The 142,588-nt window shown below is 41.3% G+C and overlaps 10 protein-coding genes across 14 annotated transcripts; 7 read left to right on the forward strand and 3 right to left on the reverse strand.

Annotated features, from left to right (window-relative positions):
- Window positions 1-636: 636 nt before the first annotated feature.
- Window positions 637-2,054, forward strand: LOC146689279 (H-2 class II histocompatibility antigen, A-Q alpha chain-like). The gene is made up of 4 exons (XM_085436022.1): window positions 637-769; window positions 903-1,145; window positions 1,271-1,552; window positions 1,641-2,054. Exons 1-4 carry the CDS (start codon window positions 715-717, stop codon window positions 1,769-1,771), a joined length of 711 nt encoding a protein of 236 aa, XP_085292148.1. The 5' UTR covers window positions 637-714; the 3' UTR covers window positions 1,772-2,054.
- Window positions 2,055-3,060: 1,006 nt separating this feature from the next.
- Window positions 3,061-7,074, forward strand: LOC146689280 (class II histocompatibility antigen, B-L beta chain-like). Its single transcript, XM_085436019.1, has 5 exons — window positions 3,061-3,181; window positions 3,278-3,544; window positions 3,854-4,147; window positions 4,238-4,372; window positions 4,714-7,074. The coding sequence occupies exons 1-5, from the start codon at window positions 3,130-3,132 to the stop codon at window positions 4,761-4,763; spliced, it is 798 nt and encodes a 265-aa protein (XP_085292145.1). The 5' UTR covers window positions 3,061-3,129; the 3' UTR covers window positions 4,764-7,074.
- Window positions 7,075-24,217: 17,143 nt separating this feature from the next.
- Window positions 24,218-38,891, forward strand: tbk1 (TANK-binding kinase 1). Of its 3 annotated transcripts, none has more exons than XM_085435998.1 (21): window positions 24,218-24,285; window positions 25,570-25,676; window positions 26,607-26,747; window positions 27,952-28,081; window positions 28,286-28,467; window positions 28,603-28,763; window positions 28,845-28,955; window positions 29,089-29,268; window positions 29,351-29,547; window positions 29,660-29,718; window positions 30,243-30,334; window positions 30,426-30,527; window positions 31,780-31,858; window positions 34,318-34,439; window positions 34,522-34,598; window positions 35,522-35,561; window positions 35,649-35,750; window positions 35,828-35,924; window positions 36,069-36,169; window positions 36,257-36,328; window positions 37,663-38,891. In XM_085435998.1, the coding sequence occupies exons 2-21, from the start codon at window positions 25,590-25,592 to the stop codon at window positions 37,700-37,702; spliced, it is 2,172 nt and encodes a 723-aa protein (XP_085292124.1). In that variant the 5' UTR covers window positions 24,218-24,285; window positions 25,570-25,589; the 3' UTR covers window positions 37,703-38,891. The 3 variants fall into 3 exon arrangements, with proteins under 3 accessions (XP_085292124.1, XP_085292126.1, XP_085292125.1); XM_085436000.1 differs by having other exon boundaries at window positions 24,219-24,285; window positions 25,552-25,676; XM_085435999.1 differs by lacking the exon at window positions 24,218-24,285 and adding an exon at window positions 24,292-24,417.
- Window positions 38,892-40,451: 1,560 nt separating this feature from the next.
- On the forward strand, window positions 40,452-41,585 carry LOC146689282 (uncharacterized). Its single transcript, XM_085437585.1, has 2 exons — window positions 40,452-40,761; window positions 41,104-41,585. The coding sequence occupies exons 1-2, from the start codon at window positions 40,452-40,454 to the stop codon at window positions 41,583-41,585; spliced, it is 792 nt and encodes a 263-aa protein (XP_085293711.1).
- A 4,164-nt stretch (window positions 41,586-45,749) lies between these two features.
- Window positions 45,750-46,378, reverse strand: LOC146689283 (histone H2A-like). Its single transcript, XM_085436030.1, has one exon. It carries the CDS (start codon window positions 46,327-46,329, stop codon window positions 45,943-45,945), a length of 387 nt encoding a protein of 128 aa, XP_085292156.1. The 5' UTR covers window positions 46,330-46,378; the 3' UTR covers window positions 45,750-45,942.
- Window positions 46,379-46,620: 242 nt separating this feature from the next.
- LOC146689284 (histone H3) lies at window positions 46,621-47,236 on the forward strand. Its single transcript, XM_085436026.1, has one exon. The coding sequence runs from the start codon at window positions 46,673-46,675 to the stop codon at window positions 47,081-47,083; it is 411 nt and encodes a 136-aa protein (XP_085292152.1). The 5' UTR covers window positions 46,621-46,672; the 3' UTR covers window positions 47,084-47,236.
- A 990-nt stretch (window positions 47,237-48,226) lies between these two features.
- Window positions 48,227-50,598, reverse strand: LOC146689285 (histone H4). Its single transcript, XM_085436028.1, has one exon. It carries the CDS (start codon window positions 50,511-50,513, stop codon window positions 50,202-50,204), a length of 312 nt encoding a protein of 103 aa, XP_085292154.1. The 5' UTR covers window positions 50,514-50,598; the 3' UTR covers window positions 48,227-50,201.
- A 686-nt stretch (window positions 50,599-51,284) lies between these two features.
- Window positions 51,285-51,994, reverse strand: LOC146689286 (histone H2A-like). Its single transcript, XM_085436027.1, has one exon. The coding sequence runs from the start codon at window positions 51,914-51,916 to the stop codon at window positions 51,539-51,541; it is 378 nt and encodes a 125-aa protein (XP_085292153.1). The 5' UTR covers window positions 51,917-51,994; the 3' UTR covers window positions 51,285-51,538.
- Window positions 51,995-53,241: 1,247 nt separating this feature from the next.
- On the forward strand, window positions 53,242-68,495 carry LOC146689287 (CCR4-NOT transcription complex subunit 2-like). Of its 2 annotated transcripts, none has more exons than XM_085436006.1 (15): window positions 53,242-53,341; window positions 56,137-56,268; window positions 58,185-58,257; window positions 58,384-58,522; window positions 58,609-58,815; window positions 59,025-59,101; window positions 59,186-59,311; window positions 59,683-59,813; window positions 59,905-60,025; window positions 60,723-60,879; window positions 61,028-61,089; window positions 64,180-64,256; window positions 64,335-64,435; window positions 64,888-65,032; window positions 65,642-68,495. In XM_085436006.1, the coding sequence occupies exons 2-15, from the start codon at window positions 56,149-56,151 to the stop codon at window positions 65,726-65,728; spliced, it is 1,623 nt and encodes a 540-aa protein (XP_085292132.1). In that variant the 5' UTR covers window positions 53,242-53,341; window positions 56,137-56,148; the 3' UTR covers window positions 65,729-68,495. The 2 variants fall into 2 exon arrangements, with proteins under 2 accessions (XP_085292132.1, XP_085292133.1); XM_085436007.1 differs by having other exon boundaries at window positions 64,180-64,229.
- An 8,400-nt stretch (window positions 68,496-76,895) lies between these two features.
- Window positions 76,896-116,723, forward strand: LOC146689288 (calcium-activated potassium channel subunit beta-4-like). 2 transcript variants are annotated; one of them, XM_085436021.1, is made up of 4 exons: window positions 76,896-77,529; window positions 84,361-84,531; window positions 112,013-112,140; window positions 114,945-116,723. In XM_085436021.1, the coding sequence occupies exons 1-4, from the start codon at window positions 77,299-77,301 to the stop codon at window positions 115,267-115,269; spliced, it is 855 nt and encodes a 284-aa protein (XP_085292147.1). In that variant the 5' UTR covers window positions 76,896-77,298; the 3' UTR covers window positions 115,270-116,723. The 2 variants fall into 2 exon arrangements, with proteins under 2 accessions (XP_085292147.1, XP_085292146.1); XM_085436020.1 differs by having other exon boundaries at window positions 76,896-77,463.
- The last annotated feature ends 25,865 nt before the right edge of the window (window positions 116,724-142,588 follow it).

The following is a 142,588-nucleotide window of genomic DNA, read 5'->3' on the forward strand; positions in this document are numbered from 1 at the left end:
ACAGTCGAGATGTGTGAATGTCAAAGAAGCGATAACAAGTCCTAAGCTCAAAATACACTGGTTTGTCCACTTGCAGGCCAAAGTGGTATGTTTGTTTATATTTTGTGAATTTTATATTGCAATATGTTTAAAGGCTGGAATATAATTTTCTTGTACAATTGTAATCACCAGTTCTACGGTGTACCTGTGTACGTTTAGAGAAGCACAGTAAACATAAGTAAAGAAGAACTCTCGTGTCTCTCGTGTATGTGTACAAGCCGGCATACACAGGGTCTAAAGTCTCCAACTGCTGACCAATCATGTTAACATTCTGGTTTTACCACACGCAATAAAAGTCTTTACTGCCTGAGTATAGCAGCATTTTGTCTCTGAGCCAGAGAGACGGAGGTCCACGGCACCATGTAAAACTAATTTGAAATTCTAAATGTTTAATTATAAATTGTGAAAACGAAGCCAAAACATTTTTGGCTTCGCTCTCATAAAAACCCAACAGTATCCACAGTGAATGTGTTCATTTGGATTTGATTTTTTGCTCAATAAACTGTATTTATCTTAGTTTAAGCTGTTCAGCAAGTTCTACTTGACTCTTCCCCTCCTCCTGTTCTCTTCCCAGCAACATTTATATGATTTGTTTAACAATGAGGAAGTTGTCTTGTATCAGCGTCAACTTTGATACTAAAGACAAGGCAGAACACCGAGAAGTACAGACTGAATATGTTCCTTAAAACCATAATTATTTTGTCTACAGCAGCCTGCGTCGAGGCTGAAGGTAGGTATCATTATTTCCCATTACTGGTTAATCCGTAAACTTTCATGTTGTAAGCTGTGTTTATGATTTATTGTTTTTGTAATTTAGAATATATTAACACTGTGTTTTTAACTGTGTTGTCACTTGATCCTAGGAAGTCATACACTTTGTCACATCTATGGATGTTTTGACTCAAGTGATACTCAAATCTGTGCAGCATTCGATGGTGATGACGTATACTATGCAGACTTTAAAAAAGATCTTCTGATTTGGGAGAGCAAAATTCCCGTAAGTTTTCATTTACCCGACGCCTACAAATATGCAGTATTATATCGAAGTATGTGCAAAAATGACATCCACAGATGGAAGCCAGACAAGTCTGTAATAAAGAAAAAAGGTCAGTGAAACTCAAACTGTTATGTTTCCTGTTCAGTTTTCACTGTTTATGCTGCAAGTTTTTTAGATCTTTTTTTTTAAACGAGAAAGTTGAATTTAAGAAAATCATGTGTTCATTTAATTTAGAACCACCAGAATTCATCATCTACCCCAGAGATGAAGTGATAACAGGGGAAGATAATACCCTCATCTGCTTCATCAACCACTTCTTTCCTCCTTCGATCAACATTAAGTGGACCAAGAATGATGTAGAAGTAACAGTGGAAGACCCTTTCATCAAAACTTTGTCCAATCCTGATGGGACTGCTTATGTTTTGTCCTACTTCAACTTTGTGCCAGAGAAAGGAGACATCTACAGTTGCACTGTGGAACATGAATTGCTGGACGAGCCTCAGACCAAGTTTTGGGGTGAGAACAAAGAAGCTTCAGATATTTTAGCACATATATTACGATTTAATGTCTAGAATTCATCATTTCTTTCTGCTGTCCTCTGCAGAGGTTGAAACAGATGAGCTCAGCAAAGGTCCAGCTGTCTTCTGTGGACTTGGCCTGAGTCTTGGATTGATTGGAGTTTTCATAGGAACCTACTTTTTTTTTAAAGCAGGGAAATCTGGTCCCACTGGTTGAGATGTATACTACATATTTTATAGAGCTCAGATTGCATAGTCCTTGGTTTGTTTCCAGCAGGCATAACTTTCATCTGTGTTTACTGAGAAACCTGAACTGTCTCTTATTTTCATTCCTTGTGTAATGGCTCATATGCTGTGTTAAAATTACCAGCGACAATTGACATTTTCCATTATGAATACACTAGTCCCACAGATTTAAGTCTTTCTAGTTAAAAAATAAAGCAGTAGTTCTTTGGCTGATGTGTCAGTGTTTCTATAATAAAACTCTTTCATACTATTAATACTGTGCAGTAAAGCTGAACGGTGATACCAGCACTTTTCACACGACACTTTTAGATGTGACACGCTGCAGCACATTTTTGGTTCTTAGCATTAGTGCAGAGCTTGAAGTTTGCATTACTGGTATTCTAGCGCTGAAATATGCCTCACTAATGATCCATAACTCTAAAATCATATTAGGTGCATTATGCCAAGTAGAATGAGAAAAAAGACTTAATTGTGGGGTTCTTTTTTTTCAACTGAAATAAAATAAAAACCAGACTAGAAAAAAGAATGTATCCATAAACGAATTAAACACATTGTTGCTGAGACGTCTACCTGATTGTAAGTCATCACACTTCATAAGTATTATTAATTACTACACTATTATTTACACAGATGTGAAAACTAAGTTTAAAAAATATATAAATAAACCAATACAAGTGAAAACATTCTGGAAAATAGTTTTTAAGAAGTTTGTATAGTTGCAGAGATTATTTAGGTGCCTTATTTTTGCGACAGAATATGAGGTTTTGTTATACAGTTCACTTTACCGACAAGAAAATTTCAGTAATGTTTTTCACAAGAGCTGTTATAAAAGTGAAAGCATATCTGTAGGCTGAATTCTGTAATCTATTTTAAGCTCTAAACATTCATTTGCTGCTAGAGTCGGGTTCTTTATATGAATTTTTCATCTGCTTATCATCCATTTACAAAATCTAACAGAACTTAATTAACCAACATGTCAAATCTTTATAATTTATGCACATTTAATCTACAGTTCAAAACATTCTTCTTTACAGTCTCAACATAAAATGCTCCCACATCTCTCTACTGTTTCTGATTGTCAAACAACAGTTTGATTGTCCACAGAAGTCACTTCATCTAGTATTAGTGCACAAACAAGAGCTAGCTAAACAAAGGAGCAAAGTCATAATCATTATCAGTTATTGTCATAAATGTAATGGATAGAGGGAGTTTCCACTGAGTGTTTTACTGTTATATCAGCCTATCTGCTTTCGCTTCCTCGTTTTGGTGAACATATAAATGCTGCAGATTAAGTCATCTTCCTGAATCGTCGTACAACACACATGCAACATGTACACTCGTAAGCTTATCCTGTTTGTGGCTGCCTCTCTTTTCAGTCCAGGTGAGCTGCAAAGGTCTTCTGTTTGAACAAATCAGTGAAATATTAAATTCGAATTATTATGTTTAACGTCAGTATATTTCTTTCTTTTTGTTTCAGTTCTCACAGATGAAGACTTTTACCAAGTGAGAGCATGCTGTACATTCAAAGGGCCACACTTTGAAAAAACCGAGTACATATTAACTAGTATTTTTAATAAGAACTTGATGATGGAGTACAACAGCACAAGAGGCAACTGGACGGGATTCACAGCGTATTCAATTGAAACAGCAAAATGGTGGAACAGTGATCCTTTTGATGCACTAACAAGAAAGATTGAAAGGAAACTGTTGTGTACGGACACATCAGACCTCATCCAATCCATATGTAAGAGATTTGTTTCTTAATAATGTTTTAAAATGTTGAATGGAGTTTTGATGCCGTGAAATTTTTACATCAAATATTTTTCTGATAATTTTTGATGACATAAGATTATTATATTTATTTTACTGTAAATAAAAATAGTACTTCATTTGTTTTGCTCAGTTGCATGACATTACAGTTGATTTCCAAGTATGCCATAATTGACAACGATTCTACGATACATTACATATATTTAAGGAATACATCTGTTCACAGAGGAGGTGTATTAATGTATTTTTCTTAATCATAAGCATTGAACTTGTGTTTTTTTAGATAATCTGACAACTATACCCACTGTCAGACTAAAATCAGTGAAAAGGCCTAATGGCGAGCACGCATCTACGCTTGTGTGCAGTGCCTACAACTTTTATCCAAAACAAATCAGAATGATGTGGATGAGGAACGGCCAGGAGGTGACCACAGATGTCAGTTACTCTGACGTGATGCCTGATGGTGACTGGTACTACCAGACTCATTCCTACCTGGAGTACATCCCAACTTCAGCAGAAAAAATTGCCTGTATGGTCGAACACCTTGGTCTCTCCGAGCCGATGTTTGTGGTCTGGGGTAAGTTTGCTGCTGTGATGCCAATTAAAGGTAGAGAGATAAAACTGAAGCTGCATAATTACGAGTTTCACTTTTATCTCACTGTTTCAGACCCCTCCCTCCCAGTGGAACAACGAACTCAGATAGCTGTTGGACTGTGCGGACTCGTGACTGGATTTGTTATTGCAATATCTGGAATCATCTACTATAATAAGAAGTCTGCTGCATACATCACTGTGTGTCAAAGTAAGGAGTTTGTTAGAAGTGTACATAACATAACATATTCTGATCTAAGACTGAAAGCCTCGGTGTGCCCAGCACTCAGTAACTTTCATGACTTTGTCTCTTTAACCTTCTGTTTTCAAGAGAATCCTTAAAAAATCCTGTTCCTATTCTTACTACAGTGCATATCATTATTAAGTAGATCTGTTGCCTCATCATCATCATCATCATTTTTTTCTATGCTGCTCTTGCTGTGTTCATAAATTGGGCCTTTTCTGTGGTTGCAACAATATTAAGTTTTGCTAACTTAGTAAATCTGACCAATAGAGTTGTTAAAATGATAAATATGCTCTTCTTTTTAACAGGACAAGTGTTCATTCCTGTGGAATCCCTTCCTGAAGCTGGAGCAACTTAACAGCCTGAGCAAACAGGCTCAAAAATACAGGCACGCTCCATCCAAGGTGCCCCAAATATCACAGCTCTTTGAATAACGATGTCTGTTGTGAGTGACTGGAGTGACCGGGGCTTTGCATTTTTTACCTACGGGACAGAGGATACATTTGTAATGTAGTTAATACTCTTATACAGTATAGTAATATAATTTTATAGAAAAATGATTACACTGTATCTACTGCCATTAACCCTCATTAAGCAGTAAACCCTGTGAGTTAACCAGTGGTGAAAGTGGAAAAGTAGAAAAACCCTGGAATAATAGGATGGTTCAAAAGCTACCCACAGTATGCACACCCACATGGTACCTTCCTAGCAATTAAGTAAGAGAATGATTATCTCCAACTATATAGAACCAACTAACATTTTGTTTATTAATCTGAATACCCTGAAATTTTATGATTTAGTTGAATATAAAATGGCACAGATAATGTATAAAGCACAAAATAACTTGCTTTGCCACAGTACTCAGAAGCTGTTTAAAGTCAGAGAAAGTCAATATGGGAACAGGTTTCTTTAAAAAACACACAAACAAGATAAGGACAAACATAAAGCAAATATGTGTTTCTAGAGGAGTTAACTTGTGGAATAGTTATGACAGTGATTTAAAAAGGTGTAGTTCATTTTCCTTGTTTAAAAACATGTTTAAAAATAGAGTATTAGAAAAATATATAAATCAAGAATGAAAAGAGCAATAATAATAATAATAATAATAATAATACTGAAACTCTTGGTTGTTTTGCTTTGATGTAGTTGCTTATCTAAGGTGGAACGTTTTTTGTTTTGTCTTTTGTTTTGTTGCTTTGCTTTGTTTTTTTCTTTGCTTCGAGCCCTGTGTAAAGGAGCCGCATGGGTTGAAAGGGTTGGCGTAATAAGCATATGCTTCAGCCTATACCTTTTGATTAGCCTTGTCTTGTGCTTTCTTACTTTGTGGTAATCTTTATTCTGTATTCACTGAGATATTTGAATGCTACTCAAAAAAAATCTCTCCATCGAGGCATCAAACAAATATCTAGCACAGGTCCAACCGGTGGGGATACTTACCGCTATACCAACAAGGAAGGCTAATATATGAGAAGATGCAGTACCCAGAAGGTAATGCAAAGAAGCAACATTCAGCGTATGGAGGTGTAAACAGTTGGAAACAGAGTTGAATCCGACCTGATAATAAATCCACAACGTCCACGGATCACTCTATAGATAGACAGAGAGATACTTTATTGATGCCACAACAGAAATTATTGTGTTACAGCAGGAGGATCAAAAGAATAAAGAAATAAAATTTTATATAAATACAACAATGATTAAAACAAAAAATCCCCAAAGAAAATAAAAATCAGGTTAAGTTAAAGGAAACGTAAAAGTACGACTGACAGCAATTTCAGAACAAGCAAGAAGCACTCAGAGTGCAAACCTCTGCCATGGCCTTCAATCTGTGGGCAGTATTTACTTTTAGGGGAATAGTGTCACGTAAGTGGTGAACAGTAAGAGGATAAACAGGTTTTAGTAAAAACAAAGGTAGCATTGTGTAAAACAGGAACTGATCTGTTTGGAAGATGTTCAGCAGCACTAAGAAATAAACCAGGGGAAAACCCACAGGCGCTCATTTAAGCACACCTGTTCTTTGATGTTATCGCTTTCTGCCAATCACTCTGTGGCCAAGTACCTTATAAAGGCACTTAATTTCAGCCTTACACCATTTGGCAAAGGCCTAGTGCTGTCACTTTACACAACCTGATTGACACGCACACACATTCTGAATTCACCTCTTCAGAATGAGGAAACTACAGTTTTTTATAAACCACATGCAGAGTTGAGAGTTACAGACATTCAGACTTCATGTGGCCTTCATATTAGCTCAAGAACAGTGCATAGAGAGCTTCAACAACAACACTCAAGACAGAGCTTATGATATCACTGCAGTCAGCCTCTCTGATACTCTAGCTGGGGTCTCTGGACTGTCCCTCTGTCTGATTTTAAAACTTGAGGCGAGGTTTGCTGTGATTCTGTGATTTTTATTCATTTATTTTGTTTTTATGATTTTATTCTGCTGAAAACACATGTTTATAGATTATCTTTCTAGCTTTCTGGGTTTTTTTTTTGAGTATGCAGCCATTTGCATCTCTGCAAGTATGTATGTATGTTGGAATGAATGTCTGACTGCGTGGTGAAATATGTGTAATTATCTTTAATGTATGGCTTTTATTTAAACTGTGAATAACTGTAACTCTGTGTTTTGAAGAGTGCTATACAAATAAAGCTATTATTATTTGTGATTGTTGATAGATCCATCTTTGTTTAGAGATATTATATCTATATCATATGTAGAGATTTTTTTGCTGGCAGTCAGATGCAAGGAGCAGACAGTCGGTGGGGCCCTCGAAGGTGGTGTTTTTCACATGTAAAAAGAATATAGTGTTCAAAGAAATTGAATGAAAACTTTTTAATCAGACTATACTGTCAAGTCGATGAAACTTCTGGGATATTGATCTGGTCAGTTAAGTAGCCAAATAAGTTGATGATCAATTTTAGCTGCTTTGGTTTTTGTTGGAGAGTGATCCATGTGTGTATGGTGAATGAATCAGCTTGCTTGGCTGATGGTAGAGAATAGAGATGAAGTATACTAGAAGAAGCACAAGGAAATTACAGACTGGGATTGAACCACAAACTTTCCAGTTAGTAAGAGACCTGCTCTACCACATGAGCTACAGGAACCCTTTGTCATTGTCATGAATGTCATGGAGAGAGTGTATTTCAACTGAGAATTTTGTTGGTGTATCATACTCTTTGCTCACTCGGCCAATTCTATCAACTATTAAGAGTGATTAAAAAAGCAAGGGACTGGTGTATCCAGCCCGGAAAAGGGTTACCCGGGCTCCACCCTGGAGCCGTCCTGGGGAGGGAGCGTGGCAGAGAGCACCTGGTGGTTGGGCCTTAGTCCATGAAGCCAAGCCATGTGCAGCCCTAACAAGCTACATGAGCCTGCCCTCATGCAGGTCCACTACCCATAGGAGGCACCGTAGGAGTTGGATTATTGTGTATTGATTGGTGGTCAAGAGCGGGGTCTTCGGTGGACCTATCCCTGCCTGTTGAGGCTGGCTGTTGGGACATGGAACCTGTGTTGAGGAAGGAGCCTGAGCTAGTGCTTGAGGTTGAGAGATAGATACTAACTAGATATGGTCGGACTTACAGTTTGGGCTCTGTCTCCTGGAGAGAAGCTGGACTAGAGTCTGGAGTTTCCCTTGGTGAGAGGACTGTAGTTTCCTTTTTTTTTTTATATTATATTTTTATTGAAGAAAAAAAAGGGACTTGTTACAATAAAGTGCATTGACATTATTTAGTCAAAAAAAGAGAGAAGGAAAAAACAAAAAAAAACAAAACCCTTTTTCTTAGTCCTTTTGTTTTACATTCTGATAGCAAAAAAATAAAATTAACTCATTGGCTTGACAATGTGTTACATAATGCAGCATGTTTAACTTATTTACAAAAACTACATTAGGTACATATTATGAAGTTGAGGGTCAACCTGACATTGTACGATACATGGGAGATACACCAAGATACACCAATTCAGGGCTGGTCTTACCTAAATTCAGGGCAGATGGGGGACACAAAGCTAATCCATTTATTCCATATTTTGCAGAATTTGTCTTTCCGAATTTTTAAAAAGAATGTCAATTTTTCCATTTTAAATATTTCGAAAACCACATTATCCTCAAGTGTTGGCGGAGTTGGGTTTAACCACTTTCTGGTTATTGATTTTTTGCTGGCTGCTAATAGCGCTTGTAAGAGTTTTGTGTCCCCTCCCCGGACCGAGCCAGCAACCAAGCCCAAGTACAAATTTACAAAATTGATGTCAAATTTTATCTTAAAAACCTCACACAAAGTTTTATGGATTCCCAGCCAGTAATTTTTTCAGTTAGGGCAGTCCCAAAAGATATGATAATGATGTGCCTCTTCTGATCCACATCTTCTCCAGCATTCTGCTGTCCCATTTTTATATTTAGTTTGATGAGGGGTTTTGAAAAATCTAATAATGTTCTTCCAACAGTGGTCTCTCCAAGATAAAGAACTTGTTGAGTACCAATGAAAATTACAAATCCTCTCCCAGTTCTCATTTGTTATACCCATCCCCGATTCCAATTCCCATTTAATCTTAACATTTTGAGTAGTATCCTTCCTTGCTTGAAGGAGCACATCATATAGTTTGGAGATTGCCTTTCTCAGAGAACTATCATATGCTAATTTAACTATCTTAAAAATTTCTGACTCAACCATATTTGGGTTTGGGATATTGCAGTGTTTATTAAAGTAATCCCTCATTTGAAGAAACCTGAAGAAATCTACTTGTCTTAAGCCATTTTTTATTTGTAAAACTGGAAACTCTGTAGTGTCCCTTTATGTGTGAAGGAATGGAATGTTGTTAGTCCACTCTCTATCCAGGACTGAAATCTATTATCACTTTCATTTGGTTTAAAATCTGTGTCATAAGCACACCATCTAAATACTTTTAGTATTCATTCACTACCACATATTTTAGTCACTTTATTCCATATTCTTAAAGTGTGGTCCATGGTCCTTTATATTCTAAACGGTCTGCCAATTTTTTATCCGCAATTGAGGCTTGTAGTTGGAATTTAGGGGTTGTATTGAATTCTATGGATTTCCACTTAGCTTTCAAATTCGGGTTACACCATTGCAGCAGGGGGATGACCTGAGATGCATAATAGTAGTATTGTAAGCATGGGAGCATTGCCCCCCCCCCCCCCCTTTTGCCTTGCTTAACTGTAACGATCTAAATTTAATTCTTGGTTTTTTCACATGCCAAATAAAGCGCGAAATCCATTTGTCCCATTCCCCAAACTGTGCTTGACTTACTTCAACAGGCAGAATTCGAAATAAATAGAGGAGTCTTGGGAATACATTCATTTTCACTGCTAATATCCTTGAGTTTAAATTTAAGAAAGGCACCAGATTCCACCTATCTAAATCAAATTTTATGGCCTGTGACAAGGGACCATAATTTACTTGTGATAGATTAGAAATATTCTTAGTTAAAATTATTCCCAAGTATTTAAGTGTTTCAGCTTCCCAATTTATATTATAATTATCTGGTAAAGTGTTAGATGCTGTATAGTTTAGTATCATTACCTGTGTTTTGTTTAGGTTTCGCCTCTGTCAGTGCGCCCCAGGACAGCTGTGGCTACAATGTAGCTTGCCATCGCCAGTGTGTGAATGTGTGTGTGAATGGGTGAATGACTGAATGTAGTGTGAAGCGCTTTGGGGTCCTTAGGGACTAGAAAAGCGCTATACAAATGCAGGCCATTTACCATTTACCATTTAGTTTATAACCAGACAGTTCCCCAAAAATGGATAGAGAGGACATCAACTCCTCAAATGATTCTTCAGGTTCCTTCAAAAAGACCAAGACATCATCTGCAAACATTGCAACTTTTTGTTCTTCCCCAGCAACTACAATACCTTTAATTTTGGTATTGTTTCTTATAAACTGACAACTGACATTCACACACATTCATACTCCGATGAATGCATCGGAGAGCAATTTCGGGTTAGTATCTTGCCCAAGGATATTTGGCATGCAGACTAGGGGGAAGCCGGGAATCGAACCACCAACCTTCCGATCAGTAGATGACCTGCTCTACCACCTGAGCTACAGCCACCCACAGGACCTGGAAAAACTAGTCCATGCATTCATTTTTAGTAGGCTTGATTACTGTAACAGCATCTTTACAGGTCTACCTAAAAAAATCAGTCAGACAACTACAGCTCATTCAGAACTCTGCTTTAGTTTAATTTACAGTCACTACTTTAAAATATTCTATTTATTGTTCAATATTGTTTCTTTATTAAATGTATTTATTTTTCCATCACACCTTCCAATGTTTATATGGCGTGCACACATATTAACCTTGCAAGGTCAAAGTTCTGTTTTATGTTATATTAATACATCTTTCTTTGTTTGAGTTACCTGGGGGTTGGTGTCTCCTCCTGTCTGGCAAAAGGTGTGGCAAAGGGCTGGGAGACCTGAAGTACTACTGACAGCCTAATTGGATTGCACCACATGCTTCATTGCCTGGGGGGTGTTTCATGTTTGTTTAAATGTTTTGTATTAGTTGGTTATATGGCAGCCATCTTGTTTTCCCCCGTGTGTGTCATTTGGTTTAGCTAAACCAGTATTTAAGTCCCCCTGTGTGTCATTTCAGCAGGTCAGTTTATCAAATGTTTGGTTAAGGTTTTGTTAATTATTATCTTGAGTTTAATCTATTGAGTTGACCTCTTTTATTGGTCTGCCTGTTTAAGTTTTGGCTTTGTTAAATATGTTTTCATATTTTTGTGTCAATAAAACCCATTTTTTGAATTAAAACCACCTGTGTCCTTTATGCTTTACTGCTTGGTCCCTGACACTGAACCAAAGGCTTTCTCAGCATCCTGTCCCACCAACATTGCCTGGACCCCATCTCTGTTTATTTGTTCAATAACATGTAGGGAACGCCTTATGTTGTCCAGTGTTTGCCTTTGTTGGATGAAACCACACTGATCCAGGTCTATTATGTCAGGTAAGATTTTTTTCTAATCTCCGTGCCAGAATTGCTGTAAATAGTTTAGTCCAAATTTAATACACTAATCGGTCGATAACTGCTACATTCTGTCCTATCTTTACCCTCTTTGGGAATGATGGAAATAACTGCTTCCTTCCACGAAGGGGGTAATTTACCCTTTTGCATAATCCAGTTGAATGTATTCAATAGAATAGGAAGCAAGTCCTCTTTAAGGTTTTAATACCACTCTGCAGTGTACCCATCCGAACCCGGGGTCTTGCCTACTTTTAATTTAGATATTGCCAGGTGAAGTTCTTTGGTTGTTATTGGTTGGAGTAAACTTTCGTTTTGGAGATTCGTTAAAGTTGGTAGTTTTAATTTGTTCAAAAAATTATACATTTTTATTTCATCCGTTGTTTGTGTTTGGGTATACAGTTCTTTATAGAACAACTCTAAGCTCTCTTGAATTTTCTCTAATTGATTTTCCATTATCTTTGTTTGAGGATTTTTTATTTTAAGAATTGTGTTTTCCAATCTCTGTTTACGCAGTTTATAGGCTAAGACTTTAGAGGATTTGCTTTCTATCTCATAATATTTCTGCTTTAAAAAAAAGAATTTCCTTTTGAGTTTCTTATGTATAAATTTCATCAATTTTGACCTGTATTTTTTTTTATTTCCTTTTTTTTTTTTTTTTTTAAATCTCAGAATTACCTTTGTATCCATCTTCCCGTTGTAGTTGTTTTAACTTTGCCTGAAGGTTGACTAATTTTTGAAGCTTTATCTTTTTCAGATGGGAGGTCATTGAAATTATTTGCCTGTCCCGTTTGGCTCTTTTGCCATCAGAATTGTTGTCTAAAGGCAAAGAAAGATGCCCAACGGATTTACTTTACCAAATTGACCATCCCAGCCTTGCCGTAATGGTCCATTTGATTCACCTTTTATTGTTTATTTTATTTTCACTTACTGAATAAGGGACAGACTTGACTGGGGGAAAGAAGGGGAGAAAGAAAGAGGGAAAGAGAAACAGCTGAGAAGAGGGACGGGGGAGAAGGGCAAAAAACAAAAACCAACAGAATGAGCAGGAAAAAAAAAAGAAATAAAAAATGCATATATCAATCACCTGGATCACCTGCTGAGAAAGAAAAAAGAAAACAAGCAGAAGAGAACAAGAGTAATAGAATAAACAGCATCACAATGATATATGGGAATATGACAGTAAATACTAAATATTAAACATTATTGTGCCGCACATAAGATCAACAGAACACAGTGTGCTTTGAGGTAGGAGCCAAAAAGGATGTAGTTTGTGGGTGTGATCACCCATGTGTACACCTGTGAGCATGGACGCGCTTGTTTTTTTAAAAGGTTTTTTAAAAGGTTCCTTCATGTAATGATCTGCTAGAGGGTGTGGGGGGCCTCCTCTGCACCCTGGTGACATACCCCTACTCCAAGGCCCTGCATGTGTGGGTGGTTGTGGTGGAGCGGGAAGAGGGAGGCAGCTGGAAATGGGGAGGGAAGGAAGGGAGGGGCAAGTGACCCCTCCCTGGGGCCAGCTCCCCCGCTGACCCCAGTAGGCACCCCCATACTCCGCGACCCGCCAGGGAAAGGGGGCCCAGGCCCATCCAGACCGGGGCCCAGAAAGGCAGCGCCTCCCGGCCCCACAGAGCCCGGGACAGTCCACCCAACCCCACCACAGAGAAAACTGCACCCACCCCACCATCCACTCATCTTCCAGACTACATAAGACAATAAACACCCAGGCTGAGATCTTCCTCCACCTCTCCTGTGTCTCCCCCTCCTGCAGAGAGAGCCTTTACTGCCTTTACTGCCTTTAAGGTATCCCATAATATGATTTGCGACACTTCCCCGGTATCATTTAATTCAAGAAAATCCTTTATTTCTTCTCTTAACTTTTGTTTTAGTATGGGATCGTTTAATATGGTTGAATTCAGTTTCCACAGCACCTTCCTTGCTTTCTTCTCTAAACTCAAAGACAGTGAAATAGGGCTATGATCTGAAAGATCTATCGTTTTAATTTGACATCCCTTTACTCTAGTACAATCATTACTGAACATAAAGAAATAGTCTATTCTAGAATAAGTCCTATGGGGACAGGAGTAGTGGGTATAGTCCCTGCTTTTAGGATGTAACTCTCTCCAAACATCAATTATCCCCAATTCCTCCATCAATTGATTAAATTTTTTTGTAAGAGCATTTGAGCTAATAGATGCTCCAGACACATCTAATTTAGGATTCAATCTAATATTAAAATCACCTCCACAGATTACCAGACCTTGTGAATTCACCATTAAATCAAATATTTGTTTATATATTGTCCAGTTACTTCCTGGAGGAATATACACATTTATAAACGTCATTTCCTGACCTTCAATTTTACCCGTAATTTTTATAAACCTTCCCTCCCCATCCTGTAGTTCTGATATATGTTCATAATTAATTGTATTTGAAATAAGTATAGCAACTCCTCTCCTATGTCCTCCCTTGTATGAAGACGAAAATACATTTTTAAAACCTTGTCTTCTCAATTTATCATGTTCTGATTGACTCAGGTGGGTCTCCTGGAGGAAAGCCACCTGTGCCTTTTTTCCCTTTTTAATGTAGACAAAATCTTACTTCTTTTGACCGGATTTAGAACTCCATTTACATTGAAGGATATTAATTCAATTGGTTCTCCCTGCATTCATACCTTACAATTTCCCCTTTTCTCCCCCACTTCATATAAGCTGCTGCCTCGTAAACACAGTAAAACAAATATTGCCACCAACAAACTAACAAAAATAAATAAAAATAAATAAATAAAGTTGTGACCACTTAACAGTTCTCCCTCTTCTGACGTCCACCCACACGGTCCTCTTTCTGACCTGTAGCAAGTCCGAGGGAAAGCCTCCAACCCAAAATGAGTTGCAGGGCCCTCTACTGTGGCAACAGTCATGATGGTCCTCTCCCCTTTTGTCCCTTTACTTCGATCAAATTACTTAACACATTTATGTTAAGTGTGGCTCTTTATCTTATCTTAACCGTCGATTATCAGTACTAAAGTCCATTTCTTATAGTTAGGATTAAGTTTAACCTGTATTATCCAGTGATGAACGTCTGAACGCTCGCAGTTTGTCTTTGAAGCTGCGTGGCTTCGCCGCCTCCGAAGAACGCCTTGTTCTCACGGGCTGCCATGCTGCTCGCTGAATCCTCTCCCAAAGTGACACTGGTTTTTCAATCACTTTTACCGGCAGTCCCCGGCTTGCCATGTCCGCCGTTGCCTCTTCCACCGTGTCATACGTTATCTTTCCATCTTCATAATCTACTCTCAAACGGGCTGAATACAGGGTTTGGAAACGTATCTTGTTTTCCTTTAATGCACGCCTGGCTTCAGCATATTCCTTCCGCTTTTTCAGAACTGCTGGAGCGTAGTCATGGTCAATGCTAATTAGGTGATTATCCATAGTGAAACCTTTTTTCTGCCATGCCAGATGGATCACCTCTTCCTTCATTTTAAAACTCTGGAATCTAACAAGGATAGATCTGGGCTTCACGTCTGGTGGAGGCTGCGGACCCAGGCCCCGGTGCGCTCTTTCAATGTGCATCTGAGCCAGGGGTTGGGAATTGCATCTGTAACCGGAAGGTCGCCGGTTCGATCCCTGGGCTCTCTGTCCTGGTCGTTGTGTCCTTGGGCAAGACACTTTACCCTACTTGCCTACTGGTGTTGGCCAGAGGGGCCGATGGCGCGATATGGCAGCCTCGCTTCTGTCAGTCTGCCCCAGGGCAGCTGTGGCTACAACTGTAGCTGCCTCCACCAGTGTATGAATGTGAGAGTGAATGAATAGTGGTATTGTAAAGCGCTTTGGGTGCCTTGAAAAGTGCTATATAAATCCAATCCATTATTATCTCTGTTGAGGCAGGGATTCCCAAATTTTCTTTCAGGACTTTCTCGATAAACGCTACCATTGCTTTTGCGTTTCCTTCTGCGCCCTCAGGTATTCCATATATTCTCACATTCTCTCTCCTCGAGCGGCCCTCCTGGTCTGTTAACTTCTCTTGTAGCTGCTCTTGCATTTGCAGCAGGCTTGTTAACACTTCTTCCATATCTTGTAGTTTCCTCTCATTTCCCTCAATCCTGCTCTCAGCTTCATCCAATCTAGCATTTGTCTTTGTGAACTCTCCCTTAATTTCTTGTCGATATTCACGTAGTTCTTTAAGTATTAATTTGTTCGTCACTTCTTCCTCCGTGTTAGCTTCACCAGACATGTCTTCGCCAGAGCTAACAGTAGCGGCATCATGCGCAAGCAAATTTGCCTCTTTTGTCGTTTGCGTAGTAGTCTTCCTGCTTTTTTGTTTTGTGGCCATCGTTCCCCTATCCAGAAATTCACTAAGACTATTTTTGTTGTAGTAAATTGACTTTATGGGGTGATTCCTTGATTTTGATCGAGAGACTACGGTCTAAGCTACCATCGCTTAGTTGCCCCCCGGACCCGGAGGACTGTAGTTTCCGCTTATGTGCTGAACGGCAGTTCAGAGTACCCGGTCTTCTTGGAATCATTTGGTGGGGTGCTCGAGGGTGCTCCATCTGATGACTCTGTTGTCTTACTGAGCTTCAAAACTTACATGTGCATTGACACAGAATGATGATCTGTTCCTGAGTCACTGACAAGAAAATCCTCTCAAATGATTTGTTGCTCTCATGGTCCTACACTTTCCTAACAATTAAAACAAGAAAAAGCTTTATCTCCCAGCAGGGAATTGAACCCTGGTGTCTCACATGCTACTCTAGTAATGTGTGCCCCATCATGAACGTGCTGCAGTACTAAATTTAACCACAACAGTGAACACTTTGAGAGGCTGTTTCATTTATATACACCTTTGTGTTTCAGGTTTGACATCAGGCAGCGCTCCTCTGTGGTCAGGGAGGGTATTACATCTATACTAAAAAGAGCAACCATAGATAATTTAAGGATTAAGAAATATGGGTTTGTTCAAAATCACTACCCTTTCAGCTTGTCCATGGCCAAAAGTGTCCACCAACAGATTAGGTCTGTAATTTTTATTATTTTTATATTGTTGGGTTTTTTTTGCCATTTTTTCTGCATAAAGCTTTTAACTAACTTCAGTTCTTTTCATAAATATAATTTTATATCATTGCAGTGCTACTGGAATTTCTTGTATTATTAATAGTAGAGTCTGTGACATGTAATTGATTCACATCAACATTGATTATAATTCTTTGCTATTTTTGTGCAGGGAGAGCAAAATCATAAAAACTCCCTCTCAGCTTGTTCGTGGCCAAAAATTGCCACCCCTTGTTTATGTTTACAAAATGCTATAAAATTAATATATATTTAAGAAAATTCCACTTTCATTGATTTATTTTTTTTAATTGGCATCAGTGCTATTCATGAAAATCAAAATTTCATTCAAATTCAGAATTTTAACCTTTAAATACCAGTTAGATCAGCGGTTCCCAACCTTTTTTGCGCCACGGACCGGTTTATGCCCGACAATATTTTCACGGACCGGGCTTTAAGGTGTCGCAGATAAATACAACAAAATAAAACTAGTACCAGTAGCGAACAAAAGAAGATTTATTCATAACACATGTGAAAAGACCAAGGAAAACCGAGTTAACGATAAAAACGATAACAAAATAACGCTGAAAACTGATAAAAACCCTGAAAACCATACATTTCACACCTGAGCCTCAACGTTCGTGGCCAACGACTCACGGACCGGTACCGGTCCGAGGCCCGGGGGTTGGGGACCGTTGAGTTAGATCACAGAATCCTAAGAACTCATAAATGGAAAAAAAAATCATAAAATCCCAATTTTTTTCTTTTTCCAAATAATACATGCCATCTGATTTATTTCCTAACCATGATAGAGGTTACATGCATAGCAATAATTAACAGTATCAATGACTTTTATGCATCTTTATTTTTTTGTGCAGTGACAGAAAAACATAAAAACCCTGGTCCTTTAACCGCGTTACACAGGGAACTGCATAAAGGGTGAGCCCTGGTTTTATATCAGTAGGTACTGGATTATAGAGCAGTCTCTCTTCAGTAGTGGGACCCACATGGTTTTCCCTTCATGAGGGATCCATTCAGTCGCCGGCTCCTCGTTCTCAGAAAATGCTCCTACGTTCTTTTCCACCTGCTGCTCGCTTTTTATGAGTACAAGAGTAAAAGTGCTTTTAGCATGTGCTTTGTTGAGAATAGAGTTAAAGAGAATATAGTTTGGGATTGCTTGTAATATTACAATATGGCAGTTAATGGGTATAGAAAGTGTCCTGGATTGGGAACAAAGAACTGGGGTGCAGGGCAGGAGGCCAATCAACCCCCACCCCCAGGGCAGGAAGCAAGAGTTACTGAGAGTGAGGGGCAGACAAAGGGCAAACGGACACTACCTTAAAAAGGAGATGGGGGTCAGGGTGTCAGCACTAGGGATGGGTATCGTTTAGGTTTTATCCGATACCGGTGCCAAATCGGTACTTTTGAAACGGTGCCGGTGCTTAAACGGTGCTCAAACCGGTGCTTAAAGAATGGAGAACACAAACTTTGTCCAAAAACCTCTCATGTTCAGCTGGTTTTTTTTGTAAAAAGATAACAATGTTAGCCTTTTCTGCAGCTATGTGGCATATATGGCATCACTCTTGGCTGGAAGCAGTGCTTAAACAATGGAAAAAACACAAACTTAAACCCTCTCATGTTTAACGGTTTCCCACTTTTTCTTTGGTCATTTTAGCCTTTTTGGCCAGGGTGAAGGGAGTATCTGCCATCAAACAAGAGGACAGCCGCATGTAGCTATGATGATGTTTGCTAGTTCACCTTACATGCATTAATGTAATAACGTGGTTAGCCTACTCAACGTAAATTACACACGAACAACATGAAGCTACTCACGCAGAGAAGAACGGCTGCTGCTGCCATCATCATCCGTCATCATTTCTGCTACACTGGCAGGGCTAGGGGCCAGGACTCTCCTCTTCGGGTTTTTGGGGGATGTTGCTCCGGGTCCGATAACTGGCAACCAGTGTTGGGACTAACGCGTTATTAAGTAACGCGTTACAGTAACTACGTTATTATTGTGGTAACGAGCACGGTAACTAGTTATTATGCCAAAATCAGGAACGCGTTACTCGTTACTGGGATTTAGATAGGGTCGTTACTCGTTACTTCGTGTGGTGGCATCGCGGAGTTTCCACAGATTCAGTAACATTAGCAAGTGGTGGAAGCCAGCAGGTGGATGAAGGAAAGGGGACGAAGAAGGAAAAGAGACCCGAGGCGGCCGTCGGTCCAAGTGTGAACTGAACTTCAGGTAAGAAGTTATGACCTGCAGTCTCTCTGGGTCAGATATGAACCAAGTTTAGGTGGAGTTTATTTTCCTCATTCTGACTTTTTCCGTACTGCGTGCTAGCTAGCATGACGGAGTTTCTATACAGCTGGGTGGTGCTATGAAGTTAATGATGTTGAACCTTATTTTGTTCATAAGTTATTAGAGTTGCCAACCTTCCCGTCTGGTATTCAGAGAAAATATTACGCGTTTCTTATTGAGGTGAAAAGAAACAGTTTGTCCCGTAATTCAGCTACAATGAAAAAGGCACAAAGCTGGAGTTATTCTGTGTCTTTGCTGCACAGCTGCCTTTTCTTCTTTCATTCTCCCCCCTCCCTCTCCCGTTTCTACTTCAATCATGAAAACTGATCAATGATCAGCTGATCGGCTCTCTTGTTTGTTTATCGCTCACTTTGCGCCGAAAGAGGAAACCAGCGGATGTCGCGCTAAACAACAGCAGCACATTTAAGCTTGATCATCTGTTGTTAGAATTTATTTAATATTAATTTCTAGTATCAGCTGATGTTTGCTGGAGCCACAGCTGCAAAAAAAAGCTGCTGGTCATGATGTCGGTTTGGTTATCTGGTGAGAGGGAAACATGAAGATGAAACCAGGAGATGTCCTTACTGGATCATCAGAGCTGAACAGGTGATGGAGAAACAGGTTTACCTTTTAGGTGACATGAATGAGTTGTAGGGAAGTTATGAACTGTTTCTGAGAGACAAATAACCCCAGGATCCTTTTTTAGGTAGCTGACAGCTGGTAACTGTGCAGGTGCGGATCTAGCAAAGTGTGGCCAGGGGGGCATGTAGGGCATTAACAGGGAATGGGGGGCACAAGGAAATACTTTTCTTTCTTATTCTCATTTAAAATATCTAGTTTTTAAAAAATAATTATCTGAATCTTACAACAAACGATTGATAGATTGATGCATATATACCATCAAAACAGTGTACATCACTGTCACAACAGTGTTTGTTTTCATTCAAAGGCTTTATGATTTTTCCTATAATGGTGGGCCGGTCTCTAGTCAAAATGCCCGGGCCAATTTTCTGTCCCAGTCCAGCTCTGTATGCAGCTCATCTGCAGTCTGGTGTTACCTACATCTTCCTATTCAGAAGGCAGATTTTCCGAGTTCTGAGTACAATCGAAAGCACCACGACTGCAGTTTTTGTGTTGGATGTAAAAGGCGCACATGACTCTGTGACGTAGGCTAGAATCATGGCAGCAGTCAATGACAGTCCAGGCGTGGGATTTCTCTCGTGGAAATATGCACGTTATCATATCCTTTCTATTGGTAGGTGGCACAGTGCACTTGTGGCAAGTAAGCAAGCTAGAAGACTGGCAAAGTAATGGAAGAAACACATTAACAAGAGAATTCTGAGTAAAACCAAAGTTACTTTCCCTAGTAACTAGTTACTTTGAAAGTAACGAGTAACTTGAAGTAACTGAGTTACTTTTGAGAGAAGTAACTAGTAATGTAACTAAGTTACTATTTTAAAGTAACTTACCCAACACTGCTGGCAACCCACCCGACGTGCACGGTGTGAGGTCTCGCAGCAAGCTATCAAATACGGCGCATTTCTCGGCTTTTAAAAAAAACGCTATGCGTCGCCAGCTGTTTAATCGGATTCTTGGTGTTACCTCCTTTGACAGTATCACAGTATCAGCTTAAAGCACTTGTTGCAGGCTGCTGAGTTTGCATATTTTGCTGTGAAGTACAGCCAGACTTTTGACCGCTTCGCCTTGGACATTTTTAATCTGTAGCTCTGCTCTAACAGAACGTACGTACCTGGCCCCGCCTACTATCCTCGGAAACGTAAAATGATTGGCTAGAAGTGTATCACAGCTCAGGAAAAAAAAGCACCGAAATAAAGCACCGAAATGTGCGCTGCTTTTCGGTCTGGTTACTACCGTTTATGTCAGAACCGGTGCCATCATAGCACCGGACACCGGTACCCATCCCTAGTCAGCACCCTTGGCCACTGTACTACAGGGAGTGCAGAATTATCAGGCAAATGAGTATTTTGTCCACATCATCCTCTTCATGCATGGTTCTTACTCCAAGCTGTATAGGCTCGAAAGCCTACTACCAATTAAGCATATTAGGTGATGTGCATCTCTGTAATGAGAAGGGGTGTGGTCTAATGACATCAACACCCTATATCAGGTGTGCATAATTATTAGGCAACTTCCTTTCCTTTGGCAAAATGGGTCAAAAGAAGGACTTGACAGGCTCAGAAAAGTCAAAAATAGTGAGATATCTTGCAGAGGGATGCAGCAGTCTCAAAATTGCAAAGCTTCTGAAGCGTGATCATCAAACAATCAAGCGTTTCATTCAAAATAGTCAACAGGGTCGCAAGAAGCGTGTGGAAAAACCAAGGCGCAAAATAACTGCCCATGAACTGAGAAAAGTCAAGCGTGCAGCTGCCAAGATGCCACTTGCCACCAGTTTGGCCATATTTCAGAGCTGCAACATCACTGGAGTGCCCAAAAGCACAAGGTGTGCAATACTCAGAGACATGGCCAAGGTAAGAAAGGCTGAAAGACGACCACCACTGAACAAGACACACAAGCTGAAACGTCAAGACTGGGCCAAGAAATATCTCAAGACTGCTTTTTCTAAGGTTTTATGGACTGATGAAATGAGAGTGAGTCTTGATGGGCCAGATGGATGGGCCCGTGGCTGGATTGGTAAAGGGCAGAGAGCTCCAGTCCGACTCAGACGCCAGCAAGGTGGAGGTGGAGTACTGGTTTGGGCTGGTATCATCAAAGATGAGCTTGTGGGGCCTTTTCGGGTTGAGGATGGAGTCAAGCTCAACTCCCAGTCCTACTGCCAGTTTCTGGAAGACACCTTCAAGCAGTGGTACAGGAAGAAGTCTGCATCCTTCAAGAAAAACATGATTTTCATGCAGGACAATGCTCCATCACACGCGTCCAAGTACTCCACAGCGTGGCTGGCAAGAAAGGGCATAAAAGAAGAAAAACTAATGACATGGCCACCTTGTTCACCTGATCTGAACCCCATTGAGAACCTGTGGTCCATCATCAAATGTGAGATTTACAAGGAGGGAAAACAGTACACCTCTCTGAACAGTAAATAAATAATTGAAATGGGTATATATTTGTTTTTTGTTAAGTTGCCTAATAATTATGCACAGTAATAGTCACCTGCACACACAGATATCCCCCTAAAATAGCTAAAACTAAAAACAAACTAAAAACTACTTCCAAAAACATTCAGCTTTGATATTAATGAGTTTTTTGGGTTCATTGAGAACATGGTTGTTGTTCAATAATAAAATTATTCCTCAAAAATACAACTTGCCTAATAATTCTGCACTCCCTGGAGGTGTTTACTGTAGGGGGGAGGAGACCAGAGGTTATAACTGTAACTGTTGTGTGAGTTCTTTAGATCAGCCTTTAGCATAGGACTGCATAGGAATGCATTGTGCTGATCTCCAGATGTATCTGTAAGAATAATGGGTAATAAAAGGATTGTGTAAAACATGGAAACATCTCAGCGTGGTCTCTACCAGGACCAAAAGAATCGCAGAGACCGGCGTTGTCTCAACAGCTTCAAAGCTAAGTTTGACTGGGAACCTCAAAGCTCAATAGCCTGCATCAACAGAAATTCACTGCAGCCTATGTAATATTTGATGCGTCATTATTTATTCCAGTCTGTCTTGCAAATACATGTTTGTGCTGCAATGTCATGCACAAACAATTAGATCCTTAAGATCAAACTTATGTCAAAATTGTTTCATTCTTTTGGTCCATTGGAGCGTGGTAAGCCATCAAACATCGCTATTGGAAACTAAGAATATTACATGTAATTGCTTGTTTGGCCAAAAATGGGTAAATGGTGTCATTTGGTAAAAAACATTAAAAACTACAATTTTCATGTGTTGAGTTTAGAATGAAAGCAATTTTACCTAAATTGCATGATTTAGTACTGTAAATAACAAGGAATCAAAAAAGGTGGTTATAATGGGTTTCAATTGGCCAAAAATGGCCACGATAGAGCCAAGAGGAACAATTTGATGTATAGTGTATATTATTGATGTATTTAAGGAGCTGAAGTTAAAAATTGAAAAATCTGAAAAAAAATCGAGACCCTTGGAAAGTTTCATTTCATTTGCTTTAACACAGCGAAAATGGTTGGAAAAAGTGAAGTGGCCACAAATGGCCACCACAGAGCCCAGAGGGTTAAGAGTGTTTAAGAGACTTGAGGGAGTGAGATAAACAAATACACGTAACTACAAAAGAAAAAAATGGGAGAGAATAAGAGGGGTTTAGCTTCGTGAAACTTTTTTCAAATGCAGCTTTATTAAAAAATGTTTGAACATTTTGTGGCTTCACACAATACTTCTAGGTTTTCAGCCATTTTTCATTATTTTCAAATGCTTTCATTCCGTCTGCACAGGAAAAATAATCTGATGATAATTACTTTTGTGAGTCTAATTTTCCAGAATGGAAGCAAAACAGCATTTATGTTTATGCCACAGTTTAACACAGTTAAGCAAACTTTTCAGAACTGCTTTGAAAGTATTCACATGAGCCCTATCCCTCCACAGAGATCTACCCTCCAGCTGTTAGAGGTCCCAGCTGTCTGTGAAAAATTGGATCAACTGCAGCGTCGCCATGGCAGCCACCCTCACATGAGTGATGGCTGCTCAGTCCTGCAGTGAAATCAACTGTTAGAGGTTTAATGTGTGTGAGACATTAAGTCCAACATAAGCACTTCTTTGACCAAACTGCCTTCACCAGCTCAGAATAAAATCTAAACACTATATTTATTTACCACTGCATTTACATTTAGTTCATGTTACTTAAAAGTCCCGCAAGAAGGGCTGAAAATCCCTGTTAATCCCTATTAAGAAAATTGCTACAAGAGATTATTAGGCAACCATTTATTTTCAAACATGTTTCATTACTATGATGCTAATGTTAATAATGTAATAAGCATAAGAAATTAATAATGCTCTCGCACACATTTAATAATATGTTAATAGTATTCTATATTAATATTAAATATATTTGAGAGTTAATATATATTAAGAATCCAAGAAATACTTGTTTTTTAATAATACCGATTTTGTGATATTGTAATTAATATAAAGTACTTTTCTTCCAAATACAAATATTGGTCCAAAAAAAGAAATCTGTGATTATTTTATTTGCAAATAACCGGATGTACAAACCTTTGCGTCACAGCTGTATGTTATAAATAAATCCAGATCGATTTGTATTTCTTCCACTTCCTATGGGCTCAAAGGAAGTGATACATACAAATCTTTTTTACACACACACAAATTCTTTTTACACATACAAATCTTTTTTATGCTCACACAAATTCTTTTTACACACACAAATTCTTTTTACACATACAAATCCTGATTTACAAGTACAAAACTGATATACAAGTACAAAATATTTATGATCACAATTTGAGGCCATACTTATCCTATCGGTATTACGGTAGGATCAGGCCACACCCCTACATATGTTGGGTTCTCTGATTAGATTACTGCTGTCACGTGACCCGACAATAGCGGAAGAAGAAGGCTCGACCGCAGAGCGAAGGTAAGGAAATAAACAAAATAAAGACGGGTCGTTTTAACGGGGAAAACTCCCGGTAGTGTTTTTACTTCCCGCACGTATACAGAGCCTGGGGCTCGCTGCTGACGGACCCGGTGTTCGGGCTCGGTTTGGACGGTAGGTTTACTCAAGTGACGCGGTTTTTTTGGTCGTTCCGGTTCGTGTCGACAGAAAGAAAAAATAAGACACGAACAGATCAAACAGATACCGGATCGATAACCAGCCCAGAGGAGCTCGTGCGGCACGGGGTCAGCAGGTAACCTGAAGTGTGATGGCCCGCAGGTGGAAGCGTTCAGCTGTGTTCGTGTTTAACCGGAAACCGTAAACAGTAAACAGAAACAAAGGTTAAAGACGTCATCGTTTGTCCGGTAACGACCCAAAGTCGGCTGAATAACCTTCATGTTGCGCGCACTTCTACCTTTTTCTTGTTTCAGGCCTCAAACGGGAATTTCCAGGCAGCTGCCGTGACGTCACGACGCAACCGGTGACGCAGCGAAAAAACATTTTTTAAACTTTTATTTTTTTAATATATATTAAGTGGCGGGAGTTTTCCAACCAGGTGCTTTTTATTTATTGATTGATTTATTACTGATATGTACAGCAGTTTAACACTATCACTTTATCAGTTATTGATTAGTTGTTTCTGCTGAATATTGATGTATTGTTTTTGCTCTTTATCGATTAGCTGTTTGTGGACTCTACACCACAGCCAGCTAATGGATGCATCTTAGAAACAACTGATCAATATAACAGCTGAACAGTGTAGATCAGAAATACCTGACCCATACAAACCACAAATAACAATCAATGGATGCCACAAATTCAGATCAGTATACACCAAAATGCCCAATCTGTATCGATGATTTGTTCACTACTGTTTAGTACTGATGACCTGATTGTTGATTTATCAATATAAATCAGACACAGCCAGAGTCTCTAGTGTGTATAAACTGGCTGGTTATGCTGTATATTGATGAATACTGATTGACAGGCCCTTAATTTTTTAAAGTAAGACTAACATGCTTCTAAGAGAAAATAAACTCTAAGAAATGCCTCAGATTTTCAAAGTAAAGGCCCTCAGTTAGGGTTTAAGTTACTAGATTTTCAAAATAGAAATCTGCTTCTTACTGTATCAGTAACAACTGCTGTCTCCTTTTTAGCTAATCTATTTACCTCCAAGTGTTTTAGCAGTAAACTCGACTGATTGGGTTGTGTTGTGTATTAATCGTTGTTTCCCTTGATGTTGATTAGTTTGTGCTGTGTCTGCAGGATCACCCGCAGCCTTCAGGATGCAGAGCACCGCCAACTACCTGTGGCTGATCTCAGACCTGCTCGGTCAGGGAGCGACGGCAAATGTTTACCGTGGACGGCACAAGGTATTTTGCCATGCCAGCCGCGAATTGTTTTTCTCTCTGGAAATACAGAAACACTCCGTGAAGATATCAAGATATTTTTATTCTGGTTTTGATCCCTTCTGTTTATGAAGAAGTGAACTGTTTCAAAGTCTTTCAGCAATATTTGAGTTCAGAACTGATGGTAGACAGCAGATAGATATTGAGTGTTTCCCCTGATTGCAAAGGGGAAACATTCAGGTACGCTTACAGTTTATGGTTTAACATGTCAGAGTGAGAGGCTCATATGTTATTTTCACCTTCTCAAACCTAAAGATGTCACCTGGACACATTCCAGAAAGCAGGTTTAACAAATTCTAAACCTGAACTCTGAGTTTCGGTTCTACAAAAGCCAATCAGAGTTTGTTTTTGTCCTGAGTCACAAAATCCACAATTATCCATTATTATCCACAGTTAACGAATAACAAGTTAACATTAGTTTCTTGTTTGTAAAGCCGTGAAAGCTTTCATATGAGCTTCGATTCCGACTGAAAAAGAGCCAGGCAGCTACTTCTGCATGAGGGGCGGAGTCATTGACTTCATAGTCTGTTACCCTGGTAACATCATCTTGGGGTGAACAAACTCAGTCTTTAGTAAAACCTGCGTTATTGATCTTCACGCTGATGTTGATCTCATTTATTTGTTCCAGGTTGAATTCATTCATAAAAATGTTGTTACTGTGCAGAAAAGTTTCTCCTTTTCAGATCTGAATAATTAAATCTGATGTCGGGTTGAGTTTCGTGTCTGAGCTCAGCTTGTGCTTTAAACCCTTCACGCTGCCTTCAGCCTGCAGACTACGCTGAGGGCAAATTTCTCCCAGAATATTTATGGTCCTTCTGAGTTTCACCTCTTTTAAGAACAGGATTTATTTAAAAAGTGATGATTCTTGAGTGTAATGTACACGTCTGTGTGTAGAAAACCGGCGACCTATACGCTGTCAAGGTGTTCAACAACCTGAGTTTTCTGCGGCCGCTCGATGTCCAGATGAGAGAGTTCGAGGTGCTGAAGAAACTCAACCACAAGAACATCGTGAAGCTGTTCGCTGTGGAGGAGGAGGTCAGTAACTTCATGTTTTATGTTTAACTTCATGTCTTACTGAGAATATTTAGTCCTAGCAAGTGAAAGATCCCTGATTTGATCCCAGGAGGAAACGGGAATCTTCCAGAAATAACATGTTAGGTTAGCTAGGGCTGTTGCACATCTGGGCCCAGATGTGGCCCAGATGTGCAACTGCTGGCCCACATTCGGGCCTGGCTGTTGTTGTTGATTCAGGTCGAGTCTACATGCTTTAACGCAGCTTCAGGTTCATCTTATATGAGCCAGATGTCAGGTATGTCGCAACTTTTTGGCCACATCTGGCTCACACAATACCTGTGAGTCCCATAACTGAGCTGAAAGGCCCAAAAGTGTCTGAATGATGTGAGGCCGTGATAAAGAGCTCAGCTCCACTCTGCCAGACAGAAACCTCTGAAGGTTTGACCCACGACTCATACTCACTGTGAAAAAGAACCCGTCAGACAAATGAAGCCGAGCACAAGGATGAGGTATTGCCACTGTATCCTTGTGCTCGGCTTCATTTATTTGTTCAGCTGTCTAAGTTTACAGAGTTTATTCAGCTGTAAATGTGAACAATATTCAGCAGAATTTGGGAGTGTTACCTGCTCTTCATAGTTAAGTTATATTTAATTTAAAAAAGCAGAAAATATTATTTTCATTTTTCATGTTGTTGATCTTCAAAACCTTGAAAGCTGCCACTAAAGATTCCCATCATCATAAAATTGGTTTATAGCCCAAAACAAGAAGGAATATTTCCTCTAATGTAAGAGGAGGAAAACAAGATGGAACCTAAAAAACAGAAACAAGAGTGAAGTCCTAAATATTTAAATTGAAGACAAAAGTATAACATTTTTAATGCCATAAATCTGACAACAACATTCAGATTTCGCATTTTTTAGTTTTTAATGTAAAGATTCAAATTTCGTGGTTATTAAAAGAGTTTTGCAGATGTTTGTTTCAGTAACTAAAACAAGTAATTTTTAGCCCTGAATTAGCCTGTCGGGCGCTTCTACCTCCTGACTCTCAGCTCCAGCTTTAGTTTCAGCTTTTAGGCTCAGTTTATGTGGTTCTTCAAAGTGATTTCAAACTAAACTAACATGTAAAAATTGACCAAAGCTGAAATTATATTTTGTAGCTGAGAAATAATGTTGACATCTTTAAGGAGAGTAAAAACATCCTTCTAACGTCCTCCTCCTCCTCTCAGTCCAACACCCGTCACAAGGTCCTGGTGATGGAGTACTGTCCCTGCGGGAGTCTCTACACTGTCTTGGAGGAGTCGTCCAATGCGTATGGACTCCCCGAGGACGAGTTCCTCATTGTTCTCCATGATGTTGGTGAGGGACACATTTAACTGTGACACTCTGCATTGGTTCCAGCTGATCAGGTTCTTTTAAATGTGAAATCTTGCTCTGTGAAGTTTGAGCAGTTAAAAGGAAATCAAACACGAGTGATCAGTCTTCTCTTTAAATGTGGAAAGAAATGCATATAAATGGTTCAATATGGCGACTGAAACTGATTGGTTGTTGTGTCCCCTTCAGTGGCAGGTATGAACCACCTGAGAGAGTACGGCATCGTTCACCGGGACATCAAACCGGGAAACATCATGAGGGTGATCGGAGAGGACGGACGCTCCGTCTACAAGCTGACCGACTTTGGAGCAGCGAGAGAGCTGGAGGACGACGAGCAGTTTGTGTCTCTGTATGGCACTGAGGAGTACCTGGTCAGCAAAACAAACACACGCAGTGAACAGGAACTGTAGATAAAGGATGGCAGCATACACAAACATGCCAGTTAGTGATGTCACAGCTGGTGCAGCTGCTGCTGAGTAACTCTTCTTCATATGTCTCTTATGCAGCACCCTGACATGTACGAGCGCGCTGTGCTGAGAAAAGACCACCAGAAGAAGTATGGAGCCACGGTGGACCTGTGGAGCATCGGCGTCACGTTCTACCACGCCGCTACCGGCAGCCTTCCCTTCAGACCGTTCGAAGGGCCGCGCAGGAACAAAGAAGTCATGTGAGATCTAGCTGTGACCTTTGACGATTCTGACACGAATTGAACTGAGCTGAAACTTACCCAGCTGTTTGTCTGCCTCAGGTATAAAATCATCACAGAAAAGCCGTCCGGGACGATCTCTGGCCATCAGAAGTGTGAGAACGGGAAGATCGAGTGGAGCACAGAGATGCCGGTGTCCTGCAGCCTGTCAAAGTATGAGACCCTCACATACCCTGATCATCACGCTCATGAACAAACATGTTGAGGGATATATGTGTGGAAATGTCTCGGCCTGTTGTTTCCTTCATGGTCACACACACAGATCATGTCTCTGGTTTTGTTTCAGGGGTCTTCAGAGCCTCCTGACCCCAGTTCTCGCCAACATCCTGGAGGCCGATCAGGAGAAATGTTGGGGCTTCGATCAGTTCTTCGCTGAGACCAACGACATCCTGCACCGAACCGTCGTTTATGTCTTCAGCCTGCAGCAGGCCACACTGCACCACGTCTACATCCATGAGTACAACACGTAAGCCTTGAGTGCCCGTGCACCTGCTTTCTCAAACAGTCTGCACGGTGTCTGAAAGCTGCTGTTCTTCATGTGCCCACAGGGCAGCGCTGTTCCAGGAACTGTTGTGCCGCAGGACCAGCATCCCTCTGCATAATCAGGAGCTGCTCTACGAGGGCCGCCGCCTCGTCCTCGACGCCAACCGCCAGGCCAAGACTTTCCCCAAGACCTCCAGAGAAAATCCCATCATGCTCGTCAGCCGTGAGTCCGTCGCCACCGTGGGACTCATCTTTGAAGATCGTATGCACTTCCTTTTTTTTCTTCTGTCATGTTTAATAAAACCAGAATTGATGTGATGGGTTTTGTGATGGGATATGTTGGTTAGAAACTGGACTTGATTTTGTTTTCACAGCCAGTCCTCCTAAAGTTCAGCCCCGCTATGACCTCGACCTGGACGCCAGCTACGCAAAGGTACTGAACTCACATCATCTTAGCTGTGAATCTGATTGGCCCTGGAAAAACATAGTAAAACATTGCTAGTTTATACGGCCTGTTCAATTACAGGAGCTTAGGTGTGTCAGCATAAGAAATCAGGACCACTTCAGGATGAACTCTAACCCATTAATCTTTCTCTAATTCACTCATCTGGTGACTTTTAAGAAAAAAGTTTATTTTGAACTCTTACAAACAGATTTACAGAGTTACAAAGACTGAACTACACAGAATAATTCTGAACTATTTTTAAATAGATAGATAAATAGAGACTAGAAATGATTGCAAAGGGACTCTAAAAATAACTTATAGATCACCCCAAGACAGCTGGGTTAGGCTCCAGCCTCCCCCCCGTGACCCTGAAAAGGATAAGCGGAAGAGGATGGATGGGTACAAACTACCACAAAAAAACTTGAAGCTTTTTGCAGAGGGACCACCGTGAGCCAGTCTTTTTTTCCTTCAGTCCCTCGATGCTCGCTGACCTTCCTCTTCCTGTTGTTCAGACTTTTGCAGGAGATGTCGGCCATTTGTGGAAAACTTCAGAGTCTCTGCTGCTTTATCAGGAGCTGGTGCGGAAAGGAGTTCGAGGTTTAATGTAAGTTCACGTCACAAAAATCTTCTCAGATGTGGAGCTCAGTTGGTTTTCTCATGTGATGTCATTTTTCTTTGTGTATTTATTTGTGCAGTGAGCTGATGAAGGAGGACTACAATGAGATTATGCGCAAGAAGTTGGAGGTTTTCCATCTGTGTAACTTCTGCACACAGATGTTGGAGAAGACCGAGCAGCTGTGAGTGAGGCCGTTAACCCGCACACTGCTCCTACAGATGCATCACAAACGAACAAAGCCAGCGCCTGACCCTTAGATTAGCGAGATCGATGGCCTCAGTTCTAACTTATATAGATCCTAATGTCAAAACCGCTGCAGTGAACAACCGGCCCAAAGAGCCGCTTGCAGAGACTAGAAACAACGAGACTTGGAACTATCACCAAGTAGCACAAAGACTCATGTAGTTACTACCAAAACACTTGACATTAATTAAAAAAAAAAAAAAAAAATATATATATATATATATATATATATATATATATATATTAGGGGTGGGTTTTTATAATCGATTCATCGATTAAAATCGATTCTGGCTTGGATAACGTAAAATTGGCCGACATATCCTCAGCATAACCATGTATAATATCCACAAAACTTAAAAAGTGGTTATACACACACAATACGGTAATATTATGTTGAAGCACAGTACGTATCACTCCGCGAGGCTCCGGCCTACAATAGCTGTAAAGCTCCGACAATCCATCAAGCAGTGTGAGTTTGTAGCTTAGCAAAGTTGGACTAAAACATTTGACAGATTTTCGAGCGCCGTGTACATAAAATCGTTTCGAGGTCGGTAAACAAACAACCAGAATTCATACATAAGGCACACGGGATTATAAGGGGAGCTGTCCAAGTGTGCCGTATTTTCCAAAAAACACTGTAATAACGACGGCCCGCTAGCATGCTCTACCAAAAATAGTGCTTTGTTGTGTATCTGAGGGACGAAAGCTAAACCAGTTCCACACCACTGAAGTTGCAGCATTTTTACAAACCAATTCTGTTTCATCCGTTTGATTCAACGATCCGCTTTCGCCCTTCTCATTCTCCATCGCCATCATACTTTTTCTGCCATGTGCGTACAAAAACAAAGGCACTGCGCATGTGTGTTTTACCCATATTCTAAAGCGATATTTCATTTTCTTATCGTTGCCAAACATTATACCGGTGTTACCATGAACGGTATGATATGGCCCAGCCCTAGTCTCAAGTTGTTTTTCCACCAACCTCGCATTTCTGTTTAACACTGACTTTGTGAATTTGTTCAATGTAAGCAACTCTCTTAGATGGTCACAGTTCTTTAGATCTGTTTTTCATAATTCAGCCTTCATTAACTGTTAAAAGTGAAATGTAATGCAGTGTTTGAATAATAATAATTTCCAGAGTGTAATCCTGAAAGTTTTGTTAATAACGTGATGCTCTCGCCGTGCTTCAGGTTCGAGGTGCTGATGCAGGCCAACATGCTGTCGTCAGAATACGACGAGATCTCAGACATGCACAAGAAAGTTCTCAGAGTGAGTGCTGGCGCTCTTTTCCTGTCTCTGTGCATCACATTTGTTATTCAGACATCTTTCTAACATGCTGCAGTTCTTTGTCTCTCAGACTCTCCAGATTTTTATCAGCTTGGTTCTTAAAACCTCTGAACGAGCTGAAACTCATAAATCCTCTTTTTTAATTTTATTGTAACCTGACAGTAATAATCTGAGAGAACAGCCACACTGAACTCTTGGTGGTGACTCTGATTTTGAGTTTGAGAATTGAAGAAACTTTAAATATTTTGCCCTTCATAAAAATATATCCCGTCAAAATTATGCAAGTTAGAAATATGAACATGCTGCCAAAAACCCCAGAAAAAATAAATGAAAGCATACACAAGGTTCGAGCCGCATGTAGACAGAGCTGGGTATTGCTTCAGGAAAGGAACTAATAAACTGTGCGGGCCATTCAGTGTCGTACTTTCCCTTGAGTGTATCATTACACTGCAGCTCCATCTGAATCTGCACAGGTGCAGTTCAGCAAAGTCCGCTGACTTGGTTCAGCATTACTTGGCAACAGGGAAAGTGAGGCAGGTTGCACTGGTGCATTTGTGACAGTGTCACTTGAAATGCCTTCACAGCATCATACATGCCATGTCCATGAACTGACAGATTTCCTTGCTGAGCTCAAAAACTATTGAGAATTTTTATCCCATCTCAGCCAACGGACCTCTGTATGATGAGGAATGTCGGCAAACTCTGAATCTATTTCCCACATAAAAGACTGAAATTGACGGTGATTTAATCTTTTAGCTCAGATAAAATTTATGGTTTGCGTTACGGTGATCATTACATGCTCCATTTTTAGTACTTTACCACACAGCCTTTCCTGGTGTGTGATGCAGTGATATGCTGTTAACTCATCGGTACAGTTCTCCTCCTGCATCTTTACTCTCATCCTGCCGACTAGTCCACTTTTTTCACCGCACAACACCTGCGCTCCATCTGTTGTAAGTCCAACAAGTTTGTCCCAGGGCAGTTTCATGTCGGCTACACTTTGACATACGTTTTAAAAAATGTCTTTCCCTGTCGTTGTCCCGTGCATCGATTTAATGTTCAATATTTCCTCTCCACGGATGAAGATGGCCAGCTGCGCAATGTCCACAGCAAGAGAGTATGCAACAAAGTTTTTGCTTCTTTCACACAACTATGTTCTTAAATCCGTGGCCATCTCACAAACCCGATCAGCAATCGTATTTCTGCTCAGGCTCACATTTGCCAAACTCTGCGTTTTGTCTGGACACAAGATGTCGCACAGGTTCATCATGCAGCTCTTCAGAGTGGTACCGGGCTGATTTGACTGTCTCCTCTGCTACAATACACAGCTTCACTTTGTGATTTTGCTGTGGTGAAAAAAGTCTGCTGAAATGTCAGATTCTTCTTTAGCTCTTCTACTTTCTGTAGTTTCTGCTCTGCATTTAGGTTTTTCAGCTTATCCTGACATTTTGTCTCGTAGTGCCGTCTTAAATTAATTTGCTTAATTGGGGCGACCGTGGCTCAGGGGGTTGGGAAGTGTATCTGTAACCGGAAGGTCGCCGGTTCGATCCCCAGGCTCTCTGGTCATTGTGTCCTTGGGCAAGACACTTTACCCTACCGCCTACTGGTGTTGGCCAGAGGGGCCGATGGCGCTATGGCAGCCTCGCTTCTGTCAGTCTGCCCCAGGGCAGCTGTGGCTACAACCGTAGCTTGCCTCCACCAGTGTATGAATGTGAGAGTGAATGAATAGTGGAATTGTAAAGCGCTTTGGGTGCCTTGAAAAGCGCTATATAAATCCAATCCATTATTATTATTATTAATTACAGCCACATTAGCTCCACTAATAAGACACACGGGTTTACCAGCAATGTCTGTAAACATATATTCAGTCACCCACTGGCGCTGAAAGGCTCTGTTTTCAGAATCAACTTTTCTCTCCACCATTGTGCGCGGCTAACTTCGCAATAACAGAAGTTTGACTTGATTGACGCGGGAATGTTCCCAGTTAGCCTAGCCTTCAGTGAGGAGGCTGCAGCGCTGCATTATGGGATCTGTAGTTTGTATATTATTAGCGCCTCATATTGCTGGGCCATGCATAACAATAATAGTACATCTATATAAAATGATCTCACGGGCCGGATATAAATGTACGCCGGGCCGGATGTGGCCCGCGGGCCTTGACTTTGACACATGTGGTTTAAAAGGTCAAACTTAACAGCTGAGTAGGACTATAAGAAAAGTGCTTAGTAGTTTTGTGACTCTCAGAAACACTTGAGTTAAGAATTTTTGGTCACGTGCTCACTTTAAAAACCTCCAGTATCACCATACATATGATATCATTAGAGTCTGAGGTTGTCTGTTAATTATGGTGCAGTCGTCTAACTGTGCCTCATTTCTTTCAACTGTTTTTAAAATGTTGGTGATTTTTCTTTGTTTCGTCCTGACGTAATGTTTCTGTGCAGATCTCCGGCTCTCTGGAGCCCATCGAACGTACAACACAAGACGTCAAGAGTAAATTTCTGCCTGGAGGCCTTCTGACCGACACTTGGACGCAGCAAGTTGGGACGCACCCTGAGGACAGGAAGTAAGTTTGAAAGAACAGGAAATAATAATGCAAAAGTGATGTGTGGTGATGCAGTGCGTGACGCTGGGCTTTTTCTCTGCAGTGTGGAGAAGATCAAAGTGCTGCTGGACGCCATCACCGCCATCTACCAGCAGTTCAAGAAGGACAAAGCAGAGAGACGTGAGTTCACAAACACGGCTGCAGATTCAGCTGTTTATCTGTGGAGGAAGAGTCATCGTTAAATCAGGTTTCATTTAGAACCAGCTTCACCTACAGTCTGCATCAGGATCAAAACTTCTGTTGGTCTAAGGAGATTTATTGATGAGGCTCAGAAACAGAAAGCCTGCACACAGTTAGCTTCACGGCTGGTCCAACAGCACATGTATTTGTAGGAGTTTCCTTTTCAGAGCACCTAATAATTCTGGAAGATTATTTAAAGAAAACATAAAAACATGATTTACTAAGTTTTACAGCACACACTTTACTGCAGATTGTACCATATCAGCAGCTTTTATTTCATGCCTGATGTTGCTATGTGGCTGTTCATTTCTTCACAATTTGCACAATACCTGTGGTGTACTGCAAGGCTCAATTTTGGGTTCCATTTTATTTTCTATTTATTTGCTTGTGTCTTCCATTGCTATGCAGATGACACTCACATTTACCTTCACAACCTCGCTGCTGTATTAAACTTTTAAAATGTCAGATGTTACGAAATATTCTGCACCTGCATAACAGAAAATCAGAAATCATTTCTATTTCTTTCTTGAACAAAACACACAAACTGAAACAAAAGTGATCCTCCATCAGTCGAAGTTTAAGATGTGGGATATGTGCAGCTCTCCTTTGTTGTCATTGTTGAGCTGTTCTTTTCCATTTACTGACAGCACACTTAGTCTTCTGTTTAATAAAAGCTTTTGTTTGCTGTTGAGGTTTACCAACAGTTATGATGACACGACACTGTCACGCTGTGCTTAAAGCAAATGAACTGAAGGTTTTAGTTAATTTAAGCCAATTTTAAAATCTTTTAAACCGAGAGCATGTCGCTGTCACAGGAGTAAAAGTGAAACTTTAAATGGTTTGGTTTCATTTCTTCTGTTCAGGTCTGCCGTACAACGAGGAGCAGATCCACAAGTTTGACAAGTAAGTTCCGGTACTGTCAGCTATGTGGATGTCCTCCGTCAGGCTCCGCCTTCTTTCTGATGCCATGTTTTTGTTTCTCTCCTACAGACAGAAGTTGGTCCTTCACGCGAGTAAGGCCAGGACTCTGTTCACAGACGAGTGCGCAATGAAGTACCGTCTTTTCATCTCCAAGAGCGAGGAGTGGATGAGGTAATGACAGGCAAGCGGGCAGCTGGGTCGTGACCCGAGCTCCTCTCGGCTTGAGTGTTGACGTTTTGCTTTTTCAGGAAAGTTCATCATGTGAGGAAGCAGCTGCTAAACCTGTCCAGTCAGCTGATCAGCATCGAGAAGGAGGTGACCATGCTGATGGAGAGAGCCATCAAGGTAAACATTAAAGCGATTTCAGGTGCTGGGCGGCTGACGCACACGAAATCTGTCATCATAACTAAGCACATTCGTTTACGGCCAAGTTTCCCAGAATGAAGTCTGGAAGTGACAGAAATACGTGTCTGTTTGTTTGTCTTCCAGCTGCAGGAACAGCTGCCACAGAAAGTTCTTCCTCTGGTGTCCAGTGGCATGAAGCCTCAGGCCTACCTGAGCCAGAACACGCTGGTGGAGATGACTCTGGGGTTTGTTTGTTTCCTCTCTATTGTCGCATCGTGTTGAGTTCCATCTGAAGCAGCCGTGAGTGCTGACTCAGTGCTTCTGTGTTTCAGGATGAAGAAGCTGAAGGAGGAGATGGAGGGAGTGGTCAAAGAGTTGGCAGAAAACAACCATTTCTTAGAGAGGTCAGACTTTTCTGTTTTTAATTTAAGACTACGGTAAATCAGCTGCAGGTTCTGTTTCTATTGTTTGATTTAAAATGTAAAAAGTACGCAGACCGCTCGGAAACAGACGCAGGTTCGATGTTTATGGTTCTGAATTTATTGACTGAATGTTTTCTCTAAACCAGGGATATCAAATTTATTTTACACCGTAGCCCACATACAGCCCAGTCTGAGCCGAACCAGTGATATCTTAATATAAGATAAAGAAGTGCAGTGCAGACTGTCCTACAGTTATAAATCTGTCAGTTCTCAAAACAAAAAGACATTAAATTCCATTTAATGTCTTTTGTATTTGTTTATTTATTTTTATTGTGAACCCAATATAAAATCTGTAACTTTCTGTAATTTGTTTACCTGTTACTTAATTATTTCAATGTAGTATGAATGACCATTGAGGAGTTCCTCACCATCAGCAAAAGCTGTAAAACTAAAATAAAGTTAAAGTCCAAATTTCATGCCCTCCTTTGTATTTCCGAAGTCATGCAGTAGGCTAGTTGGAGTCTTTGGTCGGCCGATTCTGGCCCCAGGGCCTTATGCTTGACATAACTTTGATTTCTGTTTAATCAGCTCATGTAAAATTTAGACCTAAAAGATGCTTATGAGCGTGCCTCTGAATAATATGGACCAGTGCCAACTCCCTAACAAAACAATAAGGACAAAAAATGAGCTGATCAGTGACCCCTAAAATACAGTAAAGTTTATTCTAAAAGAATTTGATTTTTAAAATCAAGTTGTCACACTTAGTACTACCAGTAATACCAGTATTCTAATGGTCGTCAAACCACAAATTTATTGATACATACTGAAGTGTCAACACTCATGATTAGGGTCTTTTATGAGGGAAAAGTGAACATTATACAGATTATACATTATCCTCCTAAAGTTCCATTAAAATTAGATAATTATAATGTTAGTACATTTAATGAAGCAAATAAAAATGTTACCTTCAACTAAAACAGTTTCAAATGTGGCCAACTTATTTTTTTTCTGCATTTTAAAGTTCAGCAGGTTTCTACTTCATATTTTCAGAGCTGAAAAACACAAAAGTTCAGTTTAAAAACAGCAACCAAACCCACAGGAAGTACAGAGGTGGGGGTCATTTTGACCTGGATTTATGAACACTGACACTGAACACGTGAACACTTTCTTAGAAACAGAATAAAAATATTTTTGTTTGCCTGAGCCAGCTTCTGAAAACCTGCCTTCAGCTTCTTGTTTGACTTTCTTTTATTTTAACTTTAGTGTGATTATTTTGGCACAAATGTGACTCTGTCTGGCCTGTATCACCTCTGCAGGTTTGGCACTCTGACACTGGATGGGGGCCTGAGAGGATGAGTGGAGTCGAGTGTCGCTGCAGTTTGTACATATTCTGTGTGTTTACTGTGTAAATAACGTCGGACTGTTGAAGACAAAGCTTTTTGTATGAGTCTCTGGAAACTCTGGCTCAATTGCTTCAGTCGCTTTAAAAGAAAAAGATCGGAGAGGTTTTCAGCTAAGGATCGGCAAAAGAATGCAGAGCAGCTTCATCCAATCACATCGCAAAGAGACCCTGAAACACCTTTGAGTATTTAGGCGGACACAGCCGGGAACAACAGGTTTAGGGAGGGTTTATGTCACGTTTGGAGTCAAATACTTTCGGCTGCAGGTGTTATTGGAAATGATGAATGGATTAAAGATCACCACAGGTGTGTTTACGTTGTTCTGTAGTTTTTCACCTGAAGTGGAATATTTAAGAGAACAGTTTTAATGGATTAAATGTTAATGGTTTAATGGGTAAAAAAATAAATAAAACAAACGTTAACTTCAATGTCTAAAGAGTATTTACTGGACCTTTCAGCAACAGGCTCTGATTAATCTGATTTTACTCTGTAAAAACTTTAAAGCATGAGCAGAGTTTGAGATGCTTTGATATAGAAGTTTTAGGTTCTAATTAATATCAGGTAGAAAACATTTAAATCTCTGACTGATGATTCAGATGAAGCTGTTTCCTGCTCTTTGGGGCAAATTAGGCTAACATTATATAGAGTATATTATGGAGTATTTAATATTTTTCCAGCTGGATTAAGGAACATTTAAGGGTTTGAATCTGTGGAAAAATACAAAATGGCATTAAGTTTGCAATTAAAACAATTTTTAAAGTGTTAACTTCTGAAATGTTCAACTTGATCTGAGTTTTTTAGAGGATTGTGTATTAAATTAGTTTTTTTTTCCTTTGTTAAGTGTCATCAAATGTATTTATTTCCCTCTAAGTTGCATTAAAGTACTGTATTTATGGGGAAAGCTGGTGTCCTTTTAAAGGCACTGAATTTTATCGGACTGTGGATTGAACAGAATATTTCTGATTAATGATTATTTTTTTTCTCATATGTTAGTCTCTCTTTGTCATACCTCTATCCTTCAGCTGGTCGTCCTTTTCGCTATCTTTGTTTTATTTCTTGTCCATGATTAAAACGCCAAGTGACTGTTTAAATGACCTGTAAATACGCCATTCAATCAATCAATAAATAAACTGATCAGGCATGAAGCTGTGTCAGCGTGACCTGTTGAACAGTTTCAGATTAAAAGAGTTGTTTCACACAAACTGCTCCAAAAAAGTGTTCGAGGGCAACCTGATCACAGCTCACCAGACCTCCTTCATGTGGTGGATTCTGTTTATCATTAATGACTTTACAACCTTCAAAGTAAAGATACTAAAAACATGCTGCTCTGATCTCCACCCAACAGCAGGTTTTCAGTTATTAAATACAAGACTGAAGGCAGAGACCCACAAACACGCAGCAGCACGAGGTGGATGCAGTACAGGCCTGAAGAGGAGGAAACACGTGATGCCTATGGTTTCTAGACTTCAGGCAGATCCTGATTGCAGATATTAAAATGTGAGACTGTATAAATGTCTGCAATTCCTAGACAGTTAAAGCAACACTTGTTTTGAAGCCTAAACTAAACGTGAAAGTTTACACCTCAAACACATCTCCATAGTTTAATTCAAAACCCACTGAGGTGGTGTACCGAAGCAAAGCTGCAAAAGAGCTGTCTTTATCCAGAAACACATAGTCCTCCCTGTAAGAATGAAGCTTAAAATAATAAAGAAATAATGTCAGTCCCTGTTAAACTTTCCAAGCTTTAAAACATTGTTTTAATTACAAAAGGATTATTAGTTATTATTTATTTTAAGCTTGTGCTAATGTTTTTGTTGAGTATTGCAGCATCGACAGCGATCAACTCGAAGGAAAATGACGACGGAGGCAAAAATGTCCTTAATATTTTGTGAACTTTATTCCTCATCAACACGCGGCAAAACTTTTCTCATGGGTGCCATTTTCGTTGTGGTATACTTTTTTTTTTTCTTAGGGGCGTGATGACGCAGCATCCGTGCTCTTACAATGAAACAGTGCCTCCTTGTGGTGGCAACTAAAATACTGTCTCTGTTAAACCACAGTAACCATAATGCAGTTAAACACTGTACAACATAAATACACACAATGAATATCTTAACTCAGTTGTTCTCCTGGCTGAAGTTTGGTCCTTTACAGCATCCTGCCATGCGATTACATTTGTTCCTGACCACCGAGAACACTCACGTTAACTTTTATCGAGTGGAAAAAAGTTAGCTTGTTTATATTATGCTAACATAGCTGTGTCGCTAGCGGTCATGTAGCACATCATTATATACCAGCTAGCCAAACTTCAGTAACCCTACAAACATCACTGCTGTTTAGTTTTCTGTCTTCATTTATGTTGGAAGTGATAACAGAGCTGTACGTTTTAATTTGTTTCCAAAACCCCGCAGTCAGGACATGCTATATTGTATTTAGATAGAAGCTAGCGAGCTAACTTTCTGCTAACTTCTAACTCCATTAAATATCACAAATTCCGTTTTCATGGATGCCTGGATGTTAAACTCAATTGTTACACCTGGTAGAGCAGAACGCTGATCATTTTATTAAAGATGAAAGACTTTAGACAGTTTTTCAAGTCTCAGTAATGCCATAGTGATGTTTGATATATGGACCTGTCAGACTTTACGACCGGATAAAGGGGCATCTCTGCAGTACACTGTATAACGTTCTTTTCACAAACCAAGATGGCCAGAACGAAGCAAACTGCCCGTAAATCCACCAGAGGAAAGGCTCCCAGGAAGCAGCTCGCCACCAAAGCTGCACGTAAGAGCGCGCCGGCCACTGGCGATGTGAAGAAGCCTCACCGCTACAGGCCCGGTACCGTGGCTCTGAGGGAGATCCGCCGTTACCAGAAATCAACCGAGGTGCTCATCCGCAAGCTGCCCTTCCAGCACCTGGTCCGTGAGATCGCGCAGGACTTCAATACAGACTTGCGCTTCCAGATGGCACCTTTAGCATTTGCCTATACTGCCTATGCCACAGTCAGGCTCTGCTGTGTCCTTCGCATCCAGCTTTTCTAGCTATGACCAAAGAGGAATTTCCATCAAAGTTATCTTCAATCTGATTCCTAATTTGTTGGCTCTGTAGCCACCTTTCCCTTTCTATCTGCCTTTATATAATCCAACTATTGTAGTAAGTGCTGTGCATAAGATGGATGAGTTGTACAGGAAGTAGGTAGGAATGATTTCTTGTGGTGTTCAGAGGTGAATTTTGGTAATCTCAGTCTCTCACTAAACTCCTATGACTGGTCAGCACATGATGGAGTTGGTCGGAGGTATTGTGCAGCATTTTACTTATCTTAGACAAAAATCTGTGTTTACATTTTACATTTTTCAGTTGGCGGAAGAAAGCAGAATCCTCTTGAACGGCTGGAGGATTCCAAGCCCAAGAAAGTTGACCCCAGCGTGGGCGAGCTGATTGTGAAAACCGTGGCCGCTTCCAAGGAGCGCAGCGGTGTGTCCGCAGCTGCTCTCAAGAAGGCTCTGGGTGCCGGAGGCTACGATGTGTACAAGAACAAGGCCCGTGTCAAGACTGCCATCGAGAGCCTGGTGGCGAAGGGCACTCTGGTGCAGACCAAGGGCACCAGGGCCTCCAGATCCTTCAAGATGAACAAGAAGGCTACTGAGAGCAAAGCCAAGAAACCCGCAAAGAAAGCCGCTCCCAAAGCCAAGAAGCCTGCCGCGGCCAAAGCCAAGAAACCGGCAGCAGCTGCCAAAAAGCCCAAGAAGGCAGTAGCAGCCAAGAAGCCCACAGACGCTAAGAAGTTGCCCAAGAAGGCCAAGAAGCCCGCAGCAGCGGCCACAGCAGCCACGAAGTAGTGAGCTGCCACCACTCTCACACAACAACGGCTCTTCTCAGAGCCACCACAGCAACACACAAGAGCCCCTTCCTCACACTCACCACCAGCGGCGGACTGGCCATCTGTGGATTCTGGAGAATCACAGAATGGCCGGTACTCCAGGAAGGCCGGCGGGCCAGCCCACCACTCTCCACGCATGCTTTCAACACCTACTGTATTTTCACGACCATAAGATGCACCGTACTAAAAGGCGCAGTCTCAGTTATGTGTGCCATTACTGTATTTAACACACACATGAGGCGCACCTGATTATAGGGCTCATACAAGTATGCGTGTTTAAAAATAAAACGGGAGCAAAACTGAGTTTGGTACTCACATTTTTATTACCGGTAATTGTCATCAATCAAACCCATCGAAGTCCTCATCCTCTGTGTCTGAATTGAACAGCTGTGCTAAATCTCCATTAAACATGCCAGGTTCACTTTCTTCACTGTCAGAGTCACTTTCCGTGCGGCTCCTCGGAAATGATGCCGGCTTTTGCGAAAGCTCGAACAACAGTGCCAGCAGACATGTTAGCCCAAGCATCTACAATCCATTCGCAAATTGTGGCGTAAATCGCCCGGCGCTGCCTTCCACTCTTAGTGAAACTGTGGTCCCCATCGGTCATCCATCGCTCCCACGCCGCTCGCAGCCTTACTTTGAACGGGCGGTTCACACCGATGTCCAGCGGCTGGAGTTCCTTTGTCAGGCCTCCCGGAATGACAGCAAGCTCACAGTTCATTTGTTTCACTTGTTTTTTCACATTATGCGTGCCCATCTCACAGCCAGAGTCACAGATCAACAGCGATGGTGATGCGTGGAAAAAACCACCTGGTCTCCTTACATACACCTCCCTCAGCCAGTCTTTCATCATTTCCTCATCCATCCAGCCTTTTTCATTTGCCTTAATGATGATTCCTGCTGGAAACTTCTCTTTAGGCAAAGTCTTTCTCTTAAAAATCACCATAGGCGGCAGTTTCTGTCCATTAGCATGGCAGCCAAGCACAACAGTAAAAGAAGACTTTTCGTGCCCCGTTGTGCTTATCGCTACCGTGCTGGTCCCCTTCTTCTCCACAGTGTGACTCACCGGGATGTCGAAAGTGAACGGCACCTCGTCCATGTTAGTGATGTGGCTGGGCTGGATGTGTTTGTCGGCGATGTGTTTGCTGCAGTAGGAGCGGAAGATGGCCAGCTTTTCATTACCGGTATAATCCGCTGGAAGTTGCTGCGCTACCGTAGTCCTGGTCCGGATGGAAAAATGGCAGCGTTTCATGAAACGAAAGCACCAAGACGGACCTCCTCGGAAATGTTCAATTTTCATTTCTTCTGCTAGCGAAACCGCTTTTAGTCGAATGGTGACCGTCGAAACGCTTCTCCCACTCGTTCTTTGCTCGATGATCCACCGCTCGAGTCTTTCCTCCAACTCGGGCCACCTCGCCTTATGTCCGCGGAAACTCAGCTGCGTTTTCTTGACCTGCCGGAGCTTGTTTTCCAGCTTCCTCCACTTGCGAACCATCGATTCATTAATCTTAAATTCTCTCGCGGCTGCTCGATTTCCATGTTCCTCCGCGTAGCTGATGGCCTTCAGTTTAAACTGTGCTTCATAAGCGTGTCTCTTTGCCATTTTCAGGGGTGTTAAAACAACGATGTTCCACATAATGCATATGTGCGATTGTCCGGTATATACGATCAACGCCCACACTTCACCCTTTAGCGTTCTCGTGGTGTTCTCTACTACGTCCTCCTTACAACACACAGGGCGCACTGCACTATAGGGCGCCCCGCACTTTTTAAAGAAAATCTAAGGCTTTTATGTGCGCCTTATAGTTGCGAAAATACGGTATTTTTTTCCCCACTGCACCTCTAAGTTGGATGCCAGCTGCATTGGCTGTGGCCGCCAGGCAAGGAGTAGAAGAAGTGGAGTAGGAGGCAAAGACGATGGAAAGAAACGATGCAAAACGCAGCTGCAAGTAAAAAAAAGGAAAGAAACTTGCAGTCTGAGTTAAAGTGTCTCAGTGGCCACGGCTTAAAATGTCTGCACTTGAAGAGTACAAGGTCAGGATGGTAGGGGTTGGCTGTGATGATGACGAAGAAGAGAACACAGATGTACTAAACAAACAGTGCAAATCTTGTAAGGAATGCCCAGTCTGTTGTTATCAGATTCTGAAACGATACAACCTCTTCACAGATGCTTATCATATTCTTGGCTGGGGATACAGGTACCTTCTTACTCTGCCTGTGACACAGGTAGCATGTAAGAGAAGTTTCTCTGTTCTCAAACACATAAAAAGTAGAATAAGAAGCACACAGTCACAAGAACACCTGGAAGCATTCATGCTTATGACTACAGAGAAAGACATCCTCATCTCCCTTGACAATGACTTGATCATAGACAGAGTTGCAGAAAAAACCGACCTCTTGAAGAAAATACGTATCCCCCAACATTGAGTAAGGTGAGTATTCAAGTTAACCTGCATACTAAAACCTCTTTACTTTATTTACCATAACTCATACAGTACTATGTGTTGTGTGTTTCCAATAACCATTTTGTATTGGTTCAGCCAGAGGGACTGCAGTATGTTGAGACCTCCATTACTATGTGAGTATTCAAGTTAATCTAGAATAATATACTTTTAATACAACATCTAGTCAACATCAGCACTGTTGCTATAATTTTGATGTTAACTCAATATTTACAACCATACCTTCATAGTACAAGACATCACACCACTTCTTGTTTTACTATGAGACACTATCATACAAGAAATACACCTTTAAAAGTTATCACCTACATTTTAAAATATTCTATTAAAAAACAACAAATATGACAGAAAATATTACATTTATAGATGCATGTTATTATCTATATATGAGATATGTTTCACTTATATTTTTATTTTTTGTAAGCCTACACTGGCTGTTTTAGTGGAAGTACAATGTATAGTTTATTGATACCTAGCCAATATAATCCACTTGAAATGCTTTACTCAACAACCTTACCTGACTAAATCTAGGCCAGCTGAATTGATATTCGGTGATTTTAAGGACACACATTTTACTCCAAGCTGAACCCAGACAGCTATTTATTTTACCATGTATTTATTTCATTACTAATTTCATAACCAATTTGATTCATGTACATTTGAACAAATTGAGTTCTGTAGGGTTAAGGATGCGAGGAAACCCATTATTTCAAAAATATAGTGTTGAGGTTTACTTCTTCTTGACCTCACCGATCCTTTTGATATCCCAGCTGAAGAAGAGTCCGCGGCTGCCCTGTGTCCCCCTCAGTAGTTTTCCACTAATTCTATTGTTGTGGGGGTTGTCCTCTCCCCAGGCTAGTAACTGTAACTCTCATTTTACAAAAGGCAGACCCCCACTGTCAATAAATTCTTTCCTCCATACAGAGACACGCCAAAGTTTATAGATAAACCTACTGATTTGGCACGTTAGAGGTCAGGGTTCAGCAACTCAATGTCCTTCTTGAGAGCTTTAAGGTCGCATGAAATGCTTCGAGCACACAAATCCACTATTGTCCTTAAAACAGGGGTTGACAAAGTCATTCTAACAAAATCAACACTTACGAATCATTTTCTGTTCCTCTGATCTCCAGCTGCCCCCTATTATCTAAGCAAACCTAAGTACATTGTATTGTAATCATTGTTTTATTGTACTCACAATAGACACAGACTTTGCAAAATGTCCCAAATTCAGCAGAAGTGCTGAACATGTTGCAAACAGCTCCACATTTTCCTCCCTCTGTACCTGGATAGTTCCTGCAGCACCAAAGAACTCCACCTGTCCCGCTCCTCATCATGTTCTGCGTTATGATTTACTATTGCATTTGTGTTTCCATGAGCTTAAAATCTGCTTTTATTATCAAGCGAGTGAACCATGATGCATGTTTACAGTCATAGTTAGGATATCACTAATGATTAGCTTCAAATTGACCTCAAATTATTAAGCTATAGGAGCACACTGAGGTTGAACAAGGCACAGGCCTTAATCACGCAGTGAGAGACACTGCAAATTTCTTTTAGTTTTATTTTGGGATGTAATGTTAAAATTTGAGCTTTAACTTTTTATTCTTGCCTGATGACAATAAAGCAAACTGACAGTTTCAATTAAAAATGTAGTTTTTAAGGTGCACTTGAGTCCCTTACTGTGAAAGATGGCATGAGTTAATATACATTTCAAAATAAATAAAGGTGCATGTCTGCTAAATTTCCAAGTACACAAGTTGTTAATAACGCATCAAGAAGGAAGTTTGCGCAGAGAGAAGTGTGTGGCTCTTAAAAGAGCCTTTGTTTTTTTTGTTGAAACTGAGCGCTTTGCGTTTACTTGGCCTTGGCGGGCTTCTCGGTCTTCTTGGGCAGCAGCACAGCCTGGATGTTGGGCAGCACACCACCTTGAGCGATGGTGACTCCCCCCAGGAGCTTGTTAAGCTCTTCGTCGTTGCGCACAGCCAGCTGCAGGTGACGTGGGATGATGCGAGTCTTCTTGTTGTCGCGGGCCGCGTTGCCAGCCAGCTCCAGGATCTCAGCGGTCAGGTACTCGAGCACAGCTGCCAGGTAAACAGGCGCACCGGCTCCCACACGCTCCGCATAGTTGCCTTTGCGCAGCAGTCTGTGGACACGACCCACGGGGAACTGAAGCCCGGCACGAGATGAACGAGTCTTGGCCTTAGCTCTGGCTTTGCCTCCAGTCTTTCCGCGTCCACTCATTTTGACAGGTTCTTCTTTTCGTAGTATCAACACTCAAAAGAAATGTGGCCTGATCGGCTCAAAGCCTCGCTTATATTCCCGCAGAGCGCGCGCAGCTTCGTCACGCACCAATCGCAGAGAGGCTTGCGGCAGCGCGCAATTTCAATGCACTTTTCTCCAATGAGCAGCACACACCGAGGCGGGGCGGTGCTCCTCTGAACGGTGCTGAGCACCACGTGGAGCCCCTCACCAATCACGAGCCGGAGCGGCACCGCGTCACAGCCAGGCACACACTTTAAGAGCAGCGAGTCTTCTGTTTGCTACAAAATCTGCTCGTATCACAGAAGAAGAAAAGTGAGAAACAATGGCAAGAACCAAGCAGACCGCTCGCAAGTCTACTGGCGGCAAAGCCCCCAGGAAGCAGCTCGCCACCAAGGCTGCCCGTAAGAGCGCCCCGGCCACCGGAGGCGTCAAGAAGCCTCACCGTTACAGGCCCGGTACCGTGGCTCTGCGCGAGATCCGCCGTTACCAGAAATCCACCGAGCTGCTCATCCGCAAGCTGCCCTTCCAGCGCCTGGTCCGCGAGATCGCTCAGGACTTCAAGACCGACTTACGCTTCCAGAGCTCTGCCGTTATGGCTCTGCAGGAGGCCAGTGAGGCTTACCTGGTCGGTCTCTTCGAGGACACAAACCTGTGCGCCATCCACGCCAAGCGGGTCACCATCATGCCCAAAGACATCCAGCTGGCTCGCCGCATCCGCGGAGAGAGAGCTTAAGCTACTCGCTCACCTACAAACAACGGCTCTTTTCAGAGCCACCTCCCTCCCACCAAGAGCTCGCTTCTTTCTTACTATTACATCAATATTATAGTCACACTTTAATCTTCATGCTCTTTCTATACCAGAAACTACAGTCGGCATGAACGTGGAAATCACTGACTTCAGTTACAAAAATGAAGCTTTTTTTATTTTTGTATGATACCTGATTTATATGAAATATGGCTGAAGTAAACTAAAGTCTAAAATTCTTAGTCATTTGTTTAATAGTAATTTGACATTATATAATTCACATATAAAACTATGAATTGTAATTTTAAATGGTTTAAAAGCATGTAGAACAGCATATGTAGGCAAGTATATTTCTCCTCTTTTTATCAAGAAGCAAAGACAAAAGCAGGGCAGTGTTCGGTGGTTGAATCATCCGTCCCCACCAATGCCAAACCTACACCCACGCCAGGATCGTCCCCGCTACCTGCAGCTGGCCATCCGCAACGACGAAGAGCTGAACAAGCTGCTGGGCTGAGTGACAATTGCTCAGGGTGGTGTGCTGCCCAACATCCAGGCCAAGAAGACTGAGAAAGCTAAATAAAATCCCGCGACTGTCCTCAACCAACTACACTTGCTTAAAGTAATTAAACTAAATCTTTAATCCATAGGTGTCAAACTCATATTCACACTAGAACTGAAGTGGGACAGCCCTGTTACGGTAGTCTCAGTGTGTGCAACACATTTAGCTGTTTTACTACATGAATAAAAATCTGACTGACTTAAATTGTAAAGTTATTAGACTTTTCTTTTTATAAACTTGCTGTAAAAACAGAAATCTGTGTAGTAAGAGCATAAACATTGTCTGTTCCTTAAAGTAGTTGCACTAAAACGTAAAAACAAGACAGCTGAGTAGATTAAAGAGGTTCAGACTTATAATAATAATTATAAATCACTACAAACTCTCATTTAGGTCTGAGATTCATTTAGACCATGCCTATTCAACTACGAAGTTAGTTGGGCCAGATTTTCAAACCGAGGAATTTATCTGGGCCAGATATTTTTTTTGAAGCCAGTAAGCAGCAGATCATGATCAATTTCAAACCCACACAACTGTACTGAAAAACAAGTATTTATTTTATTCCTTTTCCCCTATAAATCTGGTGGTGACCTCTGACAAATGCACACCAAAAAAAGGAGCTATAACTAAACTATTTTTTGCACGATAATTCCCTTTAAAATTAAAGTAAATATTTCGCTGACCATTTTCCTGCCATGGATGGAGCCCCATCGGTCACAAGTATACAGACACGCTTCATATCCAGACCATTTTCCTCAAAAAGAGCTTAAATCTTCTCAAACATCATTTCGCCAGCTGTGTGTCCCTCTAACGGTAGTAAACCGAGCAATTTCCCATCCAAAAAAACGGACATATACGCATAACTGTGCATTATCAGTTCTGTCTGATCTCCTGCTATAGACATTACATCAGTTTTCTTCAGGTCATCGAACAGCATTTCAAACTCGTCTGATGCCAGAACTTCAACTCTACGAATATTTGAACTGTCCTACAGGGGTACGTTTTTAATAGCAGATGTCACACTCACTTTTCACTGCATCCACCACGGCCAGCATGCAGTATTTCACTGTTTCAGAATCTGTGAAAGGCCTTTTCTTCTTCGCCAAGAAGCAAACACGAAGGGAAGATGCTGCAGCTCTCTCTTGGGCTGTACAGGACCCTCACCATGGTAGTACAACTCCGGTTGTAAGATTATTAAACTCGGTAAAACGAATAAGTATTTGTCAGTCCAGGCAGGGTTAAACCGACAGTTTTCATTGTCAATTTTGCGCTTTTGGAGTGAGAAAGACATGCTGTTGTCGCATCATATATTACGATGATTTTTTAATATGTTTACATCACGGTGCATTGTGGGTTAAATATTGCTAGGCTACTAAGAGTGTTGCATTCACAGTCTACACTACGCTGTAGGAATTTTTAATTTTTTTAAAAATTAATTAATTTTTTGCGTTTTCTCTGTGTTTCTGCCAGGACCACAGGCAGGTTGCTTCTGGGCCGCATTTGGCCCGCGGGCCTCCATTTGAATAGGCTTGATTTAGACCGACAGCGAGCCACAGCTGTGTGCTACATGCAAACACACTTTGTGTGTGGTGTATTTTCTGTAATTCTGATCTGCTCCTTCAAAGGAGCTTTTTAAAAATGTTTTTAATTTATTTTTTAACCTGGAAGCACGTCAATTGAACGTAGACAACCTGACAAAACTTCTTGATTGCGATGTGGGTCATTTCATCACAGATCATTTACAGTTCCCTTTGATACTTTGTTTGCAGTTTAAACAGACATGCTGCATTTCAAGTCCATAAAATCTGGGTACTAAAACATATCTTTGATAGTGTTCCTTGTATGAAGGTTATGTCAGGATTGTAGGCTGAGTAAGCCTGTGGAGAAAGAAAGATCACACATCAGAATTGTTACATTGATATGATTGGTGAAAATGATATTTCAGGCAGACATCAGGAAGAAGTTTCAAAAGCTTCTTAGAGCTCCATCCACTCATGTCCACCATGTACTAGACCAAAGGTGGGTTGGTTATCTTTAAAAAAAGAAAAAAAAAAAGAAAAGGAAAAACCCTATTAAATAAGCACTTCTGCTTTAAGCGAATTTCTGGCAAGAAGACATTTACAAATAAACCAAAAAAAAAAAATTAGTGAAATCTATCGTTTGGTCTATGAGTGTTCACACTCCTGCTATAGGTGAGTTTAAATAAACAGTGGTATTGAATAGGTCTGTAACCTCTGAAGTTCAGTTTGTGGTTATGTCAGTTATTGTAATTTTGTGAAGAAAAGCACACATTAGAAACACCTTAATCTTATAGCCTATAGAAAGATTAAGTCACTGTAATATGTTGGGAATGTGAGTCGGTAATAGTTTGTGAAGTTACAACATACTATTGCTTCAGAAGTCAGTGGGGGATACTGGCAGGTAGTTACTAATATTTTCAGGACTTCCTTCCAAATTATGACAAAAACAACAAGATTGTAGAACAAAGCTCTTAAAGTGAAGTGTGTGGCTCTTAAAAGAGCCGTTGTGTTGTAGAGTCGAGCTGTGGATTTAACCTCCGAAACCATACAGAGTGCGACCCTGCCTCTTCAGAGCGTACACCACGTCCATGGCGGTCACAGTCTTCCTCTTCGCGTGCTCAGTGTAGGTAACAGCGTCACGGATTACGTTCTCGAGGAACACCTTGAGCACACCACGGGTCTCTTCATAGATTAGACCGGAAATACGCTTCACACCGCCACGGCGGGCCAGACGGCGGATAGCGGGCTTGGTGATACCTTGGATGTTATCACGAAGAACTTTCCGGTGACGCTTAGCGCCTCCTTTTCCGAGTCCTTTGCCTCCTTTGCCGCGTCCACTCATTTTCTCGAAGCCGTGTAGAAACACTACTGGAGAACAAGCAGCCAGCCCCGTAATTTAAAGGCGACTTGCGGACGTGATTGAGAACAGCCAAGTATTGGCCCAACTTCAGCTTCTCACAGGCTAGTCGCATTTCCGGGTTGGGAAAGCAAACATCTGCTCTCGGTGCACTACGTCATTGAGTTACTGGTTGTGAATTGATTTAGACTGAAATTGGAGATAGCTACTCTGTTGTAACACTGGGAGCTGTGCTTAAACAGTTTATAGATGCTAGTGATGGGGTTTCTGGCTCTTTTTAGAGAACCGGCTCTTTCGGCTCGGCTCACTAAAAAGAGCCGGCTCTGAACCGCCTCTTCAGGTTGTTTTGTTGCTCTAATTTATTATTAACAACAATATACAATTATGCACAAAAGGAATTACTAATATAAAATACGTGGTTTTATTTATATGTGTTGATATATAAATATATGCTGTGGACCGAAGAGACAAAACAGTACACACTCCAAAACACATTTCTAGCGTTAACTGAACTTCCAAAACAGAGCTACCGAGATCAATTAAATAACACAATTGAAAGCTCATCACATTCGAGTGCTTTGTGCTCGGCAACATGATAGACCCTGTGCTAAAACACAGCTCGCGATGAGGAGCCGGCTCGCGTCGTTCACGTCAAAGATCTGGCTCTAAGAGCGATTTCGTTCGCGACCGATGCAGCCAGCCAACTTGGTGAATCTGAGGTGATCATGTTGGAACAACAACAACAAAACAAAAAAAAAAAAAAAAAGTGAAATTATTAAAATGGGAACGCTTTAGTTCCTGGTCTCGTCAGGTCATCCTGCACATTAAGCTATGCCTCTTTTGCTTATATTGCACAGTGAAATGGCACACACTCTATACGACAACATTAATAATCAGTGTGTTATAGATTGTAATTCACATTGTAAATGTTAGCGCGGGGGTTGTGATTAGAGGATAACTCTTAAGTTGGTGTGGCTCTCAAAAGAGCCGTTTTATGAAATACTGGAGGTTTACTTCGCCTTCTCAGTTTTCTTAGGAAGAAGCACGGCCTGGATGTTGGGTAGCACACCACCCTGAGCGATAGTCACTCCACCCAACAGCTTATTCAGCTCTTCATCGTTACGGACAGCCAGCTGCAGATGACGGGGAATGATCCTGGTCTTCTTGTTGTCGCGGGCAGCGTTTCCTGCTAGTTCTAGAATCTCAGCGGTCAGATACTCGAGCACAGCCGCTAGATACACTGGTGCTCCAGCACCAACGCGCTCTGCGTAGTTCCCCTTCCTCAACAGCCTGTGAACACGACCGACAGGGAACTGAAGCCCGGCTCGTGAGGAGCGAGACTTTGCCTTAGCTCTCGCTTTGCCGCTTTTGCCACCACGTCCAGACATGTTTAAATCTTTTTCCGTTTGCCGAGGAGAAACAGGCTACTGTGTAGCAGCAGTCTCACTTTATATCGACGCCATCGGCCTCTTCCTGATCGCTCATTGGCCAGCTTGCGCTTCAGCGGGATGGTCCAATCAGAAACAAAAACGTAGTCCACTCTGTGACAAACAAGATCTCAGGGAAATGTGAAACACAAAGGACTTCGAAAAATACACTAGGTTGTAAGATTATATTTACATTGTATACTCATACAATGTAAAAAGGATACGAAGACCAAGGTTATTACAATAAACTAGAGCCAAATAAAAACTGTTTGATACAGCACTGACAATAAACATTCGCACAAAAATTAGAAATAAATAAAAATAAGGATGATTTTTTTTTTGTTTTTTTTCTGCCTGTGTATTTACATTAGGAGGCTTCAGTCCACATGTACATCAGCATTTTTTTTCTTTTTTTTTGCTTTTACTTTGAAAAATAATCACATGAAAACACAAAAATGTCTTAAGGTTGATCGATATAAGATAATTGTAACTGAAGGACATTATGTTCAAAGGTTCTCCTGATCAGTGGTATTGTTAGTTCTGTTTCCTTCAGTGAATGATGAATTCCAACTCACCCCGGCGTATGTTGACCACTGAGGGTGAAGAAGCTGGATGAGCATCTCCAAGGGTGGAGCACCTCTCCAACAAGCTTAAGGGTGGAGCACACACTCTGGGTCATGGACAAATTGCTTCTCTAAGTGGAGGAGTTTAAGTGTCTTGGCATCTTCGGGTCTAGGGGGAGTTATTCTGGTTTTTTTTGTGGTGAAGCAAGAGCTCAGTATGACTGGCTGATCTCTGTACCTGGGTCCAGCTTTGTGGACAACTTTGTACTTCTTTTTTGAAGTCCACTTGCAATCGTAGGATGGCCTCTGTGGCCCAGACCCATAAGTAAAAGAAAATGTATGGATGAATATTTTTATTTAATATGAACAAACCCCTGTAGGAATAACAATTATGATAAAAGTAAGAAAATGTTGTTACTTTTTTAATATTAACAAAGTCAATAGATACTTTGTGTTATTAAAATAAAAAATGAAAAGTTAGGGTAGCAAACATTCATAAATAATGTCTGTGTTCTTTGCAAGCTCCTTTGATTCATAAATAATCCACTGCAGAGCAGCCACATGTGCACTGTGAAGTTGATATTTCTGATTCAACTTCACATGGAGTGGAACAGAAGAGGAAGAGGAACATAAGAGTAATCCGGTTAAAGTGAACATAACAGAAGTTGAACTTTATCTTCTCTTAAAGAGAAGGCCCTGGTGTCTGACAGTAGAGTTGAGTGGAGTAGAACAGAGTAGAGTGATGGAGCCTTCCCAACATCCTCCTGATTGGCAGTGAGATGTCGGCCATCTTGGATTGTAGCGGGGAAGAAGGATTGATGCGGTGAGCTCCTTTTTTATTGCTTTAAAATCTTTTTTCGGGAGTTTCGGGTCTGAGGGTCCTTTAAATGAACCCGAGTTTGTGTGCTCGCTGCAAAGACCCAGCTGGTGAAGGGCGCAGTCGGGAACAGTACGGCTCTGAACGGCGCGGCCCGGTTTCGGTGCTTTTTGTTGTTGTTTTGGGGAACTAACAGCGGAGGCGCAGCAGGCCCAAACACGGACAAAAGCACACCTGCCCGCAGTTCTCCTCTCAGCCCCATTTTCTGTCCGTACAGCAGCGTCTATCCCGGTGTTACCGAGTCGTTAAACCGTAATTTAACGACCTCCGGGTTTCCAATTAGATGCTTTTCTACGTTCACATAAATGCAACAGCTAGCTTAGCTTCTATGCTAACAGCCCCATGTATTCCTATGACAGAAGCTGCTAGCCTGTGTGCGTTGCTCAGCTAGATAGCTGTAGCGTCTGACACATTTTTAACGCTAAAGAGATAACGCTTGCTGATAACTGCTGTTTCCTGGAGACCTGCAGTCAAATAGCAGCACACGGCGGGACAAGCCGGCTCATTTAGTTCTGTCAGGAAATTCTAATATTGGAGTTAACGCTAATCAGACACACTAGCAGCGCTAGCCTTAGCGCTCTAAGCTAACATTAGCCGTTTTTGCGACACTGCTGCGCCTTCAGCGCCGCTTAGAAACGAGACAGACAAGACAGGCAGACGACTGGGCTTCGGCTGCAGGGATAAAAGGAAAGTTTGTGAGGTTTTTAACTCGTTATAAAACCTCAGAACCGAGCAGGATCTCAGCTAGCCGTTGTTAGCTGGGATTGCACCTGCTTTAGGAGGCGTCGCTTATCTCTGTTAGCATCGCTTTGTGTTTTAGTGGAAGGTTTGACACATTATGGAGATTAGCTGGTGCTTTATGTTATGAGATGTGATGTTTTGATATTACTTTTGGCTAATGTGCAGTTTGTCCTCACAAACACACCAGTCTGGTTGTTGATCAGTGATTTAGTAGTGGAGGCTTTTACTGTAAAAAACAGAAACGTCCAGCAGACTTCTTTCACTCTGAAAGTTAAAAGAACTAAGCGTTCAGAGGCTTAAAGATGTGTAGTCGGTTGATTTTCTGTAGTTGTTAAACAGTGGAAGCTTTCCTCTGTCTTTGTAATTAAAACGTATTCTGGGAAGTATGAGGAGCTGTGGTGGGATACACACCTTTGTCAGTGTTTTAGTTTTGAGCCTTTTTGGTTTGGATGCTTTCAACCTAGGTTCATCTGTTAAAATGGGTCCAGCTTTGCAGATTTGTTTGTGGTGACAGTCTTAATTCAGATCAGAGTCTACAGCTGCAACTGCTTCACTCAAGACTCAACAACTCAATTTTTATTAGTGGTTTAGTCAGTTTCTTCTTTCCCTGCTCTCACTGTGAATAAAATCAGGAACCATCAACGCTTAAACTTGTACTAGTCCTTTTCTGCAGTGCTTTAGCTGCCCTGAAAGTTTCTGATCAAGTAAGATCACACCTCTGATATTTTGTTTATTCAAAACATTTTACATGCCACAGACATTAAAACCTTTGTGTTTTGACCAGGTGTTTCCCCAGATTAGGTGTGTTTTTGTCACATCTCCGTCTTTGTAACCTGATCTCTCTGTGCATGAATTTGAGAGGGGTGTGACCGGATGATATTACACTGTGCACTAGCACCTGTAATGTCACTTTCGGTGCATGCTGCTTAACCAGAACTTAGCATTTAGCCTAAAAGTGAGTTCACATCCTCATACAGAGTGAGACGAGAGAAGGAAATGGTATTAATCCAGTTTCTGATAACAGGTTACCCTGCCATAGATGCAGTAAAAGCCTCCCAAGCATCTGTGTCTTTTGAGCTTTCAGTTAAAGCAAATATTTAAAACCTGAAGAGAAATGCTGCTGATGTAGTAGCAGCTAAATGGCTCCAAACTGCTGATCAGGGATCAACTGATCTGTTTGGATCACACATCGGCCTCAGAAGCCTGGATCGGGTATCTCTCTCAGTTCAGCCTTATTCTCTGTTTACTTTGCTGCGAGGCAGCAGGTGAGCACAGCTATTACACACCTGCTGCACCAACATACTTTCTAAAAAAGGTCTTACTTTAACACTTAAACTGTTATCATGGCTGAAAATGTTCAGAGAAGCTGCTAAAACATGTTTTTAAGTTTGTATTTTTTTGCTCTGACAGTAACACAACATGTTGTTCACAGCATTAATATTGCCTCTCTGCGCCACACTGAGTGAGGAGGTCCACCACAGTGCGACTCAGAGGAGAAACAGTAAACATCAGCTCACAGACACATTTATATCAAGGAAACCTCACAGAGAGGAGTGTAGCTTATTGATTTTTCACTGCTGTCAGCACAACACACAGGGAAGATACTGAAACCTGATCCAGATGTTGGAGTTGGGATCAGGCTGAAAAACATTAAAATGTTCAGTTATTTGTTTGTTTTTGGCAGAAAATGATAAGAAGTATCTTTAAAAACAAGCTTAAAACAATTACATAAAAATCTAAACATAAGCAGTGCAGCTCAGCCTGTAAACCTGAGATTAAGCAGTGAGACTAAATATTATATGAATTTTGTTTTTCTTTTTAAAAATTGAATTTCAATTTTTTTTGTGTTTTGTGAGTCATGCAAAAGTCGTTCCTGAATGAGACTCTGAGCACGCTCAGAAGCAGGTTTCTGGTTTCAGAGCATGAAATGTTCCATGACAGTGAATGACTTCTGTCCAGGTATGACTGGTCTGACTGTTTCCCGTCGTCTTGTCTCCTAGGTGACACGCGGCATGTTTGGTGCTAACCGGAAGAAGTTTATGGAGGGAGGGATAGAGAGTGACTACCCGGACGACTCCAGTCTCTACTACAGCCAGCAGTCCATGTTCCCTCCTCACCGTGCGGACAAAGACGTGAGTCCTGCACGTTCAGCAATCATTACGGTTTATTAGGTCTGCTCGATTATGGCAAAAATGATAATCATGATTATTTTCACTGAAATTGAGATCTCGATTATTTGACGATATTTATTTAACAATAACAATGTATTGAATAATGACTTTAAAGATTGTCAAAAATATATAAAATAGTGTGCAAATACTGATAACAGTGCAAATGTTTGCAATATAAAAAATAAATGAAAAATGTAAACATCTATGTTTAGTGAACTTTGCAGTGTTGCTCTGTGGTGCAGCTACGACACTGTAGCAAAGTTTACACACTATGTCTACTTGATCCACGTCTGACTCCGCGAACCCATAATGTTTCCACACCACTGAAGTTTTTTTACCTCTCTTTTCAACCAACGGCAGTCACTCTCCTCTCCAAATAACTTCTGCTTAGCTTTCTGAGCTTCCCTCGGGTCCTCTTAATCAGTGGTCCCCAACCCCCGGGCCTTGGACCGGTACCGGTCCGTGAGTCATTTGGTACCGGGCCACGAGAGTTGAGGCTCAGGTGTGAAATGTATAGTTTTCAGGGTTTTTATCGGTTTTCAGCGTTATTTTGTTATCGTTTACTTGGTTTTCCTTGGTCTTTTCACGTGTGTTATGAATAAATTTTCTTTTTTTTCGGTACCGGTACTAGTTTTATTTTGTTGTATTTATCCGCGACACCTTAAAGGCCGGTCTATGAAAATATTGTCGGGCATAAACCGGTCCGTGGCGCAAAAAAGGTTGGGGACCGCTGCTCTTGTGACACGTGTTCGAAATGCAGAGAGGTCCGCTCGATTTGCCACACAGAGCAGCGCGAGAGTAAAGCACGAGGGAGGGGCTAATAATCGGCTCAGTCATTTTTAATGATCGTTGAAAGCCCAGATCGTAATCGAGATTAAAATTTGATTAATTGAGCAGCCCTACGGTTTATAATTATTGTCAAAAACTGCATTTGAGGGTTTGGACATGCTCAGCCAGTCAAGAAACTTCAGAGGCGTTTTATGGGTCTTGCACATGTACATAAGGCATAGTGCCCCATGGCATTACATTTCATTCACATGTGTGAAATTCAGTATCCTCATGTTAAAAAAAAATGCCCTAAATCCAAGTGGAAGTACACAGTATTGAATATAAGATGATATCTTGGGGCCGTTTTTGTCACTTTTTCCAGGTGTTGTACTTCATGCACTAGAAAAAGAAGTATGTCTCAATTTTTCCAAATGATAAAGAAATATGCTGCAATAAATAAAAGAAATCTGTCAGCATAATTCTTATTAGGAAGAAAATGTGTAAAATTACAGAAAAAAAATCTTCTTGTAGCTCATTGGCTAGACTGTCCAGAAAATGTCAGTTTTAAAATGTCATTTAAAAAAATCTGAAATTTCTATACTTAGTATTGAAAAAACAGAAACTTTCCAGTCATTTAGTTGTTTATTTATTAATTAATTACTTTAATTTAGTATGAACGGCTGTTGGGGAGGCTTCTATCAGCAGGAAAAGCGCATTAAAGTACATTTAAAAGTGCAAACATTTAAGCCCTCCTTCACATTTTCCAAACCCATTGAGTGGCCAGGCCAGGTTATGCCAGGCCAATCCTGCTCCCCAGGCCTTATATTTGATACCGCTGTCCAAGGGGGTGAGAGCTCTGTGTGAAGCAACTCGAGCAAAAACAAAGAAAAATGAGTCTCTTGTTGTAAAAACAGCACACAGCTCGTCTCCCTGTCATCTCTGCCCTCTTCTATTCATCCTCACTTTGTCCTCACTGCCCGGGGATGCAGCACAGAGCCCTTCACAGCTTACCTGAGTGGTTGACAGTAACAGAGCATGCTGCTGCATCTGCAGCTGCTGTGTGTGTTTCTGTTTTTTGATCTGTGTGATTGTGTGTTTGTCCTCCTCAGATGCTGGCGTCTTCCTCTGCCTCCTCTACGGGTCAGCTGTCACAGCTCGGAGCCAGCCTGTACGGCCCGCAGAGTAAGACGGACAGGCACTGACCTGTTTCTGCTGAATAATGTCGACTCATTACTGTGATGTTATCTCAGAGAAAACGTGGGAGAGTCAACCTCGTTTTTCACGCTTGTCTGCTTGCTCTCTCTGTAGGTGCATTGGGGTTTCCCATGCGAGGCATGAACAGCAGTGCAGCTCCTCCATTGAGTCGCAGCGGGCTGAACCAGTCTGCCGGTCAGCTCTCCAGTACGCCCAATGCCGGCTCGATGCACACGCCCCCCTCACCCAGCAGGTACCCCTCACACTGTGTGCTCTCATTATAAGAACTCTCTGTCAGTGTCTCTGCTTCTTCTTCAAACCACAAACTTCTTCCTGCAGGGGAATACTGCCCATGAGCAGCCGGAGTGTGCTCAATCACAACCAGCAGGTGGGGGGTCCAACGGGGCAGTCAGGTGGGATGGGAGGCGGAGAGCGTGGAGGTGGAGGAGGGAGGAGCGGCAGTATGGGGAGTCCCAGCCGGTCGTCACCCAGCATCATCGGGATGCCCAAACAGCAGCAAGCACGGCAGCCGTTTACCATCAACAGGTAACTCGCATCACTGCGGTCCAGATGTGACCTTTGACCTGTGTTGTTAGAAAGGAAGGTTTTCAGCAGCACATCTGGACCGTGTGATGGAGACGAGGGTTCAGGAATGTTTATGATTATTTATGATTTGAAATGATAGAGAGGAAGAGCTCATAATGGCAAAAACCTGTATGAAATTTACGCAAAACCTGTGTGTGTGTGTGTGTCAGTATGTCAGGGTTTGGGGTGAACAGGAATCCAGGCTTCATGAACAACTCGCTATCCAACAACATCTTCAATGGCACAGGTAACAGAGTGACATCAGAATTTTAAAAAATCTGTCAGCTGTTACCCAACCTGCTGTAATGTGACCTCTCTGAACTCGTTTCAGACGGCAGTGAGAATGTGACGGGGTTGGACCTGTCAGATTTCCCGGCATTAGCTGACAGGAGTCGGAGGGATGGAGGTTCGAATCCCACCCCACTGCACAACCCGCTGACCGGTCGAGCTCCCTACGGTAATACAGAAGGGACATTTATCTGTTTGTGTCCGTTTGTCTAATATAGAGTTGTCCTTTAATTCTACGCAGTGGTCTAGACTTTACAAAAGTCAAGCAGCCAATAAAATGTAAAGAAAATAAAACCATTTATGGAGCTGTTAGAATATTTGCTTTAACTTCAATTGAAGCATGCTGAGAGATGAGAAATACGGAACGCTTATTTTAGTGGATTTTCTTCCTTGTTTTATAGTAAACTGAATATTTTCAACCGTTGGTCAAACACAATAGATATTCAATAAAAACCTTTAAAAGTCTTACATTTGCTGCTGATCAGTGTGTCTTTCTGTTGTGTGTTTTGTTAATGTCCTGCAATTGGTCACTTTCTCCAGTTGGCATGGTAACCAAGCCGTCCAGTGAGCAGTCGCAGGACTTCTCCATCCACAACGAAGATTTCCCAGCTCTCCCAGGGCCAAACTACCAAACAAAAGACCCCACCAGCACCAACGAAGACAGCAAAACGGTGACATTTCTGTCTCTCTCCGTCATCCGCTTTCTGCTTCTTTAACTTCCCAACTCATCCTCATTTGTCCCGTCTGTCTCCATCCAATCAGAATCTGAACTCATCGGGAAAGCCAGCCTCTAACTCAGATGGTCCAAAGTTCCCCGGCGATAAGAGCTCTGCACCGAGCAACAACAACCAGCAGAAGAAAGGGATTCAGGTGCTTCCTGACGGTGAGACAGTTCAATCAGATAATCGCTCAAAAGCCAGACATCAGCTGATCTTTGTTTCTGAATGTTAACCCTGAAAATGTTTAGAGTCATCTCTTTGAGAATTTAAAGAGAAAGGAAATGAATGGGACATAAGAGCTTTATTAGTTTATCACAGACTCGAGATAAAATAAGAAAAGCTTAATTTGTCCTTACTGTAGGGAAATACTTTTGTTTCAGCGGCTGAAACTATAATGGAACATGTAAAATCATAAATGTTGTCATCAGATGATGAGTCTGCCAAACAAATGCAGTTTTATGTTGCTATGAAAGGGTTTAATAGGTTTCTGAATACCCAGCTGTGACGTGTTTAACCAAATTAAAAAAGGCCGGAACTGAAAATCGTTAATGTGAATTTAATCTGTGTATTAAAAGAACCTCCGAACACTTTCATCCTCCTTATTTCCCCTCCGTCCTCATCATCCCCAGTCTGTCACAGCAGATAGCTTCCCCACCCTCAGCCTGATGCTGCAGGTGGATTTTGTCTTAAAAGGGAGCTCTTCCTTTGCACTGTTTTTTTTGTTTTGCTTTTGTTCGTCTCATTTAATTAACTCAAAACCATTAGACGGAGATTTTCTTATCTTTGAGTGAGTTTGGGTAAAAAAACAAGCAGGAGAGATTTTAAGCTAATCCGTAATCCTCTGTTGTCTTTGTGTCCCAGGGCGAGTGACCAATATCCCTGGTGGCATGGTAACAGACCAGTTTGGAATGATTGGCCTGCTGACGTTCATCCGGGCGGCGGAGACCGACCCCGGCATGGTCCACCTGGCGCTGGGCTCAGACCTCACCACACTTGGCCTCAACCTCAACTCGCCTGAGTACGAGTCGCACATGCAAACGCGATTTATAGTTGGAGACGAGCGGCGTCTTTAAAGTTTGTTTTTTTTTTGAATGGCCGCAGCAGCAGCTGAATGACCTGTCACTGTTCTCACACTCAGACCCTCTCTCTCTCCCTCTCTCTGTCAGGAATCTCTATCCTAAGTTTGCATCTCCGTGGGCATCGGCTCCATGTCGACCGCAGGATATAGGTGAGTTTAACACCAACCTGGAAGTAGTGACTGAGGCTATGTCCACACTAAATGCGTTTTTGTTTTCTCCCCGTTTTGGCCTCCTGTCCACATTGAGACCGCGTTTTTCGCTCGAGGAAAACACAGCGTTTTAAAAATGCTCTCGAAAACGCAGAGATTTGAAAACGGTGTGATGCAGTCAAGTGGCCAATTAAACTAAACGGAGGGCATTATACAGCAGTTGTTTTGTTTGCTCTCAATTTTAAAGATTTTAAAGATTAATTAAAGATTAAAATTAATAAATTAAAGATTAATATCAGTTTGTACATGCTTCAGATAACTTTTCTTCAAATTCTTTAATTCTCAATTGCTTTTGCAACTTTGTACTTTTGTGTTACTCGCAGCAACAACTCCACCTCATTGTTAGTCTATTTAAAAAACTCTGTGATTTTCCTCGACATTTTGCCGCGACATTTCAAAGAGCCGGAAAGTAAATAAGCGGCAGACAGAAATGAGGCAGGTCGAATCTTCTTGCGTTTCACGCATGCGCAGTACTGGAACGTAAGAGTTTTCTGCCGTTTCAATATGGACGCTGTCTATATACACTGAACAAAAATATAAACGCAACACTTTTGTTTTTGCTCCCATTCCCCATGGGATGGACGTAGAGACCTAAAATTCATTCCAGATACACAATATAACCATCCCTCCCAAACAGTGGTCACAAATCAGTCCAAATGTGTGGTAGTGGGCACATCTGCTATATTGAGATAATCCATCCCACCTCACAGGTGTGCCACATCAGGATGCTGATCTGACATCATGAGTAGTGCACAGGTGTACCTCAGACTGCCCACAACAAAAGGCCACCCTGGAATGTGCAGTTTTTTGCGCTATTGGGGGTCTGGGGACCCAGAACCGGTCAGTATCTGGTGTGACCACCATTTGCCTCATGCAGTGCAACACATCGTCGCATGGAGTCTATCAGATTGTCAATTGTGGCCTGTGGAATGTTGGTCCACTCCACTTCAATGGCTGTGTGAGGTTGTTGGATATTCGTGGGAACTGGTACACGCTGTCGTATACGCCGGTCAAGCACATCCCGAACATGCTCAATGGGTGACATGTCCGGTGAGTATGCTGGCCATGCAAGAACTGGGACATTCTCAGCTGCCATCTGCCCTGAACAATGTGAACCATGATTCATCCGTGAAGCGCACACCTCTCCAGTGTGCCAGACGCCATCGAATGTGAGCATTTGCCCACACAAGTCTGTTATGGCGACGAGCTGGAGTCAGGTCAAGACCCCGATGAGGACGACGGGCATGCAGTTGAGCGTCCCTGAGACGGTTTCTGACAGTTTGTGCAGAAATTGTTTGGTTGTGCAAACCAATTGTTCCAGCAGCTGTCTGGGTGGCTGGTCTCAGACGATCTTGGAGGTGAACCTGCTGGATGTGGAGGTCCTGGGCTGGTGTGGTTACACGAGGTCTGCGGTTGTGAGGCCGGTTGGATGTGCTGCCATATTCTCTGAAACGCCTGTGGAGACTGCTTATGGTTGAGAAATGAACATTCAATGCACGGGCGACAGATCTGGTTGACATTCCTGCTGTCAGCATGCCAATTGCACGCTCCCTCATTGCTTGTGGCATCTGTGGCATTTTGCTGTGAGACAAAACTGCACATTCCAGGGTGGCCTTTTGTTGTGGGCAGTCTGAGGTACACCTGTGCACTACTCATGATGTCAGATCAGCATCCTGATGTGGCACACCTGTGAGGTGGGATGGATTATCTCAATATAGCAGATGTGCCCACTACCACACATTTGGACTGATTTGTGACCACTGTTTGGGAGGGATGGTTATATTGTGTATCTGGAATGAATTTTAGGTCTCTACGTCCATCCCATGGGGAATGGGAGCAAAAACAAAAGTGTTGGGTTTTTATTTTTGTTCAGTGTATGAACTCGACTGATACTGAAAGCGATAGTGTGGACGCAGAGCGTTTTTTAGACACAACCGCCATTTTCAAATCTATCCGGGCTAGTGTGGGTGTAGCCTGAGACCTTGAAGTCAGCATGAAAGTGTTCATTTTCTCACAGACCTGTAGAAGAGCCATTTGCTCACCATTAGAAACGATACTTTGTGAAAAATGTGAAGGCTGATGCTAAGTTTACTCTGACTTCAGAGAGGTGCTGGAACCTCTACAGGCTCAGAAACTCTGAGCGTCTGACTCTTTTTGGGACTTCAGAGGCATTTCTGTCAGTGTCAGTGCAGCAGTAAAGTGACAGATCAGCCTGCAGAGTGAATTAAAATAGACAAGCAAAATTGACCTGATATGTGAACGACATCAGTGTATTGATGTGGTCGTACGTAAGAAACCAGCTTCATTCGAAACCTGCTCACTCCAAACAGCCAGCAGGGCGAGGAGGAGTCCTCTCGATTTCTGGACGCATTTTCACGGCTTTCCCTGAAGTTTGACTGTTAGCCCTCACTGAGTTAGATCTTTTTCTTTGACAGTGAAGAACCGCTTGGCTCCAGCCGCCCCCAGACAGCATCGATGAGCTCTTCCATTCTGATTGCTTCTTGGTTTTCACGCTGTGCAGTGAAGCAAATTTTCACCAAAGTTGGAAATTTTAACTCTTGAACACAGATTCTTCTTCAGGGTTTTTGCTGTATGTTAAAAGTTTTGGTGGCCAACAGAGGACAATCATCATGGCTGATTCAAACAGTTTTTAAACGATTTTCATTCTTAATTCTGTTTTATTTTAAAAAGTCTTTGCTTTTAATGCGTGTTTGCCAAACTCGTTTATATATATTTATAAGGACTCGTTGAGTCCTTCATCAGCAGGAAATTTAAATCTGGAGTTTTTCTGCCTCCATGTGGTCTGAACAACTTAATGCATCATGATTTTTTTTCCAATCAGTTTTTATAATGTGAGACTGAATTTACTGAAGTTTAAATTTATTTAATTTTAGTTGCTTAAATAACATCAAAATGCTCTACGCCTGTTCATTGCATTAATTACATGCAGACCAGTTGTGCAGTTTTTCTAATGAAGCTTTTCATTTTGTCCTGTTTGTTGATTTTATCTTTTCTTTTCTTTTCCTGCAGACTTCCACGTCCCCTCAGAGTATTTAACCAATATCCACATAAGGGACAAGGTACCTCCTTCACAAGACACCCCAAAGGTCCTTTACATGATTGTTATGAGACTGATCTCCTGAAAAATGTGTCCGTATTAATCTGTCTCTCTCTCTCACGTGCAGTTAGCAGCTATCAAGTTGTCTCGGTATGGTGAAGATCTGCTGTTTTATCTCTACTATATGAACGGAGGAGACCTCCTACAACTGCTGGCTGCTGTAGAACTGTAAGAGCGACCGGTCATTACTGCACCCTAATCACACTAAGTCAGTCACCACGTGGGTGGAAACTAAATTACTTTGATGTTTGGATGAGAAAATTGCTTGAAACTGAGATAAAAGTAAGATTTCATAGTTTCCTGTTGTGCTGGCGTTCAGTGCAATCAGTTTTTTAAAGAAATCCGCTCACCAGCTTCTTGTCATCACCAACAAACTCTCCACTTTTCCATACTGATCTAAAATACATCCTTCCATTTTAAGATAAGTCTGCAAATGTTTTTTTTAATGATTGAATCTATTTTTCAGAAGCTTCTCATCTTTTTAAAATGTTTTAATCTTCATTACAAATAAAGATTAAAGCATCCAAAAGAACCCCAGGCTGTCTGAAATGTCTCTCTGCGTTTATGATGGTGTACAAGCTGTTTAAAGCGATCATTTCCGCGTGTGTGTGCGTGTCCAGGTTTAACAGGGACTGGAGGTATCATAAAGAGGAGCGGGTTTGGATCACTCGAGCTCCGGGGATGGAGCCCACACTGAAGACCAACGCCTATGAGAGAGGGACCTACTACTTCTTCGACTGCCTCAACTGGAGGAAGGTGGCCAAGGTGAACGAACACACACACACGCACACTTTAAATCAGCACCAGGATGTGTTGCCTACATTTGATCAGGTTGACAGTTCTCAGATCTTGATTTCATGAAACTGGTCCGAGTGTTTGAACACTCAGTACTAAAGACTGCATTCGTACAGCTGTGTGGTGGTAAGGGCAGCTCCTTCTGCTGCTATCCGTGTCTCAGCCTCTAAAAGAGCTCCTCAGGTGAAAAACTAAGTGAAGAAGAAGGTTCTACTACTTTTTTCCCCTCCAAGGGAGGAACAACATACAGAGATCTGATGAACTGATCATTACTGAAGTATTTTTGAGACTTCATCTCTGCGAGGAATGTTTGTTGTTTGTCCTGGATCTGTAGATCTGCTTGAAATGAGGTTCAGAACTTCTGTTTGATTTTATTGAACAAGTCTACATTTGAGAACAATTATATTCTGGAAAAAAAAGCTAACTGTTTTAATAGTAAAATGTGATTGGATCAAATAAAAATATGCATTTGTATCCCATTAAATCCAAAGCTAAAATTTCATTTTGAAAGTAAACACAGAATATGATGAACGCTGTGTACAGTCGATGACAATTTACCACTTTCCTCCTCGTTTTCAGGAATTTCATCTGGAATATGACAAACTAGAAGAGCGACCTCACGTTCCCTCCACCTTCAACTACAATCCTGCCCAGCAGGCCTTCTGATTGGCTGTCTCTCCTACTGCCTGCCTGCCATTGGCCCTCCTGACCCCATTAGGTTTTTCCACCGGCACACACTGAACGGGGAGGACATCCTGGCTCCTGTCCTCCTCTCTGAACAGACTTCATCCTTTTATTTTTTTCATATTTTTGTTCCTTCTTTACCTCATTATCGTTATTTTTTTTTTTTTTTGAATTTCACACTTTTCCATCAGTTTGATTTGGCTGGTCTGTGAAGTGGACCACAGACTCGATACACAGACACAAGCACTGCAAAGTGTCCATCTGATTGAGTGACTCATGTTTCTGCTCAGTCTTAAGAATCGACTATTTTTGTCTCCAGAAGCTTTTAAGAGAAACCAGATTTTAACACAGGAAGTGATCACCTTTCAGGATGGATAATTATTTCCCACTGTGTCGCACCTCTCTGAAACCTGGCGATATCTTTAACCCACTCTCTTTTATCAGGTTTATCCCCCAGCATTACAAACCAGAGCACATCATCAGACAGTCAGGAGGACATGCAATGTACATTGTAGCACTATTTCATAATAAAAGAGGAAAAAATATCCTTTTTTCCCCCCTTTGGTTCCTTTGTGTTATAAAGCGGGTTTAATTTAAAGAGACAGGTGAGAGTGCAGCAGGTGATTTCATACTGCAGGGAGGTCTTTCACAGGTGGACACGTTCCCTTTATACCTCGAGGAAAAGGCAGGAAATCTCTCTCTTTTTTTTAATTACGTTTTTTATACATATTTCACCATCTGCAGTTATTTTATCCTCCTGAGGTGGCAGCCTGTTTAAAAATGAAAAAGACATTAGGTTTTTGGGGTTTTTTTGTCATTTGAAAGACAGAAATCTGAGGTGGCATTTAAGAAAACCGATTTGTCTTTCTGGATGATAATGGCGTTAAATTGGAAATCTGGTGAATGCCATTTCAGATTTATCTACTACAAATCTTGTTTTCAGCTTTTTCAAGATGGAGAAAAAAGAAAATAGTTTCTTTTTCTTTTTTTAGATTTTCCTCCTTTGTGTCGGATCATATGTTAGTCCATGCAGAAGTCAGCTTTAGTTTGGTGAAATAACTGACACTTGCCATATAAGAACAGTTACATCAAAAATAATTTTGAGTTTTGCTGCCTCATAATCGGCCCTTGGGGGTTCTCACCATAGTAAACATGGCTGTTCGGTAAAGCAAAGGGACTCAGTTTGTCTTGCTTTATTTGAATAGAAATCAGCGCACTTTTCTCAAGTTCTCGTTGATTAGATAATCAGAAAATGTCTGCTATGTTTAAGTAAATAAAACCCCAAATCAGATTCTCCTGGCTCTGGCTAAAACCTGATCAGGAGGCACCAATCACTACCCTGACCTTACAGCTACAAAGACGTTGGGATGATTGGTGATGCTAATGTTGTCTGTTGTTCTCTGTTAGCCTGTTCAGGGTTTAATCTCCCAGCTTATCCCACTGTCAGTTTATCCTGAGGATAAGTGGCCATAATATTTAATAGGATGGATTTATTGTTGGATAGCTGCACCTATTTCTACTCCTGCGATCTGTTTGATATTTTAATTGTTATTCTTGCAAGGCTTCTGCCTGGAGATCAAAAACTCAAACTCTGCTGCCTGTATCCACTTTTAAAGATTACAGTTACTTGCTGCACTGAAAGCCCCCCACAGTGAGTCACACAGTTTCCCACTGAGCGGAGGTCTGTACTGAAATGCAGAACCTGGGGTTTAGTGAGGTAGCTTCAGGTTTAACCCCAGGTGCTCCATCAGCACATGTAGAAAGCTCCACCTGCTGCTTTTCACCTATTTTATGTTAATTTTTGTTAACACTGCTCTCTGCTTCTCAAACTTCCTATTTCTTCACCTTTAACATTATTTTCTTTTTTTTTCTTTTTTTAAAATTACATTTTGTCCCAACTGTTTTCTGCCCGGTAACAGTCAAACCAATTGGATCCTCATGACACCACCACCACCTTGCTTGTAAGCTACAGCCAGGAGATAATTAGCATCATTAGCAAAAACACTGGAAGTGGACACTGGCAGCCCGGCTCTCATGGGTCTGTTTAGTTTAATCTGCTACATACACGTTGTTGTGTTGGGACCAGTTAAAACTATACTCCAAGGAAATTCTGATTTTTACACTTTTTAAAGCTGCTTAAACAAACATACCATCCTAATCGTGAGGTGATTTTCTTGTGGGCAGACCTAAGCTACCTGTTAAAGCCCATTCAATCTTTATGCTAAGCTAATTAGCTCATAGCTGTAGCTTGAGAAAGTTTCAAAAATCAAAAAATCATCCCAAAAAGTTTTTATTTTAAGGCTTTGAATTTTTCATATCTTTAACTGCCAGGAGACACCAGTGTCCAGTTATGTATATGTATTTTAAATATGTATACATAAAAGTGAGGCAGTATTTTTATGGAAAACAAAAAGGGGTAAAAACGGAAAAGAAACTCCTCCCTCTTCAGCTGGCCGTCACTTAACGATGCAATACTCCACTTCCTGTCATGGAGATGGTTTCCAGGGGACCACGCCCGACTCCGCCCACCTACTAGCAACAACAATCACTGGGGGAGGGGAGGGGCCAGCTAGTTCGCACTGCAGCAGCAAAGCCAAGGACACGCCCACAGACCTGTGTGACCTGTCTGAGGAGTTTTGATTGGAGGATGAGGACTGAGGCACTTGGCCGTTGGCTGTTTTATTAAATATGGCAGCTAGTGTTTTAATAGAAAAAGAATAAAATAAATATTCTGGTAATGAAACTGAAACATGACTCCTGGGTGTTTATTTTTGTTTGTGTCAATCTTCGAGGAGCCAAACCTCCAGTCAGGTCCATAATTCTGTAAATTATTCCTATATAGAAGTATTTATAGTTTGTGTGAAGATGGCTTTAATTCGTAAACAGTTAACGCAGCATTTTTATGAAACCCTCTGATTAAAGCTGAACATCAGAGCTTTAATTTGTCAGTTCAAATACTTCTGGTCATGGCTGTAGTTTAAAGTGAGGTTTGTTTAAATGTGGAAACCATTCAAGTCAGTCTCACTGGGTCTGTCTCATCTGTTTGAACCCTCGTCTTTATATTAATTTGTCCTCAAAAGCTTACTGCTCAATATTTGTGTTTAACAGTCAGTTTATTGCAGCTTCATTATCTGCTTAAGATCAACAATGAGACTAATTTCAACTCCACGTTTAATTTGATTCAACTCCACTATGGAGTCAATAATTAAAATAAACTGTGATTTTATTCAAATTTCAGCCTCACTGGACTCAAATGGATCCAAACAGCAAGCAACGTTTTCCTCCACTGAGAACCCGGTTGTAAATATCGTATAAAGATCAGGCTCAGTTTGAACCATTTTCTCAGACTCACAATCAGTAAACAGGTTAGGAAAGTTTCCTCGTCCTTTACTGAAGGACCTTTGGACCATGATGTTCTGCTCGGCTTTAACAGCTGCAAGTAAATGTGAAATGGCGTGCTATGAATGCTCATTCACCTGTCCTAGAGGTGTAACTTGCAAAATTAATATAAAAATTGTTTTGTCTGCTGTTTCAGGGTTTGTCCAGCAGAGGGAGCCACATGTCAAAGGACGATAAACGGTAGGAGGCTGCTCTTCACCGTGTGAGGTTCACTAAATCAATTAATCTATAAATTATCAATAAATATAACTAAAGTCAGTCATCGAGTACTTCCACAGAGTTAAAGGGTTCATGTTAAATAATTTAAAGCTTTTTTCACCTAATCGGTGAAGTGACTTTTCATTGACTGTGGGAGATTTAAAAAAACAGTTTAATGGAGACATAAACCTGCAGGAAGAAGACAGGTTTATATCCCAGAGGTAAATACACAGACTGTAAATGAGTAAAGGAACAGGAAAAGTGGATTGTAGTGCAGCGGTAGATTAAAACTGCGGTGTAACAAACCAATGAGTATAAAGAGAAAATTTGAGGTGAACACTGAAAACAAATTACCTCAGATATTTAATTCAAATCACTGAGTGTTAGAGAAATGATCATGATGATGAAGAGATCTTCAATCTCTGTGATCAATAGTTTTGCTTGGAAAATTGGAATTTTAGTCTCAGTTTAAACATTTAAACTTTTCTTTTAAACATTTCTCTCTGTGCTCTAATACAAAGGTGAACCTTTGCTGCTTCTTCTCCTTGTGTTAAATATGTTTTCATATTTTTATGTAACTGCCCTCTAAACACAGTTATGTAACCGAGCAACAAACTAATCTAACGTGAAACAAAGAGTGTGAGAGCGAGTGGGTGAATGTGAGAAGTTAAAACTTCACTTTATTTGTTAATTAGCTCGTTTCTTTTTATTAAAGCCAGGAAAAAAATTCCATCACACAGTTTCCTTAAAGAGTCTCACAACATTAACCGAGAACGACGTCGTGACTCTACCTTTGCTGCCTCAAACAAATCCAAACTACACTAACCTGTTTGGAAGGAGTAGAGACATTAATGAGCGTCACGTTCCCAAGGCGAGAGCTTGGATTATTTGTCCTGTTACTGTGAAATAATCTGCCGTGCATGGAGGGAAACTCACTCCATTTTGCTGGTTTCATTAAGTCTGCAAACAACCAGCCATTTATTCTCATTTTTAATATTAAGTCTTGAGTTTTAGGCCATGCTGGGAATTACAGATGTAGATTATCCATCCATCCATTCGCTTCCGCTTCTCCTTTTCAGGGTCGCGGGAGGCGCTGGAGCCTATCCCAGCTGTCATAGGGCGAGAGGCAGGGTACACCCCGGACAGGTCGCCAGTCTGTCGCAGGGCCAACACACAGGAACAGACAACCATTCACACTCACATTCACTTGCACATTCACACCTAGTGAATTTGGATTATCCAATTAACCTATCCCCACAAGCTGCATGTCTTTGGACGGTGGGAGGAAGCCGGAGTACCCGGAGGGAACCCACGCAGACACGGGGAGAACATGCAAACTCCACACAGAAAGACCCCGGCCTGATGGTGGAATTGAACTCAGGACCTTCTTGCTGTGCGGCAGCAGTGCTAACCACCGTGCCACCGTGCTGCCCAGATATGCAAAATTCAAATCTACATCTGTTCTGGTGAACAGATGTAGATTATTGACACCTTAAATCTGAAATGTTTGTCCCAAATAGACTTTTTACATCATTTGTCTACAGAAAGCACTCAGACAGATCACAATAAACTTTATTAGACTTTCTCTAGCGCAGTGAGGCAAAATAACCCATCCCATTACAGTTCTACTCAAAATCAGGTAAAACTTTATTTATACAGCACATTTCATTCCACCACAGAGACTCTGACATAACACGATGCAGATAATATAAAACTTAACAGACGTAAGTGAATCAATGGAGTCATTAAAAACCGAAGTAAATCATTTCTTCTTTCCTTTACCAGCAGTCCACATATTGATCACAATCAGTCACCTTTGCATTATTGCTGTTTAAATCCACTTTGCACACAGAGCATACATTTGAGCTCTGGCTACAGATTCCAGGAGAAGAAACTCATCAGACTGAAATGAAATGTAATACGTGACAGATTTTCAGATGAATATTTCTGATGTGGCGATTCTAGCAGCAGAAGGCCGTCTGTCGCTCTGCGGTGCAGTGATGTGTTAACGCTGCCTGAAACCTGCAGACTGAGACCGGACTCTCTCCCGATGCTGTCGGAGGCCTCTGTCGCTCCGTGATGAGGGATGTTACTGTGTTGATGGAAGGATTTTTAGCCAAATGTTGCCTCTGCAGCGGCTGCGCTGCTGCTATATTATTTCAGGACAGTCGGAGCAAATGCTCTGCAGCCTAATCGCATCATCTGAATGCTGATTTCGGTCACAGGATGGCCCTGTTTTCTTTTCTTTCTTTCTTTTTTTTATCCATTTTTATTTGTTTTATTTCATGAAAGTCTAAATCCCATCCACAGAGGATGCCAACTGTTGCTCCCGGCTGCCAAAAGTGAAATGCTGCCTCACTTTCCTTTGCTCATGCATGCAAACTGAGTGTAAACCTCAAACTTGTTGAAGCTGTCGGGAGTTCCTCTCCAGTGGCTGCTTTCTCCTGCTGCTGCTGGATCTGCAGAGACAAGCGGCCCCAGTTCCTCCTCACTGATGTCCGTTATTATTTGTAATCTTTTGATCCGCAGAGATGATAATAATCCTGCCACATGCCTCTCTCTGATTACCAGTGCATAATGCTGAGCCTTTATTCTGGAGCCTTTCAGCTCTTGGCGTTTTATGCAACAGGCCGAAGCAGAGAGAGAAAACCGCACACCCACTGCAGATTGAAGGATATCATTATTTAAAAGGTGATATTTTTACTCTGCAGCTGCAGGAAGCTGCTCTTCTTTCACTGCTTCCAGCAACAAAATCCTTCCAGTGTTTAGTCTTTTCTGACCCACTCAGCTTTTCACTGGCTAAAAATATTTTAAAGACCCGACTGATCACTTCTCTTGGCCTCAGCTTAGACCGCTAAAAGTCACTACATTTAAACAGCTGGAGATTAGGATTCAATCTTAATATCTGCAGCAGAAATTTAAAGTTTGATCTCTGAAAAGCACTAGTCATCTGCATGTTGTTATCAAGCCGCAAGAAACTGTTTTCAAGTATTTTGGGTTTATCTTAAGAGAAGGATTAATCCACATTGGGTGTTCTGGTTTTTGTGGCAGTTACTGTATTTGTGATATCAAACATGGATGTCTTTTTTTTTTTCTCACTGAACAGTAAATCCAGTGAGGCGCTGCCTAAAGGAGTGCCCAGTAGGAGGCGACTCCTCACCTAACCTCTGACCTCAGCAAACACTGACTGCTGCTGGTTTTTTGGGCCTGTTAGAGTCAAAGAGGGAATGAAGCAGAGGAGGTTTTAGAGACTGAATTTGCATTTCTTTGTGTCCCTTTAGATCTAATTCTAGACATTTTAAGTGTTTCTATGTTCATTTCATGTCTTTTCAGGATTGTTTTCTGTATATTTTTGGTCATTTTTCTTAATTTTATTCAATCTGCTTGCAGTTGTTCTTTTAATATGGTGGTCATTTGGTTGTTTTATGTAAGTTTTAAAACATTTCTTTTCACCTTGGTGAATTTGCAGTCATTTCACATCAGGTCTTGGTTCCTTTGTGCCTCTCCAGGATTGATTTTGTGTCTTTGGTGAAGACTGAGGTTTTGTACCTCAAGTGGTAAATTCTGGACCAATGCTTATGGTGAAAAACAATTCAGCTGATTGCTGAGGGTAACATTTGTTCAATTTATTTTGTTTCGTGCCAGAAAAACTAAGAAACCTTTATTGTAAAAAGTGACAAACTGGTTTTTAATTCTTTAAGGCATGGATCACACTGGCTTTGCACATTTATCCAGCACAAAATTACTGCAGCTGATTGAATAAATATGAGACTGATCAATCATTGGATACTGGGCGGCATTGAGCTGGTGCACTGAGGTCTCTCTAAAGGCCAGGTCACTGACGATATGAAGAGCTGGTTTGGGAGCCTACAGCTGACATGTGTCATATGTTCAAACATTACTGCAGTTATTGTTTGACAGGTTTAGAAACCAACTGGTGAACAAAGTGGAGAATTTACAGCTGTCAGTTTGTTGAGGAGCAAAAAAACTGCATACTCACTGACTAAAGAATTGTCAATTACAAGTCCTCAGAAAAATGCATTACCCCCAAAACTGTGTTTTTATTCAGCATGACCCCAAAATCAGTGACTGAGCCGTGAACTCGTCAAGGAAGTGGTTCCCTGGCCTAGCCCCTGGGTTTAATAGAAAAAAAAGCAGATTTAGCTCCACCCCCTTTAAGACACGTTTCTTCTGATTGGCAGTCTACTACAGCCAGGGTGTGACAAGCAGGTGGGTGTACCTGAGATGACCATATAAGGAGATCACCCCTCTGTGACATCACAGATCCAAGAGTAAAAAAAACCCAGTATTTCTGAGCAGTCTGAGCTTTTGGCTCACAGGGATTTCTATTCATACACCAACCTGATCTGTGTTTACAGTGAACATCCACCTTTAGTACAGGAAACATATGACAAGAAAATAAAGAAAGCTGCTTTGTGAGCGTCTCAGTGACAGCAGTCAGATATTTACGGCTCTAGCCGACATTTTAATCTTCTAATTTAATCTACTGTTGAATTTGTCTAGAATATGTAAAAAGCTTTATTCCTAACCCCACAGCCCCAAGTGACATCATCAGTGTCCTTGTGTTTACTTGTACTTCATTAGAAAAAATAAAGCATCTTTGAAGCAGGTAGTGTTTAAGCTTTGGTTTCCTGTTGGTAAATGTGATTTATCTGCTGTCATTAGTGTGATCTGAAGACTGATTAAGTCTTTTTTGCTGTAGTCGAATTTTGAGCTGAGGCTCCTTCACCCACTGGGAAAAAAATTCAAAACAGCTTCTGCATAAAAACCCAACAGAGTATTTGAAGGGGGTGACTCTGTGTCAACGGGTGCCTTTTTTTTCACTCTCTGGGCTCCTCATTCTGGCTGAGAGAGAGGGAAATCAATAGATCTCAGTTGGCTCATTGATCGTTTGGTCTTTGGAGACTACTGTGGTTGGCTGTTTTGGTCTTTAACAACAATCAACCTCTGTCTACGCCACACTCATCTCTCCTGCCTGTGTGGACGAGCAGACTGTGTCATCACAGCAACACTAATGAAGTTCTGACAGTTTAAAAGCACACAAACACCATCTTTTAATGCCAGGAACAAGATGATGATAAACGCTGTGATGACTTACAGTACGACTGGTTACCCACAGACTCTTCTTCCTATTTTTCATCCCTGAGGGCAAAACTGGTTTTACTGTTAGTATCTTTAAATGTTTTTTAGACAGAAATAGGAAAAAGGCTTGGTTCCTTGGATACAAAAAATCCATAATAACCTTTCAGCATGTAGTAATTTATCTAATCAGAGCTCTTTACTGAGCAGGTCAGAGAGAAGAAGTCCAGATAGAAGCATGTGGCTCCAACATGAACGAGAACAACAACCTGAAAATGTTAATCTGTCGCGTAAAAGTAAGAGGCAAAACCTGCAGTTCCTCTAGCATCCACTAGAGACCACTAGAGAAAATGTTAAAACTTCACAGCAGAGATAAATAGCATGATGTAACTTGCCTGTTTGAGTTGTATTAAGGCTTAAAGTTTGCATTATTAGTGGTGTGGCCTCTTTGACTAACACGTGGACAGAGTCTCTGAGCTGGACTTCTAAGCTGTGTTTGTGCTGTTGGAGCAGTTTTAATGACACTATTTGACCAATAATATGGCTGCTGTGAGGTTACTGTGCTAACAGACTGTCCAAGACGTCCATGAGTGAAATGCTGGGATTTTATTTGGATGTTACTGAGCACCGTGTAATTAATGACTAAATTATCTTGAATTAGCTTATAACTCAACCCTCTTTCCCTATTTAAAAGGTTATGAAGGGTAAAACTATCCACAAAGGCCAAAATTCATGTTTATTTGTATGGCAAAGACATTTTAACAAGCGAGACTGTAGCCAGCTCCTAGTGGGCATCACAGGATATGCAGTGTTCTGTTTTGAGGTTTTGGTTTTGTTCAGTCACAACCAAAAAAAACTTTCCTATGAAGTGAAATGTGTAAATCGTGTCATACTTTTACGTTTTACATGTTAGCAGAGCAACAACGGCATGAAGGTCTGCCATGGGCATGAAATCCAGTTGTTTCAGCCTGAGTCATAATGGTGAACCGACCAAACGAGTGTTTATTAAGCTTGCCTCAGCCACTCAAAGCCATAACTAGTGAAACTAACTGGAAACACTAACTCCATCTCTGAATACGCAGTTATCTCAGCTAAATCCTCACATCTGTCTCACCATCTGTGGGATGTTTTCAATTACTGCATTTCTAAATCCAGACTGGCGATGCTCCACTACTTCTGAGAGAGACAGATATTTGAGATAGATATAAGTCCGGTATTAGTTCCTGTGTGAAAGCAAACCTGACATCCAGAAAAACAGAGGATGTTTCTGAGAGTGTTGCGCTCTCTCGATCCGCTAAGAGGCTTATCTCATGCAGCATGTAACAGCGAGAGAACAACAAGGAGCCAGCGGCGAAATAAAACCTGATCTGGATTGAATCATCAAGCCACCGGAGTGATCGAGCATCACTCAACCTGCAGAGAGAGAGAGAGAGAGATGAAACCATAGAAACATGCCACGTAGCCACAGGCTGCACCACATGACCAAAAGTATGTAGACACCTGAGTTGCTGCTGGATAGAGTTCAGGTTAGGACATCAAACTGTTTCCCAAAGTGAAAGGTTTTCAGCAGGAGGGTTGAACTCAGACACGACACTCCTGCTGGACGTCCTTGCGCCGCTCTTTGGCTCCATTACACATGCGTCTAATCTTATAGCTTAAGTTCTGCAAATAAACCCCTAAAGTCTGACGACCACATGCTAAAACTGTCCACATTCATGGCTAAGAAGGATCAAGCTTCTGCAGTCTGTCCACACAAATGTGTCACTTTTGCTGCACCTCGCGTCTACGTTTCTCCACCATCTCCAGAGATGGGCTCTGGAAATGCTGCTGAATCTTGGCACACACATCTCCACAGAATCCAGCCAAGGAGGTTCACCTGTCCAGAAGCTGTTGACCCGTTAAGAACTGCTGACCCATTAAGACCTGACATAGATACAATCCCAAACTATGTGCAAGTACAACAAAGACTGTCTTATGCAGTTTTAAAAACACATAACCAATAAAGAAACTCTAACCATTTAAAACAAATCTGAACTTTTAGATTTTCAAGAGCAGGGAGCTTTGATCTTTCATCAGCTGTGGGTAGCTTCCTCTGTAGATGTGATGAGGTGAGGAGCTCATAGTAGAACCCAGAGCTTCTCCACCTCAAGACGAGACAGCTGAGGTGCTTCACCAGGATTGGTTTGACACAGGACACCCTGGAAAGACTCTCAGCTGACCTGTGACCTCTCTGAGGAGCTGGAGGGGGAAGTGTGGGTGTCTGGGTCTGATTGGACCTCTTCCCTGTGGTCACATCTGGCTCCATTAACATTAAAACTACACAGTGGCCATAGTTTATATACAGTCTTTGCTTTCTCTTTATAACGTTATCACTCGCTATGACGTCAGTGCATGCTGCTGACGCCAAACCAGCTGAAAGCAGACTTGTTGTTGACAGAGTTATGTGCAGAAGTGTCTAACCTGATGGCCACACAGGTGTCCACACAGTTTTGGCCACGTCGCTGAGCGCGTGTGTTGTGATTTTGGTGAGCTGAGCCTTTATCGTAGAAAGTTCCAGGGTTGTTTGGGCTTTTGCAGTGAAGATGAGAAGAGTGAGGAGAGTGGGAGGTGAAGGGTGAGAAGGAGGGCAGGCTGGGGTGAGGTGGGCGATAAAAGAGGCAGAGGGGGAGGAGGGAGGACAGATGAAGCGCTTACAGAACGAAAGCGGTCGCGTTTAAACTCAACAGTTTCTCAGCACACAGCGAGCAGCGCCTCCTCCTCTTCTTTCCCCTCCTTCATCCTCCGTGCATCCATCCTCCTCCTCCTCCTCCTCCGTTCCTCCTCTCCATGCCGGCGGAGGTCTCCGCGGGGCTGCCATGGCGAAGATCCGGGTGTCGTACGAGTACTCCGAGGCCGAGGACAAGAGCATCCGGCTGGGCTTGTTCCTGATCGCCTGCGGGATCCCCAGCCTCTTCATCCTGGGCTTCTGCTGGCTCAGCCCGACCCTGCAGAGCCTCCAGAGCAAGCCGGCCAACTGCACGGTGAGCCCGGCTGCCAGCTCCGAGCTGCCACCGCCGCTGCTGCCGGAGCCGCCGCCGTACAAGGAGGTGTAGTAGATGTAGTAGTAGTAGTCAGGTTAGTGGTAGTATTAGTTAAAATACACACTGAACCCGACTTTTCTTGTCGTTTGTTGTCGGGGTTCACGCTGTGCTGGTTTTCAGAGGTGTGTTTATATGGAAGTAGTTTTAGTGAGGACTGCTGCTACCACACTTACTGTAGTACTGCTACTGCACTCAGTACACGCTGCAGTTAAATACTTTTGATATCACACAATACATTTCTAGGGCAGGCTTTGACTGTCTATAGTACTTCACTTTAAAATATTATTTTAGCACACAGCCTATTAATAGTTCTTCTATAAAAAGAAAAAAAAATAACTTGCAGCCTACTGCAGGATACTGAGAGCTGTTAAGGATTTCAGCATTTCGCAGGAACTGCTGACACAACCAGGACTTTAACTGATTAATTACACACATTAAAAGTACATCAATCACAAGTACTGAAAAATAGTAAACATATGTCTGCTGTAGTGTTGCTATAAGGCTACTAACACTCAGCGGCAGCAGGGTGGCTTTACCTGGAGCCTAAATTAGTGATGTGACTGTGTAAGTGTGTTATTATCAGCTGTGGTATTAGTGGTTGATAAAGAGAGGAGTGCTTCAGTGTTAGTAAAATAATAAGTGAAGTCAGGACCAAAATAAATGCAGTTTTTAACATAATACTGACATTATTGTCTTCATATGTGCACTCGTCTGCTTTCAGCTCAGTGTGGGAGTCTTTTTGCACTTATTTACAGTCTCCTTAGTTTCTCCTCACACACGGAGTGGAGTAGACACATTAAGCCAACTCACCACTGTACGTATGTCACCATGAGTTCAATAAAAGTGAGAAACACCTCCAGGCTGCCAACTCTCTGTTAGGTCTCCCGTTGCTGATGGTGGAGTAAACATTTCCATCGATACTCAATATCCAGATTTTGGAGTCAGGATCGGGACACGTCGGCATGATTGGAGATTTTATAAAGTATTAATGTTGATTCAGACAAAAAAAAGTATTTAAGGGAAAATAATGTTGATTCCTGTGGATCTGGGTCCAGTATTTGCATTTTTTCTGTTTTTAATCATGTGAACTTAATGAATTCACAGCTTTTTGAAATTCTATGCATTAACTGGACAAAGCTGCAGCTTTACTTATAGGTGAAAGGATCCACTTGCCTCTTTTGTTATGCTGCAGTTTTTAGGAAAGTCCAAATTGTTTACTAGAAAGTCACTGACATATTTACTCTAGTATATGTTGCACTGACACACTGACGAGAAGCACCATGTCGAAGAATTCCTGGTGTTGAGATCAATATTGAAGGATTTCTGTGAGTTTGACTCAGATTATCTGTGCTAATCTCCTTCAGCCACTCGAGAAGTGTCCAGTAATAACTGAGGGCAAACTCTAATGCAGATCAGTTATCAGACTTTGATGGACAGTGAGGGGGATCCCGCCGGTCTGACCGAGGTGATCTGACACAAACTGTCAGTCGTCTGTCAGTGAACGCGGCCCTCGCTGTTGTTTCTAAATTAAAGTCATTCTGACAGCTGAGTCTAACATCTGTAGTCCAGATTCTATGTTACTCTGAGGTTTTGCTAACTTTAACCTCACAGGTAACATGCTGTAGTTCTAGTTTAAGCCTCAAATTTGGAAAATGCTAACTGGATACCCAGCAGTCAGACATTTTTTATCCCCCAGAGGATTATTTTTAACTTTCGGTATTTTCTCTTCCATTTCCTGGAAACCATCCTCATAACTCTCTAAAACTACTTGGTATTAGTTGGTATTTAGCTATAAATTACAAGAAGATCACAGAGAAAGTCCTACACATGGGATATTGAGAAAGAATGACATTGTTATATTTGTGTTTTTTACAAAGAAAATACGTATTAATGCATTAGAAAAGCCAAATATTGCACTTAAACTGATCTTTCTTTCTTTTTTTCAAAGGTAACCTTCACAGCTGAAGTTTTACTCCTGCTTTATGCTTGGAAAGTTCCTAATTTGTAGTAGAAGGAGTTCTAGAAAAAACCCTAATATACCACTTGTAAAATCTGCAGTTTTCTCATGCAGTTCATGCAGTGTAGACACAGAAAGAAAAGCATAACTCAACCTTAGTTGAACTTCAATTTCAGTGACTGTCTCTGCAGAATTAGAACATTTTAAGGTGCAACCTACATTTCTAGTAATGTTATGTTGACCTTGTCATTGTGTTGTTTTGATGTCGATGTTTCTAGTGGATCCAACCAGTTACAAACAAAGTTCTGTAAGATTCTTTAATCCTTCCATTGTGGGAATCCATGTTTTTGGATGGACCTTGCAGTGATGATGGTTATTTTTCCTGCCAGATTGATGGACCACGGCCAAAATTAAAGCCTTGTTAAGCTTTTACTCAGAGAAAGAAGGCTGACCTTAACATTTCCCTAAGCTCATCGTCTTTTTCTTGCTGTTAACTATTCAGTTCAGTTCAATTCAATTCAATTTTATTTATATAATGCCAAATCACAAGCTTAAACGCTAGATTGACAAAAGCTTATATTAACAATCATTTAAGAATCTACTTTTATTTCTAGAGAGGAACTTCGTTCCATATGACGTTTCTTGAGATTGTTTATCTTCACCAAACCCATTTCTCAGGGAGTAAGACTTTCAGATGCAGAGGAACTTTTAGAATGGAACTACAGGTTAATCAAACAGATATTCAGTGATTTAAAATTCCGATGTTCTCAAATATTGTCCGGTATTGTTTTTTTCTTTATGACACACAAAACATAAACAGGCTTCTCTGATATTTGTTATGTGTACATATTTATTTAAGTTCCAACACGTGTTATTAGCAGGGAAGTTCCTAAGTGCCCTCTGGTGGACAAAGACAGCGATACGTATAATGTTTTTGAAGGGTGTTTTATTTTCCCTTTTTAAATTTCGGCTGGTAGCCAATAATATCGTCCTGCTTATAAATTGGCCGGGCTCAAGGTGGAACTTGGAGTGCTTTATGCTGTTTTACAGTATTTTGAGCTTCACAGAATATCTTTTGAAAGAAGGGCAAGTTCATATTCTTTTAAGCCTTTATCTAGAGGAAGACACCCAGTAGGAATTTGAAACGACAAGCTTGAATGAGTCAACATTTTGACAAGTTCGTCATCATTTTGTTGCTTTTCTGATGCTTCAACTGACTAATTTACCTGCAGCTGCATCTTGGTAACTTCTAAAGCTATTTTGCATTGTCTTGTTGCTGAATAGGAGGCCACCACTGTGCAATCAGAGGGATGATTGCTGTGAGAAGAAGGCAGTATAATTACTTTGTGAGATATTTTTACTGAAAGGGAGACAAACTTCCGTCTATTACCTTCAGTCTTAACAAACTCCACTGCCATCAGAAACATATTGAGAAAACACAAGCAGCCAATCAGTTTTTCTAGTTTCAGCTTTTTGTTCATGTAGCGAATCCATCTATTATTTTCAGGGGAATCTTTTTTGGTCACAGACGGTGTCTCTGAATCTCCTTCCAGACATCTCAGTTGCTTCATTTTTAAACTTTTTCTTCGATTCATATGCAGCAGGTCGGTCTGGTGTTCTGCTCACTGGCAGCTGTTTCCCCAGTTGGTAAAGCCAATCAGCATTCTCCTGCTTCGGAGCCAGAGAACCAGTGACAGAAAAATGGCAACAAGCCTGAATGAGATCAAGACAGCTGTGCAGGTTTTGTACGTTGAATTTCCCAAATAACAACTCGTAAATCTCAGTGTTTCTTCAGATATCCTGGTCACGGATTCTCCGTCTTTAAAATGGATAAATTAGATTGAATGAATCAATATTTCCATTTAGAGCTCCTGCTGCTCTCAGAATACAAAATTACCCTTTAAATAACTTCTCGTTGGGTTCAAACATTCCTCTTCTTGCTGTACATGGCAGAAGAAAAAAACATGACCATTAGTTTTGACAGAAACTAAAACATATTGTTTGAAATCACAGCTCAAGCAGCCTGAGGCCTTTAATGATTGAGTTAGTCATTTATTTAGATTTTTGTTGTCAGGACCAGTGTTGGTCAAGTTACTTGAAAAAAGTAATCAGTAACTAATTACTGATTACTTCCCCCAAAAAGTAATCCCGTTACTTTACTGATTACTTATTTTCAAAAGTAATTAATTACTTAGTTACTTAGTTACTTTTTAAAAACACGATTTACAACCTGAACAGGTGATAAATATAGATAGATCTTTCAGCCCAATTCTACTTTTTCTACATAATCCATCATACAAAATGTAATCAAATGGAAAAGTCTCTTTTTTTTAAACTTGTTTTATCAGTTTTAATCTTTTAACTTTATGCATCAAGCAAAAATTTAATTATATGCAACATTCTCTGAGTTGAATAAATGAGTTTAACATTTAAACCTATTTTCTACTCAAAGTAAGGTCAGTACTTCCACGCTGCACGCTCATACTCTCTCCCACAATCGATATGTGATCCATTGTTGATCTGCACACAGCTGTTGTCACTAACGGCGCACTCGCTTACGTCACTGTCGTGAGACATTCTTAGTAACGCAGTAACGCAGCGTTCCTACGGGAAAGTAACGGTAATCTAATTACCGTTTTTGCAATAGTAATCCCTTACTTTACTCGTTACTCGAAAAAAGTAATCAGATTACAGTAACGCGTTACAAGTAACGCGTTACTGCCCATCTCTGGTCAGGACAAAGCGTCCACCTTTAGCTGTTTCGGTTCGCTCGTGCTGCATCACTTTCCGCTCTGGATCGTTAAAAGTGTTTGCACAGCGTTTTGAAGCCATTGGGACTTCTCGTGGTATAAATTACAGGCAGCCACAGCCTGCACTCCCAGCTGTTTACTGTGGATGATGAATTCATACCGGCCTGATTTATTTGGCTTTTAGCTTATTGCATCATTTTGGAATAATGTTCATGCATTATGGAGACTGGAAGTCCAAAGTCATGTGGCAGAGAGCACGTCTGCTCTGTCATTCACTGATCCATTGCTTAATAACACATCAATCACGATGGTTCGACATTATTGCAGCTTTGTGACCTCTTGAGTGATGAAGCGGTCTGACTTTTATCAGATCTGCAAAGACTGACTGATTATTTCTCATGGACATTGATATTTATTTTCATGCCCGAGGTCGTTGTTTGAGTCCAGTAATGAGCCGGTAGACAAGTTTCCGCCATCGCTCATCATTAACATCCAGACATATAAAAGATTTAGACTGTACTCTGTGTCCACACATTTTTAAAAGCTGCATGAACAAAAGTTCCAACAGATATAAGTGTTTACTAAAAACTGATGCTGACTGAGCCTCAAGAGAGCTGCTGCTCCCACTGCAAGGATGTGGACTCCGTCAGAGGCTGTGCAGAAAGCACAGTCTCCTCTCGAGCGTGGAGATGTAGTTGGACACGTTCAGCAGGACAGGACAGGACTTGGATTTGGGACAAGTTGAGCAATGTGGCACAAGTCCATCTCCGATGCTGGGCCAGTGAACCAGCTGGGAAAAACTGAAACATCACAAGCTCAACTGGAAGGATCTCTGGAAAATGGAAGGAAGCAGACTCAGCTTTATAATCAGAGTCACCTACAATATCCTCCCTACAGCCCAAAACGTCCATTAGTGAAGTGGAGACGACCATATGTATGCTCTCTGCCAAACTCCAGCAACTCTCAGGCAAAAAAAGCCTGTCCCAAGGCCACAACACCTAGAAATGTACAACTTCCACAACCAGGTCCTGCAACAAATGGTGATTATCTCATAAGGAAGGAAAACTGACGCCAATGCCCTCGCTCCTACAGTGGTCTGAATACCAAGCCTCATTCCCTTCATGAGAGCAGGAGAACTTCTTGTGAAGTCATCGGCAAGAGTAAGCATAACCCTGGAAGATGCAGGTCAACCCTGATCACACTGGTCTTTCTGATAGGAACAATAACTAATCTCAGGCCAGACCTCATGTTGCGATCAGCTTTGCAGAAGATATTAGACATTCTGGAACTAATGGTACTTTGGGAATCTGGAGTTGAAGAGTCATATGAATGGGAAAGCTTGTCATAATAGCAGCTCAGGCAGAATCTTGCTGTGGAGGTTGAGTGTAGAGGGCTTATTGTCAAGACCAAAACTCCTGAAGAGGATGGGAGTGCGAGGGCACTGAGCGAAGTAGTGACTGGTTGTGGATCAAGAAAAAGGACGCCAGGTGTCATGTTGAGTCCTCTGGAGGTATTGTGGAAATAAAATCAATGAAATACTGAGGATGGAAGATGCCCATCTGATGACCCTAATGAAGCAGTTACTGCTCACCCACTAAGGACCCCAGGCAGGAAGCAGTGCTGATTACTCAAAGGATTGCACCATCAAGTCCTATAAGCTCCACTGAGTCAGAGTTCCTGTATTTGTTTTTAAATCCTTAAATGGTATTTACCCCGAGCTCTCAGGTCATCTAACCAACTGCTGCTACATATACAGAAATCTAAGTGGAAACTCAGAGGGGACAGGATTCTCTATCGCTGCCCAAAGGTTATAGAATAAACTGTCTTTGCATGTTAAACAGTCACCTCAACAGTCCATTTTTAAAACTCATCCTAAACACATTTTTCCTCCCAGGCCTTCAAATCAGCATGATACATTCAAATCATGTTATTTTTACCTTAATCCAACCTTCGGTTAAAAACCCAAACAAAACATTCAAATTTACCTCACAGAAAATTGGACAATTAGCAAATATGTATATTTCAAATAAAATTACCAGTAAAAGATGTTATTTTTCAACGAATCAGCTATCAGAATCGACGCAGTCCACTAACATATCCATCACTAATCGTGTGCTCCCCCTCTTGCAGGTGGTGTCGGTGTTGCGTCCGGAAGAGATGTTCGAGTGCGTGTTCACATGTGGAGCAGACTGTAAGGGAACGTCGCTCTACCCCTGCCTGCAGATCTTTGTCAACAACTCCGAGTCCAACTCTGTGGCTCTGCTGCACTTTGACGAGCAGCAGCTGGTCCTCAACCCAAAGGTAACGACACCTCGTTTTACGGTGTGACGTGAAGGCGTGAGCGGCATGTTTTTTATAATGTTTTTCTTTATCAGTTAGGCTCTGATGATGCTGAGCTGCTGTCCTGATAGTCCGAACTACTTTGTATCCGCTGTTTGGTCATTAAAACAGAGACGCTCATCGTGTTTCAGCGCTAAAGAGGATTTTATTGAACCTGTTTATTTCCTTCATTTACTTTTTAAATTAGCTCTCACATCAGATAAGCTGTATTCTCCAGTTTGAAGCATTTAATGTCAGCTAATTGATTCATTGATTAATCCTTTCAGCCCATATGACAGCTCATTCTGTGGATGAAATAGTTTATTAAAAAATCAGCTGTTCCAGCTCTTATATCAGACAAATCAACAGCCAGCCTTTTTGAACGTTTGTGATCAGATTGCCCACACGACCTTTAACGTCATCTTCACCTTTGGAAGCATTGCTGCTACTTTCAGATCACTTCCTGTTCACTTACTGTGTGCACTTGGTTGAGGGCTATTGCTAATGTTTAGAACTGGGTCTTCTTCTACAGCCCAGAGACCAAACAGCAGGTTTCAGTCAAAAAGTTGTACAGTTTGCAGTCAGGACAGTTGTTCTTCGGTTTGTTTGTGTTTTTCAGGATTCGTTGGTTTGTCCAGATCTCCAGGCTCAAAGTCTCATATTTGACTGATGCCAGTGCTAGCTTTGTATTAAAGGCTGGCTTTTAAAGGCCAGTTTTACAGCCTTTAAATGAAACTAATAAGCTTTGCACTGTGAATCAGTGTTGCTATTACACATCTGAATTGGGGCAGACCTGAAAACCAAGGCTGTTGGATTCAAAATGTCTGAATGATTATGGACGATAATCATCGTGTCATGAAATAACACGTAAGCTCATACGAGTGCTTAAAATTTGATTTACCAGTCTCTCTTTTCACAGATCATTTATTTTAGTACAATACACCTCACCTCACCGACGGTGTGAGAGATTTCACTACAAGCTTAATTACTGACCCTTCATTTAGCATCACAATGAGTGAAGAGTGAAAAGCTTTAATTCCTGCTGCCAAATGTGGAGATTTACAGCAGCTCAAACTACAAAATATTAACAGTGAGGCTGCCAATTACTCAGAAATTAAGTACTCTGAGTACTCTACAGTGGTATTTGTACTGCACGAACACCCCTAAGTTGTAATATCTTGAGGCAAATGCAATAATCCGGGAAAGCTGATTGTGTTCACTGAGAACGCCGCCTCCGGATGAACACAAACAACTGTCTGAGTTTTAATGGCAGCAACAACATATCAGGCAATCACCATATTAGGGATATCTGCTCTTGGTGACATCATACAGACCCAAGACTGGAAATTTGATGTGAAACTTAACATTTAGCTAATGGGTATAACTGTAGCCACATTATTTAAATTTTTGGCCATGTTTCATATGAACGTCACCACTGAAACAGCAGATTTAGGGCAGATTTTGTCATGAATCGCTGTGCGGCAGGCAGGAGTTGGACCCAAAGTGCAGGACTCACAGACTCAGGGAGGTGAACTCAAAACTCAGCTTTATTTGCTGGCAGGGAAAAAACATACAAACTAATCTAAACTGGGAACTTGGAAAACTCACAGAGAGACACACAGGGAGATCCACACAGCAAGAGGGACGACGTGACACTGACTCAGAGAAACACAGGGTTTAAATACACTGGGAAGTAACGAGGGGAATGAGACACAGAAGGAGGGCACAGATGGGAGAAATCAGGACTGACGAGACAAGCAAAGCAGGACGCATTCACATGAGACACGGACCATCAAAGTAAAACAGGAAGTATCACACAGAGACGCGAACTTGACACAGTGGAGACAGCAACTAAGAAATACAGAGACAAACCATAAGGCAGAGGTCTAAGAACCAAAATACACAGGGAAATACTCAGCTGGGAACACAAGAGACTAGACTAGAGAGAGTAACAAAAAAACCAACCATGAGAACATAATGCACAATGCAGAGTGACAGAAAACAAGAAACTCAAACATGCAAAGACACACAATTACACAGAACAGAGGGGACACAGAGAGACATGAAGGGCAAGGGATCAAAACTAGAAGCCATAGAATAAATCACACACAAGTACAATAATACAAAAATCACAAAGAACTAAAAACGCTGGGTCAGGAGACCCAGGACCGTGACAGTACCCCCCCCTCAAGGGCTGGCTCCAGACAGCCCAAACACAGAAAAACAAAACCAAACAGAAAACAACCCAGGGCGGGCGGCGGGGGCCCAGGACGGAGGGCTCGGAACAGAAAACAAAAGAAGAGCACAGCAAACACCGGAGCCCAAGAAAACAACCCAAACACAGAGCAGTTCAGGGGGCCGGCCGTGCGCAAGGCAACGGCGGCGACGTGGAAACAGTTCAGGAGGCCGGCCGTGCGCAAGGCAGCGGCGGCGGCGAAGGAGACGACGGAGCAGTTCAGGGGGCCGACCGCGCAGAAGGCAGCGGCGGCCCCCCAGTCTCAGGCGTGCTGGCCATGGCCTGGTGGGCACAGGACCAGTCGAGGCAGGACCAGACGAGGCAGGACCAGACGGTGGCGATGCGGGGGCCGGACCAGGCGAAGCACAGGCTGAGGCCGGACCAGACGGGGACGAAGACTCGGAGGCCGGACCAGACGGGGACGAAGACTCGGAGGCCGGACCAGACGGGGACGAAGACTCGGAGGCCGGACCAGACGGGGACGAAGACTCGGAGGCCGGACCAGACGGGGACGAAGACTCGGAGGCCGGACCAGACGGGGACGAAGACTCGGAGGCCGGACCAGACGGGGACGAAGACTCGGAGGCCGGACCAGACGGGGACGAAGACTCGGAGGCCGGACCAGACGAGGTTGCAGAGGCTGAGGCTGGACCAGGCGGAGCTGCAGAGGCTGAGGCTGGCCCAGGCGTAGCAGAAGCACAGGCAGATACAGCCGGACCAGGCGACGACGAGGCGGTCGCAGGTGGCGGCTGGACAGGCTCCTCGGGCCCTCCAGCTGATGCGGCGTGAGGCTGAACGGGCCCCTCGGACCCTCCAGTGGAGACAGGAGGCTGGACGGGCCCCTCGGACCCTCCAGTGGAGACAGGAGGCTGGACGGGCCCCTCGGACCCTCCAGTGGAGACAGGAGGCTGGACGGGCCCCTCGGACCCTCCAGTGGAGACAGGAGGCTGGACGGGCCCCTCGGACCCTCCAGCGGAGACGGGCGGCTGAACGGGCCCCTCGGACCCTCCAGCGGAGGCTAAAGCAAAGCCAACAGGCATGAAGTCCTCTGGCGGACATGAGGACAACTGGCGCTGCACTGAGCACCGACTCTGCCCAGGCAATGCGAACATGGTGCAGTTCTTAGGGGGCTGCTTAAACTTCAGGGGTCCAGAATCAGCTGGGGACTGAGACCTAGCCTCTGGGGAAGCCCTGGAGTGGCCAACTGTGCCAACGGCGGCTAAACCATGAAAAGTACCCTGAGTAGAAATCAAGTTACCTCTCTGCATGGAGTGAATGAGCAAAACTGGCGACACAGGAGACTGAGCAGAGAGAGGCTGCTGGGCAGCTAACTGAGCTACTGGAGACACGGGTGAGAGTGGGAGCTGAGCTACTGGAGACACGGGTGAGAGTGGGAGCTGAGCTACTGGAGACACGGGTGAGAGTGGGAGCTGAGCTACTGATGGTGGTGAAGTAGATAACTGCACGGGAGACTGAACTGAGGGCGTCTGCACTGGCACAGGGGACTGAACTGATGTCTGTTGTAACGGAGGTGGTGAGAGCGGAGTAGGCAGGGGAGTTGATGACTTCACAGGAGAATGAACCAGAGGTGAGTGCACAGGAGACTGAGCTAGAGGTGGTAGTGATAGTTGAGGGGAAAGTGGAGCTGGTGATTGAGTGGATGACTGTGCTAAGGGATGCTGCACTGGGGACACTGGAGACTGCGCTGGGGACACTGGAGACTGCGCTGGGGACACTGGAGACTGCGCTGGGGATTGCAGTGATGGTTGTAGTGGAGGTGTGACGGGTGGAGGAGTGGCTGAAGTGGCTGCGGGTCGGGCGGCTAGTGGCTCAGCTATAGAGCATATTAACGGCAGGGCTATGGGTTGAATGTCTGACTGAGTAGCAGCCTGAATGGCTGGGTGTAGTGATGGTGGTGGTGGAAGGGAAACAGGTGGTAGTGTGGATGACGGAACTAAGGGCGACTGAGTGGCAGACCGAACTGATGACTGAAGCGATGGTAGAGGTGAAAATGGAGCGTGTGGTGGAGTTAATGGCTGTGCTAGCGGGGACACAGGAGATGGAGCTAGCGCTTCTGGCTGGGCAGCTAAGTGAAAAAACACAGCCCCGGAATAAACAGTCCCAAAGTCAGGAAACTCTTGACTGTCCCTTCCACTCACCACAGCTGGCAACTCAGACGTCTCGGGGTCTGGCTGTGGCGGTGGGTGTCGGCGGCGTGAATGCCGTTTTCTTCGGGAAGCCGGAGGTGCGGTGATGGAGGAAACTGGCAACGACGGAGAGATCACGGCCGGCTCCTCATCCTCCGACCACATTGCTGCGAGAAAAGCAGCGGGTGAGTGACAGTCAGAGTGGAGGGTGGATGGAGAGGAGTCCAGTGGCAGCGGCGTGGAAACGTTTCCCGATTGTGGCGGTCGCTGTTGCGGTATGACGAGCTCGTACTGTCTCCTTGGCTTTCTGCAGATTGGACAGTAGGCCCGAAAATCCTGAGAGCTCGCGAAGATGGGGATTCCCCTTGAGAATTGCCTCGATGGCGTTTATCCCAATGGACATTGCTTTAATGTCCGAGGCATGGGAAACTCGCTCCCACAGGCTGAAGATGCGGGCCAAATCGCTTTCCCGGGAGGAGCCTGCTGGGTCCATGTCTGGTCGCGTCGTACTGTCATGAATCGCTGTGCGGCAGGCAGGAGTTGGACCCAAAGTGCAGGACTCACAGACTCAGGGAGGTGAACTCAAAACTCAGCTTTATTTGCTGGCAGGGAAAAAACATACAAACTAATCTAAACTGGGAACTTGGAAAACTCACAGAGAGACACACAGGGAGATCCACACAGCAAGAGGGATGACGCGACACTGACTCAGAGAAACACAGGGTTTAAATACACTGTGGAGTAACGAGGGGAATGAGACACAGAAGGAGGGCACAGCTGGGAGAAATCAGGACTGACGAGACAAGCAAAGCAGGACGCATTCACATGAGACACGGACCATCAAAGTAAAACAGGAAGTATCACACAGAGACGCGAACTTGACACAGTGGAGACAGCAACTAAGAAATACAGAGACAAACCATAAGGCAGAGGTCTAAGAACCAAAATACACAGGGAAATACTCAGCTGGGAACACAAGAGACTAGACTAGAGAGAGTAACAAAAAACCAACCATGAGAACATAATGCACAATGCAGAGTGACAGAAAACAAGAAACTCAAACATGCAAAGACACACAATTACACAGAACAGAGGGGACACAGAGAGACATGAAGGGCAAGGGATCAAAACTAGAAGCCATAGAATAAATCACACACAAGTACAATAATACAAAAATCACAAAGAACTAAAAACGCTGGGTCAGGAGACCCAGGACCGTGACAGATTTAAAGTAAGTAGTTTGAGTACCCTGATAAAAGGTGGTCTATGCCTCAGTGGGTCAGAGGTTAAATGGCTGAAATGAGGAAAAAATGGAAGTGTTGCAGTGATCTTGCCATATTTTGCTGTTTTAGTTCCATCTGAGTGTCAGGAGATTTTCAGTCTGATTGTTTTTGTATCGCAGCATCTAAAGTCAGAGGTGAACCTAAACAGATCCGCTCATTGTGTGAATGAAGGACTCAGAGCGCCATTAACAACCAGCTGATGGTAAACACTGCACAGCTGCGTGACTCCGGGTCTGAGGGCTGGCTGTTTACAGTTTGAACCCCTCCGGGTTTCCACTTTAGCTGTGTGGGTCATGAAAGAAAGCACATCCATGTAGTCAGGTTCAATATCTGGTGAAACCAAAACAGCTGAATCTTTCATAGCAATGACACGCTTGCATAATCTGGATGGGTCCACATAAATTTGGATAAATAGTGCAGAAAACCCCCCACGAGGGGCCAAAAGGACAATATGCAACAAAATAATCAAACAGTAACAGAGATAAACACAGAAGTCTGTGCTGCTGCTGCTTCTTCTTCTTTGGTGCATGCCTGGGTCGTCGCTACAGCAACAGAGTAAATATAGAGGGGAGAGACGGGGCGTCATCGATGCTGCTCAGTCGCCATGGCAACCCATGATGTGGAGATGGAGAAACGGAGAGAGTGCGAGAGAGAGAAGTCACGCTTCATTCAGAAATCCTTTAATGTCGAGAGAGAGAGGCTGAAAATTGGAAAAGGACGGATGTCGCACCGCTCGTCGGCTGGGTGACCTTTACATGTAACTGAAAAAGGGGTGGGCGAGGGTTGGAGGGGAGGGTTCCTCGCTTCAAATATAAAACCTTTATTGCTCCGTCTCCTTCAAGACCAAAACATCGTTAACATGTTGGCAAAAAGACAAAAATGAGCTTGTTGGCGGGTCCTCAGCCTGCCTCACAGCGTCATCAGCTCCTCACAGATTCCTCAATGTAAACATCCAGATTCATAACGGGAATAATAAGCGCGTGTGCATCACACACACACAGGTATACAGCGATCATAAACAGACAGGTGCACCGAATGAAATATGATTTCATTTGGTGCTCACGTCCTCCTCCACGGGTTTGTTTTCAGACTCTCTTACAGCAGCTTTGTATGATTCATAGTTAAAAATAAGCCATATCTTATCCTGGGCCTCAAGCAGCTCCTTCGTCTCAAATAAGCTATAAGACAGCACAGAAGGTGGGCAGGGCTTCTGTGCCCAAGATGACCATCTTAGGGTTATATCTTTGTGTGACATCAGAAAGATCCAAGAGGAAAATAAAAACATGAAACTGAGTGTTCAGAGACGTGCTACACAGAGTACTGTTTGAATATAATACCAGTGCTGGGTTCTGGTTGTACGGTCGCCATGTTTCACATGGCTTAACATGGGGCCGGTGATTGGAACAGTGGGGTGGTGGTTTGATCCCGGGCTCCTCCAGTGAACAAGTTTAAGTGTGTGAGTCTGAGTGCAGTAGTTAGAAAGCACTTAAAGAATACAGTGTTTTGTGATTAAAAACCTCTTTGAGTGCTGAGTTTGTGTGGAAAATTTGCAGTTAGACGGTTATGGTTGAAATTTGAATTTTACTCTATGTTCAGCAACAAGGAGAAACCAACAACAGCTCCGTATTTCTGTTCTTGGACTTTAAAACAGCAGCTTTGCTTGATCCACAGTTCAAAATAACCGTTCTTTATCATACACTGGTGCAGGCCCTCAGTCTGAAGTGAGCTGTAAATTTCCTCAGACTGGCTGTCCCTCATAAACAGGAGGCGTATGGAACTCCCATGACTAGATTATTAGAACTTCAAGGAGGTGTTATCAAGCTGTCTTTATGAACATTTTAACATGGTTAAAACCCTGAATGGAAGTTTGATAACATTTGAAGGATTTTTTTTAAGAACTGTAAAAATGTATAAAACGTAGAAATTACAAAATTACAAACATTCAAAAAATTGGAATTTTCACATTTCTAATTTTGTAAAAACACAAGAAAAACAAAAAAACAATCAACCAACACAAAAACACGTATTTAGTTTTTCAGTTCTGTGTCTGTAATTCATGCAGTCGATGGATAGATCCAGCTGACATCAGCTGATAACTTAGCACTCCAGCTTCTTGTTCAAATACGGTCACTTCTGGCTCTTTCTGGTGCTCAAAATGCTAAAGTTTAGGCTTCAAATGGCCAAATGTCCACAGCAGATGGGTGATCAGGGTGCTGGTGTGTCTTTTATATAGAGCATATGGTTTGGGGCAGTGCAGTAATAGATGGTTTGAACCACAGCTGTCTTAAGCAGCTTTCATGTGGTCTCAGATGACAAAGATTGTGAAACTTTGTCGTGATATTTTTCCTCTCTGAAGCTGTTTGGACTTCAGCTCATTGTAAAGGCAGATGAAACGATAAAAGGCTGTGTGCTGCTAGCTCTGCAGGGGTATAAAAAAAGACAGCGCTGGGATTTTAGCCAATCATGATTTTAATAAATGACATATCGGCAGAATGTGTCTTCAGGGCCACAGCAGATCTCAGACGAGCAGGCGAGACGCATCGATATGTCTGTTTGGTAACCTCTCAGAAGGTTATTGTAGACGACACGCACACACCGGCTGCAGATACACAAAGTGATGCACACCTGCTGAACCACTTCATGTTTATTGGGGTCAGGAGTTCATTTCATTTTTGTTGGAGGAGAAATGAACTGTGATGACACGAGCAGAGAAATGAGCTGCAAGAGATTTTATACTCAGCGTGTGTATTTAAGTGTACTCGCCCAGCTATTCTCATGAGGACTCGTGTCATTTTCAGACCTCGTAAGGACCGTGGGGTAAAAGAAAGGTCATTTTGGCCATTTGTGATTTTGGGTTGCTTCTGGTTATGACGTGGTTTGAGAATTGTCACAAAAGCAGAAGTGAAATATGTGTGTTGGGCATGTCTAGCTCTCAGCTTGTGTTTAACCATGAACTGATAAGCTGGTGTTTCTGATCAGATAACGACTCAGACCTGCAGCTTTAATTAAAACCTGACAATCTCTTACGTGTGTGCCTACATTACTGTGTGTGTGTTCGTGCATCACTGCGTAAATCCAAGCGCCGTGTTCACTTGATTCAGCAGGTGTGAAAACAAATATGTGGCTGGATATGATCTCCGTTTCCTAATTTAAATCTCTGAAGGTGACATGAAAAGTGCAGCAGGAAGGTTGTTGGAGAGCTTGGAGAAGACTGTTGCATTTTAGTCCCATTACATTAAGAATACTGATAAGTACTGATACAGATCAATGGAGCCAGTATTGATAAAATCCTGATGATAGCTATCTGTAATCCTCAGATGTGCAGATATTGATTTGACTTCTGTTTACTGCATTATTCTTAAAGCACCTCAGTTTTCCTGCCTTTGCTTTACATGAACAAATTCAGTTGGCCTGTGCTGCTGTTGATCTTAATGTCATGTCAGTCATTTGGTCCACAGGTGGCTCCATTAAGTAATCCCCCCCCATAGACACAACACCAATTAACTCAGAGTGTCTGTCTTCTTCTTCTTCTTCTATCTCTCTTCAGCTGTTTTACAGCCACAACATCCATTTTAGACACAACTGCAATTAAGGTTCCCAGTCTGTCATTGAAAGGTCATGAAGAAAATGAGCTGAACCAGAGGTGCTTTTAAAGATGGAATTTGTTTAGATGGGTTCCCTGTTGGTTCTGTCTGGATTATATCCAATGCCATGTCAAGTTTTTCGCCTAACTTTCTTTAATTTCTTACAGAAATTTGTGCTGCCAGTCAGATCTATAGCACAATAACATGAAAACCATCCAACGACCAATCAGCTTTCTGCAATCTAACTCTATATAATGTCATCTGCAGGGCAGAGTGTGTGGATATTGACTCTTCCTGTTTTTTCTGGTGATGGTGATACACTTTGGGGTCCACAAGTACTCAGTGGGTTAGCAGAATGTAAAGGTTTCCAATGTTCTACTGACTCAGTAACTGCAGATCTCCAAACCTCTTCTGTCATTATCATCATTACAGAAACTGTGCACTAGGAGCTTCATGGCGTGGGTTTCCATGGTTGAGCAGCTCCTGTGGGTGTAATGTGAGAGTAGCCCAGTACTTTTCTTCATGTAGTTTATGTCAAAGTCTTTCCAGAACAAGATGTCATAAATAGGCAGCCATCTTGAAATTCCTCCCAGTGCTAATTTTTATTTGAGTAGTCACCAGGAAATAAAACTAAATCTATAGAACCACCAGGGAAGTCTCATCTTAAAATACAAACACTTAAAAGGTTTGATCCAAATTAAATGTTTGAAAAACATTTTTCCCCTGGGAGTTTTACTTCGACCTGCATTTCCTAAATTTTTATTTCAGGAGTGCTATGTCTGTCTCTTATAACATCTCTGCTTATGTCCCATTTTCACTTCTTGGGCTTGCTGTAAGTTGTGAACACCAGTGGGATACCATACAAACAGGACAGAAATAACAAGAGGCTAAACAGAATGAACTCAAAGCAGGACATGAGGATGAGTATAAATAAACTCAAAAGCAAAAAGAACATTAGAATGAAAATTCAACAAAAGTCAACAAAGCAAAATCTCTAGGTCCAAAAATCCAGGACCAGGAGAACATTAACAAGCATATAAAGAAAAGTTGAAGGTGGGGAAGAAATGAGAAACCTCCAAACCTCAAACTGCTGACGCTTTGCTATTACATGCTGATATAAACACAGTTATGGGAGGAGCTACTGAAAGAAATCAAGCAATTATTAGCAGATTCTCACAGAAATGACCCCAGACGTCTGCCTGTAATGTTCAGACCTGTTTAAATGTGAGACGGATCTGGATTAAAGCCGCAGCAGGGACAAAGAGACATTCTTCAAGGTTGTTCAGTTACAGAGCCACTCCTGAATTTAGGGGAGTGTTTAATGCATAACATAAAAAAATGTTTCTGCCTGGTCTTTGTAAGTTTATCCAGCTGAAAGTTATGAAGTCATAATGGTGATGGATTGATGTGTTTGATTAATTTCTCTGTCCTGCTCTGTTTTATTCTTTGTGTGCACTTCATCAGTCCAAACTCACAGTGTCCCTCTGGCTTTCTGTCAAACACACACACTGTTCAGTTCAAATTTAATGGAGTTTGCCAATCCAAGCTAGGCTGGTTACATTAGTGAGTGTGTGTGTGTGTGTCCAGCCCATAAAGTATTTCATGAGTGCAGAAATCCGACTCTAAAGTCTTAGCAACAAACTAAAGCAGCTTTGGCTTCGCTGCAGCTCGGTAATATCTCAGCACAGCGCTCTGCAGATGTTGGTGTTATGGCAGGATTACTTCTCGGCACTGACTGGTCCTGCTGCAAATGTTTCCACTGATGTCCACATCTGTAACCAAACGTGTCGGGTCAGTTAGATGTTGCATCGTATGACGTATGATTTAGTGAAGAACGATCATAAATGTTTCAAAGATTTTTTTTTTTTTGGGGGGGGGGGGGGGGGGTAAAAATCAAATATATGCACAGAGTCAGTGTTTACAGCAATGGCACTTCTTTGTGACTTCTTCGTCACTGTGACTCTCTGTGGTGTGCTGGATACTGATTGATGGACATGTCTTCCTGTCTCATCAAGTGATTGGTTTGTGGGCTTTTTAAATAGATTCTGGATCAGACTGTGATCTGGGGAGTTTCATAGCCATGAATTTAAAGTGTAGTTTGATGATCTCCAAGGTTCTTGATAATCACTTGTGCCAAAGGTCACTCCATCGTGGTTGAAAAGACACAGATTGAGGACATTTTTCCATATAGTCAAGAATCAAGAAAACTTTAGTCAGCCCTTAAAAAGAGATTGTGTTGTCAATTTGTAGGCTGAAATCTCTCCGCTGCTTCACTGGACACTAAAAATACCAGAATCATTTCATCCTGAGTTCATTATCCAGGAAAGCCATCAGAAGTCTCTAAATACTCTGCCTTCTGTCCTAAAATTTATCACTAAAAGGCCTCACAACCTGCAGAGGCCTGACACGCTCCAAGAAATTGATGGTGGTTTCTCTAAAGTGTGCCTATCGAGTGTGCCTATTTTACAGTTGTCTCAGTTTTTTGGGGGCCCACAGTTAGGAGTCAACTTAATTAGCATTACTGTAAGAAACAGATGAGATAACGCACAGCCCTGAATCACATGTTACACGGGACACGTGAGGTAAAGTTAGTTGCTCAGCGGAGAGAAAGGAAAGGCATGACTGATGAACCAGGTCAGTGTAAACTGAGTTTCAGTCAATACGTGTATGAAAGGTTTTTCTTTTTGGGATTAACATTTTATTGAATTTTCCAGAACACTACAGTCCACTTTAAATACAGATCACAACATGTAAAAATTGCCTCAGCATAACAGCAGAACAGTATTCTGTGATCTCTGACAGCGCTTGTCAGGACCCCAATGTCTGTCCCACTCTAAGTTTTAACCTAATCCTTTTATTCTGAACAGATACAGATCCCGCTTCAGGTGGAAGCTCTCCATTCTTCACTCCTTTAGTGGAGAATTGAAGAAAGTTAGAATCATGCAAAAGGCTTGAGTTTAGCCTCCATCTGGGAGACTTGAAGCGGCTACCAAATGAGGTCAGATGCTGGAGCACCGAGGCATGGTCAAATAAGTGTATACCTCCAATAGAACAAGACATTGCTCAGGGCATAATAAAATTTGACATAAGAAAATAATCAATCCTCGACGGAGCATTGTGGGGGGCAGAATAAAAGGTGTAATCTCTTGTGGATAGGTTGAATACTCTCCATGCATCTACTAAACCCAAGTTCCTACACATTTTAAGAGCAACTGAAGCTGATCTAGAGTGTCGCTGTGAGGGAGTGCTATGATCTAGTTATCATCCACTACCAAATTGAAGTCCCCTGCTATCAGGATTGGGTAATCACCCATATAGCTAATTATACATTCCAAATTACCAAAAAGGTAGGGTTGTCAACATTTGGTGCACAGATATTGATTAAAATCTTGAAATCTTGAATCTCAGCCAAGAGTAGCAATGTCCACCCATCTGCATCCTTAACCATCCGGGTGCATTTAAACTGTAGCTGCTTATGAATCAAAATTGCTACACCCCTACTCTGACTCTGACATGAAAAAAATACCTGACCCACCTAATCACGGCAAAGTTTATCCAACTCCTGGGGGGACAAGTGAGTCTCTTGGAGAAAGGCAATGTGAGCTTTTTTTGATTTGATAAATGTAATGATTTTCTTTTTTTTAATTGGATGGTTAAGGCCCTTTACATTCCAGGTCAATAAGGTAAAGGGCCTTTGGTGCTTATTCGCCATCATGCATTTTGTATTGGACATATAACAGTGGGGTAACATATTATTAAAACCAGGAGTTCAACACCGAGTGGACAATATATGGATGGCTGGCTATAAATAAAATAGGCTATAAATAAAATATGGAAGTAAATAAAAATAACAACTGATAAACATTTAAGCAAATACGTCTGGGGTGACAGAGAACACTAGCTACCCTCAGGTGGGCCAGGAGCCCCCAAAAGCAAAACATAAACTTTATGGTCCGTGACTCTAACCAGTCAAACAGTAATAAACAGGACCCGTTGCCTGCAGCAGCAGCATACCAAGTCAATGCATTGTGAGCAGAGCAGTCATTTCAGGACTTAGCTCCCAGAACACACCTCTGTGCAGGTTGGTTAGAACTGTCCCTTGAAAGACAGTCTTTAATAGTCTTAGTGAGATTCTCTACCAAGCAGATTGCGTCGTATTCTCAAAACTAAAGTAAGTGAATAAATCAAATCAAAGCGTGAGACCCTATAATATTGAAACTTAAACAGTTAGGAGGTGCAAAATATATCAATAATTTTAAATACTATAACTGAGCACCAGCCAAGGCCTGTTATTCAATGGCATGTTAATTACGCTATGGCAAAAAAGGGCAGTTTTTAAATCCAAGCCCTTGACTGTAAATAATTCCCTTAAGGTAAAGACAGAATGTAGTCCTGGACTTTTTTTGGGTCGATAAACTCACGTCTGCCCTCCGTCATTTTCAGCACAAGCAACGCTGGGAACAGTAGGGAGAACTTGATCTTCCTTTCGTGTAACAGCCTTTTACAGGGATTAAATGCCGCTCTTTTGTGCGTCCATACCCTTGCAGCCCTCTGGAAAGCAATCAAAGCGCAGGTGGTTTCTCCGTCCTCTGTTTTCGAGGTGGTGTAATTCCTGTCGTAGAGCGTTCACTTCGTCACTAGTTGCAGGAGAATTTTCCTTTAGTGCTCTGCTGGCATCCTCAAGGAAATCCAGGCAAGACTCGGCATTGCTTAAGCGAGTAGCCAATATCCCCTAACTTAGCCTCCACTGCCCTCGTAGCAGTTTGAATTGCATTGGGTTTGCTCTCTTGTGTCTCGGAGGTTTCCTTAAGTGTGCGTAAATACTTGCAATGACCTTGGCTATTTGTTCAGTTGTAGCAATTTGAGTAGTATTTGACTTTGAAGGTGAGGGTGGCTGCACATCATTAGCTTTCGCCGAGGCTTCCTTGCCAACACCTTCTTGGCGTTGAAGTGTACGCTTTTGTTGGTGAGCTTTCACAAAGAGTCTTAAAGGCTCCCGCTGTCCTGAGGCGATATTTTGTAAATGTTGTGTAGCGTAATGTTCTAATAATAAAAATACATTTTATTTGAGGCGCCTTTCTAAAACCAAAGGTCACCTTACAAAGAGAAAAAGACATAAATAAAATAGAATCTAATACATTAAAATACAGAAAACAACAAATAAAAACAAAAAACACAAATAAACAAGATGACAGCAAGTAAAATCTGTATTAAAATCCACAAGCAGTAAAGTCAGAGATAGAAACGACAAGGAGCAGGTGCATCTAGTACAGGTAGAGCTGCTGCAAAAACCCACAGAGCCCAACAGCCAGCGCAACAAATTCTGGATCCTTGGCTTTTAGTTAGCATTAGCAGCACATCCTGTGTCCGATGTGAAAGGACTTTTATGCTGCACACTGTGACTCACAGCAATGGTCCCGGGTCAGCCCTGACTTTGTGTTAAACTAATCCTAAAGTAATAATGGTATTTCTAACCACTGATATACCACAACTTTATCCTTTCAACAGCTGCTGAAAGTTAGGGGACCTAGCTGCTATCGGATATTTATATAGAGATCCTCCAGCTTCAAACTGTATTACCCTTCAAGGACCTGCAGTTCAAAAAAGCGCCCCTCCGACAGCCAAACCCATCTGCTCTCTGATTGGATTGTTACATTTGTGATTGACATGACATTCCAATCAGATGAAAGGAAGAAAAATAGGGTCAAAATTCGTACTTGTAACTTGCAGGGTTTTTTTTGGCTAAGTCCACACCCAAATCTTTTTTACCATCCATCCATCCATCCATCCATTCGCTTCTGCTTCTGCTTTTCAGGGTCGCGGGGGGCGCTGGAGCCTTTCCCAGCGCCCTGTCATAGGGCGAGAGGCGGGGTACACCCTGGACAGGTCGCCAGTCTGTCACAGGGCTAACACACAGGGACAGACAACCATTCGCACTCACATTCATTCACACATTCACACCAGGTGACAATTTGGATTATCCAATTAACCTATCCCCACAAGCTGCATGTCTTTTTTACGCACACACAAATTCTTTTTACACATACAAATCCCGATTTACAAGTACAAAACTGATTTACAAGTATCTTATGTACCTATCTTAAGTATGGGCCTCACAGCCCATTGTTCCTTCAGTGGGCTTATGCAAATGTACTGTTTATAAGATTGGGGAAACCTGCAGTCAGCTGAGACTGAAGAAGTCACTTGGATGAGTGACGAAACGTTTCTCCCAGAAAACGCTACGTCCAGATGGACAGAATCAACTTTGGTGATTTACAAGTACAAAATATTTATGACCACATTTTGAGCCCATATCGAGCCTCTAGTGGACGTTAGAGGAACAGCAGCTCTTGGCTGTTGTCTTTATTTTTCACCCACAGAAGTTGAAGTTTCCATTTCAAATCAAGATGCCACTAAATTCACCCCGTTCTCCTTTAATACAAATGTTAATCCTGATGTAAATAGCTAACGCTCCATTTTTTGTATTGTTGGATTAAACTGTTAATCAGACTGAATTAAGGTGAGCTGCAGCTCTGGTCACATATGTTTACGCAGAAGGCTGCTGCACGCACCCACTGGAAACTGCGGGTTTTATTTAGCAGAATAAGTGTGTGCTGTGTTGGTGATTAAGGAGTCATTGAGCTGTTTACTGCACATCTACTCTGATTTTTCTCTGTGACAAGCAGCAGAAGAAACGTCTCACTCTCCCCTCCTGTTAGGCAGATTGATTTAACACTCCCTCTCTGCTCCGGTTTCTGTCATGTAGCGAACAAATCGGCTCTAAATCGTGTGTTTTGAGCAGTAAAATGAGGATTTGGCAGCTGAATAAAGCGATGACATGAACACAGTGTGACAGCAAAGAGAGGAAGGAAGCAAGGAGATGAAGGCAGGTGGGCGGTTTCACTCAGCTAATTACTCGCCGAGTAATTTCCTCGTCTGTGACTTAATTATGTCATAAATGTAAATGACAAGAGCTGCAGGTAACCAGAGGGCAGCTGCACACACATACATGCATGTTTTGTAATAATCTCCCCACCCAAAGTCCTACCTTTTGCATTATTTTAATATCAATAATGAACTTTGACCCCAAACTAATAATTTCTAAAGATAACCAGCAAAAAGGTTGCTCTGTAGACTTTGTGTTTTCTCATTTTTCTATCAGTATGAGGACATTTAACACAACGCCAAAGGAAACAGATTTTACTGGAATCTTTTAAAAGGTGTCTAAAACTTTTATTTTTTCTAATTATTTAATGTCAAAAATTTCTTTAAAATTATTTTTAATTATTGATGGTTGCCAGGGGTTCACCAACTGGTCTCTAGGCCTGTGTGAAGTCTAATGATTTGAACTAGACTCTACTTAAATATGGCAGATCAAATATGTCAAAATAATATAATTTAAAAACTCAAATATAAATAAATACAATAAGAAATAAATGACCCAGTTATAAAATGAATGCAATTAAATACTCAAAATATTACATTTCTTTTATCATGTTTCATTTAGTTTGGCATTGATTTACCTTTTTATGATATAATTTTTTTGTTTTTATCATTTATTTTGTATTAATTTATTCTTTTAAAATTTGGTGGTTCATCTTCTGTATATAAAAATTTATTTATTATTTGGCCAGTTTTGGTCCTCCCTACATAAATGTACTGTGGTTACTCATAAACTTATAACACTGAAACACATATGATTCTTTTCTTTTTTTTTACCTTGTGCTTTTTGATCAGTCATGAGATATACAGATATAACTCAGCAGTCTGCTCTGTTTCATGGAAGGCATTATATCTATGCTGCTTGGGGCTTTAAAAGAGTGCAGGTGTTGTGTTTTAATACTGACCTTTTTATGCTTTAATCCCAAAGAAGTAGGCAGCAAACATTTTTCATTTTTCTGTTCATATGAGGACATTTGGAGCTTACAAATACAGCAAATCTCAGAGCAGCTGGAGAGGTCAACAGAAATAAGCCGAACTATTAATTTATGAAAGTATATTTGGTTCATGGAGACAGAAAAAAAACATTTAATATAATCACTGAAGAATGACGACAGCAATAATGACTTGTGTGTGTGTGTGTGTGTGTGTGTGTGTCATGCTAAGTTAAACTAATTAACTGTGATGAGGCAGCTTCTGGAGCTCCTGGACGCAGTGGAGGTGGGAGGCAGTTGTCAGTATCTTCCTGCCCAGCCAGGAGGCACTGTCCCTGCGGACAAACGCTACCTCTCTCCACCTCTCCTCTGCCTCAGAGGAAATGTTCAGCTGAGGCCGTTCAGACATTTGTGTGCTAACAAGTGTGTTCGACCTCTACCTAAACTGTACTAGTTTATACTTTACTCAATTCCTGGACCTTAACTGATCTTTGACAAGTGGTAAATGGCCAGTTTTGTCTCTGGGTGCTTTAGAGAAATCTTAAGCGTGTCTCAAGTAATTTAATTTGAAGTTCTTGTGCAGGTGTCGAAGTTTCCAAAGAACCTGAATCAGGTTGAATGTTGATGATCAGTCAACATTAAAAAAAAAATGAGGTGCTTATTTTTATTTAATAGTGTTTTCATTAATTATTGAATCTGGATCCAGCGCAGAATTTAGTGCAAACTTTAACCGAACATTGTGATATTCTTTAAAATCACACATGAAGTGATTTTCAGCCACTGCTCCTACAAATAGGATTTCTTTGGTTTCCAGGTCAAAAGCAGGTACTTTATTTAACCACTACAGATGACAAGATGACAGACTGAAGTTAAACAGATGAATTATAAAAATATGGAAAGGGGGGGGGAGGGGGGGGTTGTGGTTTATTCATTTTGCTCTGTGAGACTGTAGCTGGTCTGTTCAGTAATCCATGCTGAGAAGTATGAAGTCATCATCAAGTGGATCTATAAGCTGCTGCTGCACTCTGATGGGCATGCAGAGAAATAATGCGCTCTCTAAATGTACTCGATGAATATTTAAAAGTGAGACGTCAACAAGACACTAATAAAAATTCAGCTGGATTTACGGCTGTCGTTGTATCAGCTGGCCGTCAGAGAGGCTGACCACCTTTCAAGTGAAGGATCTCCACATGTTCGTCTCCTCACTGAAAGCTTGAGTGGATGCTGCAGTGTTTGATCCAAGCATCTCTTCATCATTTACACACTGCCTGAGACTTGGCATAGAAAGTCAAATATATAAATTATTAAAGGCTCCATAGCGCTCCCTAAAGGTGTGTTTGTATTCCCATCAGTATAGATTTTAATAAAAACTGTGACTATGAGGAGCAGAACTGAAGGGACTGCTGAGCCACTCATTCAACACCGTACTGTTCATCCACATAGAGGCACACAGGTGGACAGACAGGTCGTCATGACCTCATGTTAATCTGTTTAGCCGAGTCAGACTGAGAGGCGACAGCAGGTCACAGAAGACCAAAAACCTCAGAGCTTCCGATTATCTGCTCCAATTCAGGACAGAAACGCCGCTGTGCTACCGCCCTGTCTGTTAATCCAACCGCTGCAGTTCCTCTAACGTCCAGCAGGGGCTCCGGCAGTGGCTTAGTCCCCACAGACTCCCATGTTAAAATGTTACATCAGAAACAAACATGTTTCCAGCCTTATACCAACACTGGTTTATCTCTATAGATAATTCCCCACTCCATGTTTTTAACTGTTTGCATCATTGGAGGCGTGGCCTCCCTGACAGGGAGCTGTCTACTAGCTGCCTAGTGGTTTTGCAGCTATTGTGATCACATGCTGGTGATCACATGTTGTTGTAGTCTCAAGGCTTTTGTGGTTGTTGGATTGATTTAAATTTCCTTGCAGTTCTTTGATTTTTTTTCCTCTCCAACAACAAATAATGACAGCCGCTCAGCAGTGAACAGAAAGCTCTGAACATGTGACCTCCTGAGAGCCCCCACGCGGCTGATCAATAAGAAATATAAAAATCAGTGAAGAGATCGATAACTCCCCGCAGCGTCAGCTAGAGCTGAGAATCCTGCTGAGAACCTTTGTCTTACAAGACACAACAACAAACACCTGAAAAAAAACCACCTGAGAGTAAAACATGAACCAGGCTTCCTAAAGTGAGAGCAAATTTACAGAAAAACCAAAGAGCAGTAATTCCACAGGTACAGCAGGTGACACTGTTGGTAAAGTTGGTGCTGTTAATCCATTACAGAAAAAAACTGAGCTTGTTTCATGTCTTAGTCATAGACTGAGATGGACATAGCAACTATGATATCATCCACTGGCCTCTTGGTGCTTTAGCATTTGCCATGAATGCGTGTCAAAGGCTAAGCTAGCCTGTATCACACGGACACAGATACCTGCTAATAGCTAACTGGAGCCTCCGGTGGACGCTGGAGGAACTGCGGGTCTTTGTGTTTCTTTAAATTTCTAGCAAGTTTCCAGGTTGATGTCCTATGTCAACATGAGGAAAATGACAGTTCCCTCATTCCCTCCTGGAAGCTTCAGTGCAGTTAGCTGATCTTTGCAGGACAAAGGTCACATGTTCATTACCGTCCAATCAAAAAACATTTCTCCTTGTCTGATCTAATCAAGACAGACGGTGTTTGTGCTGTCAGCCTGTCAGAACATGATTGATGTTCTTCAACTCACAGCTAATTGTGTGTTGTCATGTCCCAGTCGTTTCCTGGTTATTTGGGTCAAGTGTTTGTTCAAGCTGAGTTTGTACTGAAATTTAGACTGAATGAAAAAAAAAAACAACACATTTTGTACAAAACTGCGTCAAACTAGCTTTTTACCTGAGTATCTTTGTGACAGATCATTCACCGTCTCACTCTTTTAATGCTCCTAATGCAGCAGGACCTCTCAAGTTCTTCTAACATGTGGTTGAAGCTGTGGAAAAAGTATCGCTTAAAACCGCATTTTCAGTGTTCATAGGTTGATGGCTCCGTGTCAGAGCACTGGCTACGAATCTCAGACAGATCAGGCCTTAACTTAACGAAAAAGTTATCAATCGTTCTTTTCATCTTTTCTTATTACCCACAGCTACATCCACTTCTGTTGGGCCTAGGCTACTCACTAGGGCTGGGTATCATCACTGATTTCTATAATCCATTAGATTCCGATTCACAAGGTCCCAATTCGATTCGATTCAATTTTGACTCAGACATTCAGAAAAATTATAATTCTGATCATTTATCAGTACTGACACTTGTGAGACTTCATCTGAGGTGTGAGCATCACAGCAGATGCCTTTGTGTCAAAGTAAATGAAGATAAAACACAGAAAAACATGTAGCAGATTTTCCTGGCCTGGCTTTTTATAGCAGATCAAAAACTGAAGAAAACCATGAATCAACATTTTAACATTACCTGATGCTGTTGAAGTGAAGGAGAGCAAAGTTACAGAGGGTTTTATTAGAAACACAGCTAACTCTTTTGCAATTTGCCATCATTTTAAAAAGTTTAAATTTCTTCACTATTAAACAGTAGAAATTAGGCTTTCTTGTCGGAGGTAATATTTGGGAGAACGAAAAAGAAAAACAGCGACCAACTGTGCAGTACATGACTTGTGCGTAATAAGCAAACAAATAATGCAGAAAACAGAGATTTGAGATGGGAAACTGTTCTAGAATTACACTGATAGAAAGAAAGAGCTGTGCAGGAAGTGGGAATTTAATTGTGGTGGAAGCAAAACAGCAAAAGAGGGAATTTATGACGATGTTTATCAAATGTGAAGTGTAGTTTGGTTGCTTTTGTTGCTGCTGGTTCAGTCAATTTTGGTTGGAGAGAGAAAAAGCCTGCAGCTTCAGAATCTGTGCAAAAAAGACGTAAACACAAAGTGCGGACCCGACGCATCAGAATCAGTGAGCTGTCGGCTTTAAGCCCTGACAGCTAACCAAGTATGTGCTGTCGGTTGAGAAAGCCGACATCTCGCTTATTCTGATGCGTCGTGCTCTGTGTTTACGTCTTTGTGCAGAATCTGTTTACCTGCTCTCATTTACTGTTTGGTTGTTGTTAAAATAGTTTTATGAGCTTTAACCTGAGATTCTGGCGTTTCTGGCAAAATATATTTATATTTAAAAGTCAATTCAGGATTTAATGAATCGATATCGCTACTCACCTCCCTCTATCCACCTGCGCTTTCAAACTTATATACACGTAGGCTGACAGGAATATCTGGACCAGGCCAATCAGAGAGGCCCCGCCCCTGACTATCTCTGATTGGTTTAGACCATGATATGGGCATAATGTGTGTCTGTTGTTGATCACACAGAGACTTTCAGAGTTGCAGAGATTTTTTTTTGTACTCGAACGGCTGGTCGAACCAGTGCGACCTAGGATTTTTTTTAGTCACACCACTGAGAAATTAAGTTGCATATGTGACCAATTTGGTCGCACTCTAGAGCCTTGCATAAGTTAGGCAAAGACCTGAAAAAGGTCATGCTAATGCCTGCAAGTCCACTAGAGGCTCCAGCAGTGAGTCAGTCCCCATAGACGCCCATGTTAAAATGTTTAAAGTGTTTACACAATGTCACATTCCTATTTATCAGGATGAACATGCATATTTCTCTTAGTGTTGTTAGCTTTAACAAGCTTGTTAGCTCTAACAACACTATTCCATATTCCAAGCCCTAGATTTTGTACATTTTTATTGATTTTAGTTTTTGATTTTAAAACTGTTTCACTGTTTCCAATGTCAGTGTGAATAATTAAGATGAATTTTGCTGTATATCGTCAAATAAATTAGATTTTTCCTGATTTAAAAGGAAACAAACACAGACTGATGTTTGATTCTAAAGAAGTGCCGTTAAATGCCTGAACGAGTCCACGCTTGGACTGTGAGGAAGGGAGATAACAGCAATCAGAGGCTGGAGTGAAGCGAGCTTGTGCGTGGAGCAAACCTGCTGCGTGTTCAGAGCGCTGCTGCTCGCTGATCGCCGCGTGATGGTTCATCCTGTCAGCAGCAGGCCGCTGCTGCTTCAAACCCAAACTCCTCTCATTCAGGGCGCTTATCACACACCACAACACACACACACACGTAATTATAACCTCAGCCTGTTGGCATGGCAACCGCAATCATCTGGCAGGGAGCCTCACTTATGATGTCATCAGGCGAGCCGAGTGTGATTGGACGGGTGATGAATGGCTGCTGAGCTGAGAGGGCTGATGAGCAGGCGTTTACCTGAAACACAGAGACAGAGCGATGGTCTCACTGACTGCACGACAGGCAGAAACTAACCCCCGACGGTCTGACGTCTCTGCACTCTCAGTAACTGTCCAACATATCACAGGCAGACCACTTCACACCCAAGCAAATGAGAGCTGAGGAGCTCAGATTTTAAGTGTAAGTTTTTAGATAAAAGACAAAGGTCTCCAAAAAATACCACCTGTGGTTAGAAAGTGAGCAGTGGGCACTTTCAGACACGAAGTCCACTCATTCAGATAATCTAAGATCAAATCTAGTTAACTATTTCTCCTGTATTTGGACTGGATATCCATAATAGCCTTCTGCAGCAGCCCATTCATTTTGCAGCAGTTGATGTGGGTCCAGGCTGTCAGGGCAGCAGTGATGTTCAGGTCTCACTCTCCTCAGACGTCACCTGCAGCTCTTCTCTGGGGACATAAAAGCATTTCCAGGCCAGGATTAAAGTGTAATTCAGGTTAAGCAAAGGGTCCCAAGGTCCCTCAAATGTGTCCATCTGCGTAAAAGTTAGCATTTGCTAGATGTGGATTGGTTGACAAGTGAGGAAAAAATAGGGAACGAGGGAACCACAAAAAACTTAGAACATCTGTCTTTTCCTTCTGGCGGACCAACAGCAGCACAAGCAGGAGTAGCCCCCAGGCCGCTCACTCCACCTCCAACTCTGCAGGCAGACAGTGAATGCACCACCCAGGAGTCCAGGAGCCATCATAATCACATGCTGAACCACCTCAGCTGCTTCTTTGCCAAGTGGAGGAATGGTGGCTCAGCTCTGAGTGCCTAAGGCCGAGCCATCCTCCAGAGGAAGCTCATCTCTGCCACTTAAATCCACAGTCTCATTCTTTCAGTTACCCAGAGCCCATGGTTGTAGCTGAATGTTTAAACACCAACTACCTGGTTTCATGCTCACTCGTTTGAGACAAGCTTTCTGTTCATCCCACTGTGAGCAGCACCTCGTCCCTGTCCTGGAGTGGGTGTGTTCAGTTATCATCTTACAACCACGGCCTCAGACTTGGAGGTGCTAATTCCCAGCCACTCTGCTGCAAACCACCCAGTATGAGCTAACGGTCATCATAAAACAAAGCCAGCAGAGCCACATCAGCTGCGAAAAGCAGAGAGGTGATCCTGACACCACCTGAACCATCTCCCTTCTCCTCTTACCTGCACTTACAATTCTGTCTATGAAAATTATGCACAGTGAAAAACCGCAGCTCTCATCATCATCCTAACAACATATCGAGGCTTGTAGATCAATAAAATCATTGCTCGCATTCAGCAGAGAGAAAGTTGCTCCTGACATCAAACATGAGAAACTTTATATCTAAAAGAACTCTACTGCCATCAGGGCTTTTGCAGGAATGATGACATAATTTTCCAGGGAGCTGATTGGTTAGTAGGTGTTGGTTATGTACATGTTGAGTTGTTATGTCACATAAGTGAAACACCTGCTTCATAACACATGAGGTTACCTCACTAAGCCAGTAATCTTGCAAGACTCTCAAAGCAACTCAGAGAAATTAGAAAATAATCCTCCCCATCACTCCTAAAACTGATGCCATATCAAACTGTTTTGATTTGAAAGGTGTGAAAACAACCATAAAAATATTTCTGAATGAAAGTGGTTCGATGAGGGAAGACCCACATTCAGAGGCCAGCCTGAAAAAGCCTGAATAAGAGCAGTTCAGTGAGTCACACAAGCTCAGCGCTCACAGAAGAATAAACCTTAAAAGAAAACAACAGCATCCCTGCTGAGAAACATGGACGAGGCTCAGGTGTGTTATTGGGCTGCTTGGCTGTGTTGAACCTGCGCTGGACTCATAATCAGAAGATTATCAGTAAAACCTGGAGGGAAACAAACCACCTGGTGTCAGAGAGAGTCTGACTTGGTCACAGCTCAGCAATCCTGCTACAGGATAATATGCATGTAAAAAGCATGGAGTGTGCTGAGAAGGGCCTTACTTCCTGATCTTAATTAAAGTGAACAGCTGTGGAAAAATCTGAAAGTCCTCAGAACACTGGCAGGATTTCTCAGTGGGAGGCCCACGGGAAATCAGAAAACTGCCCCAGAAATTAATTAATACCAAACGAGATGAAAATTCATCAAGTTCTCAGGATTTTAACTGTAGACAGACCTACCCCACTAAACATGCACTTGGAGTCATGGCCACAGTGAAGCGATGACCCCAGGGTCTGAAAAATAAATCCATTGTAGTGAAATCAAAACCTGCAGTTCCTCTAAAATCCAGCAGAGGCTCCCTCAGTAAGTCAGTCCCCACAGACTCCCACATTAAAAAAACTCTCGATAGATAATAAGGGACACCCCCATTAGCCCCTCCGGTGAATCAAAGCTGCAAAAAAAGAGCTTAATTTCTAGCACCGTTCAAAGGTCTACTGTATTTCTCGCACCATAAGGCACACCGGATTATAAGGCACGTTAAGCGAAACAAAACAGTCAGATAAGTCAAACTTTACTCAAGCCACTCTTCTTGCTTCCTCCACTTCTGTACCATTGATTCATTCTCTTGCAGCTGCTTTATTCCCATGTTTCAGTATATTAATGACTAACCTCCTATTGTGGATGGATTATCTCAGTTGTTCTCCTGACTGAAGTTTGGTCCGTTTACAGCATCCTGCTATGTGATTGCATTTGTCTCTAACCATCTGGAATGCTCCCATTAAATTTTATGGAGTGGAAAAAAGTTAGCATTCATCCTCCAGCTTCCCTGTGTTTGTTATGCTTACATAGCTGTGTAGCTAGCGATCACGTAGCACATCATTATATACCAGCTAGCCCAACTTCAGTAACCCTACAAAAATCACTGCTGTTTAGTTTTCTGTCCTCATTTATGTTGGAAGTGATAGCAGAGCTGTATGTTTTAATTTTTTCAGACTATTTTTTCTATGACATTTGTACGGAAGAAGATTAGGGTCACTGGAAGAAAAAAAAGTGTGAACGTCTTCTTCTTTTTTCTTCTTTTCCAGAATTCTGAGAAAAAAGTCAGAATTCTGACTTTAATTTCAGAATTCTGGAAAAGAAGAAAAAAAAAGACGTGCCCACTTTTTTTTTTCTTCCAGTGACCCTAATCCTCGTTCGTAGATTTGCATTAGTTTTGGTTTTTAGGTGATTTTTTTGCTCTACTAAAGAATAAATGTAACGTATTTCGGCAGTAACACATCTGGGGCCACAGCTGTGCACACTGGTACCTCATCTGGAGAAGAGTGGTTGATTATTCTTGAGCTTTGTTGGGAATAAATGTGCATTAATTAGCTCAAAGAGATTTTTTTCTGCTTTCATACGGTGACTACACATACTCAGGGAGGGACTGAAGCCAATCCAAGCAGCTGCTGTTGCCCCTCCAGAGGAATCATTTAGCTGGCTGTCATCTTTAATTTAGTTCCACCTACTGTCCACAAACTCAGGTGTGGCTCCATGCTGGCGAGAGATGCTCCGTTCTGCTTTTGACCTTTGAGCTTCTGATTCGGTTAAAAACATCCACCACAGTTCCACAGAGTCCACAGCTTCCATGACTGATGGAGACGACCCCCTGCCCCTTCTCTGCACCAATCAAGTCATCATCATGGCAACCAGTCGATTCACAGGAACCAGCCAGACACCAATCAACCTCCTGCTACATGAATCTGAGTGTGTGTGTGTGTGTGTGTCACAGAGGTTATTTTTGTTCGCTGAAAATAAAACTGAAGAAAAACAACGCGATGCTGACCCCCCTTTAAACTTTTCAGATTATTGTGACCTCATTAGAGCACCTCCTGCCGAGTAATCACTGTCATTTATTTATTCATTTAAGAGCTGCCACAAAATCAATGTGATGAAACACTGAAACACTCTGTCAAACCCTTTAAGTTTTGTCTGCACAGTTTATATGTTGTATATTTTGAATCTTGTTTTCACCTGTTTGCATCACAAACTGTATATTCAATTTAATTCAATTCAGTTTTTTTTTTTTATATATAGAGCACCAAATCACAACAACAGTCACCTCAAGTCACTTTATACTGTAAGGTAGAGACCCTACAATAATACAGAGAAACCCAACAATCAGAAGCCCCACCATGAGCAAGCTCCATGATAGTAAGAAGGAAAAACTCCCTTTTAAGAGGAAGAAACCTCCAGCAGAACCAGGCTCAGCTTTTTGAACCCCATTGTGGTTTTCACCATCTTTTTTCTAAAACCATAAGTGTTATATTTGGATACGTTATTAGCCAGTCCTAGCTAGCAGTGTTGGCAAACTACAGGAAGTAGTTTGTTTAGATGCTGTTAGTACAGTTACCTCACAGCAGCCATAATATTGGTCACATCATGTCATTAAAATGCTCCAAAAGGCTTCAGCAGCACAAACATGGTCCAGAGATCCACTTCAGTTAGTTGAGGTGTAACCTAGCAGGCAGCTATCAGCTACAGCTGGCTGTGTCCTGTTGTGGAAATTTTAATTACCAAATCCTGCAGACACGATGAGTTGTAACAACACCTTTATTTCAGCTATCTTATGCATAAGGAGGGACGTCAGTCAGGGGGCACTGAAAGTCGTCTCTCACAATGAACAGTTCAGGTTCCTTTTATACACAGTCGCAGAACAAAAGGCTTTTACAGTTGCAGTTCACACCTTGGCTCTAAACAGAAAGACTCTCTATCACCTGTGTGAATCTCCCCCCCTCTGGGGTCAAGTCTTCCTGTGTGAGGTTCCGTCTCCTGGTTTTCGTCTCCTGGAAGACATTCACCAGTTTCTCACCGTCTGTTTTCCGGCATGAATGAGGTGTGAACCAGATGTACTAAACTAAGTAACATGAAAGCATTTCATCAAGACAATACATTAAAGGACAATACATTAAAGATAAATCCCACAACAGTCGCCATTCACCTGTCAGTCAAAGAAGCCACGCCCCTAATAATGCAAACTTTAAACAGGTGTGTTATTAAATACAGGCGTTAGAAAAAGAGAACAGTTTCTGTATCCGGCTGTAAACATGTCTAAGTGTGCTGATGATGTTTATATGATGTAAAACTTCATGTAAATTAAATTGAATATTTGTGCTGAATTTTTTGTCGCAGTGTTCGTTTGTGCCTCCGTGTGAGAGGGACAACCAGAAGAACAGAGACAGCGTTCTGTGGTGGGAGGATTACTTCACCAAAGAGGTCAACAGCCAGTCGTTCATCTGCTTCTTCAACCAGCAGCGGCGGTGAGGCTCACGCACACGTTTACAGCTCAGTCTATTTGGAGGTGCGATTCAGATAAATTGGAAATCAAAGAAAGTGTGATCCTGTCACATCATTGTTACCACAGAAGACGAATGACCGGACTTTCTGACAGACACACTTTCCACTTTCAAATTTGCTGTTCCTGACCTTTGACCCTCAAGAAGTGACCTCTGACTTCACTTTAATAGTCTTTCCACTTCAACTTATAATTAAAGTCATTTTTTTGTCAGTGCCCTAGAAGGATTCAAACTTCATGCTTATACTTAAAATTTTAATATAAATTCAAATTTTTATTTCTTTTATGCCATGTTTTACCTACTGTCTAATAATACCATCATATTATTCATTTAAAGGTTTATCTTACTATAGTTTTATTGTAATATTCATCTTTTCTTCTGGTTTCATTAGTGCTCTGTGTGCATTATACATGATTTCTATTTACATTTTGCTTTCAGGGTGAATTTATGTTGCAGGTTCAGATGAGAAGTGGTATCTTAGCTCTTTAACTTTGATGCATTTTTAAGAAATGTTCATTCATGCTTATTTGAATATTTAAATACATAAAAAATATACATATAAAACATGATGAAAAACAAAGTGATTATACTGCATTTTCAAACAAAATCCTGTCAAATGCCAAAAATCCTCAAACCGTTGGTCTTTCAATCGTTGGACTAAAAATTGTTTAAATGAATAAAAAATAACCTTTAATTAAAATCCCAGAGCCACTTCATTCATTCAGATTTTAAATGCCTTATACATTATTGTTATTTTAATTAAAAAATGTGAAACATCAATTCAGGCTCCAGCCTGAATTCTCAAAATATATCTTGTAACCAGTGAATAATTTCAGTCTATAGAACATGGAACAAGTACAAAATTAAACCTAAAAAAATCAGTCGTGTACCGTCAGCAGTGACGTTGTCAGGAATTCGAGTAGATGATGCTTCAAACTAGATTATCACACTAATCAGAATGATTTTTTCTTCCAGAGTGAAAATAAGACTGCAGAGTCAAATAGAGACCAGCAGAAAAAAATGACTTTGCTGTTCATCTAAAATAAGATATTTTGACTTTCTGAATTTCCTTTATCACACTACCGATGACATAAAGGTGAAAATGTAGGTCAACAGTATGATGAAGGTGGATTATCAGAGGTGAGCAGGAGATACTGAGCAGAACAGCAGAAGGATGCTGAGGTTACAACCTGAAAATAAATACTGCAGTGAAACATAATAAGAGCAGGAGGAGAGATGTTTGAAGAAGTTCTTCTTTCCTCTCTTTTTATTCAGGCTCTGTCCAAAAAACTGATGAGACAAAGAAAAGCCAGAGATCTGCTTTAGCGTGTCAGCTTAATCCTCCGATAATTCACCGTCAGTGCTTACCTGTGACCTTGGTTAGTTTTATTTTTATCTCTGCACCAGAAAGATCCGAATGAGGAAATGCTGGTTCATAAATGAGGCCCCAGTGGGAGCTCATTGATGCTACACATCAGCTCTTCTTTGGTGTTTTAGAGAACAAACTGGAACACGCAAAGTTTCTTTTTTCATTAAGTTTAGAAAAGCATGTAGTCTCTAGATGTCTGGCTTATTTCAGAGGTGGCATGAAGGTTATATCCCAAAACTTTTTGGTGGTGTCAGTCAGAGTATGAGAGCTTAAATTAGACTGTGCACAGCTGGAGGAGATCTTTCTTCTGGTCACTTCCAACTCCCTAATTTTTATTTTGGGATTCCACTAGAGCATCGGCATGATTCACAGTTCACAAAATCCTTACTGATCTCATAATGGCCCAGAATTTAGATGCTCACTTCAGCATGAACTTTACTGAACACTTTTTAACCCTCATCCTCCATTTTCCCTCCGCTAATGTGTTTGTATTAGCCTAACCACAGCTCTATAGCTAGCCACCAGTTATCACACCACTATCTGTCAACTAGTAAGACTTCACCAGTCGCCCAAACATTGCTGATATTTAATTTTCTGTCTTCATTTACAAGTAACAGCAGTGCTGTACATTTTAACTTTTTTGGACCCTGAAATGATTAAAGATGCTCCACAGCTAACTGTGGAGATGAATGTGTGCTCAGTTAGACTGCAGATAGCTTAACTCTATTTTTGGGAAATTTGCTGTTAGTTTTTGTTGTTACATAGAAGCAGCTTTGCCTTTCTTTGTTAAATTGTTAGGTGTACAATTCATTTTAATCATGTGAAGATTGAGATTCAGAAATGAGACAATGCCACTTTTCAAAAGGAGAGATAGATTTTGTTTATCTTTAGTAAGATGTCTATTTGAGTATGCCGATGTTGGATTGCAGTTAACGATATCCAGCTAATGTAACATTAGCTATACTACCTAAATGAATAACAACATAAACACTTGTTGAGTTAAGCAAGCTAGTCATTAAATATACTCCGAGTGAGGCCCATGGACCTTAACTGCATTCTTTCTAATGACCAGCAGGGGGCAATTCCTCTTATAGAAAAAAATCATTGTCATTACTGTGGAAAAATTACTCTACTGCTCACCTGATTCGGCACTTTCAAACAAAGCTTTCCTGATGGGATGTGATTAAGGGGGTGCTTGCTTCTATCTTGCTTTCATTGTCTGTAACATGAAATATTAGTAGGAAGCCTTTAATTTTAGTGACAGGAGATGGTTTGGTATGAAAAAGGAGTAAAAGTAGAAGGACCTGCAGGAGGTCAGTGAATTAACAGTCAATCCCAAGAGTAGTGTTTTAACACCATGTTAAATTCGTGCTTTTACTTTTTCTTCTTTTTATTTCAGGCCTGATGACGTGTTGTGGCGCCGTTCCCATGACACCAGTGTCCTGTTACACTGTGTTCTTTGGCCAATGGTTTCCCTCCTTCTGGGCACACTCATTGTGCTCCTGACGGTATGTGCTCGCTCCCTGGCTGTTCGAGCCGAGGCCCTCCAGAAGAGGAAGTGCTCCTATGAGGTCTGCCAAGACCTGTCTGCCATGCCACCTGACCGCTGCGGCAGCAAGGCCAGAGACCCACTCACGACAAACTCTGACCCCGAGCTGTCATCGCCCTCAAGGACCCTGCCGCTGTTTGCGGTCCCAGTGCGGCGCAGAGATCGGGAACATTAGAGCGAGCAGAAAGATGTTTCTTCAGCATGAAATCACTAAGAATGCCAATGAGCCGGTGGGCGAAGTCGACTTAATGGCTAAAGACGCCACCAACAACCCATTGCTGTCCGGACTGGTTGGTATGATCAGAATGTTTGAATGAGGTGAAGATGAGGGGACATCCACTGTTGCCTATAGATTTCAGCAGGAAGACTATACAAAACTTCAGACTTTTTCCTGATTTTAGCTTAAAGTGGATCAGTGGAAATCTTCTGACTAGCAATGAAAGGCTGTTTAAATGAGGGTAGTTGGTGTTGGGTACTGATAGCTGATTCTACTTTGGGTCTGGTTTCTAGTCATCAAGAAACCCAGACTTATTAAGTTCTGGTGTTTTAAGGGTCTCTTATCAAGTATCTTTATCTGTTATACTTGTTCAGTCATTTCAGCTTACTTGTGAGCTCCAATATTTGGATTATATAATTTGTTATAGACCAGCTATATAAATAAGTTTGTTCCAACTATTAAATGGGAAAAATCTGTATTCATCAGAGATCTTTCAGTGATCATCCATCAGTTTCTGGCTTCGTCCAGCAGCAACTAATCACATATAGAACAATATATGTTCAAGATATTCTGGGAATGGGCTAAAAGTTATTTAAATTTAACCATCTCCAGTTCAGATTATTGAACTGGAAGTCCCATTATGACCTACTTTTGCCTCAGCGATGAGAGCTGGATCTCCTCCAATCTCAAAACGATAAACACTGATCTTAATTTCAATTTTAGAAAAGTGGACAAAGTTGGATTGAGGTGAGTCTGGCAAATACACTGTCGCAAGAAAATGATTGAGATCAGCCAAATTTGAATCAGGTAGGGTTTTTGATTCTTAGAAATTTTTGACACCTTGTGCTGATCTTTGACTTGTGTTTTTAAGTTGTTATACAAAGCATGAAAGCTGAGATTCTATCAGAGATTTAGATTTAATAGGATGCTATCAAAGCCCAACCCAAACCCTCGCGCTGTGATTGATGATGCAGTCAGGACAAGACAAGCATAAGGACTGACTCTTGGGAAGTAACTGCTCTTCTGTAGCTCTCTTATTAATGTAGTTTCCCTTCAAGTCCCAGTAGCCATGAATGTTTCTTAACAGAGGTGCAAAGTCCTGATGTTACCTTCAGGATTGTCTCTGCTGTTCTAGCTTGTGCAACTCAAGGCAGTCTTTTGCTGAGAATTTCTTTCATCAGTCTTCTAACAAATGAGACATATTACATATGTGAAGATAAATAGTTGTCTACTACAGCACTTTTATAGTACAATTTGAACCCTATAGGAGCTTAGCAATGATTTTGTTTTGATGAAAAAAGTTTTTACCAGCACACAGTCACAACTGTTGTTTTCTCTTTGATTTGTATCAATGGTCATAGAAAATATCTGGATTGTTTAGTCGTCTCTTGTGCTCTTGGTTGTTTACTGGGGGGGGGGGGGGTTGTGCAAGATGTTTTTAACCTCGTAACATCTGCCAGATCACTAGTTTAGGTTCACATCAACTTTTCCTTGTAATTTTCACCTGTTTTGCATACACAAATGGACATAACTGAAGAACTGTAAGACTGTGAGACTGACATTTAACTCTCATTTAACAACTCTAGTTTTTGAAGCCCATATAACCCTAAAGTAGGGGTCCCCAACTCCAGGCCTTGAGGGCCGGTGTCCTGCAGGTTTTAGATCTCACCCTGGGTCTATACACCTGAATCAAATGATTAGTTCATTTCCAGGCCTCTGGAGAACTTCAAGACATGAGAAGGTAATTTAGCCATTTGAATCAGCTGTGTTGGATCACGGACACATCTAAAAACTGCAGGACACCGGCCCTTGAGGTCTCGAGTTGGGGACCCCTGCCCTAAAGTTTACACTAAAAGGTTTGCCAGGTACCTGGTGGATATTAGAAGGTTAAATCCAGTTGGTTAAAACAGTCTTGGAATATTCTGGAAATACTTTCAGAGTCAGAGTTTTGAAAGGTCGACTGGTGTGGGTTTTTCTAACATTTTGGCTGCTCAGCTCTGTGACTGGATTTTAAGGTAAAAAGTGAAGAGGTGAAAAATATAAAGAGCCAGTAAAAGGCAAATAGACGGGTATTTTTAAATCAATATTTGGAATTCAATTTAAATAATTAAACCTGCACTATTAATTTATGTATTCAAATACACTGGTGACTCATCAGAGTGCCCATTAGTGGATCCTATTGCTTCAGGGACTCGAATCCTCTATAGGGTTGACGATGCAAGAGCTCTTTGAACCGTGAAGGTGTTGGCAGACAGCAGGGAGCTCAGCAGAAACAACCACAGCTAATGTTACTGACAACGTTACCCTTCAAGTCGCACCCAAAGAAATACAAAGTTCATGTATTCAGCTCAGTAAAATCAGCTGCACCACAGTTTCCCTTCAAAGTAGAGTGTAAAAGAGACCAGGCGCCTGCAAGTCAGTTATAACTTTTTTACTTTAAGATATAAAGCATCCTGAAGCAACTGACAGATTACTTTTGTCTGATACTATATAATTAAAAGTGAATGTTGGAGGTAGAACATTCTGTGGTCTAAATTTGGCAATTTATTATTTCCTCTAACTGGGCTGAAACTGCCCTAATTATGTCAAAAGAAAGATGTTAAACGTGCTGTCCCATTTCACTAAGCCAGGTTTCCATCCAGTTGAAACCAAACCTAAAGCAAATCATGAATGAATCATGAGTTGGTTCATCAAAATGCACGTGGCTTTAACTTACCGGTCAGTACCATTAAAATAATAAGACACAAGGCAAAAGCTCAAAAGGTGGAAATGTAAAGTACACTTTTGCTATTATTATTATTATTATTATTATTATTATTATTATTATTATTATTATTGTTGTTGTTGTTGTTGTTGTTGTTAAGGTTTTCAATCCTTCTATGGACATTGAAGTGGTGTTTCAAGTACATCATAAGTCTCTTTAATTGAAACATCACCAATTTTGTCATATTTTGGTGATTATGGATTAGACTACTAGTTCTTAATGTTTTTTAGTCTTCAATCCTTCTATGGACATTAAAGCTAAACACCATAACTAAATATTACTCTATGAAAAATATCCATAAATGGATAACTTTAGATCCCAATGTTATCTACAGGACTGCAGTTGTCAGTATAGGGGTTCTGGCCCATTAAAACTGCATTTTAAAGTATTTAGAAGTAGAATTCTACTTTAATTTGTGCCACATTGTTCACTTTTCAACGCTTCAAAACAAAGCAAAGCGTCGGTAAGTCTAATTAGGAGGACAATAACAAGGTTGTGGTAGGATGTTAAACAGACACGTTGTTGCTTGGTATCACTCCAAGGTAAAAAAAAAAACGACACATGCCCATGGCCCAGGGTTCCCTCCACATGCTGCCTTCAGAAGTAATGAGGACAGAATCTAGACCATGTGAGTAAAGTGTGCGGGTGCTTGGGGGATTCTCTGTGCTGCAGATGGTTTCGCTCGGCTTCAACCCTGATTGTACAGGCAGGAAAACCCTCTGAGCTGACAGCTAAGGGACAGGAGGCTTATAGCTTGTACGTTATACAGGTACCCACAGAGGCAGTATGTACTGCTTCCACAGAAATGTCTCACAAAATCTTCTTATTGGTTCCCAGTCATAATCAGCTTGTGAAAATTTAGAAATATTCAAATGTACCAAGGAGCACTACAATAAATTCCAGCTCAAATTATTTCTTTTTTTGATTTCCTGGACGATGAACGTTCATCCTGCTATCCATTCTCTTCCGCTTATCCAGCTCGGTGCCCTAACAGAGATACATTACACAAAAAAAGGCACCGGGCAAACGTTCAAACATTGTTTTATCTTAAATAACAGTTTTACAAATTGGCGAAACAAGAGTTAGAGGCTTTTTCAGTGAAAGTTTTAATCCTCCTTAACAGTCCATAACAGTTAGGATCTAAATTAAATAAAAATATTTAAGTTATTATGTATCATATTATTATGTGTCATACACATGCTAATACTGGATCATAAGGAAGGATTTATTTGTGTGTATAAAATTTTAATTTTGCACTTGGTATGATTTATGTTAATTTGAAGGGCCACCTGAGTATAGCAAAGTATGTAAGTTAATTAAGTGTTATTCTTTTATCTTTTATTTCTCGAGTCAACAAAAGAATCAGAAGTTTAAAAATTTTGGGAGCAGTAAACGTCTTAGCCTCATATGCCACAGGAGATTTTGAGACTTGAAAGTTGGCCTTTGAACTTGCAAGTCTGGAAATGGCTGATCTATATTAATACAGCATCATATTTAAGCAGAATTATGTTTCAAATTTTGCTAAATAAGAAATCACAAACACTTGTTTTGAAGGCATCAGCAATTCCTCTTTTGATTCGTGATGACGTTCCTCCATGGCAGCAGTTGGCACCCCACGTCACGTCCTGTGGAAAAGGCAGCCATGTTTGGTGGTGCTGAAGCCTCTCTGCTTTTCTCATTAAACGGTCTGCAAACTGTAACGATGCTGAGCAGCAGACAGCAGGTGGTGGAGAAGCTGTAGGGAGTTTTAATTTGAATATCTTCACAGCTCCCACATGTTGGCGAAGACATTGAAGTAGCTTCTCAATCTGGATCTGTTCAAGAACGATCAATGTGAAACATGTTTCAGGAAGTCTGCAGAGCTGCTGGGACATGTGATGTTTGGTTTGCACAGCTGTGTTTGCCTGGTGTTGCTGGTATTCGTGACAGTTGCTGAGGGAAGAGTTTAGACAAAAAATTAAGTGCTTTAAACATATTTAAGCTCATCTCCAGAAACGCTCTGGGTAAAATTACTTAATTTTCTGCCAAGTAGCAGAGTTAACAATAGACCTGCAATCACGAAGTGTGATTCATCTTGTATCAGGGGGAGTTTTTAATCATCAACTGTTGTTTCCAAATGTCTACCACCGCCTTTCAAACATGCCCAGCAGTCTAAATTCGACCCTGCTTTAAGCAATATTTTTGCCAAGCTGTTCTCTGAGCGAGTGAGCTGTTATTGTCCTGTCATCTCCTCCTCGGGTTCAGCTAGGAGACTGCCATCATGTTTCGTTGTAAACTTGAATTTTGCTGCTGTAACACATTTTATTCACATCACTTTTCATGAGAACGTCCATCCTGTCTTAGATTTGTGTTGACTGTTGGACACCTTTTAACCATTCCTTAAAAAAGCCTGAGAGCATGAATGTATTGTTTGTTTAATACGTCAGATTCATATCTGATTGTTCTTTGTCTTCATCAGTGATCTTTGTGCAAAATTCAAATTTATTCACAAGTGGCGTTCCTCTAATGTCCACTTGAGGCTCCAAAAATGAGCGTCTGTCTCACTTGCAGCACAATGACCCAAATATGTGTGTATGATGACGGGAGGCTTTAATTTCTGATCTTAAGGAAACTGAACAGCTGTGGAAAAAGCTGAAAGTCCACAAACCTGAGAACATTGGTGGGACTTCTCAGTCTGCTGACCCATGAGAAATCAGAAGGTTACCCCTGAAATTAATTAATACCAAGCAAGAATTCAGTTTATTCTCTGTATTTTAATTGTAGAAAGACCTTTTCTCTCAACAAAAATTCATTGGAAGTCATCGCATAAGGGACAACACATGGGTCTGAAAAGTAAACCCAACATGGAAGTACCAAAAGCTGCAGTTCCTTTAACGTCCAGCAGGGGCGCCAGCAGTTGGTCAGTACCCATAGACTCCCATATTAACACTTTACAACAGAAATAAACATGTTTACAGCCTGATACAATCACTGAATTGGCCTTTATACTGTATTCACCCTTTAGTTTGTAACTCATCTTTTTAAATTGTATTAAGGTTTAAAGTTTGCATTGCTGGGGTGAGGCCTCTTTGACTGACAGGTGGATAGTGACACAGGTGGCTATAGCTGCTAGCTGTTTGCTAGGCTTCGCTTCCGCTAACTGGTCTCCCTGAACTGGACCTCTGTTTGTACTGTTGGAGCCGTTTGGAGCCTTTTAATGATGTTATCCGACCAATAACATGGCTGCTGTGTGATTACTGTACTAACAGACTGTCTAAAGAAGCTACTTAATGTAGTCTGCCAACAAAGCCAGCTCACGTTGGCTAATAACATATCCAAAGATGGTACTTCTGGTTCTAGAAACAAGATTATACATATAGCACCTTAGTGTGCCACCACATTTCAAAATTGAGTTGAACCATCTGATGCATACTGTCTGTCTGATGCTCTTCAGAAACCTGTGAAGAAAAACAAGCTTTCGTCTTCTGGTGTCCTGTGTGAGACACCCGTGACCCTAACACACTTTCTTTCTAGCACAGGATGTCTGGTTCCCACGGGCACTTCTCTGGAGTGCTTCCTCAGGGAGAGTGGTCCATCCTAATCCCCTAATTATGATAAAAAGTCTGAGCTTGGCTGGGCTAATGTTCTCCAGACCGTTTAGGGAAACATAAACACCAGTTTACAAAGATATTGTGTCAGTCATTTAAACATGTAGGGGGAATAACCACAGATCCAGTCACAGTGAGAATGAACAGTTTGACTCCATGAATGTAGAGAGGCAGAAACACGACTGAGTGATGTAGCGTCATTAAAACATAATCAGTGCCTGAAGGAGTCAATCAAAAGTCATCAATTCTTTACCTTTTCTGCTTCTTGGACCCTTTCTTCTATTTGTACAGCTGCTCCTTTTAATACTTGTCCTTGCTTGCTTGCTTGCCTTGTTTTTGCCACTTTTATCATTTTAATTCTTCTGATTCTCTCATCTACTTTCTTTCTGCCCTTTTCTCCAACATTTTCTCTTTCCATTATGCTGTTGGATAAAAACTTTCTAAAAACAAAACAAAAACTAAGGGATGTTTATCTGAAAGAAAATTTGTGCACACTTTGAATCTGTTTCTACCGTTAGCTCCTGTTTTTCTTCTTTAACACCATTAAAACTTCCTTATAATCCAGGATCCAGCTGTTTAAAAGCCATCATGCCGTCAATGAATTTCATTTGTCCTCTCCAAAGAAAATGTAGCTTTTGTAGCATTTATGTGTATTTTCGTGAGACTTGATGAGGTTTTATTGTCTCTGTTTGAGGTCTCCATGTTAGATTTTCTATCTAAAGCCATATGCTAAGCTGTGACCTGCAGTAGCAACTAAACGCTGTATTTAGCTTCTTAACACAAGCAAACGTTTCATTTCATTCTGACAGATGTTTCGGTTTTAATCCACAATGTAACAGTCAGTGACTGAAAGGTGGATGATGGTTAAATGTTTTAGTTCTTCATTGACTGTTTCTCCATAATTATTCTCGGTGTTATTCTAATGACTGTCAAATCATTTCTGTTTTTTGTGTTTGGATCATGCCTCTGTACTAAGAACTGTGTTGTCTGTGGGTATCTTGTCGTCTCTCCATCTTTTTTGAACCTCAGCACTGTATCATGTGACCCAGGTAGCCGCTTCGCCCGTGTTTTCACGATAAAAATGATAACTATTGTGCCTCATAGAAATCTTTAAATAAAAACAAACTTTTTGTCTTCAAAGCCTCGCCATAGAAGATTCTTTTTTCATTTTCAGATCTTCGTGACTTTAATTTATTGATATTAGCTTCACAGAAGCAACTGTGGCTAATCAAATTAAATGTGTATATGAGAATATCAGTTATCTATCAATACCAGATATAGGCGTTTACTTGCTAATGATAGCTCTGTTTATGTTACAAAACACACCGTTCCTAACTGATCTCAGAGTTGGCAGCCGCTTATATAGCATGCTAGTCCAGAGATTTATGCACAATATGCAATTAATCAGAAATGGCTGCTGGTCTTTCAGCTTAACAAGCTCAAGCTCAGAATACAAACTCTAGTGGCTCACAGTCAAGCAGAATTACAAGGTGACAGTAATGTAAAGGATGGTACTAACAGAATGAGAGTTCACTTTCACTTTGACATATTTTAAATGACGTCTATTTTTAGATTTCACAAGATAAACACTTGCTTTTCTTGACCTGGTGGTATGTTGCTGGTGTTTGCATGAATTGGCTAAACGTATCTACTCAAGATAGTATTTTACAATAGCCTTGAGATTAGTGTTTCCATTGTTGGTTTAAAAAAAAACATATGATGAGAAGGGGCAAGTCTGACTATGAAACCAATTGGCCATTGGTTAATCACAAATCAATAGCCAATGAACATACCATGGATAATCCTTCATTTTGAAACAGAGTTTAGAGTGACTGAGCCCATAATCTCTGTAGGACTAAACTAAGTGAACTAAACAACAGAAGCGTAAAACCCTGTGTTGCGCGGGAGTTGATGATTTGAAGACTTAATTTCTAAGCTAATGTTACCTGGTGTTTTTTTTTTTCTTTTTCCGCATTAGGACTATCAATGAGAGGCACTGACTCAAAAAACCTGTTGTGGGAAACAGAAACGACTCCTCGGGCCTTTAGACTCAAAGGGGACAACTCAGACAGAGCTTATTTTTTTCTTCTATAGGAAGTTCTGTTCACACACTGGCAATAAAAATGGCTTCATGCATTAAAAAAAAAAAAGCAAGCCCAGGCTATACCAGAAGCAACCAGATGCAATCTTCATCAGCAGTCTTCAGGCAAGGTTCAGTTTCTAGGCCCAGTCACCAGACTACAACCAGGCTCCACCATCAGCCACCAGGAAAGTCAACCAAGGCTAGGATCAGGCTCCAATGGCCCAGGACCAGACATCCTTATTAGCCTCCAGGCAATACAACCGACTGAAATTTCAGTTGTAGCTTAGGCATTTAGCCTTTGTACAGAAGAGGTAAGACTGTTTGCATTATGCCACCAAGAAAAAGTGTAGTCAATGAAGAAGCAAGCAAGCAATTTAATCATATAGCACTTTCAGAGCAACTCCCAGCTGAACACAAAGTGCTGTACACTTGACGTGCCAGAAATGATACATTGAATAAGTGAAAAAATAAATAAAAATAAAATTTAAAAAAATAAGATGATAATTAAAATGATCTTAAAAATAATAAAATTACCACAAATAGCAAAAAATAAAATAGTAAAAAATGATAATTAGAATTACATTTAAAACAATAAAATCAGCACATTAGATTAAAACAATAAAATCAGGGTCATATTGTGTCATATGCCAAGGAGTAAAAATGGGTATTAATAAGACATGTTTTAAAAGTGGACAGTGAAGGGGCCTCTCTAATGTGCTGGGGCAGATTGTTCCAGAGATTAGGAGCAGCGATAGAGAAGGCTCTGTCCTCTGAGCTTTCTCTATATATCTTCCAGTTATTCTGGAAGATATATAGAGGTCAGTTAACTTCATGTCTGAAGAAATGACAAAAATCTCAAAACAGCCAAAAAGTGATTCTGGACTTAATGGGAGAGATAAAAGACCTTAAAAAGCAAAACGAGGAGAGGGTTAAAAGGATTGCTCTCTCGAGTTTGTGAGCTGGAACAATACTCCAGAATGAATGGCCTGATAGTGAATGGGCTGGAAACCATGCACAGATCATGTGCAAATGTTACTGCAGGAGAAAATAGGCAACCTTCAGAGAAAGAACAACTCTCCTTAGAACAACAGGTATTTGCCTTTTTTGAAACAAGGGTATAAATTTAGAAAGCAAGGACACTGACGTATATCACTTTCTTCCAAGAAAAAACTTTTGAGAAAAGTTGAGAAACCTCTCATCATAATTCATGTTATTAACAGAAAACAAAAGAAACAGTTCCTTAAACAGGGACAAAAACTGATAAAACTATGTTAACGAACACCTAACAAAGAAAAATGCTGACACTTGAGAAAGCAACTAAAAGTAGTACTAGTGGAGAAGTACTAGTCAGTAAAAAAGTAAATGTTACAGCTATTATAGAGAGGATGTCCTGTGAATGATGTTGACAGTTATATATTGCAACTAACACAATATACATGTTAGAAATTGAAAATGAGATTGATCCAGACAACAATTTACTAAATAAAATGGAGACTAACTGTTGCTATTACAATGAACAACAGTTTAATGACACAATTCAGCATGTGCAAGGAATATCACTTATTCATTTCAACATCAGAAGTTTATATGCACATTTCCAGAACATAAAAGAATACTTGGCACAGTTTAAAAAACATTCATTATAATTGCAATCTCTGAAACATGGCTTATGGCAGATAAGGTAACCGATATTGAGCTGGATGGATATGAATTAAATTGCATGAGGAGGTGTGGCTCCATATGTTGGAAAGAGCCTCGTGTATAAGATTGTTGACAGCATGACAGTGTCTATAGACAATATATTGGAATATGAATGGAAAAAAAACGAGAGATATAGTTGTCAGTTGTGTATAAAGAACACCTGTCACGGTCTGGCTGGCAGACCGTGGGGGTATGGGGAAAAGGAGGACCCAGGCACGGAGCTCTATGTGTAGACAGTGCGTTTATTTACAGTGAGGTAACAGATGCACAATAAATCCCGTTTGCTCCCTAGACTCCCATGTGTGTCTTCCCCTCCGACGTCCATGCTCGTGCTTCCGGCAGTTGTGTTTCTGCACACCCTGTGCGTGCTGCCCTTCTGGTCCCTCGTTCCACCTGCAGGACAATAACAGAAGCAGCCGTTAAACACTGAACCCGTGCGCACACACAATCCGCACTTCCTAATACTACGCACACACACACACACACACACTGACTTGGAGTCTTAGCTTAATGATCCCGCGCCGGTGGGAGCTCCAACACTCTCCCAAGTAGCTCCCCCGACGAGCCCTGATCACGAACAGGTGTGTGGCAGGCAGTGTTGGGAAGGTTACTTTTAAAATGTATTCCACTACAGATTACAGAATACATGCCCCAACATGTATTCTGTAACATATTCCGTTACGTTACCCAATGAGAGTAACGTATTCTGAATACTTTGGATTACTTAATATATTATCATGCTTTTTACAGCTACATGAATGTACCACTGCTGTGTGATTTATTACTGTTACTGAAGGTCCGCGGCTCCGAACCGTAGTAAAGGGACCTTAGTAAAGGTCTAATTCCGTGTCGGCTCGTAGCCGAAAAATAGCTTTACTTTGTTGTGTGGCTCAACTTTGCTTACAAGAGACGCGAGAGACAGAGAGAGGCGTTGAAAGGCTGCTCCAACAGAACTTATTGTTTTGGAGGAAAACACGAACACACTGTACAGTCGAGTCTTAATAGCTACTTATAACTGGGCTCGTCAGGCACTCTTCTTGGCTGCAGTGGTTATTATTATATTTACATGCTTCCAGCTCCCGTTTTTGCTCAATTACAACTCGTACTTTTCCACTCACTTTTTTCTCCCTCCTCACGCTCACAGACACATAATGTGTATGGCAGTCCATTCTCCCTGCAGCATGGACTACACTGCCCATGAGGCTACATTCTTTAGGCCAGGGGTCGGCAAACTGCGGCTCTTTAGTCCTTTTAGTGCGGCTCTGCGTGGTTTGGGAAAATAAATTAGAAGTATTTAGCTGAAGTGTATTTTATTTATGTTAGTTCTTTTTAAACTTGTAGTTCTAAATTGGAAGATTATTGTGATATTAAAATATAAAAATAAAATTATATTCTATTATTTTTTCATCGCTCAAAATAAGCGTCATACTCGCGGAAGCTGGTGTACACGCTGAAACGCCATGCATTTATCGAGACTTTCAACCCGAGGTAGGCCAGTTATGGATCTTCGGATCCACATTATGTCAGCAGCTATTCTCCACCGTGAACTATGTTAAAAACAAACACCGCTCACGCCTCACAGATGACAGCTTACAGTCCTGCGTAAAGATGAAAGTGACTTCATACAGCCCCGATTTGCACATTCACCAAAATGTGTTAATTATATAAATAAAATGTAATTTTCTCTGTAGCACTTCATGGATTTCATAAGCAACACACCTTAGTTGTTCACACAAAGCATAAAGGTAAAAAACAATATATACAGTGTTATCTTCATTTTAGACGTCAAAAAGTATTTGCGGCTCCCAGTGTTTTCTTTAGGCGTGGAAACCGGGTCCAATTGTGGTGAGCTCAGACAAGGAGGAGACAGAGGTGTCGTTTGGTCTTGCTTCCCCGAGTTTCCAGGGAGCACAGCCGTTTATTTTCCAAAAGAAACACACTGCCGCTAACCAAACTGCTCGGCATAGCTTAGCACAACAACAACATCAAAAAGGCGCTCTCTCAGCCAGGAAACACACAGTCGCAGAGAGAGAGAGCGTGTCACCCTGTACCTATGGCAACTGTAATGATGCCGCCTGGAACGACAGAACATCGCTGTCAAACAAAACCCAAATGGTCCTGACCTGCCAAAATATGAAACAGGAAAGTACCGCAGTGTAATCCATTTATTTCAACAAAGTAACTGTATTCTGAATACCACCTTTTTAAACGGTAACTGTAACGGAATACAGTTACTCATATTTTGTATTTTAAATACGTAACGGCGGTACATGTATTCCGTTACTCCCCAACACTGGTGGCAGGAACTTCAGGCGTGGCCAGTCCTCCTGCAGGGCCACACCCATCAGGCCTGCATGTGGCTGTCCTCCAGCCACACATGTACACACCCACACCCTGACTATACATATAAGTGGAACACAGAAGCATAGTGCAGAAAAACACACATCCCCAAATAATAATAATAATAATCATAATAATAATCCCTACTGCTCACAGAGACCTCCCGAGCCGGGTCCATGACCCACCAGGATCAAACATACAGTGGGGCAAAAAAGTATTTAGTCAGCCACCGATTGTGCAAGTTCCCCCACTTAAAATGATGACAGAGGTCAGTAATTTGCACCAGAGGTACACTTCAACTGTGAGAGACAGAATGTGAAAAAAAATCCATGAATCCACATGGTAGGATTTGTAAAGAATTTATTCGTAAATCAGGGTGGAAAATAAGTATTTGGTCAATAACAAAAATACAACTCAATACTTTGTAACATAACCTTTGTTGGCAATAACAGAGGTCAAACGTTTACTATAGGTCTTTACCAGGTTTGCGCACACAGTAGCTGGTATTTTGGCCCATTCCTCCATGCAGATCTTCTCGAGAGCAGTGATGTTTTGGGGCTGTCGCCGAGCAACACGGACTTTCAACTCCCGCCACAGATTTTCTATGGGGTTGAGGTCTGGAGACTGGCTAGGCCACTCCAGGACTTTCAAATGCTTCTTACGGAGCCACTCCTTTGTTGCCCGGGCGGTGTGTTTTGGATCATTGTCATGTTGGAAGACCCAGCCTCGTTTCATCTTCAAAGTTCTCACTGATGGAAGGAGGTTTTGGCTCAAAATCTCACGATACATGGCCCCATTCATTCTGTACTTAACACGGATCAGTCGTCCTGTCCCCTTGGCAGAAAAACAGCCCCATAGCATGATGTTTCCACCCCCATGCTTCACAGTAGGTATGGTGTTCTTGGGATGCAACTCAGTATTCTTCTTCCTCCAAACACGACGAGTTGAGTTTATACCAAAAAGTTCTACTTTGGTTTCATCTGACCACATGACATTCTCCCAATCCTCTGCTGTATCATCCATGTGCTCTCTGGCAAACTTCAGACGGGCCTGGACATGCACTGGCTTCAGCAGCGGAACACGTCTGGCACTGCGGGATTTGATTCCCTGCCGTTGTAGTGTGTTACTGATGGTGACCTTTGTTACTTTGGTCCCAGCTCTCTGCGGGTCATTCACCAGGTCCCCCCGTGTGGTTCTGGGATCTTTGCTCACCGTTCTCATGATCATTTTGACCCCACGGGATGAGATCTTGCGTGGAGCCCCAGATCGAGGGAGATTATCAGTGGTCTTGTATGTCTTCCATTTTCTGATGATTGCTCCCACAGTTGATTTTTTCACACCAAGCTGCTTGCCTATTGTAGATTCACTCTTCCCAGTCTGGTGCAGGTCTACAATACTTTTCCTGGTGTCCTTCGAAAGCTCTTTGGTCTTGGCCATGGAGGAGTTTGGAGTCTGACTGTTTGAGGCAGTGGACAGGTGTCTTTTATATAGATGATGGATTCAAACAGGTGCCATTCATACAGGTAACGAGTGGGGGACAGAAAAGCTTCTTACAGAAGACGTTACAGGTCTGTGAGAGCCAGAGATTTTCCTTGTTTGAGGTGACCAAATACTTATTTTCCACCCTAATTTCCAGATAAATTCTTTACAAATCCTACCATGTGAATTCATGGATTTTTTTTTCACATTCTGTCTCTCACAGTTGAAGTGTACCTCTGGTGCAAATTACTGACCTCTGTCATCGTTTTAAGTGGGGGAACTTGCACAATCGGTGGCTGACTAAATACTTTTTTGCCCCACTGTAAAATGTTTAACAACATTATGGAAGAACTGTTCACAAAAACAACTCCAAAGACCAATTTCATCCGTGAGGATTTCAATATAGATTTGTTGAATCCAAACATAAAAAGACTGATGATTTTATTGAGCTAATGTACAGAATGAGTTTTTTTTCCAACAATTACAAAACCAAGCAGACCATCACCAACCATCTTATAGTGCCACTCTGCCACTATTTCAATTTACCTACAGGGAGAAGACAGGGCATAATGAAGTGGAGTATAGGAGAGTGAGAACAGAGTCTATATATGCTCTTAGAATGGATTTACTAAACCATAACTGGAAGAGTGTATATGAACAAACTAATGTAAATAAAGTATATCATTTGTTCTTGCACACATTTAAAACCTTGGATGGCAAACACTGTCCCATAAAACAATACCGCTTTAAAAGTAAGTATTCAGTCGCTGGATGTCCAATGGTTTACAAAATGCTTGTAAAAAAAAACAATAATCTGTATCAAAAATGTAGAAATTGCAGAACGAAACTGACAGAAGTATAAAAAATATAAAAATGTATAAAAATGCATTAACTAGAATTAGAAGAGAATGTAAGAACGATTATTATAACAAAACGCTAGAGGATAATAAGAATAACACTAAAGGTAAATTGAATATATTAAAAGTATTTTTAGAAATAAACAAACCAAAGCTAATTACCCAGACTATTTCAAAAAACATGGTTATTACAAATAGGAATAAGGTGATTAACAGATTTAATGAGTTCTCTGTCAGTGTGGTCCAAATCTAGCCAAGGAAATAAAAAATACACTGCCTAAGGAGAACAACGTACGTGAGGACTACGCTAGTTCTTTCTAGAAGAAATAGTTAATAAATGTAAAACTACATTTTCAACACTGATTGATGACATTGATATGACTATAGTAAAGAAAGTAATTGATGGAATTCTATCACTACCAATATATATATATGTAATTTATCATTCAGAACAGGTACTTTCCCAGAGAAAATGAAAATTGCCAAAGTTATCCCATTACATAAAGCTGGTGATAAGCATAATTTTACTAATTACGGGCCATTTTCCTTATTTTCACAATTCTCTAAGATAATTAAACATCTATTTGTTGCAAGACTTAACAACTTCATTGAGAATTGTAATATTTTAATGGGGAGTCTGTATGGCTTTATATCAACTGGATTAACATCTATGGCAATATGGAGTTAATGGAAAATATAACTGAATATATAGATAACAGAAAACATACAGTGGGGATATTTATTGACTTGAATAAAGGCTTTGATACATTTAACCACAAAATATTGTTACAAAAACTGGAAAGATATAAATACCACACATAAATTGCACAACTCTCACGAGCAGAGATGGGCAGTAACACGTTACTGTAATCCGATTACTTTTTTCAAGTAACGATTAAAGTAAGGGATTACTATTGCAAAAACAGTAATTAGATTCCCGTTACTTTCCCGTAGAAACGCTGCGTTACTGCGTTACTAAAACCGTGATTTTTTTGCGAGAATGTCTCATGACAGCCACGTTCGTGACAACAGCTGTGTGCAGATCAACAATGGATAATATATCGAGTGCGGAGAGAGTATGAGCGTGCAGCGTTTAAAGCGTGGAAGTACTGACCTTACTTTGAGTTTGATTCCATAAAAAGTGACAAAAACATTAGTGTCCGTTGTGCGTGGGAAGAAAACTTCTTTTTACAGCGAAAAAACCCCTAAACTTCCAAGCAAGCACCGAGTGCGCAACGACGTAATGGGAAACTCACAGAGAAACTCACAGAGAAACTCGCGGATTCTTCCACTGACCGCCGCGGCACACCTGCCGCCTACCCAACTCCTGCTTTACAGGTGAAAATAGAGCAAAAGGAGCGCTAGTCTTTGATCTTATTTATTTTCTGCTGTGTTTTACTTGCATCTATTTGAAAGAGTGAGTGTAAACACACACAAAAAAAATTATGTGCTGGAATGTGCAGAAAATAGGTTTAAATATTAAACTAATTTCTTCCAGTCAGAGAATGTTGCATATAATTAAATTTTTGCTTGATGCATAAAGTTAAAAGATCAAAACTAATAAAACAAGTTTTTAAAAGGGACCTTTCCTTTTGATTACATTTTGTATGATGGATTATGTAGAAAAAGTAGAATTGGGCTGAAAGAGCTATCCTTTATCAACTATTCAGGTTGTAAATCGTGTTTTTAAAAAGTAACTAAGTAACTAAGTAATTAATTACTTTTGAAAATCAGTAATCAGTAAAGTAACGGGATTACTTTTTGGGGAAGTAATCAGTAATTAGTTACTGATTACTTTTTTCAAGTAACTTGACCAACACTGCTCACGAGTCATGCAATTTATGTGTGGTATTCAAAGCAAGTAATAATATGCTTCCAAGTAATGTTCAAAATGTATTTAAGAATAGAGAAGTACGACCTGAGAGGAAAATGCAATTTAAAGCAGCTATGCGTTCGCAGCACTTGTTAAAGCATGTGCACATCAGCTTTTGGAATAACTACAGGCAATACATATTTGATGAGTATACAAATAAAGAGATTAGGTCCATCATGTATAGTTTTTATTCTGGTTTTTTATGTTTTCCATTTCCTGATTGTTTTGTTGACATTTTAATCGTTTGAAATGAAATAAAGAAAGAACGTTGCATAAAGAACATTTATCTTCGCAAATTTTTCTTTGTTTCAGGATTGACCATGATGTTTCAAATCCTTCTGAGCCTAATTTAAGACTGAGTAAATAAGTAGGATAGAAAAGATAATGGTATGTTTTGTGGGAAGTGGAGATGATGAGAAAAAAATGGTGATGAAACGAAAGTAGTTGGTAAATGAGCATTGATGCTGTGGGCAGCGTTGACCGTGTAATCACAATGTTCCTGTTTGATTACCAGTCAAGGATGTTTGTTGGATTTAATTTTCACCCTCTTTCCCCTCACTTCCTGCCACCTCACAACTACCCTCCATCAAATAAACCTAATTAGTAATATTAGACATATTTAGTGACAACAACAATCATACTGTGAGCATGAAAAGTCTTCCCTTGGAAGAGATGGAAGATTTTAATGCTTCTACCACAGGTTTGGAAAGTGGAAAATGTTTTTTTGTGTTGTAATAAACTAAAATGATTTTAGCTCTTATTATTCTACACGTTAGTCAAAGTGAAATCAGTGCTCTTAGACTTGTCTTTAATTTGTAATTGGACAAAAAGAGGAGCTGATTTATTTATTTTGTGTGCCCATCAAATGAAAACTCAGTCATTGCTTGCTGTGAGTCAAAAAGGGTTAACAAGCCATTTCGGACAGTTTTTTTCTTCTCTTGGATTTGTATGATGTCACGGTGGGTTGACAGCCTTATATGGGCATCAGAATCAGAACACTTTATTAATCACTGAGGAAATGATGTGGTCACAGTTGCTTCCACACAGTAAGAACAATAACTAACTAGAAGCAATCAAATAAATCAAATAATACAATAAATTACAAAGTATAACCAAATTACTCTAAGCATCGTCCTTACAACACCACCTTACGGCAGTCCAGCTCCATCCCCACAACATTGCTGGCCTTAGGATGTGTTTATTGAGTCTGTTGGCATCTGCGACCCTCAACCTGCTGCCCCAGCATGCAACAGCATAGAGGATGGCACTGGCCACAACAGACCTATAGAAAATCCTGAGCAATGTCCGACAGATGTTAAAAAATCTCAGCTGCCTCAGAAAATAGAGACGACTCTGGCCCTTCCTGTAGAGTACAGTGATGTTTTTACCCAGTCCAGTTAATTATCCATCTGTACCTGCCCCAAACAATAGTCTTTATCAAACCAGATTTTACAGTTTAATTAATTTAAAACAGTCTCTTTCAGAGAGTAACAACCTCATACTCCTCCTTAAAAATTAGATGCTGTAAATTGTAATCCTTTTGCCCTCCCTTTCTCCGGACTAAACTAGCACTGTTTACACATATTGCATATTATATGTACATAAGAAGAGCAGAAAACATCTCCAGGGTTACAAACCGACTGTTCAACTGAGGAAAATATATCTAATTGCAAAGTTTTAATATTAGATATCAGGCAGTGAAGAAGGTCCAGCAGTGCGCTTTGATGTAAATAGAAATATTTCTGCAAGTTATTCAGTGTGCGGGAGTCTCCCACCCCTACTCAAAATTATACTATTGTTTACACAGAGCATTGTTATGTAATATGAAATATTCCAAATACCCACGCAGTGATGAAACCCTGGCAACACCTCCAGAATAAAGCCAAACTTTTCACTGGGGGAAACCACACAAATTGTATAAAACAAAGCCTGAATTAGAACAACACACTGAAAATGTGAAAAAAATATGTTTCTGTAATGCTAAAGTGCAACAGAAAGCTTTGTTTTGCCTTTCTTCTGCACTGCTGCTGCCTAGTGCTCAGAGCAGTTCAGTGGATTTGTGTAGCACTGCAGGGCCTTTCCCTTACAGCCACAGACGCTCCTTACAGATAACAATGCACTGAATTAAAATGAGCTTGAGTGCGTGTGTCCTCCCTTTCATTCGATGTCCTCCATTTATGCGCTTTCATTCATAAACCCCAGCCAAACGAAGGGAGACGAATGGCTTCCTATCGGACAAGAGGAGCGCACACACACGCACACACACACACACACTTGTACTGCATGAGTCAGTGCACTCGCTCTTTGTAATCAATGAATATTCAATGACTCGCTTACAAACACATATTGACCCTCGCTCACCTTGCTCAGCACTGTTAATGCCAAACCACTTACCTCGAGGCTCTGCTGTGATGAGACACACACTCTCCATATTACCATGTCACGCTTTGTCATCACTGTTAACTCAACACATCTGATCATTAAAGCGAGTCCTTCAACCTAAACGACCACATGAGTGGTTTGATAAAACCCCTCCTTATGAAACGTGAGAATGCTACGGTAAAGGTTCAGCTATGTTTAGTCACCAGATGAGCTCAGGTGGGTTTAAGGGTGACCTGTTCTTCTCACTTCCAGCTTCATATGTTTATTTTTGGACTCTTCTACAGTATCTTTGTACGTTTCACAGCACAATAATAATTCTTCTTTATCTTATTCTAACCCTCAGTTCATCCTCACTCCTCAGATTACAGCCTTCTGATTGGTTATTGATGCACATCAATAGTGTAGCAGGAGATATGTGACTGAAGATAAGGGCAAGCAGGTGCAGAAGACCCTTTTTAAAGAGTGCCATCATGAATACAAATAACAGACTGAAGTTCACTCTGTTGGAAACCCATCCATCCACCCCAACCTCCTCACTATGCTGACATTGTTGCCTTATAACTTGAACAGCTCACAGCCTGCAAACCAGTAAACACTCAGGATAAAGCAGCTTTTTTTGTTTATGTGACTGCCACCATGACTTTGTAACTGATGTATTTCATTGGGAAGTATATTTCCCACTTGCAGAATGTACGCATCTGTGTGAAAGTGTTTATCGATGGGCAAGGCAGCCCAGAAATTTTAGTTTTTCTAAACATAAGTGCCCCAACCTAACCAGTATGTTATATTAGAATTCTAACAAAGCCATGGGCTTCCACTTTTGTTCCCATCATAATTACTACAACCACTAGGAGGTGCTACTGGGGTACAGGGAAATAATGCTTAAACACCAGGCTGGTGGACGTAGAGTCTAGCTGTGAAAACTGTAGTTAGAGTTGAAGTGTTTTAAACCTGCAGTTTTTCTAGCATCAGAAGGGGGCGACCCCTCAAATACGATAAAAAAATAAGCAGCGAGGTTTAAGGTCAGGTTTACCTCACTTCAGTATGAATGTGCAGTCTCTAATTCACATCCACCCCTCATTCATCACATCTAGTTTCTACCAGGGCAACCCTCAACTTAAGGATCACTAATGTCAGCTACAGCCATGTTTTAAATACAGTCTATGGTTGGAATATACTCCAGTACGAACCGCCTGCTTGTTTTGGGGGGGGTTGTTCCTCCTGAGGATGACAGACATTTTCAAATGTCATTGCGCTATTTTGAAGTTAAGCTCAGGATTACATACTCTGTTTGAGGTCAGTGAATGTACCATTGTCAGTCTGTGATATTTCAGCCAGAACACACAGCTGTAGATTCACACTGTGTCACTTACATGCACTGACAACTGACTCGCGCTGCTGCTTTATAGCTTATTTATGGTGTGTCATTATTAGTATTGTTCTGCACTTTTATAAGAACTCCTAATTTCATTGTCAAATCAGTTAAGTTTGGTATTAAAGACATGAAGTTGTCACTTTATGTTTTACTGAAGCTTACCTTTGTGATGCAGTAGCATTTCTTACTCCTTAATACTCTTTTATATGACCTTCCATATGGAACAACACACCAAGAAGTCATGTGGTAAAGTACCTAAGATCATCTTTTTGCAGCCCATCTTCAGGAATTTGTAGTTTCATAACATCAGATCCATGCCTGACCCTGGGTCTCACATCTGCCAGAACATTATCAAACACTCCAGAGTGCTTTTTTCCTGAGTCCTTCTAAATTGGGTAGGAGCTCATTTTGGGGCCATGAACTGGCCAGCAACCAGCACAGCTGAACTGGGATATTATCAGCCCACTTCAGGTTTAAGTTCAAGTTTAAGAAGAATTATCTGAACAGCTTTGTGTATGAACATTTCTAATTTGGACTCTGCTGTATGACTGGGATGCTATTCAGTTAGAAGCTGAATGCTAATGGAGGACAACTTTTCATGTAACTCCACGTCAGCAGAGCTCTGACAGCTGCCATCACTGAAGGGAACGATGCTGGTCTCCATCTTCACTCAGTGTGAGTAAAATTGTATTAAGTATTGTATTGTATTGTATTGTATTGTATTGTATTGTATTGTATTGTGTGTTTCAGTGAGCAGACACAGAGGCTGTTTTAATGTGCTGTGTTTCATCTGTTTCCAGTTAGGTCAGATTCAGTCTGCAGTACTGGTTGTTTAATTTCTGCATCCTTGCTGGTGTTCAAAGCTAAAAACCAAGTAAGCAGTTTTGTTGAGAAACTGCAGTGTAAACATGAGTTTGTTTTACAGGATATTTAAAGGTGGTTTTAATAAGATGTCCTGCAAAACTTTGTCAGCAGATTAAAACTGATTTTTCGTGCCGCTTTAGACATTTGACTTTAGACATCTTGTCTGATCTTTCTTTACACCTAATGAACTCCTTTAGTGGTGGTGGAGCAAGGGAGTGTAAGACTTTATATATTAAACACACTCTTTTAAATTTCACTAACTTATTGAAGTTCAGTAATTTATGTTTTTTTTAAACACATGACAGTGGTGGTGGGAAGTCGGTTTTTTGTCAAGTCGTTTTAAACTTCTTTTATAAATGTTTTCAATAGTTTTAAGTGTTGTTGGACAAGCAAGTGACCAGGACGTCAAACAATAGTCTATATGAGAGATGATCATTGAGTAAAAATACGTTTTTGCAACATTCATATTTAAATTACTACGTATATGATTAATTCAAGCTCTACTCCATCCAGGAATATGTTTGATTGCTTCAAGTTTAAGGGGTGTTTTGAAAAATGCATGCAGACAGTTTTTGAGGTGTTCAACATTAGGCATGAGTCCTCCAGCCAGCTATGCAATAATGCTAAAGCAGCTGTAAGATCTTTTGCCACCTGCTTGACACTTTTGGCTTACGTATATATAACTGCATCATCCGCATACATTTGAGCAAATATATTTGGACAGACTTCAGGTAAGTTATTGATAAAAAGAGAGAACAATAAGAGTCCAAGAACGGATCCTTGAGGAACCCCTGTATCACAGTCTAAATATGGAGATTTAACCCCATCTAACACCACACACTGTTTTCTGTGTGAGAGATATGAGGCAAACCACTGAAGAGCCTGACTGGAGATATTAAACTGAGTCAATATGGACAACAATATCTGATAGTTTACAGAGTCGGAAGCCTTCTTCAAATCTAAAAATACAGCTCCAACACAGGGACTCTTGTCCAGCAAGCTCTTCAAGTTCTCCACTAACATACACAGGGCAGTATCTGTGGAGTGATGGGCCCGAAAGCCAAACTGCAATGGATGTAATGAGGGTTGGGTGTTTTCTAGGTGAGCAGTGAGGAGTTTAACCACCCACTTCTCAGCTATTTTAGATATGACTGGGAGTATGCTTATGGGGCGATAATTAGCCATGTCAGTTTTCACACCTGCTTTGAAAATTGCAATTTTCCAATCTGTTGGAACAATGGAGTGTTCGAATGACATATTCAAAACATGAGTTTTTGGACCTACAAGCAAATCCATGTTCCTTTAGGAAATTTGTGTTAATACCATATACATCAAGTGCTTTTGATTTTTTTAACCCTGTAATTAGTTTAGCAACTTCAGTGTCTGAAATATGAGTGATGGTGAACAAATTTTGACCAGCATCATTCACATTATCAGAGCATACGACTGAGTCAAAGCTCTGACTGATCTCCTTAACCCTTTAAGACCTACCATAGAACCAAGTCCGCCAGAGCTTATATTATATTTTTACATGCTGTGGAGCCATTTTTGGGAGCATTTCAAGTTGCTATACATCAATACAACCACTACAGCCTAAATTTTAATAATATGTATGCATTAAGTGCATAGTACTTACATAAATTGCAAAAAGTGCAATAAACTACAAAAAAATTGAAAATCGTTTTTGTTTTTTTAACATGTATTTCTAGTTAGAGAAATTTAAACTAAACATTTTAATTCTCCACATAATGAATGAGAACTTTTTCTCATTGTTGACAAAAATAAATATAATTGATTTCAGTCTTAGAAAGTGTGCTGTTGCTTTTTCTCCAATAAACCGCCAGCGTGTCCCAGCACTGTCACAGCACTGTCACAGTACTTTTTGGATTACTTTTGATGAGTAATGATGAAGGAAAATGTTCTGTTCTGCTTATGTTGGACCTTTTGAAACAGTTGACCACCACATTCTCCTTGAAAGGCAGATGTGTGTGGAGGCCTTTTTTGGTTCGGTGCCAGTACAGCGGGGGGAAGTGATGGGTTGGTGTATCTCCAACTGCCTTAGAGTGGTTCTCCTCATATTTACATCATCAATGTTTTTCTGTGGAGGTCTCTTATTTCAGACCATCCTCTACCTCCCTTACTTAGAGTGTCCCTCAAGGTTAAGTTTCGGTGCCTTTAATGTTTTTATCTTCTTCCCCTCCAACATATAATGAGCCCCTTCAAGGATATTTTCTATCACTGTTATGCTGATGCCATTCAGTTATACATTTATTTCAAGCCCAGAGATTTATCTGCGCTCCAGCTTGTGAATGATTGCTTAGATTCAATCAAACGTTGGATAGCTGTTAACTTCCTACAACTTAATGAGGGGAAAACTGAAGTCCTTGTATGCGCTCCTGACAGATTTTTTCCTCAGATAATGAAAGCCCTTGGTCCTCTTTCGGTTTATGTTAAATCCTCTATCAGGAATTTAGGTGTCACTTTTGACTGGACTCTCACATTGGACGGTCATGTCAAATCTCTGGTTCGGCCTTGCTTTTATCATTTAAGAAATGTTGTTAAGTTAAGCCCTATTGTGTCTCACTCTGAACATTTATATCTGCACACTTGGACTACTGCAACTCATTGTTTATGTGTCTAAGCAAAGGCTCCCTGGAACGTCTGCAAGTTGTGCAAAATGCTGCAGCTAGGCTTCTGACCAAATCCTCTAAATATTCACATGCTATTCACATTGCTATTTCAGTTATACTGGCTTTGAATTCAGAGTCCATTTTAAAATCCTAGTTTTGAATTTTAGAGCTTTGCATGGACTGGCGCCAGCTTACATCTCTGATCTTCTACAGCCTTATGTCCCTAGCAGGTGAACTCATCTGATTAGGGCCTGCTTGCTATACAGCACACTAAGATGAGAACTAAGGTTGATAGAGTTTTTGCCACTGTGGCCCCTAGACTGTAGAAGTCTATCCCTCTGCACCTCAGTAGTCACTTCTAAAAAACATCTCAAAACTCACCTTTTTAGTATTTCTTTTGGTTAATTTTTGCCTGCTTATGTTGTTTGTTTTATGTTTTAGAACTTGTTATTCTATGTGCAGCACTTTGTGATTCTCTGTCTAGAAAGGTGCTATATAAATAAAAATTTTACTTACTTACTTACTTTGAGGTTAGCAGACTCATCAGTGCGGGCGTGCAGCCACTGAGGGCTCGGCTGGATTAAAAAGCTGCAGACGCTCGGCCCTCTGTGGCCATTTAACTCCTCTGCTGTTCAGGCAGAAACACAACTCTTCCCGAGGTGCCTTCTTTTCAGCTCGTCAATGTAAGGAGCACTCTGAATGAGAACCTAATTGAGACCAGTCCATCACTTCCCCCCGCTCTACTGGCACCGAACCAAAAAAGGCCTCCACACACATCTTTTAATACAAACTGATGATCAGAAGCTTAAAAACACTTTCCCTCCACTCTTCTGCAGAAATGTTAAATTCAGTGATGCTCTGAGAAAGCAGACGTTTCTCCACAAAGATTTAAGTAAACCATAATCCTGTGCTGCTGCTCACCCTTTGTTACACATGATGACGTTTTCTGTCTGGTAATACTAGGCCTCAAATTCTTGTTTTAAAAGAAACATTTCAGGGTTTTGACAAGTTAATGAATTAGAATAGAATAGAATAGAATAGAATAGCCTTTATTGTCATTGTACAGAGTACAACGAAATTGGAGTGCCACTCCCTTGGTGCAAGTTTCAATAATAAATATAAATGTAAAATATAAAAAGTACAAAAAAAAAACAATCGTAAGTACTCAAACAATAGTATGTACAATATATACAGGATAGCAGCATTAATATAATGACAGTATGAATAGCAGCATAATATAATGACAGTGACGGTATGGAATAGGTTCAATTGTTTTTGTGCTTATTTACTACGGTGATAGCTCTGGGAAAGAAGCTATCCCTGAATCTGTTTGTCCTGGTTTTATGTGACCTGTACTGTCGGCCTGACGGTAATAGTTCAAATAGTTGGTTGCTGGGGTGAGAGTGGTCCTTGATGATATTGCCAGCTCTGCTGACGTACCGAGAGTTTGCAGTGACCTCCAGGCTGGGCAGAGAGCAGCCAGTGATCTTCTGGGCTGTGTTGATGACCCTCTGCAGTACTTTCCTGTCTGCAGCTGAGCACCTTGCATACCATGTTGTTATGCCGTACGTTAGGATGCTCTCTATGGTGGCTCTGTAAAATGTCACCAGCAGCCTCTCCTCCAGGTTGTTCCTCCTGAGCACTCTCAGATTAGAAAATAACATGCAGAAATTGTGTTTAGTTTTCATTGATCCAAAAGACACTCATATATTAATCAGCACATTAAACAGTCTTAATCCAGGTAATCGGTGTGTCTGTGTGGAGTATCATGTTTGTTTTGAGGTTTATGTTAGCTGAATTTGGACATTAACTTTCCTGCCAGGTCACAGAGGGGAGGCTGAGCTGGATGTTGGTCCTGGGGGAATGGGGTTCAGCTTGGCCCCTCTGACAGGACCTTCTCAGCTCTCCTTTAAGCATGCCATAGCTGCTCTATCTGGGTTACCCAGTTCTGTTCGGGCCTCAGCATGCCCTAGATCAATATGGAAATCAGAGGTTTTAAATGAGCCTCACAGATGCAGATTGGAGCAGTACACAAGAAAGTTTTCTTATGTGTGACTGTGCTTCAAGTTCATGTTCAGTTCTTGTTTTTGTATAAAGTTTTCAGGTTTTCTGACGATCCAGATTCTAACATTGTATAACGTCTTTAACTGATGTGAAACTTTGGACAGTGATACTCAGTCTTAGAGGATGATTCAGTCTCAACTACTCTGAGTCAAGTACAGGGTGGGCCATTTATATGGATACACCGTAATAAATGTGAACGGTTGGTGATATTAAAGTCCTGTTTGTGGCACATTAGTATATGTGAGGGGGCAAACTCCTCAAGATAGGTGGTGACCATGGTGGCCATTTAGAAGTCGGCCATCTTGGATACGACTTTTGTTTTTTCAATAGGAAGAGGGCCATGTGACACATCAAACTTATTGGTAATGTCACAAGAAAAACAATGGTGTGCTTGGTTTCAACGTAACTTTATTCTTTCATGAGTTATTTACAAGTTTCTCTTTGTTCACAGCCATTGACATGTCGAAGAGGTTAACACGTTAACACGTGAAACCAAGCACACTATTGTTTTTCTTGTGACATTACCAATAAGTGTGATGTGTCACATGGCCCTCTTCCTATTGAAAAAACAAAAGTCTTTTTCATTGTAGCTGAAGTCCGGGACAAACTGTGTTCCTTTTCACCACAATACGAAACGCGTAATATTTTCTCTGAATACGAGACAATTCCGTTTTTTGCGGGACGCTTGGCAACTCTAATAATTAACCTTATGAACAAAATAAAGTTCAACATCAGTAACATCATAGCACCACCCAGCTGTATAGAAACTCCGTCATGCTAGCTAGCACGCAGTACGAAAAAGTTAGCATAACGAAAATAAACTCCACCTAAACTTGGTTCATATCTGACCCAGATGGACTGCAGGTTATAACTTCTTACCTGAAGTTCAGTTCACCTGACACTCTCAGACCAGCGGCCGCTTCGGGTCTCTCCTCTTGCCTCCCTTTTCCTTCATCCACCTGCTGGCTTCCACCACTTGCTAATGTTATTGAATCTGTGGAAGCTCCGCGATAGCCACCACACGAAGTAACGAATAACGAGCCTATCTAAATCCCAGTAACGAGTAACGCGTTCCCGGTTTTGGCATAATAACTAGTTACCGTGCTCGTTACCACAATAATAACGTAGTTACTGTAATGCGTTACTTAATATCGCGTTAGTCCCAACACTGGTAACCAGTGTGTTAAGTGGATGTGTTGTACAGGGAGATGGCCACAGACAGGAAAGGTTTCCTGTGTCGTTCAGTGGTGCTTTTCGGTAATCTCAGTCTCTCACTGA

The sequence above is a fragment of the Copadichromis virginalis genome, linkage group LG17, assembly GCF_057382275.1.
Source record: "Copadichromis virginalis isolate Kocher_CV1m ecotype Utaka linkage group LG17, C_Virginalis_male_GT1.1, whole genome shotgun sequence".
In the NCBI taxonomy this organism is placed as follows: domain Eukaryota; kingdom Metazoa; phylum Chordata; class Actinopteri; order Cichliformes; family Cichlidae; genus Copadichromis; species Copadichromis virginalis.

Bases quoted from the DNA above. Each gene is read 5' to 3' on its own strand.
- LOC146689279 (XM_085436022.1), top strand. From the start codon at position 715: ATGTTCCTTAAAACCATAATTATTTTGTCTACAGCAGCCTGCGTCGAG. The intron at 770-902 runs GTAGGTATCATT...ACTTGATCCTAG, and splicing joins AGCCTGCGTCGAGGCTGAAG to GAAGTCATACACTTTGTCAC. The intron at 1,553-1,640 runs GTGAGAACAAAG...TGTCCTCTGCAG, and splicing joins GCCTCAGACCAAGTTTTGGG to AGGTTGAAACAGATGAGCTC.
- LOC146689280 (XM_085436019.1), top strand. From the start codon at position 3,130: ATGTACACTCGTAAGCTTATCCTGTTTGTGGCTGCCTCTCTTTTCAGT. The intron at 3,545-3,853 runs GTAAGAGATTTG...GTGTTTTTTTAG, and splicing joins AGACCTCATCCAATCCATAT to ATAATCTGACAACTATACCC. The intron at 4,148-4,237 runs GTAAGTTTGCTG...TCACTGTTTCAG, and splicing joins GCCGATGTTTGTGGTCTGGG to ACCCCTCCCTCCCAGTGGAA.
- tbk1 (XM_085435998.1), top strand. From the start codon at position 25,590: ATGCAGAGCACCGCCAACTACCTGTGGCTGATCTCAGACCTGCTCGGT. The intron at 34,599-35,521 runs GTGAGTTCACAA...TCTTCTGTTCAG, and splicing joins GAAGGACAAAGCAGAGAGAC to GTCTGCCGTACAACGAGGAG. The intron at 35,562-35,648 runs GTAAGTTCCGGT...TCTCTCCTACAG, and splicing joins CAGATCCACAAGTTTGACAA to ACAGAAGTTGGTCCTTCACG.
- LOC146689282 (XM_085437585.1), top strand. From the start codon at position 40,452: ATGGCCAGAACGAAGCAAACTGCCCGTAAATCCACCAGAGGAAAGGCT. The intron at 40,762-41,103 runs GTGTCCTTCGCA...TACATTTTTCAG, and splicing joins TGCCACAGTCAGGCTCTGCT to TTGGCGGAAGAAAGCAGAAT.
- LOC146689283 (XM_085436030.1), bottom strand. From the start codon at position 46,329: ATGAGTGGACGCGGAAAGACTGGAGGCAAAGCCAGAGCTAAGGCCAAG.
- LOC146689284 (XM_085436026.1), top strand. From the start codon at position 46,673: ATGGCAAGAACCAAGCAGACCGCTCGCAAGTCTACTGGCGGCAAAGCC.
- LOC146689285 (XM_085436028.1), bottom strand. From the start codon at position 50,513: ATGAGTGGACGCGGCAAAGGAGGCAAAGGACTCGGAAAAGGAGGCGCT.
- LOC146689286 (XM_085436027.1), bottom strand. From the start codon at position 51,916: ATGTCTGGACGTGGTGGCAAAAGCGGCAAAGCGAGAGCTAAGGCAAAG.
- LOC146689287 (XM_085436006.1), top strand. From the start codon at position 56,149: ATGTTTGGTGCTAACCGGAAGAAGTTTATGGAGGGAGGGATAGAGAGT. The intron at 59,312-59,682 runs GTAATACAGAAG...CACTTTCTCCAG, and splicing joins GACCGGTCGAGCTCCCTACG to TTGGCATGGTAACCAAGCCG. The intron at 60,026-60,722 runs GTGAGACAGTTC...TTTGTGTCCCAG, and splicing joins GATTCAGGTGCTTCCTGACG to GGCGAGTGACCAATATCCCT.
- LOC146689288 (XM_085436021.1), top strand. From the start codon at position 77,299: ATGGCGAAGATCCGGGTGTCGTACGAGTACTCCGAGGCCGAGGACAAG. The intron at 77,530-84,360 runs GTGTAGTAGATG...CCCCTCTTGCAG, and splicing joins AGCCGCCGCCGTACAAGGAG to GTGGTGTCGGTGTTGCGTCC. The intron at 112,141-114,944 runs GTGAGGCTCACG...TTTTTATTTCAG, and splicing joins TTCTTCAACCAGCAGCGGCG to GCCTGATGACGTGTTGTGGC.